This window comes from Schistocerca serialis, chromosome 6, assembly GCF_023864345.2.
Source record: "Schistocerca serialis cubense isolate TAMUIC-IGC-003099 chromosome 6, iqSchSeri2.2, whole genome shotgun sequence".
Lineage (NCBI taxonomy): Eukaryota > Metazoa > Arthropoda > Insecta > Orthoptera > Acrididae > Schistocerca > Schistocerca serialis.
Genome location: NC_064643.1, coordinates 190,149,708 through 190,271,603, shown reverse-complemented (window position 1 = coordinate 190,271,603; position 121,896 = coordinate 190,149,708). Strand labels below are relative to the sequence as shown.

At 42.3% G+C, this 121,896-nt stretch overlaps 1 protein-coding gene across 1 annotated transcript; it reads left to right on the top strand.

Moving 5' to 3' along the window:
- The first annotated feature begins 1,047 nt into the window (after nucleotides 1-1,047).
- LOC126484223 (monocarboxylate transporter 1-like) lies at nucleotides 1,048-109,958 on the top strand. Its single transcript, XM_050107638.1, has 8 exons — nucleotides 1,048-1,327; nucleotides 19,517-19,611; nucleotides 54,832-54,958; nucleotides 68,684-68,827; nucleotides 72,341-72,766; nucleotides 80,846-81,163; nucleotides 90,532-90,723; nucleotides 109,340-109,958. Exons 2-8 carry the CDS (start codon nucleotides 19,525-19,527, stop codon nucleotides 109,462-109,464), a joined length of 1,419 nt encoding a protein of 472 aa, XP_049963595.1. The 5' UTR covers nucleotides 1,048-1,327; nucleotides 19,517-19,524; the 3' UTR covers nucleotides 109,465-109,958.
- The last annotated feature ends 11,938 nt before the right edge of the window (nucleotides 109,959-121,896 follow it).

The window sequence follows — 121,896 nt, the reverse complement described above, 5'->3', positions numbered from 1 at the left end:
ATTACTCACTAGTCGAACTGCTTGTGGAAATAAACCAAACTGAAAGTCCAAAAATAATCGCCCACCAAACAACTACAGTGTTATTTAACGTTTAAAGGCCATCTTCACGGCCTCTGCCACAGTTAGCTGCAGCAAGAAACGAAACGGAAGGCTGAAAACAACGCCAACAACGCCCGCAATAAGTCACGAGGAAAGTAAATATAGTTCATGAAAGCTCACAATATTACTAATTATTAACTTTATTTATCTCTTTTAATAAGTAAATTGTTGCCTGTCACTTTCAGTCTCCTGCGCTGATTTTTACCTAATGTCTATAAAAATGGAGTCATTTTGTAAGAAAATATGAAAAACTTTCTTCAGTTACAGGAACATCTTATACACACTCCGCGTCGAAGTTCTGAGAACGAATGAAGTTACGTAACTCTCTCCTGTTTTGTGTAGAGTTGCGATATAAATGGTTTTCTACTCTTAAATGCATAGTTTCCTTTGTTAGTTGTTTATTTATCCAGTTATCATTTTACATTAATAGTAGGCATGTCAGCTGAACACAGTAATGAAATGTAATTAACAAGTTGCACGTACCGTTGCAGTTATCTATTGAAATTAATGTTAAACTATTTACCGACAACTCACCAAGAGTTGCCATCATTGCACAACACTTTATAGACTCTTGATTTGGGACTGACATAAGGTCCACAATAATATTCCTGCCTCACCATTTAAATATTTTTGTAGTCAAACTTGTCTGAAGAACTGAGGCACCGTTGCTCTATATTGAACAAGTTTTTAATAGATCGATCTTAACTGCAATCGACAATTTGCACTTTCGTGTACCTGTTGCATACAATACGTCATCTTCAGTGAGCTTCACAATTAGAAGGCACTGAAATGTAATTTTAAACGCGTGAATACTTACTTTCACACGCACGTAATTATTAAGAACGAACTTCTGTCAACAGCAAACATCTGAAGCCACAGTCCTTGTCGGTGGACGCTACTGTTATCGCGCGAAATGGCTCCCAAACACTCATGAGTGCGTTGCATATGGCGGCTAGCGCATGGCGTTGTTTATTTCACCTCGCAAGATTTCGTCGAAATTCATGGTGTTTTAAAAGAGTGCCGCATTTCCCTACGAGTGTCACGTTCGTTTAGAGCGTTGTTGCTTCTCGTGTAACACAGTGACAGTGCTCTACCGTCGTCTACAGCGCAAAACTGTCTAAAAACAGCTGTGTGGCCAGCTGGCAACGCGCCGAGATCGTAGCAGACCTTGGATGACGTCACTAGCTGTGGCAACGGTTCCCGCCACAGTGGACGCGCCGGGATCTGGGTAAGTGCGGCGTTATGAGATCCACAAATGTCTGCGTAACCCTCTGAGTACTAATGATTACTACAGTTGTTTCCGCCTGAAACCACCATTTTATTACTTTGTAGTTTGAAGTACCAGTGCCTTTCGCATGAAACCGCCGATGCTATTGCAAGACAGAGACATCTAACGGTACCCTGATGCACTTCTGCGAATGCAGCGCATTGTAGCAGCAACTTGGAGTGTTCAAAACAACAGTGTGCGCGGAGCTACGTTGTTATAGGAAATTATGAGGTGCTTTTTTTCTTTTTGTAGTGATCATATTGAGGAGATGATAAGTATATGTAAAGTTAGTGAGTCCAAAACGTATTCGTCTAGCTGCATATCTTTTAGAAAACAAAGTCTGTGTAACATGAAAAGAAATGTATACAAAATCTAAAGAGCCAGTCATGTAAGAAATACCTCAGTAAGTCACTTTTGTTGAAAAGCAAGGAAAGAAATACTTCTACATCGACAGCAAGGTTAACAAATTGGAAATGTAATACAAGAGCTAGTTCATAAAGTATTCGTCCACCATCTGGACATGTGGAAATTCTGCGCGCAGTGATTAAACTATAACGCTGAACCACGGCACACACTAGAGTCTACCATGCTCGGCCCAATTTTATCGCCTGTTGTGGTTCTGAAAGGCGCCGATACAGTGCAATTACCGCTATGCGACATAAGGGTAGTGAGACAACGCTGATCGAAAGGAAACTTATTCTGCGCTTACATAATGAGTTTGAATCTTCTTACCAGATTGGTAAAGTAGTCGATAAACCTAGGTCGACGGTTCAGTCGATAATAGGTCGATTTTAAGCAAATCATTAAGAAACCAACCACGTACCGGACGCCCTCACACTTTGACTGATGCAGACGTGAGATTTATCATGAGGGAAATGAAGAATAAATCTAAAATCAGCTTTCCTAAGTTAGCTAGGAAGTTAGAGGCTAGGGAAAGAAGGTATGTGCCAACGCAATCAGAAATATCAGGGCCGGGTAGCGGGCAGGAAACTTTGGGTTAGAGAACAGAATCCAATGAAATTTCATTTTGCGGTGGAACATAGAGTCTAAACGGAAGACTTCTGGAATAGAGTAATATTTTCTGATGAGAGTAAATATAACGTATTCGGGTCGGATGGCAGGCGAATGGTGTGGCATAAGAAAAATGTGCCAACGCTTAAACACAGTGGTGGCTCCCTGATGGCGTGGGGCTGTATGAGTGCTGCAGGTGTTGGAAAATTACATTTCGTAGAAGGTAAAATGAATCGCCATATATATATATATATATATATATATATATATATATATATATATATATATATATATATATACGTTGATTCATTTTACCTTCTACGAAATGTAATTATATATATAAAAAATCAACATTTTAGTCAAAATTCCAGCCTCTCTGACGGCAGCCTAGATCAAGTCGATGCCCAGACGACTACAAGCAGTGATAGCTGCATGGGGAAACTCCACTAAATATTAAGTTCGTAATTGAAATCATATTTTCAGATTGTAAAATTTTTATAAATATGAATGAGCGATTACTTTTTGTAGTAGCCTTTGAATAAATTCTCCATTTTGTCGAATTTGTTATCGCTACGGGTGTTCAAATGGTTCAAATGGCTCTGAGCACTATGGCACTTAACATCTGAGGTCACCAGTCCCCTAGAACTTAGAACTACTTAAACCTAACTAACCTAAGGACATCACACACATCCATGCCCGAGGCAGGATTCGAACCTGCGACCGTAGCGGTCTCGCGGTTCCAGACTGAAGCGCCTATAACCACTCGACCACTGCGGCCGGCGCTATGGATGTATTTATTTCGTTGTCCATCAATAAAAATTACTTACTAAGGTTCGTTGCATGTGACTGGATGTTCTCATTTTATGTTCCCTTCCTTTCACGTGACATATAGTTTTTTAAAAAAAATTACATTGAAATGAGTACTTTTTGGACTCACTGTAAGTCCTGGAAGGCTTTCGCAATGTTATGCTCTAGTTAAATCTTCTTGGTTTACAAGCCGCGTCGCTTCAAATAAAGCGCTCTAGCTTCCGATGGCTGTCTATGCCATTGTCTTCTCAATGACTGCCACGGCTGGCAGGTTGTTCTGCTTATAAAGATGCAATGTCAATGTCGGGACCTTCCAGAGAGGAGCCGGAGTCATACGTGCGCAGAAGGCAAGTTGGACAGTTAGTAGCGGATCAGTGCCGTCGCCGCGAGGGATTAGCCGAGCGGTCTAGGCGCTGCAGTCATGGACTGTGCGGCTGGTCCCGGCGGAGGTTCGAGTCCTCCCTCGGGCATGGGTGTGTGTGTGTTTGTCATTAGGATAATTTAGGTTAAGTAGTGTGTAAGCTTAGGGACTGATGACCTTAGCAGTTAAGTCCAATAAGATTTCACACACATTTGAACATTCAGTGCCGTCGCGGCACCGTCTGACGTCACATACCGCGAGGTGCCGGCGACACGTTTGAAACTTCCGCTCTTGCCTCCCTACAAGCGTCAAGCCTACGTCTTTGCTTTCGCTGAATGTCCAGAGCCAGTCCCCACGGCCTGCTAAGTGCGTACTCCTGGTATCTGTTAAAACAGTTGCTGTTGATTCTTATTCGGACCGCTTCTTTTATAACAGAATCCAAATATAATGGCGTTTGGACAAAAACTCTCCGTTTTCGAGTAGTATTTTAGCCCAGTTTCTAGACAATGTTCAGCCGTGGCCGACTTGTCAAGTTCCCTTTGTCTGATATGTCACGAATGTTCTGCACAACGCTCAGGTACAGTGCGAATAGTTTAACGTATGTAAATGCTACCACATTCACAGGGGCACTATACAGGGTGTAAATTTTAATTTGACAAACCAAATAACTCGAAAAATAAGCTTCTCACGAAAATATGTTTAGAATTCAAAGTTGACTACTTTCGAGTGGGACATCTGCTGGTGCTAAGATTAGCCCGCCACGCCAGCCCCCTGGGGATGGGGCTGCAGGCAACTTTAAACTTACAAATGGGAACCCCCATTTTTTTATTGCAGAATATGCCAGGAACTCGAAAACCTATGTTGTCTTTAACGGGATGTAACATACCTCTTATTTTGGAGACGGGTCCGAACACTGGTCTCTGCACATGTATCTTCAGCACGTATCCTGTCTTGCTAGCAGTTCCTCCGCAGTATGGAGGGAATGCAGCTAGCTTGGTCCCTTCCGCCGATTCAAGAGATGTCTTTCGGCAGTGGCACCCGAAAACTCGGTTGTTTTGTTCGAAGTGACGCGGCTTGTAAACCGATAAGATTTTATTATATCTGAAGTTATTGTAACTTAAATCTGAGTGTGTACAGCAGCTTTTGTGAGTGGTTTCGAAATTAAATCATTGGAACAACACGTACTTTTGATACAGATTTATTAAATTTTAGGTCAAATTTTTGCTTATTATTTACAACTGCAATTTGTTTTATGAATTATAAGTTCATGGAAGTTTCGAGATGGGGATTGTGTCTAGGACTAATCCGAAATTACTTTCAAATATATCTCATGAAATGATGGGTGGGTGAAAACTGTAAATGCCAAATGTATCAAAGTAAAATCACCTTGTTAAAAAAAATTAATTGTTAATTTTTTGCCAGTTTCTTCTTGAATCGATTAATTTCGTGAAAAATTTTTTAATTAGCTATTTTTTTGTATATTAGTGGGGCTCGAAGGGTTAACATCTGCAGGAACACTCTGCAAACCCACATAGGGTTCACGTCACATTATTTCATAGTTCACTTTATTGTCTCCAGGATCGCACTGTACTCAAAACATCTTGCCAGGAAAAACATTGCACGTGGTCCTGTATGCAGAGGCCTTCAAATACACAGAAACAAATTTCGCGTGTGCCTTAGCGGTGATCGATAGTGCAACAACCTTGCATGATCCGCAGCACATGGTAGCGCACTTAAGATTTTAGCCTCGTATATCCTTTCACCCAGTCTGAAGACTAGTTTGATCCATCTCTCCACGCTAATTTGTGCAAGACCCTCCGACTCATCATAGCTGCTACAGCCTGCATACGTTTGAACATGCTTACTGTGGTCAAAGCTTGACGTTCCTTCACAGTTTTAACCTCCTACGACCCTGCACTTCACTTCGTTATTTATTTCACTGATTATGTAGGATGCGTCCTATCAGCCGATTCCTTCTTTTAAACAAGTTGTGCCATAAACTTCTTTTCTCTCCAGTTCGATGCAGTACCTCTTCACTAGCTACAGAATTGACCCAGCTAAGCGTCAGCGGTCTTCTGTAACATCACTTTTCATACGTTTCTTTACTCGTGTTGTGTTAAATGTACAAAGCTATGTTTCAGGCAAGTACCTTGAGAAAAGACGCTCCCTATCTGTTTTCACCTGGGTGAATAGCAACAAGAATATTATGAAATAACGACAAACAAGAATCCGCAATCTTATCAACCACTCAGATTAAGACGACAGTGATGTGTCATCAAAGGTAGGTACTGTCTTATTGACAGTAGCACTTCTCATACACGATTTTCTGCAAAATATTTTTTTTCATTCATTCTCTTGTATAGACATGATCCCACGCCACGATGCCATCTATATTTTATTTCTCGAAGTGCAAGAGTTAAAAAAAATTTTTATGTTGTTCTGAAGTACATAGACTGATAGCATGTTATCTTTCGAGTCATATTATGCTTCGTTAGTTTGTTTTGTTTGATAAACTCTTACAAGGAGATCCCGCCATAAAGCGTTCTCTGATGCAAACGGAATTTAGCAGGATGAAAGAAGGATGAAAATAACGACACACATATTTCGACTTTGGGGCCAACACTCAAGACTTTCCGAGGAAATGACGGTGAAAGTTTCGATGCCACTGCGTCAGCCATTTTGCGCAGTGTAAGTGCAAGTGAGCTTCTAGCACAGTGGCTAGGAGCCTAGCTGTGAATTGTTGCGCTCCCTGTTCAAATTCAACCTTATGTTGTTTATCCTCTCATTTCTTGCCGCGGAGATATGACATCAATATTATAATGACATAGCAAATACAGAGGAATTGTTGACAAAAGAAGTAAGCCTTTCAAATATTATTAAAAATAGGTTCTATAATCCGAATTCAGGCGGGTTAACAGTCTAAAGAAAACTCTTACCAACAGTAGTTGTTTCTGTCTAAGAAGTCGTTGGCAACTTTGGTCCTCGAGAAACAGCCACAAAGTCAGGGGAGCTCACAAAATAAACTTACACAATGTTGGAATGGTTAAAATGGCTCTGATCACTATAGGACTTAACATCTGAGGTCATCAGTCCCCTAGAACTTAGAACTACTTGAACCTAACTAAGGACATCACACACATCCATGCCCGAGGCAGGATTCGAACCTGCGACCGTAGCGGTCGAGCGGTTCCAGACTGAAGTGCCTTGTAGACATGAACAGTAAAGCTGTATAATGTTAATAACGTTTGATTTGTTTAACAAGCTTTAGACAAGTTAAACTCTAGGGAAAAGAAAAAAAAAACGATAGGTATAGACTGGGACGGGAGACTACTGCCTGGGCAAGGAAGGGAAGTTCTTGGTCACCCTACTTGTTCACCACGTGTATTGAAATGCCAGAAAAGCCTTTGAATCAGAAACACCACTGCAATAGTTGCTGAGAACGAAAGTAACATGCATAAAATGGTGAGTAAATTGTCAAATATTATAGAAGAATATGAGTAGAGATTATAAAAGGAAATGTTTTGGCTAAAAGAGCATTTGCAAACAAGAAAGAGTATTGAACAAATAAATTTTTAAGCAAGTTGGAAAAGATATTTGTCAAAATATATATCTGAGCTACGTTATTGAATGGCTGCGAAAGTTGAATAATTATAGAGGATGTTATAAACGTATAGAAACAATGGATATATGGCTACGGATGAGGATTAACCAAACTAGTTTCGATGGTATTAAAAGGGTTAAGTGTACAGTAAAACCACGTCAAAACAATCGGAAAAAGTAAATAATTTCGGCTGTACCGTCGTTTAGTCAGCAAATGTCCGACACTGTGATCTGGTTAACTGGCACAAACAGCGGTACTGCTTGAGCTACGCATAAATGCTTGCGTCAGATAAGCCAGTAGTATCCGGTTTCCTAATGATATCGGTTACTCTTAGGCTCAATTAGAATGAATGTGAGTAGAAAAACAAGGAGAAGCGCGCACTATACCTTCTGTACCAATTCCTCCGTTCACAGACTGTTCAGTACCTATCACTACATACAAGATATGTTACCATTATTGTAATGCCGTGCTTACATTCGATGACGGTGGCTGACGCCAGACGTGGCCTATACTCAGATAACATTGAGAAGTAATGGCTAGTGTTTGTCAACAGGTACACTTACCTAGTGGACTTCCCTTTAATTGAAGAAATTAGTTCACTAAATGGGTAACGAAGATCAGAGGGTCCATTGAGAGAAAGTAGATAAACCGCTGGCAGAGACTGTGGTTGACTCTGACTCTGAGAACGTCAAATACACATACAATAAATAGAGATGCTTGTTTACAATGCGCTTAAATATAAACGTAGGCTTCTGCGGCCATTGTCACAGTCAATAAACACCCTGAAGAGGGTCACTTAGTGACTGAAACGCCGGTAACTTTACATGCTGACAATGCTGTCACAAACCCAGAAAAGTTTTCTTGACTACAGTGCGATTGTTTGCTTAATTACACACGAGAAACTTTATACAGATGGAAGGAGTGGTCATTTGTCCCAGACAAAATATTTCATGCAAGAGTACCGATATTCTGAAATTTGTGTTGGACGAACATTTAAAGGCATTCTAAGGTACTTTCAATTTTTCAAGGATTGAAGCTCAGTTATGGTCCTCTATAGCTGTGCCAGATTATTCTGTAATAACTCCAGGTTTCTCTTTGCGCTTAGCCCAGCCTTTAAGAAAGACATTTTAAGATACCCCTTCTGTTGAAGCCACAAAAATGTTCAAATGTGTGTGAATTTTTAAGGGACCAAACTGTTGAGGTCATCGCTCCCTAAACCTAGACACTGCTTAACCTAACTTGAACTAACTTACGCTAAGGATAACACACACACCCATGCCCGAAGGAGGACTCGAACCTCCGACGGGGGCTGTTGAAACCACATTTTATTTCCTTATCTTCCAGTTTCACAATTTCTTATCGCCTTTGCAGATATCGCGTAGCATTCAGTGAGTAAAGCGGCACTGCAGAATGCACACAGTCGGGACTAAGATTTCAGTTCACACGCTGGGTGAGGGAACTGGTGGATCAGAAGGCTTTGCCAGTGGACGGTAGTGTGAGGCGCTGAGGCTAGACATGAGAACACCTGTTACGTCAGCAGCGAGGTACGAGGGAAAAGCACAGTTATTCTGGCGAGAAGCAATTACACTAACCTTGCTTAAGAAGTATTTTCTAATAAAAGTCGTTTTTCTCCATTACGGTTACTAGGAGGAGCCCTGAGGTAATAACTACATCCTTACAACAACATTAGAACACCAGGAATCGATCTCTTAATAAAAAAATTAATAATGTTTAAGGTAAGGAAAACGTACGAACGGCTACGAAATATCACGAGTGTAAGCCGCGCGCCATAATTGCCAGTCACCAATAGGACGCCTTCAAATCAAGTGGCTCTAACCACTATGGGACTTAACATCTGAGGAATCAGTCCTCTTAGACTTAGAACTACTTAAAACTAACTAAACTAAGGACATCACACACATCCATGCCCGAGGCAAGAGTCGAACCTGCGACCGCTGCAACAACGCGGTTCCGGACTAAAGCGCCTAGAACCGCTCGGCCACAGCTGCCGGCTAGGACGCCTTCCGATCTAGTTTTGTCGTAAGACCATGCTCTCAGGAAATTGTTAGTTTTCAGTTACTAATTATTAATATGACGATATTATCACTTTAAGGTGTTTTGTTAATAAATAAATACATCATTATGGTGTCACTTTCGAACGTTATTCCCTATAATATAGCTACACGGTTCATTCCTTAGAATCACAGAAAGTAGAATTGCACTTGCACTTTACAGACGATGCTGATTCTGCAAGGCACACAACGTAGAAAACATAGGAAGAATCTCACATGGCGACTCACTAAGATAGTCCAAGAACGGATTGTCTTAACCTCCGCAAGACTCGGATGGAAAAACACGGCCAGTCATACTGTACGCCTCTTGTACCATCCTCTACGGACTCACTGGCTAAACTGAGAAATTTCTGGAGGTTTAGTGCTAATGGGGGGTTCCTGCAACATCAAGTTAACTTTGTGCGTTGACCTCATTTTAACTTTTTTACTGATTCTCGTGAAAAAGGATGATTACTGAATCAAACTGAGTCGTAAAGTGCTATACAAAATTTTATTTTCTATCTTATAGACAGGAATCAGTAGCACTTAAATGACAAGTAGCATACATCTGGGAATGAAAACTCAGCACACCTAGAATGAAGACAGATTTTTTTTACACATTTATTCGTTTCAGCTGAATTTAAGCAATATTGACAATAAAGAACAACTGAATTTCTGAGAAGATAATGGAAGAGCGATCGTTAAGTTACTAATGAATCTTTTATTAATTTTACAAACAGTGTGAGACTTGATATTAACAGGGTTTACAAGTATCACGTGGCCGGCCAATGTGACCGACCTGTTCTAGGCGCTTCAGTCTCGAACCGCGCGACCGATACGGTCGCAGGTTCGAATCCTGCCTCGAGCATGGATGTGTGGGATGTCCTTAGGTTAGTTAGGTTTAAGTAGTTCTAAGTTCTCGGGGACTGATGACCTCAGATGTAAAGTTCCATAGTGTTCAGAGCCATTTACAAGTATCACAAAAATTTTCCTATTTTCAGTAGATGAGTGAAATACCAGTGTTAAATCACAGTTCAAGAAAATGAAAACAAATGTATTTGCTTAATAATCAGGCACTGACATCAGGTTGTGGCGTTAATGCCACATCCCGCCCACGTTTATTACATTTTTGTTGTTACGTTTTTAATGCACAATATAGGAAAATCTTGTTACGGGAGGATATCGAGTACGTGGGATCACAAGGCAGACTCACAGAACGACGCGCCAGATGGTCATATGGAGTGGGAACGGCCGGGCGAAAAAAATCAGAATCGCAGTGGAGCAGAGAAAGACTGTAAGATTCACCTACAACGCTGAGCGCCAAGTAGCGAACATTAATACACATCTACAATCGTTCTGATAATGCTGCTTGCACAGACAACTTGATCATAATAATTTCAGTATCACTCAGTTCGTCAGGAAATGCTAATTACGAATTTTAGTTATCGTAAGTGCTTATTGATGGAAAGGATGGAGCAATCACAAATGCACCCTAGCAGGGCAGGCGCCAAACTGCCAAGATAGCTCACTACTGGACTACGATCGGTTTCCGAACAGGTAATACATGAATTCGTGTACAAAATCTTCTCTCATGTAAAGACGGAACAGTTTGCTGAAAAATCGCTTCTGATGACGTACTTGTGTGATGTATTAATCAAAGGCAGTCTACGACCGGTTTTCAAGGTGGCAACACGCGAATTAGTGTGTGGTGCAACTCCGCGCATAGACGAAATTAATTGTTAAAGTTGCCTAAGGAAACATATTTGTGCCGCGTGGGATTAGCCGAACGGTCTTAGGCGCTGCAGTCATGGGCTGTGCGGCTGGTCCCGGCGGAGGTTCGAGTTCTCCCTCGGGCATGGGTGTGTGTGTTTGTCCTTAGGATAATTTAAGTCGTGCGTAAGCTTAGGGACTGATGACCTTAGCAGTTAAGTCCCATAAGATTTCACACACATTTCAACATTTTTTGAAAACATATTTGTGCGATCTGATGTTGATTCTAAGATAACGTGGGAGATTTTTACGGTGTCTTTTGCGAGTGATTATCATGCGGAAAGTTTGCCATGTGTAATGATTCACCGTCTCTCATAATTTTACTTCTTTTTTTTTTTCGTTCTGTAAACTGAAATTAAATCCATACGCGTCAGAGCATGCGGCCAGCGGAGAAGAAACCAACTGGGACGATAGCTACATCTTTACAAGACGCGAGGTGAGCAAATTGCGTCTTGTTATGCTAGGGATAGTGCATGCTGACACTGTTGGCAGTAATCGCCGTATTTGTTAATCTTGGCATATCATTTTTGTGGGAACTGTTATCTATGTCTACTTCTATATCTATATTGGTACTCTGAAAATCACAATTTAGTGCTTGGCAGAGGGTTTATCGAAACACCTTTACAATAATTCTATTATTCGACTCCCGGAAAAGCGCGGAAAACACGAACACCTACATCTTTCCGTGCAAGCTCTGATTTCCCTTATTTTATAATTATGGTCCTTTCTTCCTAAGTAAGTCAGTTTCAAGGAAATATTTTCGCATTCGGAGGAGAAAGTTGGTGATTGACATTTCGTGAGATGATTCCGCCGCAACGAAAAACGCCTTTGTTTAATGGTGTCCGTTCAAAATCCTGCATGATGCCCGCGTCACGCTCTCCTCTATTTCCCGATAATATAAAACATGCTGCGAAACAAAGTTTCGTTGTGGAAACTGCTATGCGCACCTCGCATTGATGTCCGCGCTAAATTTCGAGCTTCTGTAAAAGATTACCAATCTTGGAGATTTTGCGTTCGTTTGAATTTGAACCCAGTGTGTAGTATTTGAGGATGACAATTTACATCTTTTGGGAATTATACCTGACGTACACTCGTGAATATTTTGCAAGGCCAGCAGCATGAGCTTAGTCCAGACATCGCTCGGTTCCTTCATTCAGCTCAGATTACGTATTCTAAAACACGCACAAGGTAATATTTAAAAGCACGTAGCTACAAGGCAAAAACAATAGAAACAAACTGCAGATCGGGCGCCGAAAGATCTCATAAGGTCCTCTCAGATTTTAGCCGTCAACAATATAACTTTTTATGTGTCGGCTCAGGAATCTTGGAAATAATTGTGGCAGTTTAACACATAACTATTTGAAATGAGTCAGACACTTAAAAAAGCAGTTTTAACAGGTTGATCTTTAAAAGAAAACAAGCAGTCAAAAAATATTAGTTTCTTATTGCCCAGCCATGACTGCACCAAACAGTAAAAGCTTTTGAAGTAAAACTATTGCCTTTTACAAGTAGGATTAAAATAACTCAGGCATACGCTACCAACTTGAAATGCTGATCCATATTGAGGACTCAGACCAATACGACTGTCACTAATCTAAGTTAGACAGCATTACGCGCAAGAACCAAAATTAAATCCGAATGACATAGCATCGCTCAAAGAACAAGTGTTTCGCAGATCACAACCAGTGCTTTACTCACACATATTAAAGGTTCTTACAGTATCTTTCTGCTCCGGTCCTTGGCTGCATCCACAAACCAAAGCAGTAGAAGTAAGAAATGTGGCAACTCTAAAGACGAATACGAGGGCAGAGGAAAGCAGTAATTTTTCAAAAGTAGCTCTCACACTTTCCGTAGTTGAAGATCTCCATCCATAATACGAGGAACCGTACTTTCAGATCTCGGCGAGCAACTCCCAATTACCTTGTGAAACAGCAAGCAACGAGCGAGCTCAGGATAGAGCAAGCGTACGCTTAAATACACTCACCATGCGACTACGTAGATTCTGGCGGGACACGACGAATCCGTCGCTACAACATAACGTATAGAGAAGTTTAATGACAAGCAGATATGAAGCACAGGGGAAGACATTTTCATAATTATATTGTGCTCTAATTGAGGCAGACAATCTGAGTAGTTAGCTTGTGAGTGGCCCGTCAGATCGTAAAGCACACATAATAACACTGAAAATAGTGAAGAGTGTCGTATTGAAGAAAAGGACTTACAGACATGAATGAACTTGGAATTCAGCTATTCGAAGAGAATATCAAAACACATACGAGTGCAGAGACCCATTAAAATTAGAGACTAAGATAATGTAGATGCTTACACATAAATATCGTTGTACCAGTGTTATTGAAGCTTTTTTTTGGGGGGGGGGGGGGGGGAGCGGAGAGCTGCGTTCAAGGCAGTTGTAACACATGATACGCGTTAGAGATTCGCGATTTGGCTTCAAAAAGGAGTTGAACGGAAAATACAAATTGCTCTGTGGCCCAATATAGGGCTACATGAAAATTTCAGATCAGGTTTTATTCATTTATTTATTTTGATTGTGTTGACTACACTATATACGAGTACTCTTACAAAGGTTAGAGGTTAAGGAATTGGCGGAAACGTTCCTCCCATATCTGTAAAAGAGAACGAAAGTTTATATCCACTGTCATCAGAAAAAAATCCAGTTCCACTCTTTATCTTACTGGGATTCTACAGAAAAAAAAATTGAAATTCGCATGTGGACCAGTGCAAACAAAGAAACAGTGGGAACAATTTTAAATGACTCTGGAGACGGGCACGAGAGACAGAACACTCACAAGCAGCAGAAATGAATAACTAAATACCAAATGCAGTCTCACCCATCTACTCCTCAATTCCAACCCAGATGAGTAGGTGCAGGGTAGCAGCACTTCCTCCTTCGCCTTTGCTTATTTCCTGCATATTTGGATGTGATTAAGTTGTGTATATCGACCCCCAGGAAAGTTCTCGCGCTCAAATCATTCTCGAAACCGAATGCTGGATGAAAACCGAAGTAGAAAGCTCTGAAATGTTTAACGATACCTCGAACGTATAACAGAAAGACGCCATAGAAGGGGAAGTGTTCGGGCATGGGTGTGTGTGTGTGTCCTTAGGATAATTTAAGTCGTGCGTAAGCTTAGGGACTGATGACCTTAGCAGTTAAGTCCCATATTATTTCACACACATTTGAACATTTTTTGGGGAAGTGTTCATTGCAGTCGACAAGAATATTGTCTCCACTGTGTTGAAATTAGGTCTAACTCTGAAATTATCTGGACATGAGTAACCGGCGTAGATAAACTCAAGATAACCTACAGGTGTTTGTACCGGCCACTCGATTCCGCCGTAACAGTTGTAGAATCAGTCAAAGAAATTCTGTGCTCAGTAGCGCGGATGTAATATTAGTTGAAGGCGACTTTAAATTACCGATTGTAACCTGGGACATCTATGGATTCACTGCAGGTGTTGTATACAGACAGTCTTGTGAGGTGTTTTGAAGATGTTTTCCGAAAAAGTCTTGAGCAACTAGTTCAACAACCAACACTAAATGGAATATTTTAGACCTTGTACCTAAAAACGGATCTGACCTCATCAACATTGTCTGTATAAAGACGGGGATTAGTGATCATGATATTATTGTAGCGACACTCATTACTACAGTCAATAAATCCACTGGGGTGGCTAGGAGAGTATTTATGCTGGAAACAGTAGATAAGCAGATGTTGCCATCCTACTTAGACAATGAGTAGGGCATCATTTTGTGATCATGATTAGTGCTTATGATATTATCCTAACGACGCTGATTACTACAGTTAATAAACCCACTAAGATGGCCAGGAGAGTATTTAAGATGGAAATGGCAGGAAATCAGTTGCTGGCATCCTACTTAGACAATAAATGGGCACCATTTTGTTCCAATACAACGAACCTTAAGGAGTTACCAGTAAGGTTTAAACTGATTGTAAAGCGGGGATTAGCTCGGTGGTCAGGCCAACACTGTAGGTTTAGAAGATCTGCTGGCACACATATAACGCTGTAGAGGTCATATCGTCTCAGTATACTTGTAGAGTAGATTAGTAGCAAATACTAACCTTGTCCATAGTATTAGCCATTAAGAAAGTATATAGCTGCAATTGTTAATGTAGTAATTTACGACCCACTAATTAGCTTAGGCAGTAGGTTATGCTGTTTGATTATTTTATTTGGAACTTCAATTTAACTTCAACAAAACTCATTGGGAATGCCCGGCTTGGAAGTGTGAAATTCCTCCATTGAAAGAGGGTGACGAAAACGAGGCCGGACACGCCGAGGAGCTGGTGGGATCAGTAGTTAGAGCGGTGAACGATGCTGTACCAACGAGGAGCAGAGCCGTTGTGGCCTCTCTATCCCCATTGTCTGCCGAACTTGGACGTGTGCACCAGGCTGTAAGAAGGGCGAGGAGGTCATCTGACATGAAAAACAGTACTGGCCACAAAGGTACCGAGATGCCAAGGAATTGTTCCTGAAGGAACTAAAGGCAGTGAGGATGAAGAACTGGGAAAAGTAGGTGGTGCACCAGCTAGACACTAAGCCCTGGGGAGTTCCTTACAAGCTGGTAAGGGAAAAGATAAGATCTCCTATGGATTTGTCGACTATCACGGACGGCGGCCGCGTGACAGAGCTCTGGCAGGAGACTGCTGAGATCCTCCTTCAGAGCCTGCTGCCAAGTGAGGACGAGCTCGAGGACACAGAGGTGCAGCGCCTCATCCGCAGGGGCAATCTTGTTGAGTACACAAAGAACACCGTGATGTACCGCTCCTCTGTGGAGCAGCTGGAGACTCACATAAAATCCATGAAAACGGGGAAGGCTCCGGGGCCAGATGGCATTATAGCGAAGAAGGTGCAGTTCCTCATCCCTCAGATAATCGCACCTGTTATTGGGCTCTATAACGAGTTCCTGAGACTTGGCAAGTTTCCTGAAGTTTGGAAGAAGGCAAATGTTGTCATAAGAAAGGCAAAGATAAAGACCCAATGGAAGCCAAGTCCTGTAGGCCAATATATATTTTAGACGTTTTGGGGAAAATATGCGAGAGGCAATCGGCTGACAAACTGGGGGCACACAAGGTGCTCTATGGGATGAGTGACAGGCAGTTTGACTTTAGGCCTGGGCGATCGGCGTCTGACGCAATCACCCTGGCGGCCGAGTTCTGCAGCTCAACCCCTCACACGTATGTGGTGGGCATCATGGTGAACATCACTGGCGCCTTTGGCAACCTGTGGTGGCTTTTCACTCTCCTCCTGCTTGCGGGAGAAGCAATGACCAGGGCTGCTATACGGCTGCCGGAGGAGCTATTGTGATGAAAGGGAGATCTGGTTATAATCCTCTGGCGGAAAACGAAAGAATCACCAAGTGGTGTCCACAAGGCTCTTTCCTGAGGCCATTGTTTTGAGACGTGAATATGGAGCCCTTGGAAAATCTACAACATAGCAACGACGTGCCAGAGGTGACAGCGTACGCGGACGACCTCTTCCTGCTGGTTGGTGGCCGTAGCCGCGAAGACTTGAACCAAAAGTGGAAAGGCCCGTGATTTTACTCGCTGAATGGTGCCATAAGAAAAAAGACCGCGAAGACAATAGAAGAGAAATTAGTGCTAGTACGGAGGCTTATAAGCAGTCGTTTTTCCCTCGCATCATTTGTTGAGTGGAATAGGAAAGAAAATGACTAGTAGTGGTGTATGGTACCTTCCGCTGTACAGGGTGATTCAAAAAGAATACCACAACTTTAGGAATTTAAAACTCTGCAACGACAAAAGGCAGAGCTAAGCACTATCTGTCGGCGAATTAAGGGAGCTATAAAGTTTCATTTAGTTGTACATTTGTTCGCTTGAGGCGCTGTTGACTAGGCGTCAGCGTCAGTTGATGCTAAGATGGCGACTGCTCAACAGAAAGCTTTTTGTGTTATTGAGTACGGCAGAAGTGAATCGACGACAGTTGTTCAGCGTGCATTTCGAACGAAGTATGGTGTTAAACCTCCTGATAGGTGGTGTATTAATCGTTGGTATAAACAGTTTACAGAGAATGGGTGTTTGTGCAAAGGGAAAAGTTCTGGACGGCCGAGAACGAGTGATGAAAATGTAACACGCATCCAGCAAGCATTTGTTCGCAGCCCAGGAAAATCGACTCGCAGAGCTAGCAGAGAGCTGCAAATTCCACAATCAACTGTATGGAGAGTCCTACGAAAAAGGTTAGTTTGAAACGAGAAATAACAGCAGCTATCCAAACTGTTACGCCTGATATGCTACAGAGAGTGTAGAACGAGTTGGAGTATCGGATTGATATTGCTCGTGTGTCTGGAGGGGGCCATATTGAACATCTCTGAACTTGTTTTTGAGTGAAAAAAAACCTTTTTAAATACTCTTTGTAATGATGTATAACAGAAGGTTATATTATGTTTCTTTCATTAAATACACATTTTTAAAGTTGTGGTATTCTTTTTGAATCACCCTGTACACCACAAAGTGGCTTGCGGACTATGTATGTAGATATACAATTGGGACTTGCAAGTGGACATATGCCTTCTACCTTTTGTTGACAATGGTCAATGATTTGCCGTTAAATACACAATTTTAAATTCTTTTTCTGTTTCCAGATGCCACAAATAATGTGGATTGCAATGTGAACTATACGGGAACAAGGTATAGTGTCACATGACTGCATTGATGTTTCACTAATAAGACACATTCAGATAGTCGGTGGAGGAAAACCTTTTACATTTTTGTGACTGTAGATAAATGAAAAGCTTTTTGTAAATTCCACGTTAAGAGTAGTGCGCAGAAATTAATTTCTGTTCTTTTGATCTCAAGGATAAGGTCCACTGACACTGAAACGCCCACGTTTTGTGCTTTGACACTTCTATTCTTTTGTAACCTAAGGCGTCTTTTTTTTTGTAGGTCACAGTACATCCAAAGACCGATTGGTAAAAAATAATCTCCGATAACAATTCTCGAATATCATGTTGGTCGTCTTTTAGGTATCTCTGCGAAGCACAGTGGTTACGACAGTGGACACCTTTTAGAGAGACGCAGGGATCAAGTCTCAGTAATTTGCCATCCTGATATACGTTTACCTAAATCGATTAAGATGAACGCTGAGAGGATTCTTCCAAAGGACGCAGTCGAATCCTTCCCAATTCAAGCTTCTTCTCTAATGACCTCGGACATGCCGGAAAGAACAGACTGCACATTTATAATTAAGACGATGACGGCTAATGAGCCCTTCAGTGGAGATACACAGTGCCGCAAGTAATGAGGCTACTGAGCAGAAGCACTAGGTCAGTGGTGTGTGGTATAGGTTGAGAATTTGGGTCTGACCGGAGGCGTGCTAGGGCAGTCCATGCTGTTGTGTGGACCACTGTGTCCGGATGGCGTAGTGGTCACAGCATCTGCCTAATATCAAATCCCAGTTTGGCACAACTTTTCTACTTGGTCCACTGATATGAATCAATGTCATCTGTTAATTCCTTTGTGTCTTACTTTTAATTGCCCAAGCTGAAGCACATTGAATATAAATCAGGTATGAAATTGAGGACTGTTGCTTATGGGTGTACTGATGGACTAGACAAGCACACATAATCTCTTAATATCCCTCTACTTCATGAGAGGGCATACGTCACTGGTAGGGCTCCAATAACGACAAAAAAGTGAATAATCTGAAAAACGTACACGAATCATTCCTCCAGGATACAGCGAGTTTTAGGAGACACTTTTCAAACGACCCACTTCGTAAACAGAAGAAGAGGACGGTGAGTGACAAGGAAAGGTGTCTGTAATCACTCTACATATGTTTTTCTGAAGATTGTTGACAGTTTTGCTCACTTATTAATTTTATGTCATGTGCAATATAGACAAAAAAGTTTTTCAGGCAATTTATTTCATTACAGTTTCTAAACTTCTCGTGACTGTAAAATTCATGCTTTGCGAGAAGGGCGTATGTACCAGTTTCCTTATATGTCACATGTCGAAGCAGTCTTCCTTTCACTACTGACACAGAAGATGATTGCAAAGCTCCAGAAACTTTTCCTGTTCAAACTTTGTGTTTGAAACGGTTTATGAGTTTTTTTGTGTCTACTGAACATTTTAATTTTTGTTATTTATGTGCTTTCTGCATCTTGGAGTTTATGTGGGAAATACTTTATCAGAGTGAAGGGGATGCTGACTTCGTCGAACTCAGGTAAACATAGGGAATTAACGTTAGTGAAAGAATGTGTAACTACATAACAACTTCATCAGTATACATCGCGTAGTGTTATTGAGATTTTCTGTCGCTTAAGGAACCGTAAATACAGCAATTATTCCCTCTCTCCATGCAGGCGATGGGTAATGCTGTACAAAGTATCCTATCCCGTGTGCTGAACAGTGGCTGTCGCACTATACATGTAGATGTAAATATTCTGTGAATTCAGTTCCATGATTTTATGTTCATTTTATCCGATAATATGGAGTATTTTGTAGGAGAATCATAGTACTTGTGTCCTAGAACTGGCAACTTTTTTCCTATTTCAGACACAAAGATGGTGCCAAGAGCTGCAGAATATGAACTTGTTCCACCAGATGGAGGATGGGGCTGGATGGTCGTCTTAGGAGTAGCACTCAGTAATGTAAGTATAAACAAAGCGCCCAGTAACGCTGAGCAGTATTTTGTCGTGAAAAAAGCGACGTTGAATCTTGTAATCTGCAACTATTTTGACCTGTAGATGGCATCTGTGAAAGAGAATCTTGAAGGGCAGAAAGCGGTTTCGGAACAGCTACAGCTGCATTCCTGTACTGCAATATAATATAGGTGAGGGAGGAAGAAATATGAGTCCTACCTCACAAGATGAAACCCCCAAGTGACAGGCCATCTCGCCTGCCATTCTTACCGTCGCACACACCAAAGTACGGTGGTATCGTACATTAACAGTCGCCCGAAAGCGACACTTGTGTGCAGCATACACTGAAGAGCCAAAGCATTACGACCACCTGCTTAATATGAAACTTCCTGGCAAATTAAAACTGTGTGCCGGACCGAGACTCGAACTCTGGAATTTTGCCTTTAGCGGACAAGAACTCTGCCGACTGAGCTACCCAACCACGACTAACGACCCGTCCTCAAAGCTCCAATTCCGCCAGTATCTCGTCTCCTACCTTCCAAACATCACAGAAGCTCTTCTGCGAACTTGCAGAACTAGCACTCCTGGAAGAAAGGATACGGTGGACACATGGCTTAGCCACAACCTAGGCGATGTGTCTAGAATGAAATTTTCACTCCTCAGCACGGCACTTCGTGGTCGTCGAACAAGAACTGTATGTGTAAAGACGGGCTGTGTATAGATTAGTCATAATCACAATGTGCAGGGGATCTTTTTTTTTCAAGCTCCTATAGGTCGCCAAATCGAAACCACAAGGAAAAGCAAAAATGTTATATTGCCAGCATTTAACTACTGCACCCAGTTGATTCTCTGTATAGTCCCCGCTCAGATTTAGACGTTTATCGTAACGCAGTACCAACTTTCCAGTACCCTCGTCATAACAAACAATCGCCTATGCCATCCAGCAAATCCCTATGCTGGTCTGCAGCTAGCTGTTTGTACAAAAATGCTGTCATAGCCTGCTGTTCATGCGAGCAAAGAGATGAAAATCTCAGGGAACCAAGTCCCAGATGCGTGGTAGGTGATTCAGACCCTCCCTTTAGAAATCGCTGCAGAGTCATCTTTGATGCAACAGCAGTGTGCGACTGAGCATTGCCATAGACACGCATGACAGTTACGTTATGTGGGCTGGATGTGAGCAGGGCTTCACACTTGATAAGAGGTACTGTTGTTCTAGGTGTCTCTACGCCATCAATGTGCGCGATCAAGGGGCATACTGTACAACATATCTGTGCAAAGCTTCATTGGATTTTCACTTCGTATCCTGGATCATGATCACGGTAACCTGAATGGGTAGTCCCAAGTCAAGTTACAAAAAAAAAAAAAAAAAAAAAAAAAACACCCCACATCAAAGAACCACATTCGCCTGAACTACACACTCCATACGCTACAGATACGTACCATAGTCGCAACTGTCTAGTTTCTGTGTTGTTTGGTCAATTGAAAAGGTGCATCTTTTTTGTGACTGTGAGCCATGGCCTTTTACTAGGTATCTGACGCACCGTTCCCTTAGGCCAATATGGAACTGCATTCAGTGACAATGGTAATTCCTGTCGGATATGGAACCAGTTGATACGGAGAAGCAGTAACTGCCCCTTTCCGTTAAGATCTTTTTACTACCAGTGTTTTTACCCCCTTTTACGGGGATGACAATGGTACGAGGCGTGTCCATGAAATAAGTATTCAGTACAGCGCTCTAGGAATCCTGAGGCTGCTCCACCACGTTGCCAGTTAAGATCTTCGGTGAATATGTTGGGAACCTACCTCACACACGCGTTGCAATAATGCAAGCGTTGGGTCAAAATATTATTAATCATACTCTTACTGACTTTCAGGGACCAATCTGCACAGCTCGCGAATAGTCACACGCCGATCTTCGGGCATTTCTTTCAATATTTTTGCAGTTGTTTCGGTAGAAACCGAAGGCCGACCAGAACGCAGTTCTCATGGACGTCTGTACGTTAGTTCTAGAACTGTCTGACACACTTCCGCACGTTTTTGACGTCCATCTACTGTTGCCCATAGACTTCGCATATCTGACAATGAATGTCAGTGGGGAGAGTGCCTTTCGCACTAGAAAAACGGACCAAGCGCCTGCACCTGGCGGGAAAAGCGATGCGGAGCTCGATCGCGAACGTCTGTCCAGTCAAGACTGAACGTCGCAGTGGGCTGGGGATTTGAAGAGGGCGAGCCAAGTTACACGAAAACGCTGCCGGATCTCAGGTGAAAGGTTCCTCGCGGCTCCAGCGTTTTGGAGACATTATTTTATAACGAGTCTCATACACCATTCCTGGTAGACATGTAGGAAGGTCTACATTGAGACACAAGCAAATAAGACACCTTCCATGACAGTGTGGTCAATCAACAAGTTGAGACATAACAGGTCCTTTCTAACTTTCTCTCAGACCAATACATCGCTGATTCCGTACACTCAACGGACATATACACACCACTTCACTGCCATGAGTTACGTCATCGGTGGATGGTCACATGACCGCTATTGCGCAGTTCTACACCATTTACAGCGCTCCAAGAATAACCAGTGTATTTTTTTAAGGGTGGGAACGAATGTTGACCTTACTACCCACGTAAATGGAAAAAGCTGTAGACTTAGGCGCCTCCGCATTATGCCTTACCCGCTTCAGAGTCGGTAGTCTCTCACTGTTATCATTCTGGCAAATGGTAACCTCAAAATGGGCTCACCCTGCTGCCCATCAACATATCCTTCGATGACACTGATGCAATATTCTTTGCTATCGGAATAGAATCAGTCACAAAGCCTTACATAGCTTGGTTGTTCTATGCAGGAACCAATATAGGTTCCGAAAACAACGATCGTGTGGAACCCAGCTCGCCCTCTTCGTCCACAAGACCTAGAAACCACTAGGTACAGGCACCCAGGCAGATGCCACTTCCTTCACGTCTGGAAGCCATTCGACAGAGTTTCACACTGCTGCCTAATGAAAAAATACGAGCGTTCGGAATACCAGACCAAATGTGTGATTGACTGAAGAGTTTTTAGCAAAGATAATATGTCATTCTGAACAGAGAGGTCTTCCGACGTAAGTTACTTCGAGTTTTCCCCTGGGGAATGTTATATTATCATTACTTTTATGAATATATGTAAATGACATAGTAGATAGTGCCTGAATTTTCATAATGTTTTTCGCAGATGATGCTGCCGTACACAGAGAAGTCGCAACGCTAGAAAATTGAAATGAAATGCAGGAAGGGCTGGAGAGGATCGACGCTTGCTGCAGGCATCTATGTCAGTGGAAGTTGAAAAAAAAACAAAAAAAAACCAAAGACACAGGCGTAGAGTTTTTTTGTTTGGGAAAGCAAATAAAAGGTCATTAATGAATATCTTTATAGTGAGCTCCAAGCATTCATCGCGGAACACAAAGATATTGAGCATCTTTGGTCGGAATTTAAACGTATTTTCCACCATGAACTAGTTAAATGTGCCTAGCAAAAGTATAGGGGAGGGAAAGGATCCACCTTGGCACAACAAACATTTTAGGAAGTTGCATGGGGGCTTAATTAAATATGATGCAAATATTTTTTAATCTTTTTCGTTTTTATTAGCTGTCTGTCCGATTACGCTATTCTCGTAAACGGTTGGCCCTGACTAGAATTATTACGCAATCTGACTGCAACAAACAATGAAAGAAAATTTTCGTAAACACAGTTAATTAATTAAGTCCCCAGCAACTATAAAACCCACAAAACCAATAAGCACAAGAGTAACTGTTCTGTATGTGGGAGTGTGACTCAACGTACACATCTGGCACGGTTCTTCTCCAACAAGACAAAAATTTTTAAATACCAATTATACTGACGTGATAAAAGGATATTAGAAAAACTATAATTACGCAAGAAAACCAGAATTCACTCTAATACAAGAACACAAGCCAGATGCTTTGTTGACTGAACCTGTAATAACGCATTATTTCAGACACACAAATAATAAAAGAACATTGTGGTTTTTACCTTCATATATATTGACGAAATGCACTCTGATCATTACAATGACATCTGCTATCTCTCCCATCAAATAACTGGATAAAACATGGAACAAACACTCCTTACTACAACATCTCGACAAGCCTTGCCCACTAGCACATCTCAACACGAACTGTCTTCTACGAGCTCTGCCCACGCACTGCCTTCTACGACTTCTTAACAGGCACTGTGGAGGCGGCTTAATAGTACTCTTTGGCGCAATCTCTGGCGCAGTGGCTCAGTGTAGCCACCTTTCATATGCCTCTCCTCCACAGGCCAGAACTTGATGGTATTTTTGCCAGCATTGGTGGTGAAAATACCACCAAATTCGTCCACAAAAATACAGACAAAAATAAAAGATAATATTAATACCTAAATATCACATAATTAGTTAAAATTTTGGCTTTGCACTGACCTTTCAATAAGCTAATATATGAAATACAGTAAGCAATACAAATTTTTTCATACATGTGGCTTTACATAATAGTTTACACAATACACAAAAAATCAGTTTATACAAATGTTCACATAAAATGCTTTCGATGATTAGTTTATACAAAAAAAGACACCAACATGTGACATCATTTCAGTAGAAGCAGTCCATCAGTGGCACCCAGTAAAGTTTAGCAGGTACACCCAGCAACAAGTCACATTAGTTCAGTAGAAGCAATCCATCAGAGGCACCCAGCAATGTTGAGTAGGTGCAGACAGCAACAAGTGACTTCATTTCAGTAGAAACAGTTCATCAGTTGCACCCAGCAATGTTGAGCAGGTGCAGACACCAACAAGTGACATCATTTCAGCAGAAACAGTCCATCAGTTGCACCCAGCAAAGTTGAGCAGGTGCAGACACCAACAAGTGACTTCATTTCAGTAGAAGCAGTCCATCAGTTGCACCCAGCAATGTTGAGTAGGTGCAGACACCGACAAGTGACATCATTTCAGTAGAAACATTCCATCAGTTGCACCCAGCAATGTTGAGTAGGTGCAGACACCAACAAGTGACATCATTTCAGTAGAAGCAGTCCATCAGTTGCACCCAGCAATGGTGAGCAGGTGCAGACACCAACAAGTGACATCATTTCAGCAGAAACAGTCCATCAGTTGCACCCAGCAAAGTTGAGCAGGTGCAGACACCAACAAGTGACATCATTTCAGTAGAAACAGTCCATCAGTTGCACCCAGCAATGTTGAGCAGGTGCAGACACCGACAAGTGACATCATTTCAGCAGAAACAGTCCATCAGTTGCACCCAGCAATGTTGAGCAGGTGCAGACACCAACAAGTGACATCATTTCAGTAGAAGTAGTTCCATTAGTGGCACCCAGCAATACTGAGAGCAGGTGCAGACACCAACAAGTGACATCATTTCAGTAGAAGTAGTCCATCAGTTGCACCCATCAATGTTGAGAGCAGGTGCAGACACCAACAAGTGACATCATTTCAGTAGAAGTAGTTCCATTAGTGGCACCCAGCAATACTGAGCAGGTGCAGACACTGACAAGTGACATCATTTCAGTAGAAGCAGTCCATCAGTTGCACCCAGCAATGTTGAGAGCAGGTGCAGACACCAACAAGTGACATCATTTCAGTAGAAACAGTCCATCAGTTCCACCCAGCAATGTTGAGAGCAGGTGCAGACACCGACAAGTGACATCATTTCAGTAGAAGCAGTCCATCAGTTGCACCTAGCAATGATGAGCAGGTCCAGAGAGCAGTCCATGATATTCACTATCACTAATCACACTGTTCATCAGCAGAAACTAAACATGTCCTAGTGACACCAATCATGTAGATAAAGTACAAGTAACAGTCCATAATATCCACTATCACTGATCACTCAGTTCATCAGCAGAAATTACTCATTCCTAAGTGTCACACATTACGTTGAAAAGTGCAGGTAACAGTTCATAATATTTACCATCACTAATCAGACAGTTCAGGCATGAACAATAGTTTGAATACACATACAAATGCTTTTACACTAAACATATAAATTCTAATAAACACACAAATGATTTCAGATAATTGTCATATTAACTATTACAAATACTCAAATATCAGTAAACCTATAATATTTATGGGTGTCAGTGCAAGCCACTACAAACAAATACAATAATATTCAGGAGATAGGTGGGTACGATTAGGAAAGTAAAACACACAAAACACACTCACTCATCTTTCATCCACATTAAGTACTACTGTGTAATTGAATGGTGTTAACTGTGTAAATATAATTCTGTCAAAATCTGATGTTCATCATGTGTATCAAGTAGTAGTGGCAGCAATGTATAACAGTCAATAATAGTTAGGTCAACGTCATAGTCATCATGTCAAGACCAATGTTTGCCAAGCCAGATCAAATGTACTGTTGTTGAACAACTGTCAGTGAGCCAAGATATGCAAATACTTCCTCTCTTCAAAAAAAAGTATATACTGCTTTGTGATTTAACAAAGTGTGTGTATAGACTATCTTCCTTCTACTTTAGTGTTCTAGTCTGCTATCTTCATCCTCTTTGTTCCATATAGACCAACAAAAAAAAATATGCTCCTCACTTACTTTACCTCTTATATACGAAAACTCCAATAATCATCAACTTCACATAATCTCAAGAATACCTCAATAATACCACTTCAGTGCGTCGATACATATAAACCTTATTATTAATAGCATTTACCTTACCTCTTGTCCACCAAAACTCCAATAATCATCAACTTCACACAATCTCAATAATACCTCTATAATACCTCTTCAATGCGTCGATACATATAAACCTTATTACCAATATCATTTCACTTCCATAACAACTCTTTCCTCTAGTCAGTCTCCTCGAACAAGTACAGATAAAATCCTAATGCAAACCTCATCATCCCATTCAATCCGAAGACACACTGTCAACACACAACCTCTGTGTAATCCATCTGACCCAAATCTTCTACTCATTATGAATTATAAACAAAGAAATGCATACATGACCTCTAACAGACTTAGTTCGAATAATTCTCAGTAATTAAGTACGATTACGGAGTGTGAATGATCATAATATTTCACAGTGTGTACACCACTTCAAGAATTATGGCAGAAGCAAACATGTAGAGTATTTCTTGTGTCAAGTGTCACTTCCTATTTCAATTGCTCACGAAGAATGCAGTGTAATAATTGTTAATGGTCTAAACTTAGTAATGATATGTCATGTCGTTAGCTTCCTTCCTATTAGCATAAAGTTATACAGCTTCCATAAACCTCCAGCTCATGTGGCTTCTATGAAGTTTCTTGTACTAATGTTGTTCGTCGAATTATAGCAGTTCATTTTCTTGTCTTAAAAATATAAGGCACTGAGCGTAAGCAAAACAAGCAATAGCGAGTAAATATACCAGTAGAGAACAGAATGTCAACAAGTGGATACAGCACAATTCCTACAACGAGGCTCTGCCAAGCGAACAATCTGTAACCTATACCATAGTGTAACCTAAACTCTATATTCGTACACTGTACATCAGCATTTCTATACACCAAATTAAAGAGTAGTTATGACAACAACAGATATGTATAAATATGCAATCCATACGCAAAGCAGTAAACATGTCATTAGCATCATATCAGCATAAGCAAATAAATGTTCATATGTCATCTTAATAAGTAAACATGAAGGCGCAAGCAGATAAATCACAAAGTATAACTTACATACCTAAACACATCAGCACAATAAATCAGGTTACAATTATAATTTAAATAAATAAGCACAGTAGGCACATAATAAAAAAAATATGACATCAGTGAAAAAGCGGTGCAGCCAAGCGATGCATAATATGCACAAGTTACAACCCAGTTCATTAATAATCATTGTCAAAATCAGTTAACGTACGCAAGCACGTCGCTTCACACGTAAATTCATAGAACATGAAATTAGCACAAAGTATGAATCACGTAATCGCGAGCAGCAAATTACGTCTAAAGTACGTACCTAAGTGGAAATATGTTACCTGAAAAATGAACTCAATTAATAGTTACCCTTTTTAGTTTATTAGTTTCTTCTTCGAAATTACATTCTTCCTGAAAATTTCTCGATATCAAGTCCTCTTCACGTCGGAGACACACAGAATTTACCTGAAGTTCTTAAATATTTTATAGAACCGTATCCTGAAAAATACTGAATGTTAATAACATAATTCATCAAGTCACTATAGCTTTATACTGAATTTAATCGGAGAAATTAAACTGTGTATTTGTTTACGGCTGCCAGTGCATTCGCACTGAGCGCTCGATCAGCTGTAGGCGCGTGACGTAGGAAGCAATTGTTCGTGGCCAACGACTGCCTTGTGCGGCGCGCAGACTTGACTGTTGCTTTGAGTATGTGCCGCCGCTAAAACACAGCGCGGTATCCTTGTACTCTCCGCATGTTTACATGTAGCTGTTTGTTTCTCACAAGTATGTCATTCTACAAAAATTTTTGTTAAAAGTATATAATTCCACGAAAATTTTTACGTTAGATATATGATGTATTCCTTTAGAGCGTCGAGATTTAAGAGTTTCTACTTCGACTGTGTTATCATGAATAATTTTGCGAATTCTATATGGACCGTTATAAAGCAGAAAAAATTTGCGACACAAGCCTTTTCCTTTGTGCGACAAACGATGAGACTTAATTAACACTTTCTGACCAACTGACAAGATTTTTAAACGACCAGGACGTTTAGCTGATCTCTCTCTTCTAGCAGCCGCAGATGCAATATTTCGTAGAGCCAGGTTGACAACTTCAGAATGCCGCAGTTTCCGTGAAGGCGGAAAGGGAACTATTTCAGAAATGCGATTTGTCGGTGCTTTGTTTTTTAATATCAATGTAGGCGGTAAAGAAGTTGACTCATTAGGGCGTTCATTCAGAATGTTTTGAAAAATATGAAGATACTGATCCCAAGTTCTGTGATTCTGATGACAATAAAGACGACACAATTTATTGATTTCCTTCATCCATCTCTCTGAAGCGTTAGATTGAGGGTGAAAAAGTGAAATGAAGATTGGTTTAATTTTACGACGCTGTAAAGTACGAAGCCAAATTTTAGAACGAAACTGTGACCCATTATCTGATATAACCTTATCAACATGACCAACTTCTTTAAGAAAATGTTTGATGAAAGCGTTAGATACTGAACAACCTGTTGCTTTGCGTAAAGGTGTAAAACACACATATGTTGACGTCAACTCCACTGCTACGAAAATGTACGCAAAACCATTAGTAGAACGAACCACTGGACCGAACAAATCGACTGCAGCCATCTCCTTTAATTTCGCTGGAATGATAGGAAACAACGGTGCTCTGTGAGAAACTGTTGGCGGCTTAGCCTTTTGACATAATTTGCATTTGGCCAGAACAGATCGAATACGTTTTTCCATATTACTGAAATAACAATTTTCTCGTAATTTATGAAAGCATTTTCTGGGACCAAAGTGTGCATAACTGAAATGCGTATACCAAATCAGCTTATTAACCCACTCATCAGGAATACAAACTAACCAAACAGAGTTGTCGACCGATTTTCGTTTAAAAAGAATGTCATTGCGAACTAAATAGCATCTAGTTTCTCTGGATCAGGAAGAATACCTTCTGTAGCAATAATATGACCGAGAAATTTCATCTGAGAACGACCAAATTCAGATTTTTCTAAGTTCACAGTAATGCCAACTCGTGCAAAAATACGTAACAATGAATCCAATATTTTGTTGTGCTCAGTCCAAGAATGTTTAGCAATAAGAATATCGTCGACATATGAAGTAATATTGTCACGAAGATAAACAGGTAAAATTTCGTTTAAGCTACGAATGAATGCTGCTGAAGGTACAATAAGTCCAAATGGTAATTTACGAAATCACTTTTAGGTACAATTAGTCATATCACGTTATTATTTACTTACTCACTAGATAGATTGATAATAGAAGAGTTGTTTTTGACAGATGCAAAGAATAGTGAAAGAGTAGGCAGCGGTACAGAAAACTAAAAGAGAAATAGCACCACTACAGCTCGGGGCCCTATGCTCGCTACGGCACATATTCACTTAGAGTAGTGAATCCCCTGAGGACCTTAATAACTGCACATAATTTCAAGTTTGTGACTTAGTGGCAAATTTGTCGGAAGTGCGTACATAAATTGACCTAACCATGCACATGGATGTATGTCATTCTTAGAATTGCGGAAGATCTTAAATTTCCGGACAGTCAAAAAGTGTTTATAGTCAAAGTTTTCGCCTCGTGGCGACAAAGACCTACCGCGTCTGTCCCAGTCCGAATGTCGATTATTGTAAAGTTCGCGCGCCTGGCGCTCTCTTGTTGCATCCCGTAAATGAAACAAATTATTTTCTTCAAACCCCTCTGCTATCTGTGATTCTAAACTTCTTCTACTGTCTTTTCCTACAATTTCGCCTTCAATTTGTTTGACTTGCTTTTTTAATGCCTCAAATTCCCTTTTCACGCGTTCATTAAATTTTCCCTGATTCTCAACATGCTTATTTATGTTCTGATACTCTTCGGTTTCTGCAAATGGTAATGGAGCTGTATCATCCGAATCTCTGTCCCCATGTAAACTAAGATTTGTCAATTTGTCTGAAATCTCCTCAACTCTTTCCGATAAATCACCTATTTGTTCTTACTGTTTATTTACGACTTCCGTAAGTGTCGCGACTCGGGTTTCAGTATTAACACATTTAGTAGTTAATTGTTCATACTGTTGTGTTAGGTTATTTAATCTGTCATTCGGTACAGATTCCTCGATTCTCTCAAATATTTCTTCCTTATCTTTTGCACGTTGTAAATTTAACTCTGAAAATTTCTGTACTATCACGGGATCTCTTTCTTCCTGTTCTCTATCCTGTTCCCTTTGTCTAATCTCTACTGCAATTAATCTATTATTGTGAGCATTCAAAATCGGTTGTACTTCTTCTCTGATTTCTTTCTTTAATTCATCTTTCATATTTTTGAAACATGTCCCTATTCGTGAATCTAACCGTGTTTCCAAAGTTCCCATCTCTGTTTTTAATTCAGATCCTAACTGTGATCCAAGTGAGTCCAACCGTGTTTCCATTGTTCCCATCTGTGTTTTTAATTCAGATCTAAACCATGTTTCCATTGTTCCCATATCAGTTTTTAATTCAGATCGTAACTGTGATCCCATTATTCCCATATCAGTTTTTAATTCAGATCGTAAAGTTCCCATCTGTGATCCCAAATGTAATATAGCATCCATCAACTGCTCCATGTTAGCCGGTTCGAAATTCTTTTCACCCCTAACATTTCCCGCAAAACTAACTTCCTTCTGCATAGCTATAAGGCTATCTGTGTTCGATACTATTCCAGAATCTTCTGTCGTTAATCTCAGATTCTGTGAATTTACTGATTGAGAAAAATTTTGAAATGGTTCCGGACTGTCTTCGCGACTTATTAAATTATTTTCAATTCCATTATTCATCATACTGTTGTCCTGTGTTGGCGAGTTCGCCATGTCAACAATTTCATCATTCTCACTATTCATCATTTTCGCCTTTTTCATAGATCGCGTAATCATTTACAAAACATACAAAAAATTCGTCACTGTACAAAAATTACACACAATGACTCTTTATCTCCAACAATACCATTCACATGAAATGTTTCCCTCAAACACGATTAACGAACAATTGAAACAATTGCACAAAATTGTCAAACGCGTATACAAGGCAATAAAAATTAAATTTTGAAAAATACCATTAGAAGAATGCCAATTACCAAATCTACACATGCAAAATAGACTACAATTACTAAACTACAAATTGCTACAACAATACTACCGTCTACTATTTTCACAATCAGAAGAATTCCAAGGGACGATCCGAAGCAGCGGTCGCCACGTGCATGGGGGCTTAATTAAGTATGATTGAAAATACTTTTAGTTTTTAGTTTTTAGTAGCTGTCTGTCCGATTACGCTATTCTCGTAAACGGTTGGCCCTGACTAGAATTATTACGCAATCTGACTGCAACAAACAATGAAAGAAAATTTTCGTAAACACAGTTAATTAATTAAGTCCCCAGCAACTATAAAACCCACAAAACCAATAAGCACAAGAGTAACTGTTCTGTATGTGGGAGTGTGACTCAACGTACACATCTGGCACGGTTCTTCTCCAACAAGACAAAAATTTTTAAATACCAATTATACTGACGTGATAAAAGGATATTAGAAAAACTATAATTACGCAAGAAAACCAGAATTCACTCTAATACAAGAACACAAGCCAGATGCTTTGTTGACTGAACCTGTAATGACGCATTATTTCAGACACACAAATAATAAAAGAACATTGTGGTTTTTACCTTCATATATATTGACGAAATGCACTCTGATCATTACAATGACATCTGCTATCTCTCCCATCAAATAACTGGATAAAACATGGAACAAACACTCCTTACTACAACATCTCGACAAGCCTTGCCCACTAGCACATCTCAACACGAACTGTCTTCTACGAGCTCTGCCCACGCACTGCCTTCTACGACTTCTTAACAGGCACTGTGGAGGCGGCTTAATAGTACTCTTTGGCGCAATCTCTGGCGCAGTGGCTCAGTGTAGCCACCTTTCATATGCCTCTCCTCCACAGGCCAGAATTTGATGGTATTTTTGCCAGCATTGGTGGTGAAAATACCACCAAATTCGTCCACAAAAATACAGACAAAAATAAAAGATAATATTAATACCTAAATATCACATAATTAGTTAAAATTTTGGCTTTGCACTGACCTTTCAATAAGCTAATATATGAAATACAGTAAGCAATACAAATTTTTTCATACATGTGGCTTTACATAATAGTTTACACAATACACAAAAAATCAGTTTATACAAATGTTCACATAAAATGCTTTCGATGATTAGTTTATACAAAAAAAGACACCAACATGTGACATCATTTCAGTAGAAGCAGTCCATCAGTGGCACCCAGTAAAGTTTAGCAGGTACACCCAGCAACAAGTCACATTAGTTCAGTAGAAGCAATCCATCAGAGGCACCCAGCAATGTTGAGTAGGTGCAGACAGCAACAAGTGACTTCATTTCAGTAGAAACAGTTCATCAGTTGCACCCAGCAATGTTGAGCAGGTGCAGACACCAACAAGTGACATCATTTCAGCAGAAACAGTCCATCAGTTGCACCCAGCAAAGTTGAGCAGGTGCAGACACCAACAAGTGACTTCATTTCAGTAGAAGCAGTCCATCAGTTGCACCCAGCAATGTTGAGTAGGTGCAGACACCGACAAGTGACATCATTTCAGTAGAAACAGTCCATCAGTTGCACCCAGCAATGTTGAGTAGGTGCAGACACCAACAAGTGACATCATTTCAGTAGAAGCAGTCCATCAGTTGCACCCAGCAATGGTGAGCAGGTGCAGACACCAACAAGTGACATCATTTCAGCAGAAACAGTCCATCAGTTGCACCCAGCAAAGTTGAGCAGGTGCAGACACCAACAAGTGACATCATTTCAGTAGAAACAGTCCATCAGTTGCACCCAGCAATGTTGAGCAGGTGCAGACACCGACAAGTGACATCATTTCAGCAGAAACAGTCCATCAGTTGCACCCAGCAATGTTGAGCAGGTGCAGACACCAACAAGTGACATCATTTCAGTAGAAGTAGTTCCATTAGTGGCACCCAGCAATACTGAGAGCAGGTGCAGACACCAACAAGTGACATCATTTCAGTAGAAGTAGTCCATCAGTTGCACCCATCAATGTTGAGAGCAGGTGCAGACACCAACAAGTGACATCATTTCAGTAGAAGTAGTTCCATTAGTGGCACCCAGCAATACTGAGCAGGTGCAGACACTGACAAGTGACATCATTTCAGTAGAAGCAGTCCATCAGTTGCACCCAGCAATGTTGAGAGCAGGTGCAGACACCAACAAGTGACATCATTTCAGTAGAAACAGTCCATCAGTTCCACCCAGCAATGTTGAGAGCAGGTGCAGACACCGACAAGTGACATCATTTCAGTAGAAGCAGTCCATCAGTTGCACCTAGCAATGATGAGCAGGTCCAGAGAGCAGTCCATGATATTCACTATCACTAATCACACTGTTCATCAGCAGAAACTAAACATGTCCTAGTGACACCAATCATGTAGATAAAGTACAAGTAACAGTCCATAATATCCACTATCACTGATCACTCAGTTCATCAGCAGAAATTACTCATTCCTAAGTGTCACACATTACGTTGAAAAGTGCAGGTAACAGTTCATAATATTTACCATCACTAATCAGACAGTTCAGGCATGAACAATAGTTTGAATACACATACAAATGCTTTTACACTAAACATATAAATTCTAATAAACACACAAATGATTTCAGATAATTGTCATATTAACTATTACAAATACTCAAATATCAGTAAACCTATAATATTTATGGGTGTCAGTGCAAGCCACTACAAACAAATACAATAATATTCAGGAGATAGGTGGGTACGATTAGGAAAGTAAAACACACAAAACACACTCACTCATCTTTCATCCACATTAAGTACTACTGTGTAATTGAATGGTGTTAACTGTGTAAATATAATTCTGTCAAAATCTGATGTTCATCATGTGTATCAAGTAGTAGTGGCAGCAATGTATAACAGTCAATAATAGTTAGGTCAACGTCATAGTCATCATGTCAAGACCAATGTTTGCCAAGCCAGATCAAATGTACTGTTGTTGAACAACTGTCAGTGAGCCAAGATATGCAAATACTTCCTCTCTTCAAAAAAAAGTATATACTGCTTTGTGATTTAACAAAGTGTGTGTATAGACTATCTTCCTTCTACTTTAGTGTTCTAGTCTGCTATCTTCATCCTCTTTGTTCCATATAGACCAACAAAAAAAAATATGCTCCTCACTTACTTTACCTCTTATATACGAAAACTCCAATAATCATCAACTTCACATAATCTCAAGAATACCTCAATAATACCTCTTCAGTGCGTCGATACATATAAACCTTATTATTAATAGCATTTACCTTACCTCTTGTCCACCAAAACTCCAATAATCATCAACTTCACACAATCTCAATAATACCTCTATAATACCTCTTCAATGCGTCGATACATATAAACCTTATTACCAATATCATTTCACTTCCATAACAACTCTTTCCTCTAGTCAGTCTCCTCGAACAAGTACAGATAAAATCCTAATGCAAACCTCATCATCCCATTCAATCCGAAGACACACTGTCAACACACAACCTCTGTGTAATCCATCTGACCCAAATCTTCTACTCATTATGAATTATAAACAAAGAAATGCATACATGACCTCTAACAGACTTAGTTCGAATAATTCTCAGTAATTAAGTACGATTACGGAGTGTGAATGATCATAATATTTCACAGTGTGTACACCACTTCAAGAATTATGGCAGAAGCAAACATGTAGAGTATTTCTTGTGTCAAGTGTCACTTCCTATTTCAATTGCTCACGAAGAATGCAGTGTAATAATTGTTAATGGTCTAAACTTAGTAATGATATGTCATGTCGTTAGCTTCCTTCCTATTAGCATAAAGTTATACAGCTTCCATAAACCTCCAGCTCATGTGGCTTCTATGAAGTTTCTTGTACTAATGTTGTTCGTCGAATTATAGCAGTTCATTTTCTTGTCTTAAAAATATAAGGCACTGAGCGTAAGCAAAACAAGCAATAGCGAGTAAATATACCAGTAGAGAACAGAATGTCAACAAGTGGATACAGCACAATTCCTACAACGAGGCTCTGCCAAGCGAACAATCTGTAACCTATACCATAGTGTAACCTAAACTCTATATTCGTACACTGTACATCAGCATTTCTATACACCAAATTAAAGAGTAGTTATGACAACAACAGATATGTATAAATATGCAATCCATACGCAAAGCAGTAAACATGTCATTAGCATCATATCAGCATAAGCAAATAAATGTTCATATGTCATCTTAATAAGTAAACATGAAGGCGCAAGCAGATAAATCACAAAGTATAACTTACATACCTAAACACATCAGCACAATAAATCAGGTTACAATTATAATTTAAATAAATAAGCACAGTAGGCACATAATAAAAAAAATATGACATCAGTGAAAAAGCGGTGCAGCCAAGCGATGCATAATATGCACAAGTTACAACCCAGTTCATTAATAATCATTGTCAAAATCAGTTAACGTACGCAAGCACGTCGCTTCACACGTAAATTCATAGAACATGAAATTAGCACAAAGTATGAATCACGTAATCGCGAGCAGCAAATTACGTCTAAAGTACGTACCTAAGTGGAAATATGTTACCTGAAAAATGAACTCAATTAATAGTTACCCTTTTTAGTTTATTAGTTTCTTCTTCGAAATTACATTCTTCCTGAAAATTTCTCGATATCAAGTCCTCTTCACGTCGGAGACACACAGAATTTACCTGAAGTTCTTAAATATTTTATAGAACCGTATCCTGAAAAATACTGAATGTTAATAACATAATTCATCAAGTCACTATAGCTTTATACTGAATTTAATCGGAGAAATTAAACTGTGTATTTGTTTACGGCTGCCAGTGCATTCGCACTGAGCGCTCGATCAGCTGTAGGCGCGTGACGTAGGAAGCAATTGTTCGTGGCCAACGACTGCCTTGTGCGGCGCGCAGACTTGACTGTTGCTTTGAGTATGTGCCGCCGCTAAAACACAGCGCGGTATCCTTGTACTCTCCGCATGTTTACATGTAGCTGTTTGTTTCTCACAAGTATGTCATTCTACAAAAATTTTTGTTAAAAGTATATAATTCCACGAAAATTTTTACGTTAGATATATGATGTATTCCTTTAGAGCGTCGAGATTTAAGAGTTTCTACTTCGACTGTGTTATCATGAATAATTTTGCGAATTCTATATGGACCGTTATAAAGCAGAAAAAATTTGCGACACAAGCCTTTTCCTTTGTGCGACAAACGATGAGACTTAATTAACACTTTCTGACCAACTGACAAGATTTTTAAACGACCAGGACGTTTAGCTGATCTCTCTCTTCTAGCAGCCGCAGATGCAATATTTCGTAGAGCCAGGTTGACAACTTCAGAATGCCGCAGTTTCCGTGAAGGCGGAAAGGGAACTATTTCAGAAATGTGATTTGTCGGTGCTTTGTTTTTTAATATCAATGTAGGCGGTAAAGAAGTTGACTCATTAGGGCGTTCATTCAGAATGTTTTGAAAAATATGAAGATACTGATCCCAAGTTCTGTGATTCTGATGACAATAAAGACGACACAATTTATTGATTTCCTTCATCCATCTCTCTGAAGCGTTAGATTGAGGGTGAAAAAGTGAAATGAAGATTGGTTTAATTTTACGACGCTGTAAAGTACGAAGCCAAATTTTAGAACGAAACTGTGACCCATTATCTGATATAACCTTATCAACATGACCAACTTCTTTAAGAAAATGTTTGATGAAAGCGTTAGATACTGAACAACCTGTTGCTTTGCGTAAAGGTGTAAAACACACATATGTTGACGTCAACTCCACTGCTACGAAAATGTACGCAAAACCATTAGTAGAACGAACCACTGGACCGAACAAATCGACTGCAGCCATCTCCTTTAATTTCGCTGGAATGATAGGAAACAACGGTGCTCTGTGAGAAACTGTTGGCGGCTTAGCCTTTTGACATAATTTGCATTTGGCCAGAACAGATCGAATACGTTTTTCCATATTACTGAAATAACAATTTTCTCGTAATTTATGAAAGCATTTTCTGGGACCAAAGTGTGCATAGCTGAAATGCGTATACCAAATCAGCTTATTAACCCACTCATCAGGAATACAAACTAACCAAACAGAGTTGTCGACCGATTTTCGTTTAAAAAGAATGTCATTGCGAACTAAATAGCATCTAGTTTCTCTGGATCAGGAAGAATACCTTCTGTAGCAATAATATGACCGAGAAATTTCATCTGAGAACGACCAAATTCAGATTTTTCTAAGTTCACAGTAATGCCAACTCGTGCAAAAATACGTAACAATGAATCCAATATTTTGTTGTGCTCAGTCCAAGAATGTTTAGCAATAAGAATATCGTCGACATATGAAGTAATATTGTCACGAAGATAAACAGGTAAAATTTCGTTTAAGCTACGAATGAATGCTGCTGAAGGTACAATAAGTCCAAATGGTAATTTACGAAATCACTTTTAGGTACAATTAGTCATATCACGTTATTATTTACTTACTCACTAGATAGATTGATAGTAGAAGAGTTGTTTTTGACAGATGCAAAGAATAGTGAAAGAGTAGGCAGCGGTACAGAAAACTAAAAGAGAAATAGCACCACTACAGCTCGGGGCCCTATGCTCGCTACGGCACATATTCACTTAGAGTAGTGAATCCCCTGAGGACCTTAATAACTGCACATAATTTCAAGTTTGTGACTTAGTGGCAAATTTGTCGGAAGTGCGTACATAAATTGACCTAACCATGCACATGGATGTATGTCATTCTTAGAATTGCGGAAGATCTTAAATTTCCGGACAGTCAAAAAGTGTTTATAGTCAAAGTTTTCGCCTCGTGGCGACAAAGACCTACCGCGTCTGTCCCAGTCCGAATGTCGATTATTGTAAAGTTCGCGCGCCTGGCGCTCTCTTGTTGCATCCCGTAAATGAAACAAATTATTTTCTTCAAACCCCTCTGCTATCTGTGATTCTAAACTTCTTCTACTGTCTTTTCCTACAATTTCGCCTTCAATTTGTTTGACTTGCTTTTTTAATGCCTCAAATTCCCTTTTCACGCGTTCATTAAATTTTCCCTGATTCTCAACATGCTTATTTATGTTCTGATACTCTTCGGTTTCTGCAAATGGTAATGGAGCTGTATCATCCGAATCTCTGTCCCCATGTAAACTAAGATTTGTCAATTTGTCTGAAATCTCCTCAACTCTTTCCGATAAATCACCTATTTGTTCTTACTGTTTATTTACGACTTCCGTAAGTGTCGCGACTCGGGTTTCAGTATTAACACATTTAGTAGTTAATTGTTCATACTGTTGTGTTAGGTTATTTAATCTGTCATTCGGTACAGATTCCTCGATTCTCTCAAATATTTCTTCCTTATCTTTTGCACGTTGTAAATTTAACTCTGAAAATTTCTGTACTATCACGGGATCTCTTTCTTCCTGTTCTCTATCCTGTTCCCTTTGTCTAATCTCTACTGCAATTAATCTATTATTGTGAGCATTCAAAATCGGTTGTACTTCTTCTCTGATTTCTTTCTTTAATTCATCTTTCATATTTTTGAAACATGTCCCTATTCGTGAATCTAACCGTGTTTCCAAAGTTCCCATCTCTGTTTTTAATTCAGATCCTAACTGTGATCCAAGTGAGTCCAACCGTGTTTCCATTGTTCCCATCTGTGTTTTTAATTCAGATCTAAACCATGTTTCCATTGTTCCCATATCAGTTTTTAATTCAGATCGTAACTGTGATCCCATTATTCCCATATCAGTTTTTAATTCAGATCGTAAAGTTCCCATCTGTGATCCCAAATGTAATATAGCATCCATCAACTGCTCCATGTTAGCCGGTTCGAAATTCTTTTCACCCCTAACATTTCCCGCAAAACTAACTTCCTTCTGCATAGCTATAAGGCTATCTGTGTTCGATACTATTCCAGAATCTTCTGTCGTTAATCTCAGATTCTGTGAATTTACTGATTGAGAAAAATTTTGAAATGGTTCCGGACTGTCTTCGCGACTTATTAAATTATTTTCAATTCCATTATTCATCATACTGTTGTCCTGTGTTGGCGAGTTCGCCATGTCAACAATTTCATCATTCTCACTATTCATCATTTTCGCCTTTTTCATAGATCGCGTAATCATTTACAAAACATACAAAAAATTCGTCACTGTACAAAAATTACACACAATGACTCTTTATCTCCAACAATACCATTCACATGAAATGTTTCCCTCAAACACGATTAACGAACAATTGAAACAATTGCACAAAATTGTCAAACGCGTATACAAGGCAATAAAAATTAAATTTTGAAAAATACCATTAGAAGAATGCCAATTACCAAATCTACACATGCAAAATAGACTACAATTACTAAACTACAAATTGCTACAACAATACTACCGTCTACTATTTTCACAATCAGAAGAATTCCAAGGGACGATCCGAAGCAGCGGTCGCCACGTGCATGGGGGCTTAATTAAGTATGATTGAAAATACTTTTAGTTTTTAGTTTTTAGTAGCTGTCTGTCCGATTACGCTATTCTCGTAAACGGTTGGCCCTGACTAGAATTATTACGCAATCTGACTGCAACAAACAATGAAAGAAAATTTTCGTAAACACAGTTAATTAATTAAGTCCCCAGCAACTATAAAACCCACAAAACCAATAAGCACAAGAGTAACTGTTCTGTATGTGGGAGTGTGACTCAACGTACACATCTGGCACGGTTCTTCTCCAACAAGACAAAAATTTTTAAATACCAATTATACTGACGTGATAAAAGGATATTAGAAAAACTATAATTACGCAAGAAAACCAGAATTCACTCTAATACAAGAACACAAGCCAGATGCTTTGTTGACTGAACCTGTAATGACGCATTATTTCAGACACACAAATAATAAAAGAACATTGTGGTTTTTACCTTCATATATATTGACGAAATGCACTCTGATCATTACAATGACATCTGCTATCTCTCCCATCAAATAACTGGATAAAACATGGAACAAACACTCCTTACTACAACATCTCGACAAGCCTTGCCCACTAGCACATCTCAACACGAACTGTCTTCTACGAGCTCTGCCCACGCACTGCCTTCTACGACTTCTTAACAGGCACTGTGGAGGCGGCTTAATAGTACTCTTTGGCGCAATCTCTGGCGCAGTGGCTCAGTGTAGCCACCTTTCAAAGTTGCTGAGAAAGCAGAGTATTTTGCACAGCCGTTTTAAACGTAGTCGCTGCCCTCTGTCAAACAGAGATTATGTGAAACGAAATCGGCTGTCAAAAGGGCAATGAGAGATTCTTTTAACGAATTTGAAAGCAATGTTTTATCTGCATATTCTAAAAATAACCCCAAAAAATTTTGGTCGCACGTAACATCTATGAACGCTACAAATAGTTCAAAACCTTCTCTTACTGACAGTACGGGTAATGTAACTGATGATGATAAACAGAAGGCCGAAATTCTAAACCTAGACTTCAAAAACTCGTTTACGGTAGAGGACTGCAGCACCATTCCCCCCCTTCAATTACCGAACAAACGAAAGCATGGCTGACATAGTGTTTAGTGTACCTGGGATTGTAAGACAGTTAAGATTCTTAGACACCAGGAAGGCATCTGGCCCAGACAGTTTCCCCGTAAGATTTTATGTTGACTATGCTACAAATATAGCACCATTCTTATCCATCATCTATCAGAGATCATTGTAACAGTGGAAAGTTCCAGGGGACTGGTAGAAGGCTCAGGTCTCAGCCATCTATAAAAGGGGTAGAAAATCGGATGCACATAATTACCGGGCAATTTCACTGACATCGATTTGTTGTAGAATCATGGAACATATTTTGTGTTCAGACATAGTGACCTTTCTAGACTCTGAGAAGCTCATCTGCAGAAACCAGCACGGTTTTAGGAAATAGCGGTCATGCGAGACACAACTGGCCCTCTTTGTACATGATTACAACAGGCTCTAGAGGGCGGCTCCCAGGTTGATGCCATATTTCTCGACTTTCGAAAGGCGTTCGACTAGTTCCGGACTGTTGCTTGCTACAAAAAGTGCGCGCTTACGGTCTATCCGATGACATTTGAGTTTGGATAGAAAGTTTTCTAACAGACAGGAAGCAGTATGTCGTCCTGAACGATGTGACTTCAACAGAAACAAGCGTAACTTCTGGTGTGCCCCAGGGCTGCGTAATAGGTCCTCTGCTTTTTACGTTTTACGTAAACGATCTGGTTGATGGTGTTGACAGCGACCTTAGACTGTTTGCCGATGATGCTGTATGCCACAGGAAAGTAGTATCACACGAAAGTTGTGAACAAATCAGTGAGGATTTGCAGACAATAAATACGTGGTGTAATGACTGGCAGTTATCTTTCAATATTAGTAAGTGTAACCTACTACGTATAACAAGGCGAAAATCCCCATTAATGTACGAGTACAAAATAAATGCCCAGTCTTCGGAAGCGGTAACGTCCGTCAAGTATCTGGGTGTTACTACCCGAAATGATCTCAAATGGAATGATCAGATTACACAAGTAACGGGTAAGGCGAAGTATAGATTGCGGTTTATTGGCAGAATCCAGAAGCGAAGCAGTCCTTCAACAAAGGAAATAGCTTAAAATACTTTAGTTCGTCCAGTCTTGGAGTATTGTTCGTCTGTGTGGGACCCTTACCAGTTGGGTCTGATTCAAGAGATTGAGAAGGTCCAAAGAAGAGCGGCAAGATTCGTGACTGGTACATTTAGCCATCGCGAGAGCGTTACAAATCTCATAGAAAGTTTGAAGGGGGACACTCTTGCAGATAGACGGCGCGCTAAACAGAAGGGGCTGCTCACTAAATTCCGAAATCCTATCTTCACCGAGGATGTAGAGCATATACTATTACCACCAACTTTCAAATCGCGCAGTGGTCACCATTCAAAGATAAGGGAAATAAGACCTCGTACTGAGGCGTTCAGACAGTCGTTTTTCCATCGCGCGATTCGCAAGTGGAACAGAGGGGGGGGGGGGGGGGGGGGGGGAAATATGACTTTGGCGCGAATTGTGCCCTCCGCCACACACCGCTTGGTGGCTAGCGGAGTATATACGTAGATACAGATGTAGAGGGAGTCACAATTGACTCTGAACATAAGCAAATGTAACGTATTGCGAATACATAAAAGAAAGATCCTTTATTGTAAGGTCAATGACCGGGAGCATTTAGTTTCATAAAGAACCTAGGACTACGCTTCCGAAGCCAATTGTAGTGCAACGACCGTATAAAAGTAATCGCTAAGGCAGGTGCCGGACTAAAATTCATTGAAAGAATCCTCTGAGAATGTAGTCCATCGACAAAGGAAGTACCTTGCAAAACACTCGTTCGTCCAATAGTTGAATGTTGTTTGTCAGTATGGGAACCGTACCAGATGGGACTGATAGCGGAAACAGAGAAGCTCCAAAGAGGAGCAGCGCCCTACGTTACAGGTTCATTTAGTGAGCACGTCACGTAGATGATCAAACAGATCCAGTGGCAGACGCTGCCTGAGAGCTGTACTGCATCACAGTGTCGTTTACTGTTACGCTTCCGAGATCGTGCGTCCCTAGAAGAGCCATCCTATACATTGCTTCCTTCTACGTACATCTCGCAGAAAGACAATCAAGATAAAATTAGAGAGATTCGAGCCGACGCGGAGGCTTATCGCCACTTTTTCCAGCGACCCATACACGACTGGAACAGGTAGGGGCGATGAGACACTGAAACGCAAAGTACCCTCCGTCACACATCGTAAGGTGGCTTGTGGACTATAACTGTAAATGTTCGCGGCACCCACGCACTTTCGTGACATCGTGCTAATGAAGAGGGTAGAAGATGGCTGTTAAAATCTATGGTAACGTCATTTAGGAATTTTCACGAGGGTTATACTGCCTTGTTACGAAGTTTTATATTTTAGGCAAAACATGTACGTGTTTCTAATCGACAGACGTTCCTGTCTCTTCCTCAATATTTTCTGCATTTCCTTGGTAACATGTTTTCCACTGCGGGTGTCTTGCAGTGCCTCGCAGTGTTAAAGTCTACTTTGTTCTTTCACAGAACCGAAAAGATGTAGCGTGGAGGGTGCTAAGTCGAAACTGTAGGATAAACTTCGGGGTGCTGGATGGTTCACTTCCCTGGGACGTTAATTGTGCAATACGCGATGGAGCTTTGAATGTAGGTTTAAAGGACGGCACCTACGTAGTGTCTAGGTACAAAAAAAGTGAATCGCAGTGCAACCATCTTCATCCAGCAAGACGTAGCCTCCAACGTTCCAAGCGTACTGTCCTTCGTTCCGAAGTAGCCCTTAGAGGATGGTTCTTCTCAGAACTTTGTGGCTTTTGGGCTATAAAATTTACGATACAATAGTCACAAACTTTTCGATAAACCACGCTTTGAAACACATCCTGCTCTAACGTGTGTCCTACTTCAAGTTTAATAGCGATTTTATTCACAGTGACGCGTCTGTTCTCTCCAGTAAACTCGTCAATTCTTGCGTATCGAGCAGACAGTTCGAGAATGGCTGTTGCGAGTCTCAGCTTGCACACTCGTTTTCACGCCTTTGAGATGTTTTACCATCTCGTAGAACTGCTGGCACCTATGCACACATCTCCATAGTTAATCAGAAACCTGAATTCAATGTCATCAGCATAGTTTTCCTCATTAACAGGCAATTCAGTGATTGCAAGCTGCCGAAACTAAATATCAGTTTCGTTCGGTCTGTGTATTAGTAGGCTATAATGTAGATATTTTTATCACATTGTTGGAATTGCTGTTGTAGTTAAGACTTGCTCATGATTTTCAGTATTTTTGTGCTAGTTACAAAAACCTAATGTCTACCATCAGAGTAAACTACACTCTACAGTCATAAGAGGTTGGCACTGCAGCGTTACTTAATTCATTATTTCGCTGGGCAAAGAACATCATCGTATCAAAACTGTCGTAAATTGTGTTTTACACTTTTGTGTTTCAGACATGTTCCACATTCTCGAAGAACTCATCACTAGATTGCAGAACGGAATCTTCTGTCATTTAATATATGGACTAGTGTTAAGTAACTAGTGTTAAGTGCTTTAATATACCGGTTGATTCAAAAAGAAAGAATACAGACGAATTATAAAAAATTGGATACAGGAAGATTCAAGATTTGACACAGCTATGCTGTCTGTAGCAACATGGTGACCACATCACAAGAGAAATTATTTCGTGTATTTGAATTTGTGAGAAGTAAATCCGCTGTCCAAGCGCAACGTCCATTCTGCCGTCGATTCAGCAAGAAGCTGTCGCAGCTCAAGCAGATTTGTCACAGACGTGAAAAATCTTGGAAATTGGTTGCATATGCGAAGGAAAGAGCACTGGTCGAGCACACACATCTGATGAAAATGTCGAGTACATCTGAGATTCTTTCGCACGGAGCCATCGGAAATCCACAGCACGGGCAGGCCAGGAAGATCAACTTCCTCAAACAACGAAGTTATGTGTTCTGAAACGATGCCTGCTTATGAAGCCTTACAAATTGCGATTAGTGTAGCAACTGCGATCCGCCGGCCATAATAGAAGGTACGAATTATGCATTTCAGTTCTCCAGGATATTGTAGAGGACACTTTTCTCAAACGATTCGTCTCTAATCGTCGTTCCATCTATCGGATAAAGTAAACCGCCACACACATAGACAGAAAGATCCTTTGTTGTATGATTACACAATAGCAGAACAATGACTGTGAGCATTTAGTTTCCTGCCATGTGGACCTTTTTTGTGGAGTTAACTGTGACATAAAAGTCGTACTTGGACATGCTGCAAAATGGGTTGTTTCACGGTCTTCGCCAAGATTCCAGTGATTTCAGTTTTATACGTGACGGCATCCCGCCTCAGTTTTAACACTGAGAAGCGGCGTTATCTTAACAACACCATCCCACAATGATGGATTGGAAGAGGTGAACAAGCTCTCGTTCATTGCTTTCGTCCTCGCAGGTCACTAGACCTCCCACCTTGCTTTTTTTTATGGCGTACGTAAAGGACAGAGCTTTTGTCTCATTTGTGGCAGCTACTCTTCAAGAGCTGAGTAATTGAATTGTTGAACCTGTCGATGCAATAAGCAGGGACCTGTTGATTCGTGTGACAAATGAAACGGAGTACTGTATCGATGGATCGATGTTTCTACAGCAACGCATGGGTCTCATGCGGAGTGTATGATATAATGTCTGAGCGAACATAAAAGGTTCAACCTTCTTCTACCCGGTGACATTTGCAACGTGTTTCTGTCTTTCATCGTCTGACTGCAATAAACGTTTGAATTCTGTTCTTTCTTTTTTAAATCACCCTGTATTTCTAAATTATTTGAATAGAGACTATGATGGACTGTTGCTTATGGCCGAGTCGGTCAACGGCAAATGAGGGGACCTTAGTCACCGGTGAAAGAAGCAATTATTGATGACGATATGGTGACGAGAAGAGAAATCTTTGTCACAAAGGCGCCGGCCGCTGGTGGCCGAGCGGTTCTGGCGCTACAGTCTAGAACCGCGCGACCGCTACGGTCGCAGGTTCGAATCCTGCCTCGGGCATGGATGTGTGTGTTGTCCTTAGGTTAGTTAGGTTTAAGTATTTCTAAGTTCTAGGGGACTTATGACCTCAGCAGTTGAATCCCATAGTGCTCAGAGCCATTTGAACCATTTTTTTGTCACAAAGGCACTGCAAATCATTCAAGCACAAGTCGACTGTAACCGCTAGCAGTTATTGGTCGGATTAACGCTACAAGCATCATACGGAATAGAGAAAAGAAACAGGTGTCACAGAAGGAGCACTGTTTCTTGGTTCATGAGGCGCTTCAACTATTGTGATATAAAGTTTATTTTCCACTCTATGTTTAGGCTGAGAGAACACGTGATCTTAGGGCCTACTCTTGGCCGATACTGTGTTTAGACCACCATATGTATTTGTTAGTTTTAGTTAGTACTGAAGATCGTCCTATCCACTGCAGATTGTGTTACATGTGGTTTCAAAGGTTTTAGTTTTCCTTTTCTGTGTATTTTGCCCATGTACAAAGTAGGACTAACTTACAGACAAAATGAGTTTGTAGAGTATTGAGTGAAATGTTTTAATCACTTAACATGCCTCACAACTCTCTGATTGCCAACTGTTTACGTATTGATACTTCATAAAACCTCTCAATCCATCCGCGTGGGTTAAGTTTGTCAACATTCTGCTGAGTGTATGGTACGGGGCACTAAACCTCCTGACCTCGTAACAGCTCAAAAAAGGGTTCAAATGGCTCTAAGCACCACGGGGATTAACATCTGAGGTCATCAGTCCCCTAGACTTAGGTCTACTTAAACCTAACTAACCTAAGGACATCACACACATCCATGCTCGAGGCAGAATTTGAACTTGCGACCGACCGTAGCAGCAGCGTGGTTCCGGACTGAAGGGCCTAGAACCACTCGGCCACAGCGGCCGGCCTCGTAACAGTATTACATGCAGTGTGTAAAATACTTGTAGACAAAAACGATGTTTCTTTCATACTGTAGTGTCGTTTTTATGTTATTGATGATGGAAGACAAGGGAGACAGTGGAACCAGATGCCACCGCATAGTGCCACCATTAGAATATGCTTTGTAGTTTGTATTACACATCCGCCACAGTAAAATTGTGACATATGCTTAAACGTCTCATGAAAATGTCTTCTGCAAGTTGCAGGTAGTTCCCACAATAGGCCAGATTTGATAAATCTGGTCATTATTGTCTTCCCAACAAGAAACGAACTGACAGCATAACACAATAGTAACTATGTAAAGGTTACTACACTGCTGCAAAGCCTACATATTATCATTTTTTCTAATTGGTTGAAGAGGTCAGACACAAAATATATCCGCATCCATTACCAGTACCACATGCCCTCAGTGCAAGTGACAGTGCGGAAAGGTTTGGGATGTAATCCATGCCATTGACATCAACGTCTGGTAGGGCAAAGTTGTGTACAAGTATGTGGTGTCTGAGAGTACGAATGCTTATAACCGGTTATGATATTTCATTGTGACTATTAGCAATTGTTGGCGGAACCGTCCGTACGCTGACGGCAGCTACTAGAAGGGAAAAGACGCATTTCTAACTCTCTGCTCCTAATATTGTAGTTATTAATGGAACAAATGCATATTTGATTGTCTGATTTTTTCTTTCAGTGTTATGCAGATTTAACAAAGAGTGACTGTGAATGACTGTTATATCCTTTGTACGTAGCAGGAAGAGGAATTTCTTCTGAACACCACTACATAACCTTCAAAAGCATGCATTGTGAGGAGGGCTAATGGTGTTGCGAACTGTTAAAATTTACACTCGAAGCAAAGAGTACGCCCCGAAGAGTTCGAATATGTAGTGTTGGACACGTGTATCTTGTCACACATCATAAGAATTTCTGTTCGTAAATGTTTTAAGGAATGGGAAAGGTTACGTACTTTATGGCATTCATACACTTAAATAAAATAAGGAACAATTTGTATAGACCGTTTAAATGTCAACTATTTACAAAAATTGTTTGCTTCTTTACACACAAAGAAATCATTGCAGACAAATTTACTAGATATTTACCAAATCTATTGGAAAGTTAAGGGTTATTCATAGTGTAGCTTGGATGTTTATATAGAGTGTTTTGTATATCAGTACACTCTTCAATATGGAAAGGTACAAAAGAAAATCTGATAGGAATCTGGTATTTCAAGGAGATATGGTGGCAGAAATTAAGGATAGGTTGCTGCAGGCTGAAAGTAAATCAACCGCCCGTCTGTATGGGATGAATAAGGCTACGCTCAGGAAGAGATTTGGAATGTGTTACTGTTCTTGGTTCACTAGGCAGCTGCTACTCAGTGTTTCCTTAGGAAACGAAAGAGGAAGTAGCTAAATATTATGTTGAACTACAGCAGCCACTGTGTGGATTAGTACTTAAAGATCTACGAGGGTGAGTCAAATGAAAACCTTAAATATTTTTTTAAATATTATTTGTTGTGCAGAAGTGGTAAAAAGCTGTATCACTTTTCAACATAATCTCCCCCACGCTTAATGCAAGTCCTCCAGCGCTTCCTTAAAAAAAAAAAAATTCTTTTGGTAGTCCACGCAACCGGTCATGGACCGCATGGCGTACCTCTTCATCAGAACGGAACTTCTTTCCTCCCATTGCGTCTTTGAGTGGTCCAAACATATGGAAATCACTTGGTGATGAGGAATGACGCCATTCCTTGCTCGCTCTCATCGTTGCCGGTTGGTGGAAGTGAACCCAGGTTTCGTCTCCAGTAACGATTCTTGCAAGGAAGCCACACCCTCTCGTTCAAAGCGCCGAAGAAGTTCTTCACAAGCATCAACACGTCGTTCTCTCATTTCAGGAGTCAGCTGCCGTGGCACCCATCCTGCAGACACTTTGTGAAACTGGAGCACATGATGCACAACGTGGTGTGCTTACCCATAACTAATCTGTAAACATGCTGCAATGTCATTCAGTGTCACTCGGCGGTTTTCCTCCACTATGGCTTCAACTGTTGCAATGTTCTGTGGAGTCACAACTCGTTGTGCCTGACCTGGACGAGGAGCATCTTCCACTGAAGTCACACCATATGCGAACTTCCTACTCCATTCATAGACTTGCTGCTGTGACAAACATGCACCACCGTATTGAACCTTCATTCGTCGATAAATTTCAATAGGTTTCACACCTTCACTACGCAAAAACCGAATAACAGAACGCTGTTCTTTCCTGGTGCAAGTCTCAAGTGGGGCGGCCATTTTTATACTGATACTGCGACGGTATGTGTGCATCTGCACTATACTGCCACCTACAGGCCATTCTGCACGCTGTTTGTAGCACGCTTACCAACTTACAGGATAACGGTGCGAAATTTCGATTTGTTATAAGAAATTTAAGGCTTTCATTTGACTCACCCTCGTATGTGAGCTTGCACAAACCTGTAGAGAAAGAAATAGTGTTGAACACGGGTTTAATAAGCACATACAAATAGCTGCCAAGAACTGGGCTAGGGAATTCTGCTAACACAGAAATCTTTCGTTACAGGAGTCAGAAAAAACTGATCTTGCAAGAGCCGCAGGATTCAGTAAAATCAAGTTGGAAGATGTTTCAAGAACCTGGAGAAACCGTTTCAGCTAGTTCAAAGACCATCTTCAAATCTGCAACAGTCTACAACTAGATGTAGGTCAATACATCTTACCTGAACCAAAAATGTTCTAATACAATTAAGTAAAGTACATAATGTTGTGGACTGGCAAGACAGCCAATCCACAGTGACGGGTAGCCGAAAGGCACGCGTTTAAGCTCACGCAGGCTGGCGTGAGGTCTGGAATAGGACACGGAAATGAACGAGCAAAAACAGGACGTAGCTGTGGAATACTTAACTTTAATCCATAATTGGTGAACATCGGTCTGACGGTACATGCATCACAAGATAAATAGCAATTGATAATGGCGCCTTGCTAGGTCGTAGCAAATGACGTAGCTGAAAGCTATGCTAACTATAGTCTCGGCAAATGAGAGCGTATTTTGTCAGTGAACCATCGCTAGCAAAGTCGGCTGTACAACTGGGGCGACTGCTAGGAAGTCTCTCTAGACCTGCCGTGTGGCGGCGCTCGGTCTGCAATCACTGACAGTGGCGACACGCGGGTCCGACATATACCAACGGACCGCGGCCGATTTAAAGGCTACCACCTAGCAAGTGTGGTGTCTGGCGGTGACACCACACATAACGTATACAGTAATATTAATGACGTTAAGTACCTAATACTATGATTGCGTGCAACACGTAAAAATGATAATTTACGGAACTGATCCGACGTCATCATAATAACTACATCATTGGCCTATATGTACATTACTTACTCATCCCATAATCAGAGAACTTGCAACATATTATACACCATAAATAGTGCTGAGCACTCTCACTTGCCGAAAAAAAAAAAAAAAATCCGACGCGGGATCCCATGTGTTTGATCGTCTTATACTTTCTGAGATAATAACCGTAAGCAATATAACACGCCATCCGTCATGCCATGGGAAACAGTTGAAGTAGTCCCGCCATGGAAACAGGCAAACTAACTGTCGCAGATCATTAAACCTTAACTCATAACTATTCTCACCAGGTGACAGTACAGTATGGTACATCTAACATATGAAGTTACACCAGTGCATATTCCTTTACGAATTAAATAAAATGCACCAGTTACCTAAAATCTATTAGTAACCATTAGACTATATGTCAAACATAACAGTGTATAATAGAACATAATGCATCTTGTTAGAAACGTTTAAATAGTTAACGCACAAAGCTGCAGGGATATTTAAGATTCCAACTACTTTATCAAATTTTGTTATATAAAAACGTTAAAATACTTAAGTGGCTAGCACTCTATACAATGTGTAATATGTTGCAAGTTCTGATTTCTGATCATTTCCGTAAATCATTATTTTTTACGTGTTGTACACACACAAAATGCGGTTATTTACTTAACAGCAGCGATATTACCATGTATGTTATACACTCTACTTAACTGTGTTACAATAATTTTGGTTTTGGTAAGATGTATTGACCAGTATTTCATTGTAAACCTCTGCAGATCTGAAGATAGCCATTGAACTGACTGAAACTGGTTACCTGTGTAGCAGTACTTTCGATCTGGGAAACAATATGTTCTAAAAGGATACTAGACTCACAGCCTGTAGAAAATTTATGAAGATAACAATTTCCCTGTTAAGTAACTAATCGCATGTCTGTGACAACACGTAAAAAATTATAATTTATGGAAATGATCAGAAATTAGAACTCGAAACGTATTACACATTGTATAGAGTGCAAGTATTGGATCGGACTCACGCCCTCACTTGGATTAAGTTACCCGATTTGTCGGTGTATCAACACAGACTGTCCGAAGGGTCTACAACGAATGGTATACCACTCCGACCCATTTAAGACTGCTTAATAACAGTGGTTGTAAAAATATCCTGACCGACGGGAGACGATGTCACACCTCGTCAATGACAAAAAATTTCAAAGTCGTCGGGAATTGGTGCAGAAAGGTGGTCCGAATCTCGCAAAATTCCATTGGTCACACAGCGCCTCATAGTGCCGCACATCTTGAAAGTGTCTGTAACTGACTGGAGGCATGTTGTCTTACTGGACGGGTCGCAATTTCGCCTCAAATGATGCAAGGAGCCGAGGGCGTCGAGGGCTTATTGAAGTATTTACCCCGCATTGTGCGCAGCAGTAGTTCCAAACCTTTCTCAAACCATTACCCCTGAGTGGCATCAAATATTAGCTGCAGTCAGCGACAGCGTTAATGGCCTGTGGTCGCGTAGCTGACAAGCTCGGCTGGAAGTGCACAGACAGCAACTACGTTACGTTCCTGCACCTTGGCAACATCGCAGACCGGCTCGCCTGAATCTGCCTCGCGTTTGACGAACCAGTACACTTTAGCCCATAGCTTCTCAAGTAATTTTTTTCTCACACCCCGTCCTAGATGCGGTCTGACAGATCGCTATGGTTAAAAAGACACAAAAATTGCGTTCGGTGTTTCTGTGTAACAGTTCAATCTTTTATGTGAAACGTTGCATTAATAACCCACGAAAAAGTACATTTAAATAAGTTTTAAAATTTATTTCTATGATTAAAACGCGTTAATCAAAAACTGAACAAAATGAACATAATACTACATGATAATGGTAATGCTGTGAAAACTGAAATACCCTGTACTCTATATTTTACTTTTTGCTGTTTTTTTATTGGTCTTATACATGTAATAATAAAAACATAAAAACTCCCATAAAACATTCAAAAAATGAAAACTACACTAGTAGTTTTCAGGTTTTTTCTTCTCAGAGGTTTTCTTTGCACTCACTGCAAATTTATGTAGAGAAATCTAGCTAGATTGGTTTCTTGCATCAATGACAAATGTAAAAAGTCTTTCTCTTCTTTTTTTGGGCCACAGGTGGGGCGTGTTTTGCTTTTTTCCAGTTGTTCTTCAACGCCTCCTACTCTTGGTTCTGCTACATCCAAAACACAGTGAATGGATGCACGGAGTTCTCGGGCTGTGTGATAATTGTTGACACGCTTTTTATCTGTGGCGTCACGATAAAGTGTGCAAGCTTCTTCAAAAAATTCAAAATGTGTATTCAATTGTGTGTGAAATCTTATGGGACTTAACTGCTAAGGTTATCAGTTCCTAAGCTTACACACTACTTAACCTACATTATCGTAAGAACAAACACACACACCCATGCCCGAGGGAGGACTCGAACCTCCGCCGGGACCAGCCACACAGTCCATGACTGCAGCGCCTTAGACCGCTCAGCTAATCTCGCGCTGCAAAAAATGAGAGGAGCTCATCATAGTATCGCTTTTGTAGGAATTGTGAAGGACAAACGGATTCACTCCACTTGGTCCAATATGCGGAAAGATAATGCCCTTGGCCAATGTTGGAAGAGCCTTCGACGACCTTCTTAGCACGACGTGGGCACATTCATGCAAGTTATTGTGTGAACACGTGTCAGGATGTTTACTTCAGCTTTCTCGGTGATCTGGAACACGATCGTGACGGGTATGCTGTGGAGCTTTCCGTCGTTCGATGGCAGCAGCCATGTTTACTGGCCTGCACGTATACCTTCCTGGTTTGGTGGCGCCTCAGATATCCTGTCGCATCTACACTGCCCGGTAAGTAAGACGATCGTCATCCCATAGAAAGTCTCTGCGATTATTTGGAATTGAGGGTGAAACGTAGCAAATAACCAAATAGCATAACCGAAAAACACCGATGTGATGGCTCAGCTGCATATTGCATACATGAAGAAAGCTCCAACTTTCTTCGTTGGCGGGTTCAGTCCATCATCAATGCTAGAGGCGTTGTTACATGGTATTAGCTCGGCGACTCATGTGGGTGTCTAAATTTTTGTCCTGTGAGCTTATCACATGCTTCTTGTATCTGGTTCCATAGAAGATGAGTTGAAGAGTAGCATTGTTGTACAGACTGAAATGCTTGATTCCAAATGCAATTACTTCTAATTTTGCTTTCTGGTATAAAAGTCGGTGTGAATGGAAGCAGCCTGACTGTGTGCAGCTATCACGTCTGGTGAGCTTTCTGTATTTTCAATTTTAGTCGCATCGGTAAAATGTACGAATGAAAGCAATTGCTCTAGATAAGTTTTGGAGAACAGCGTTAATAAACCAGAGAAATACATTTTGGAAACATGGTTCACTACTGCAAGAGCGATCATGATAATTGTTGCTATCATGGAACGTTATGGAAAGTGACACTTCTAACGTTATTGTGAACACTAACGCCCGGAGGTTCGAGTCCTCCCGCGGGCATGGGTGTGTGTGTTGTTCTTAGCAAAGGTTAGTTTAAGTTAGTTTAAGTAGTGTGTAGGTCTAGGGACCGATGACCTAAACAGTTTGGTCCCTTCGGAATTCACACACATTTGAACATTTTTGGCCTCTAACGTCGACCAAGTTAAAGAAAATAGTCAGCAACTTTACTTAGGGAACACTTACTCGTCAGTTGTCGGAATCAGTAACGTAGTTTTGTTAACAGTTACAGTGAAAGTTACACAATGCATTTTTTCACAGTGAAGATAATGAGTAACCAGAAAAAATTACAAACTCTGAAGGAAAATAAGTGCAATAAAAAACATTAAAAACTATAAAACACACAGCATATGGTAACAAGAAAGAAAATAAAAGCCCACTGATGATGCCGAAATTTCAGCGAAACATGTCTCGGAAATAGAAGAAAAGATACAACTGTTTTGCTCAAGGCGGACACCCTCTAAGAAACGTAGTGTATATTGTGTTTGTAACTGAAAAAGATTTTTTTATTGACAATACATATTCTTGTATTGCACAAAGCTACACATGTACACTGCATCTGTATTCCATAGAATATCGCGCTGTGTGCAACATTATTATTTCTATGCGTCCCATTGCTATGAAACGTGCGAACAGATTAACGACTGTCATTACACATAGGAATACTGTTTTAATTCTTTAATTTCATCATCATGGATATCACGTGAAACTATGAGAGGAAGTAATATGTTGTATCGCCTTCAGCTTCTGATTTCGAAAGTTATTGACCAAGTCTTGCTATGATACCTACAGCGCCACCTGCTAGATTTTGTGTAGTCCTTCAGCGACTACACTTCGGATGCAAGACCTCTGCAATCCATCTGCTTTTCTTTTTAGTTCGAAATAATGTCAAGCTGGAACGTGAATCTCTTAATCCTACTCCAGTTCGTCACATCCAGTAAAATTTTTGTGATTTAATTGTTATTGCTTTGTCGAGTTGCACGTCTGTTTCTCCCACAAAGCGTAACGGGCAATGAAGTCTCAGCAGCTACCCTCAACTGGCGTTTCTTGTTTTTACGACAGATGACCAACCAGTGTCTCAACACGATATTCAGCATGCTGTTCGGCGACAAGTTGCTGTCCTTGGGTCTGGAGACAACAAGCGCAGCCGTCATCATGAATTCGATGCAGGCAGTGATGCAGTTCTCCGGTGAGTACTTCAAAATCGACGTAACCGTGCAGTTATACCTAAGTGATTAAGCGATAGTTAGGATAGGGACAGGGACCAGGTAGTCAATCTACTCAAGGGTCACTACCTAGAGGAATGAAAATAAAATAAAGATATTCGGTCAGATAAATTTGATGATAACATCGACAGCGGCAGAAAATGGCAGAAAGTAAGCTACTGTAAAGGGCGCAGTGACAGGATTCTTCACTTCAGAAGCGACAGTAAACGAACGCCAACAAGAGTAATTCAGATATAAATGCTCACATCACAAGCAAAACATGAAGTGTGCGTATGTACAGGGTGTTTCAAAAATGACCGGTATATTTGAAACGGCAATAAAAACTAAACGAGCAGCGATAGAAATACACCGTTTGTTGCAATATGCTTGGGACAACAGTACATTTTCAGGCAGACAAACTTTCGAAATTACAGTAGTTACAATTTTCAACAAAAGATGGCACTGCGGTCTGGGAAACTCTATAGTACGATATTTTCCACATATCCACCATGCGTAGCAATAATATGGCGTAGTCTCTGAATGAAATTACCCGAAACCTTTGACAACGTGTCTGGCGGAATGGCTTCACATGCAGATGAGATGTACTGCTTCAGCTGTTCAGTTGTTTCTGGATTCTGGCGGTACACCAGGTCTTTCAAGTGTCCCCACAGAAAGAAGTCACAGGGGTTCATGTCTGGCGAATAGGGAGGCCAATCCACGCCGCCTCCTGTATGTTTCGGATAGCCCAAAGCAATCACACGATCATCGAAATATTCATTCAGGAAATTAAAGACGTCGGCCGTGCAATGTGGCCGGGCACCATCTTGCATAAACCACGAGGTGTTCGCAGTGTCGTCTAAGGCAGTTTGTACCGCCACAAATTCACGAAGAATGTCCAGATATCGTGATGCAGTAATCGTTTCGGATCTGAAAAATGGGCCAATGATTCCTTTGGAAGAAAATGCGGCCCAGACCAGTACTTTTTGAGGATGCAGGGACGATGGGACTGCAACATGGGGCTTTTCGGTTCCCCATATGCATCAGTTCTGTTTATTGACGAAGCCATCCAGGTAAAAATAAGCTTCGTCAGTAAACCAAATGCTGCCCACATGCATATCGCCGTCATCAATCCTGTGCACTATATCGTTAGCGAATGTCTCTCGTGCAGCAATGGTAGCGGCGCTGAGGGGTTGCCGCGTTTGAATTTTGTATGGATAGAGGTGTAAACTCTGGCGCATGAGACGATACGTGGACGTTGGCGTCATTTGGACCGCAGCTGCAACACGGTGAACGGAAACCCGAGGCCGCTGTTGGATCACCTGCTGCACTAGCTGCGCGTTGCCCTCTGTGGTTGCCGTACGCGGTCGCCCTACCTTTCCAGCACATTCATCCGTCACGTTCCCAGTCCGTTGAAATTTTTCAAACAGATCCTTTATTGTATCGCTTTTCGGTCCTTTGGTTACATTAAACCTCCGTTGAAAACTTCGTCTTGTTACAACAACACTGTGTTTTAGGCGGTGGAATTCCAACACCAGAAAAATCCTCTGTTCTAAGGAATAAACCATGTTGTCTACAGCACACTTGCACGTTGTGAACAGCACACGCTTACAGCAGAAAGACGACATACAGAATGGCGCACCCACAGACTGCGTTGTCTTCTATATCTTTCACATCACTTGCAGCGCCATCTGTTGTTGAAAATTGTAACTACTGTAATTTCGAAAGTTTGTCCGCCTGAAAATGTACTGTTGTCCCAAGCATATTGCAACAAACGGTGTATTTCTATCGCTGCTCGTTTAGTTTTTATTGCCGTTTCAAATATACCGGTCATTTTTGAAACACCCTGTATGTATGTGTGTGTGTGTGTGTGTGTGTGTGTGTGTGTGTGTGTGTGTGTGTGTGTGAGAGAGAGAGAGAGAGAGAGAGAGAGAGAGAGAGAGAGAGAGAAAGAGATAACATATAAGAGTATCTGAACAAATTACTCAATACGTACAGGAAGCTGGAAATGTAACATCCATGAGGGATTAGAATGATACAGTAGAGGAAAATATGGGATTGTAAGCAGTATCCAGAAATATATGTAGATTCATATCAAAATTTACTCATGACGAAGAGAATGTTGAAATTTAAGAGAATCGTGAGGAGTCCAATGTGTAAATAACAGAGACGTTGAGATACTGTGGAATCTGAGCATTCTGAGTTCTCTGTGACTGTAAATTTTGCAGTTCAGTTGAACAGATCAGTCATAGAAGCTGGAGATTCAAATATATTTATTTATTGATTGGTTATGTAGCCTGACCAGGTAAGGCCTTAAGGTTGTCTCTTACATCCGACCAGGAACACCACATGCAAGAAACATTACATAACAATCACAATACTAATAATAACTAATAATAATCTGCATTATTAAGGAAAATAATAACTGACAATAATAATAATAACTCTAATTGTGATGATAAGTTAAGGAAGGAATTAGGAATAATATTGCTTGGTTATTATGTAGCAAACGCAATAATAATAATTTGTATTATTAATAAAGTAATAACTGGTGATAATAATAATAATATTAATAATAAGAAGTGGAAAAAGAAAACACTACATGGCAAGCACCCATATCATCTAACACAGCCACACATCGATCAAGACGCATCCAACACATGGCTAAGAAAAGGCAATATATACAGTGATGATTGCAATACAGGATCAAACAATAAACACCAGATATTACAGCAAGCATATTATTGAAGATCCTAATACCACAACAGATAAATGCAGACTTTGCAAACAACAAATAGAAATAGTATATCACATCACAAGCTGATGTACAATACTAGCAAATACAGAATATCCCAGAAGAGATGACAATGTAGGAAAACTAATACATCAACAACTTGCCATATAACATAAACCAATAAAACAACACGTTCCCACATACAAGTATGCACCACAAAATGTACTGGAGAATGATGAATGCAAATTATACTGGAACAGAACCATTATAACAGATAAAACAACACCACATAACAAACTTGACGTCATACTCACCAATAAAAAGAAGAAATTAAGACAACTAATCGAAATATCAATACCCAATACAACAAATATACAGAAGAAAACAGGAGAAAAAATTGAAAAATACAGCCAACTGGTTGAGGAAGTAATGGACATGTGGCATCAGGATTTAGTTGACATTATACCAATTATATTATTAACTACCACACAATATCCACCAGTACATCAACGCAATACAGCTACATCCAAAGGTATATATACAACTACAGAAATCTGTAATTATTGATACATTTTCATTTACCCGAAAGTTCCTAAATGCAATGTAACATATACCGTACAGTTAAAAGGAAGTCAGGCTTGTTCAATGTCCGCGTCACTTTCCATTTTTAACCAGACATAACGTCTGAGACAGGAAAGAAATAATAATGATAACAGTAACATTAATGATAGTACTAAAACAGTAGAAGAATTAGGAATGATACTGATTAGTTCAGCACTTCTGAAGCCTTGTTTGGTATCAGAAAAACTAGAAGGGTTAATAAAAGATGGTAAGACTGAAATGAAAGAGACAATAGCTGCTAGGAAAGAAGAGAATTTAGGTGGAGAAGTCTGCAGAGAAGGGGAGGGAATGGCGGTAGGAGAGGGAGGGCTGACGAGAGTTAGCTGCAGAGAAGACAGCTATTGTGATAGGAAATGGGCCATTAGCTGTCTTTTGAAGTCTCGAAAGACTTTAATTTCGGTAATATTTTGAGGAAGATTGTTACAAAGTCGGGTTCCTCATACAGAAAATACTTTACAGAAGATGACAGTGTTGTGTAGTGGTACAGAGAGGATTTTACTTTGTTGAGAATGTGTATTTCTTCTGTATTGTTCAGGCAGTAGTGTGAGGGTTGAAGATAAATGGAAAGGAGTGTAATGATTGAGAAGACGATAGGGCAAATGCTTACAATCGCTACGCTAGCCATGATAGTTATTAATAGGCAGGAGCGATATGGTCGAAGTAGACTACATCACAAATGTGTCATACACAAGCATTCATTGCCAGTTCCAGCCGACGTTCTCATACAAAAGTCTCTGGAAAATGAGATTAAAGTAGTCAAGGATGGGGAGTATTAGTGACTCAACAAGCTTCTTTTTAAGTTCGAAATGCTTTTTATATTTCTTTTGTCAATGAAATGATGGTGACACCTTCTTACAGACTGCAGTTGTATGTTCAGTGCAGCCAAAATGAGAGTCCAGAATTATCCCCAAATTCTTAGCAGAAGAAGAAAAGATTATTTCTGTGCTGTTTAGAATTAAGGTTGGAAGAGAGTCTCTGAACTGAGGAGTCATAAGGCTTTTGTGAGAGACTAAAATCGCTTGCGTTTTAGAAGAGGTAAGTTTCAAACCTACGTTCTGCTCCCATTCTGATAAAGCAAGTAAGTCAGCATTTACGTTGTGGATGGCTGCGCGCAGATTTCTTGCGCTTGCGCTAAGTTATAACTGGAGGCAATCAGTCTATAAATGATATTTACAAAGGGAGATAATAGTCGACACATCATAAACAAATAATATGAAAAGCAATGGACCGAACACTGAACACTACTGAGGATATGTAATGGATGAGTGAATCCATTGTACTGCACTTGAAGAAAAGTTTTGCCTTTTGAGTTTAGTAAGCTCAATTACAAAGTCGACACAGTGGGACGCTTTGTTGAAATTCAATTGTCACATAATAACGGCCTCTTGTTTGTTCATAGCTTGTTTCAATTCGTCTGTCAATTTTATAAGAGCAATCGTCATGGTGCTATTTTTACAGAAACCAGACTGGTATTCTTCCAGAAGGCTACTTCACTGATAATCTGATCGTCAACTATGTATTCTAAAGCCTTAGATAATGCTTCTAGAATGCAAGGTTCTCTAGCAGATTCCTCTTTGGGTAAAGGTTTTATGAGCCCCTTTTTCCAGGTTGTTGGGAAGAGATTAGAGGTCAGAGAATGGTTAGAAATATCCATAATTATAGGCAGTAGTGTAACTACTGTAATATTGGCGTGACCTGCAGCTACCTGACTGTGTTAAACTTACCACCTGCAGAAAAATTTTTCGTTTGTACCAACCAGTGATACTTCAAAGGAAGTAAGCGTGGCGAAATATTCATTGCGATCCTCAACAGGAACTGGAGGTTCAGCTGCAGATTATTGAGGTTTGCCTATTCCTAGACCTCGTAGATTTTTCCACAAGACGGAAGGCTGTGAAAGTCCTCAGTTAACCAGTGGGCATACCTTTCTCGCAGACTCACTAACACGGATCCCTAGTCGCTTTTAGGTGAGATACTTCTTAGAGGTCTGGTACCGTTTATATCTTCTGTGTGCAGCGTCTCTGATGTTGTTATATGCGTCACTGATCCTCATATCCTTGTGAGGAAGGTAGCTACGAAGAAACTTCGGGTAACGAAACAAATAATTCAATTCATCGATGAACGCAGGAAATATGGAAATTTTCAGGAAAACAAAGATATACAGCGATATCAGGCAGTTAGGAATGGCATCAAGAGTAAATGCAGGGAAATTTAAGCGAATTTTTTAAGGAAAAAGGAAAAAAATATCGAAAACAAAACGGTAGAAGGAACGACAGGTTCAGCATATGGGGAAGTCAACAACTTTCACTGAAAATGAAGTCAAAGCTGTCAACTTAAGAGTGCAAAATGGATTCCACTATTGAACGCTGAAGAGAGAGCGGGTAGGTGGGAAGAGTTTATTAGGGACCTCTGTGAGGGAGAGGAACTGTCTGATGACGTGGTAAAATGTGAACTGAGTGTATATTTGGAAAGCAAAGGGAATCGGAAAGTGAATGAGATTATGAAGACTTGAGATCAAGCTAGCTAAAAGTAGCAGATAGCAGTCCGGAATTTCTAAAATCGTTGGGAAAGTGACAACCATACGGTTATTGAAGTTACAATGTGGGCTTAGTGGAGACACACCATCGTACGTTTGGGAGAATAGCGTCCCGACAACCATGAAAATTTCAACGACAGATCAATTTCCATACTATCACAAAATTGCTTTAATAGTTTATGCATCCATTTTTCTGACAAGAGGAATATCTGTAGAAGAATGGATTGTATAAGTGAAGGTCTTTTAAATGAATATGGGTTTGGATTTAGTAAAGGTAAAGACATCAGGGAAGCAGTTCTGACGTCGCCTGTTTGCGTTTATGTGTGTGTATGGAGTCAAAACTAATGAAATAACGAGACATTAGCATAAGAATTGTTGACTTGAAGAAATGACCGACAACGTAAAATAGTGCAAAATATTCAAAATTATCATAATAAAGGAAAAGGGAAAGACAGCAAGTATACAATACGTGCAAGCATCAAGAGCCAAAAACTAGAATGAAAGACCAAGAGATAAGTGCTCTGATTAAAAACATCATTAAAAAAAGATGTAGTCTTTCTAGTCTAATATTATATGGTTGTACATCGAGGAAACAATGGCGAAATAAGAGAAAGTTTTAGGAGTGGAATGAAAATTCAGTTAAAATGGTTCTCAATGATCAGAATACTCTCGTCAGTGTATGAGGAAGCTTCACTGGACCTGTTGAATGGAATGAAGAGTCTATTGCAAACTGAATTTGGTCTGAGAATAAACCAAAGGAAGAGGAAAGTAATGAGTAACAATAAGAGTTTAACAATGAACTTAAACATCGAAATCAGAGCAGCGTAGTGGAAGTGAAGGAATACTTACATTGCAAGCAAAGTGAGACAAAGAGAGCACTCTTCGCTCAATGAAGTCTATTTGTTTAAAAAAATAGCTTACTATGAGGAAAAGATTACTGAGAATGTTCGTGTGGAGCACAGAATTGCATGTAAGCGAATCATGGACGGTGAGAAAATGAAATAGAAGTGAATCATAGGTTTGACATGCGGTGTTATGGAAATATATTTAAAATTAAGTGACTGATAAAATAAGAATGGAGAGATTCTCTGCAGAGTCAGCGAGAGAGGAAGAGAGATCGAAATAAATGAGGACGTTGTGCGACTCTGTTATGAGACAGTAAGATCAAGAAAGGAAGTCGTGACTGGTTAGTCAGAATACTGATGACCTAAAAAAAGAGGACAACAAATCATAAAGTGGTACGTTCTTTATTTCTACAGTTTCTACCCTTCTCTTACGCCTTATTTTACTCGAAGTGACTTAATAGTCAAGGAACTGGTTTTGTATACAGTAGCACAGGATTTAAATGTCGAGTTGCTCATCCAAGGTTCCGTTTTCTGTGTTTTCTGCCACTGACTTATATTGCTGGTGGCTACACTTAGCTCACCTCAAAAGCATAAGAAGGAATTTATATATGAAACGTCTGGACTACTGCCTCTAAACTGTAGTCCAAACCGAGCAGTCCACAGTGAGTAGGCGCCAAGGCGTCGAGCATTTAGTTTATACACTGTGGCAAGCCAGTGCACTGCAGAAAATGTGACGGCCAACATCTCAGAAAAGCTGTGTATGAGAGGGGAAACCAAAAGTGCCAACTGTCGTCAGTAGCGCTTTGCGATCTACACTGATGCGCCAAAACATTCACCTTTGAAACGCAATATGGCAGCGACTCTTCGTGGCTTGGATTCGATGAGGCCTTCGTAGGTTTACTTAGATGTCTACGCAAAAGTCACGTAACTCGCGTAAATTAAGGCCGGTGGTTTATAGGTGCGCAACAGGCACCCGATAGCGTCCAGGCTGTGTGCTGGTTTCACGTCAAGAGGATCTGGTGGCCAAGACATCAACGTGAGTTCAATACTATGCTCTTGAAACCACTGTAGCGCTGCTCTGAAAAAAAAGCTGGAAATTTATGGTAAGATCTTATGGAACCAAACTGCTGAGGGCATCGGTCCCTAAATTACACATTACTTAATCTAACTTAAACTAACGCTAAGGACAACACACACACACACCCATGCCTGAGAGAGGACTCGAACCTCTTACGGGGAGAGCCGCGCGAACCGTGACAGGACGCCCAAGACAACGCGGCTACCCCGCGCGGCACTGCTCTGACCTTGCGACGCAGTTGTCCCGCTGGGTGACACCATCACCGTCAGGGAAGCCGTCAAGCACGAAGATGTGCAAGTAGTGCCGAATAATAACCACGTAGGCCGTGGTGTCTTCAATTACCATCTCATGTCAAATGGAAACCCAGGCGAATGTCCCTCAGAGTCTAATACTGTTACCCCGCCGTCGTCCGTAGCTCGGTGCGTATTTCGAGGAGCTTGAATGACGGCGTATCTGATTCATCCAATCAGGCGACAAGTTTCCATTGATCTGCAGTTCAACGACGATGGCTCACTGCCAGCCACAATTGTAACTGATGATGTCATTAGGTCAACATGAGAATACGCAGGGGTCGATTACTGCAGAGTCATACGTTCAACAAGTGCGTTGAACGGCCTGCTCGAAACACTTGTGCCTGCATCTGCATTGTCCTGCGTTGTCAGAGCTGCCTTCAACCACTTTCCACAGATACGACAGTAGTATACGGACAGTGACGAGCACCACCGTTTCCCAGATACTCGTTCCATGTGTCGACCCTTAGCAATCTGCCCTTTACCAGAGTCGCATATGACAGTGTATTTCCACAGTTGCAGGCCATTTCGTCGCTAGAATGATTCCTTATTCGACTCGGCTCCGCTTGTATACTACATACGTGCCCACAACGTCACCAGGCCCAGGTGGCATTCAGTCCGATATATATATATATATATATATATATATATATATATATATATATATATATATATATATACACTCCTGGAAATGGAAAAAAGAACACATTGACACCGGGGTGTCAGACCCACCATACTTGCTCCGGACACTGCGAGAGGGCTGTACAAGCAATGATCACACGCACGGCACAGCGGACACACCAGGAACCGCGGTGTTGGCCGTCGAATGGCGCTAGCTGCGCAGCATTTGTGCATCGTCGCCGTCAGTGTCAGCCAGTTTGCCGTGGCATACGGAGCTCCATCGCAGTCTTTAACACTGGTAGCATGCCGCGACAGCGTGGACGTGAACCGTATGTGCAGTTGACGGACTTTGAGCGTGGGCGTATAGTGGGCATGCGGGAGGCCGGGTGGACGTACCGCCGAATTGCTCAACACGTGGGGCGTGAGGTCTCCACAGTACATCGATGTTGTCGCCAGTGGTCGGCGGAAGGTGCAGGTGCCCGTCGACCTGGGACCGGACCGCAGCGACGCACGGATGCACGCCAAGACCGTAGGATCCTACGCAGTGCCGTAGGGGACCGCACCGCCACTTCCCAGCAAATTAGGGACACTGTTGCTCCTGGGGTATCGACGAGGACCATTCGCAACCGTCTCCATGAAGCTGGGCTACGGTCCCGCACACCGTTAGGCCGTCTTCCGCTCACGCCCCAACATCGTGCAGCCCGCCTCCAGTGGTGTCGCGACAGGCGTGAATGGAGGGACGAATGGAGACGTGTCGTCTTCAGCGATGAGAGTCGCTTCTGCCTTGGTGCCAATGATGGTCGTATGCGTGTTTGGCGCCGTGCAGGTGAGCGCCACAATCATGACTGCATACGACCGAGGCACACAGGGCCAACACCCGGCATCATGGTGTGGGGAGCGATCTCCTACACTGGCCGTACACCACTGGTGATCGTCGAGGGGACACTGAATAGTGCACGGTACATCCAAACCGTCATCGAACCCATCGTTCTACCATTCCTAGACCGGCAAGGGAACTTGCTGTTCCAACAGGACAATGCACGTCCGCATGTATCCCGTGCCACCCAACGTGCTCTAGAAGGTGTAAGCCAACTACCCTGGCCAGCAAGATCTCCGGATCTGTTCCCCATTGAGCATGTTTGGGACTGGATGAAGCGTCGTCTCACGCGGTCTGCACGTCCAGCACGAACGCTGGTCCAACTGAGGCGCCAGGTGGAAATGGCATGACAAGCCGTTCCACACGACTACATCCGGCATCTCTACGATCGTTTCCATGGGAGAATAGCAGCCTGCATTGCTGCGAAAGGTGGATATACACTGTACTAGTGCCGACATTGTGCATGCTCTGTTGCCTGTGTCTATGTGCCTGTGGTTCTGTCAGTGTGATCATGTGATGTATCTGACCCCAGGAATGTGTCAATAAAGTTTCCCCTTCCTGGAACAATGAATTCACGGTGTTCTTATTTCAATTTCCAGGAGTGTATATGCCGTGTGTCTAGGGCCTCCCGTCGGATAGACTGTTCGCCTGATGCAAGTCTTTCGAGTTGACGCAACTTCGGCGACTTACGTGTCGATGGGGATGAAATGATGATGATAAGGAAAACACAACACCCAGTCCCTGAGCGGAGAAAATCTCCGACCCAGTCGGGAATCGAACCCCGGCCTTAGCTATGACTTTCCGTCGCGCTGACCACACAGCTACAAGGGGCGGACTATATATCATCAAAAGTATCCAGGCACTTCTGGGGACACTTTCAGTGAATGCTGGATGCTGTGGTGGAGTGACAGCTCATTCTTCTTCAAGACCCGAAACTAGAGAAGGTGAAAATGGCTCTGAGCACTATGGGACTTAACTTCAGAGGTCATCAGTCCCCTAGAACTTAGAACTACTTAAACCAAACTAGCCTAAGGACATCAGACACATCCATGCCCGAGGCAGGATTCGAACCTGAGACCGTAGCGGTCGCGCTGTTCCAGACTGTAGCGCCTAGAATCGATCGGCCACCCCGGCCGGCAATATGGAGCGATGTTGACGCTCTAATTCATCCCAGAGGTCTTCCATTGCGTTCAGGTGTAGACCCTGGGCAGGCCAGTCGATTTCAGGAATATTATTGTCCATAAACCATTGCCTCACAGTTTGTGCTTAATGAGAAGATACACTGTCATTCTGACACAGTCATCGTTTGAGAAACTGATCCTCTACACATTACAGAAGGCTGTAAAATGGTTTCCTATCCTTGAACATTTAACGTTTCCTTAAGCGCAATAAGGGTACCATACTTTAACCGCGAAAAAAAACTAACACTACCCTCTTTGTACTTTGCTGTTGGCGTTATGGCAGGTAAATTTCTCTGTATTTTGCGACAAGCATTATGTAACCTCTTCTCATCTGCGCCTGCTGTGCTAGAACATTATTGATCGGACGCCAGCAGCAGCCAGACCAGGGAATTACCGTTCCATGGGTAGGCCGCTGTTAACACCACGACACCAAACGGCTGCGTTTGGAATGGTTCCGTAATTGGGAAACATGGACTGCTGATGAATGGTGTCGCATTGTTTTCAGTAATGAATCACAGTTCTGCGCTACCCTGGATGACCATCATCGTCCAGTATGGCAGCTAACTGGGGAGAGGTCCCATTCCTACAATGTTCTGGAGAGCCATGGCATTCTTACTGTCGTCATGGGTGTGGGGGGTCATCAGTGACAGCTCCTAGTGATAAAAGGAACTCTAATGGTACAACGGTATGTCACAGACACCCTAAGTAGCCATGTGTTATCCCTCACGTAACGGCATCGTGATGACATTTTCCAATAGAACAACGCTCGTCCACAAATGGTGCATGTGCTTACGAACTGCCCACAGGGAGTTGAGATGCTCCCTTGGCCAACGTCACCATCAGATTCATACTCAATAGAACATTTGTGGGACCAGCTTGGATATCATCTTCGTCCCACTGCTGGTATTCAGGATATCAATCATCATTTACAGCAGTAGTGGGCCAATCAGGGGAGGATACAGTCGTTTTATGATGCCCTTCCCAACCGAATCAATGTATGCGTCCAGCCCAGCGCGGGTGCATTGTCATACTAGTAAGTGGGTAATTATATTCCGGACGACGCAGCTGTGTAAGCTGTATAGACAACCGTTGCATGGTACTAAAACTGCTAAAAAATTCAAGAACAATGGTTGGTGTATAGAGTAGTGGGTGTCCCTGAAAAATACTGAATGAAACAAATTAGTGCAAAACAGTGAAAATACTGCTTTTTGACCCGCCAGGTTAGTCGAGAGCACTAATGCGCTGCTTCCTGGACTTGGGTAAGCGCGCTGGCCCCAGATCGACTCCGCCCGGCGGCTTAACGACGGAGGCCTGTGTGCTGGCCAGCCTGGATATGGTTTTTAGGCGATTTTCCACATCCCCCTAGGTGAATACCGGGCTGGTCCCCACGTTCCGCCTCAGTTACACGGCTCGCAGACATTTGCAACACTTTCGCACTATTCGATGGATTGCACTAGACGAAGACAGTTGGGCTACACTAATTCTGTCCTGGGGGGTACGGGGTGGTGGCAGGAAGGGCATCTGGCCACCCCTCCTTAAATTAACCTTGCCAATTCCGATTAACCATGCCGACCCTGCGTCATTGCGGGAAAAAGGCACAAGCAAAAGAAAGAAAGAAAGAGTGAGAATACTGCTTTTTGAAGTGCACCGTCGCTTATGAAACAACTGAACCTGTGTCCTACGTTAATATAGTTGTGACATGTCAATAGTTACTATAGCAAACTCAACGAATTGTAATTCAGTCATGACAGCGGTTGTGCGATAATCTTTTTTGTAACTGTCCCTTGCCAGGTTCGTATGGTGTAATAGAAGTCGGAGATATGGTTAAGAAATGAACTGTACTATTTGTCAGTGCAACAGTGGCGTATCTGCAGTCAAAGATGTTAAAAGAAAGACGTCATGCATCACGAAAAAGAATGGTCTTGAGTTCTTAGAAGGTGTGTTCCGAGTCTACATATTCTTTCTCCCACACACATATAGGTAATGGATCATGGCGATTGAGTTAAGGATTTTCTCACGTATTTGGAGGCGAACCGACAGAGATTTATAACCAGTCACTACCGGCGAATGGAATCTGGCTGGAGTTTACTTTTCGATACACTATACACACCTCCTTTAAAAGCCTAATATGGGGTTCAAAGACGGAAACTAGCTAATGGATTTCGGTCATAAATACATACGACAGTAATTTGTGCCAGGAAGAAAACTGCATTACTGTATTTATATTGAAACGTCCCCTTAGAAAAATTATACATGACTGTGCTTAAACTGACACACAATATTTTTAGCGCAACGCAATATGACTTTCAAAAATCCCTACAAACGAATGGCCCTGACTAACATTAACCTATACGTTTCACAAATCACTTACCTCACAAAAATCTTCGTTACTCGAACTACTGCAATATAGCGAGCGCCACTACTGCCAGCTAAATAAAAGATTCAAACTACTGAAGGCACTAACTACTGATAGGCACAGTTAGCAAAAGAAAGATTTTGATAGAGAACAAACAATGTATTTACCTTAATATTGTTCAAAAGTCATATTATATATATCAGTTCATGACATCCAGTCTTACAAATGTACTGTCTCTGATGGACACACGTCCACAGCATCCGCTCTCAAAAATCCGCCATCTCACTTCCCCACATCCACCACTGCTGGCGGCTCACCTCCAACTGCGCAACGCTACGCACTGTTAACAGCCAACTGCCCAACGCTACAATAGCGACTATTGCAACAATGCCGACCAGCCTCAGACTGCACACAGCACAGTCAGTGATTTTTCATATAGAGCGCTACGTGGCGTTACCAATAAAGAAACCTAAACAGCCTACTTACAATATGTTATTAATATCTTAAAGCTAAACGTCATTTCTGTGTGACAGCGTATGTTGCTTTATTAGATTACTATTTCCACTGTGTTTGCAGGTCTCCTCACCGGACCGTTGCTGAAGAAGTTCTCCATTCGTCAAGTGTCCATCGTCGGCAGCCTGTTTACTGCGGGAGGCATGTTCCTCACGAGTTTCGCCAACTCATTCACCCACATAATCATTACTTACAGCATCTTAATAGGTCGGTTAATTGTTTCTGTTTGTGAATATATTTTATGTAGTTTTTTCTTGCGCCTTTTCTTTCCCTCTCCCTCGCCAATTTCTCTCTCTCCCTGTCTCCCCTTTCCGATTCCAGACTCTCCGGGACTGTCCCTGAGCTTTTCTCCAAACTCCCTTACATTCTTTCTCCACTTTTGCCATGTCTTGTATCTCATTTCGTTTGTGTGTCTCTTCGAATGTATGCAGCGTGGATCTGCACAATCAGTTCATGATCTTGAATAAAAATCTCTCGGTGTACATGTCGCGTCAATTCAGGATAAAACTCCAAGCTTTCGACCACTACTTCCATGGTGACTGACTGTCGTGAACTAGCGAGGCTCCCACTTTTATATGCAAAGGACGGCTTCTGATTGGCTGGAATACGTAATAGCAACAGCGATATGGCGCGTAGGGAAGTGGTGCCCTCTACTTCCATAGATATAGTTTCTATCCCGCGTTGCTTGCAGCGCCATCCCTTGAATCAGGAGGTAAAGTGCGGGAAGTTTTTCTCTTCGATTTTTCTTTATCCAGTGCACTCTTCCAAGTGTTGCTAAGTGCATAGCCGTTGTCTCTGTTAAAGTTATTATCGCTAAGTCTAATTTCGACTGCTTCCCGGATCACAGAGTCCCAGTAATTCGATGCGTGGGCTATTACTCTGGTTTCTTCAAATAAAATCTTATGCTTGTTAAGCAGGCTATGTTCAGCCACCGCTGATTTTTCCAAATACCTGTATTTCAGGTGCCGCTGGTGCTCGATGCAGCGGTCGGCAACGGTTCCTACAGACTGGCCCACGTAATTCTTGCCGCATTCGCAAGGAATAGTATAAATTCCCGGCATTCTTAATCCGAGACTATCTTTGACTGGTCTCAACATTTCCTTAATTTTCCCAGGTGGTCGGAAAACTGGTTTTATTCTTTGCCTCTTTAGGACTCTGCCTATCTTGCTCGTTGTAGCACCGCAAAACGGAAGCCGCGCCATGTGTTGGTCCTCTTCTTGTATATGGCCGGCATCATGTCTTACTTTCTTGGGCAATACTGATTTAATTGCACCGGCAGAATAACCGTTCCTCTGGAAAACAGTCGTCAAATGGTTAATCTCAGGACCGAGGTGGTCCTTGTCGGAAATAGTACTGGCTCTGTGTACTAAAGTATTCAGCATAGCTCTCTTCTGAGACGGATGATGGAAGCTATGGCTATGCAGATATAAGTCTGTAAGGGTTGGCTTCCTGTACACAGAATGGCCCAGTCGTCCATCCGGCTTTCGCTCCACCAACACATCTAAAAACGTAACTTCCATTCCTTCTCTAACTCCAATGTAAAGTTTATGTTTGGATGTACACCATTTCAATGTTCGACGAACTGCTGCAGCGTGTCACTGCCGTGTGGCCAGATTAAAAAAGTATCGTCGACGTATCTGTAGAAGCATGATGGGCGGAGGTGAACACTGCTCAACGCTCGTTCTTCAAATTCCTCCATGAAAAAATTCGCTATTGCTGGTGACAGTGGCGAACCCATGGCTGTTCCATCCGTCACATCATAATAATTTCCACTGTATAAAAAGTAAGTGGTCGTCAAGGTATGCCGGAATAACTTCAAAATTTCTGAGGAAAAATGAGCCGCCAACAGTTGTAATGTGTCATCCACAGGTACTTTGGTGAACAGAGAAACCACGTCGAGGCTGACCATGATATCATTTAGGCCTATCTTCATTTGTTTTATGATATCAACAAACATTTTTGAATTCTTCACATCATAACTGTGAATTGTTTATTATGTGTTCAACAAGAAATTTGTTTCTTTCATTTCGTAACCATATTAGTTCATGATCTTGTTAGTGATATAACTACAGATTATAAACATTCACTCTGCTTCCAATTTGGCTCTGAGATAGACTCTGGACAGGCCTCTCCTTGTGTCCAGGCCCGTCTGCAGCTCATTGTCGCTGCAATTGATGCCGGTTTGATCATTGATCTCCCGTCGGGTACCAGCGCTCTACCAGTGTGGCACCAGCCAGCCTGTGGCAAACATGACGTCGAATAGGAAACTGTTACTTGGCTAACCCAGTTTATCGGTCTTGCGTTTCCCCATTGGTTTGAGTACTGGAATCCCTTCAGTAGCCAGCGCTCTGCTAATATGCCACGAGCCAGCATGTACATCGACTGAGGGGGACTCTGTTAGGACATCGTTAGGACTGACCAATGATGCCAAGCTGTACTCCAGTTGAGAGACTTTATCAATGCCCCTGAAGTGACTACTGTTTTCCTTTTCACATCATAACTGTGAATTGTTTATTATGTGTTCACCAAGAAATTTGTTTCTTTCATTGTATCCTGAAGCCGAGTTGATTACATACTGTCCTTGCCACCACTTAGGGACAAAAGACATAAATTTGACATTGAATCTAATAGATGTAGTCCAATAGTAGTCCCATGTTTTATCCATTCAAAAAAGAAATTTGTTTCAGTTACGCATAATACTCTTTTAGAGGACCGATAAATATTTTATTCGACGAAAGTTTCTTCTCACCGTGCCTTTTGTTTATGCTAAAAAGAAACAAAAGCTTCCTATCAGGCTATATGTGTGAAACAGGGTGAATGAAGCAATATTTGGATGCTGATTTCCAGCACCTTTTAGGTCAGAATACGTCATTTCTGAGAAGGCGACGTTTCTCCATGCAAGAATACTCGTTACGCACTGAACCGTGTCCAGATGCATCAGTAACGCTGCTTAATGAGAGAAAATCACTATTTTTCTCTTTTTCACTCAGGATGAGACCATGTAAATCGCAAAACACAGTCACGATTTTTCCGCAAACACGACGATATTCATGTTTTTCAGTGCCTAATTCCCTTCGCTCTCCGACTGATAGAGGATACAGTTATTTTTCTACTGTTGTGCACCGACAACACAGATCCATCGTATTATGCTCCACCTTTTAAAAACACAAAACTTTGTCTTCTCCTCCTTGGAGCCTCTTATTATGTAGCCAACGAGCATGGCACTTGTTTTGCTGTAAGTGTTTTCATCTGGAGACTTCATGCAGTGTTTCACGTACTTGTGTACATAACATTCCTACCTTCTTTTCATTTATGTCTCTTTTCGTCTTCCAAATATTCGGTACAGACTGAGGTAAGAGCGCCTAGTGAAGATTATTCAGCTGGGCTTTTGGCATGGGAACAGTTGACATGGCTCACTGTATGAAAGACAAATTTTTAGCATTAAACATTGTTCCTACAGCATGGAATTGGTGAGTCTCTGAACACGACTTCATATTCAAAACATTCTCTGTCCAGTGGCTAGAGAAGTTTGCAATGGAAGCACATCAACCTGCCCCCACCCTTCCCCTCCCCCCTGCTTGCCTTATAATAATGATCCTTACTACCAAGGCCAAATACATGCCCATTCCTTCTCGAAACATTTTCATTAAGCAAAGTTTCTTTTGTAGGCGAACAATAAGCCACATTTTAGCGCATCTGATTCGCCTGTACGATGCACAGGTCTCGGTAGCGGCCTCGTCGAACCGTCCGGTTTCCTGGCCGTCAAGAACTACTTTCTCAAGAAACGGGGCAGCGCCGTCGGCATGTCTACAGCGGGCGGCAACGTGAGCCTGATGGTGATGCCGTACCTGGTCTGGGTGCTGCTGGAGACCTACGGCTTCGGCGGCGCCATGCTGATCATGAGTGGCGTGTCAGCGCACGGGCTGGTGGGCAGCCTGCTCTTCCATCCGCTCGAGTGGCACGCCGCGCGCCGACCAGTCGCCAGCGAGCTGAAGCCGCTCAAGGGTGAAGCCGAGGGTGGCGCTCTTCGCTCCCCAGCTGAAGTTGGAAGGCCTCAGGAAAAGCGATCGAGGCAGAGCGCCTCTGACCCATCGCTAGCTACCTGTGAACTAAGTAACACAAATGGTGCTGCACCCAGCCATCTTGGTAAGTGGTGATTCTACCAACAGTACATCCACCAGAGAAAGTTATGATGCTATGTTATACAGCTGTGACCTGGTTACCAATAGAGTCTTGCTTTCTGTGCTTAAGTGTCATATATGCATATCCCTTTCCTCTAGACCGTACCCGCCCCTGCAGGGATGAAATACGCACAAGTATTAATCTTTGAAATATAATGATGAACAATTGAACCAGAGGTAGATAGGATTTTTGCCACTTTAGCAAATGAAATAGTTAGGAAGAATACACGATGTAGGCACTTCGCTGCCTGTTCAGTTGCCACATTCGACTGAGGGATTGGGGATTGCTGCCTTCTTAGACTAGTGTGTGCATCAGTAGTATTGGCATGTAGGTAACTGCAGTCAGTGGCACCTAGTCAGAGCAGCAATTGACGTTGTATCATCTGATCGCCTCTGTTTTGCAAGATTGAAATGCAAGATTTGTGTGTGTTTGTGTCATGTGAAATACATAATAAGTTCTGAATCTGTGAATTTTCATGATCTGTTAGTGTTGCTGTTTCACTTGTTACCAGTCCATGAAAAAAAGGTAACACATTTTAGTCTTCAGACGTAAACACTGCCTGTATTTGTAGCAGGTACTTACAGGATTGACATCATATGACATACTTTCACAATTGATCTGAGCGAGTTCAAAATCGTTCAAATGGCTCTGAGCACTATGGGACTTAACATCTATGGTCATCAGTCACCTAGAACTTAGAACTACTTAAACCTAACTAACCTAAGGACATCACACAACACCCAGTCATCACGAGGCAGAGAAAATCCCTGACCACGCCGGGAATCGAACCCGCGAACCCGGGCGATCTGAGCGAGTTCATAGGGATCACATGACCTTTTAAGTTGTACATACTTTGGGTCTTTCACAGCCCATTCTGACTGGGACCTACTGAGAGTATCTGACACTAATAAATTAGATATTCTCAAGTTTAGTACTCATGATCAAAAATGTGCACCTCCCAACTGTCACTATCAGTGAGCTCAAATGGTAACAATGAATCGAGTGCTCACACATGTTCATATTATTTAGCTTAAGAGTAGTGCAATAATGGTTTATTAGCCAATTACTGTGCTATCCCACGTCCTCAATTTGAAATACAGAGACCACTATCTCTGAAGTTTGCCTATGTAGACCTCAAGACCTAAGCTAAATATCAGATTTTGCTGAGCAATAAAACTGCTACCCTCTGGACTCCTGACCACGAGTAGGAGCACCTATCTTGGACCACCGACATCAACACTGAAGCATAGCGAGCATATCTAGTCCAATATAAAGGGCAGTTCTTCTGTGAAGACATTGAAAGGACGAATACATAATCTTCTAGTGTCAAGATTATGCACATGTTACTTAGAGTCCACAATTCGTGGTCTTGCCACGGGGTCCCGGCTTCGACTCCCGGTGGGTCAGGGATTTTTTCTGCCTCGAGATGAGTGGGTGTTGTTTTGTCGTCTTCATCATCGTCATTCATCTCCATTACGATTGGAGGAAGGCAATGGCAAACCAACTGCGCTGGGACCTTGCCTAGTACAGCGGTGCGGGTCTCCTGCATCGTCCCCTACTCGGAGAATGGGACCTCATCATCATCATCACCTATGAGAGGCACCTTCTTTGTCGTATTTGAACACAATAATTAAAGATCAGATTCAGAGGAATATACTTGAGAGACTTGTGGAAAATTTGACAAGGAGAACTCAAAAAGAGTACTAAGAACAGAAAGTACAAAATGTATGATATGTTAATAGATGCTAATATGGCATGAAATACGTGGAGAAATACAATCTGGAAATGTGTTGGTTATTAGGTTCAACATTATAGTTTACGTGTCGCAAAGCCCTGTCTAATTCCGATGGATGAAATGTCAGAGAATATCAGAATTCTCTATTTACTTCCCGGCATTTCAATCAGTGTATTGTCTGTCTGATAAACACAGACTCAGCTCTCCTACAAAATTCATCTCCAGGGAATTACTACTTAACTATTTGTGTATTCGATTATTCCAAGCCGGCCGAGCGATTCTAGGCAGTACAGTCTGGAACCGCGCGACCGCTATAGTCGCAGGTTCGAATCCTGCCCCGGGCATGGATGTGTGTGATGTCCTTAGGTTAGTTAGGCTTAATTAGTTCTAAGTTCTAGGCGACTGATGACCTCAGATATTAAGTCGCATAGTGCTCAGAGCCATTTGAACCATTGTTCCAGAAATATTGCAGATTGTTATTTAGTATTTGCTACTCACTTATCAGCGAAAGAGAGAAAGCAACTGCTATGAGATAGCCATTGCAGAAATGAAAGCTGGATCAAGCTCAGTGCTTATTGTCAGATTGTGAGAAGTGCGAGGCTTAGGACAGACGACGATGACACGAGCTTCAGTATTGGACAATCCCAACTTCCGATTGAAGGTGAAGATGTAACACTGTATTTCACCTGCAACCCTCTTGCAGGGTTTTGTTCTGGTCCTTACATATAGGTACCATTAGTTGCACTAAATTTAATGGAACGTATTGATGCTACCGAAGTAAGGATGTTGTTTATTTTATTTACGATTATTTTTGTTATTTTTTAAATTATTGTACCCCATTAGTCCTGAAGGCAGTGTGGCCATCGCTGAGTGAGCTAGGCACTCGCTTTTGTTGCCCAGGTTTCGGATGTGTATATTTCAGATCTGCCTCACAATTTCTCGATATCATACTTTCAGTCACAGCACATCAGCCAATCTGTGCAGTTCTCGCAAAGGACAGTCCCAAGGAAAGTGAAGAGCCAGTCGCTGTATCCTGTTCTGAAATTGTTGCAGTAATCGGATGTGGGCGTCGGCAGCATTGGCCCAAGCAACTGCTGTGTGTCCGAGGAGAGCTTGTATGAGGCACTTATAGATAGCGAGAACGGTGTGGGCTGGGAGCGTAGAGTGTCAGTTGAGTACTGGATATAGATCCCTGAGTCGTGAAAAGACTGTTTCCTTCACGATGACGGATGGCAGAACTGCTGGCACTGTCCTCTTCGTTATGCTGATGGCCTGAGTCTTGTTTAGGTAGAAAGTTAGCCACAGTTTTATCTCCCAGTGGCCAAGTAGACTATCGCTATCAGAAGTCTCTGCTGTAGTATCCGTGCAATAAGGCTTTTGGTGCACAAGGCTCTCCATCAGCTTCACACTTTATGTGTGGGGGTGTCCGTGGTATACAATGCATGTAGGAGCAATCCAAATACCAACCTCTAATGTACCCTAGTGGCGATGGGATGACGTGATGACACTGTCGGCTGCACATACATGGAAGGTACATCCATCCAAGTAGTTGCACAGAGTTGCACAGAAGTAGCACGTGCAGTGCTGGGACTCCACGTGTTAGCGTCTTATACAGTTGACCCTCAAGCCAAGGAGTCGGAAGCCATGGTGACAGAGAGCAGCAGGCCTCCAGAGAACTAGTGACGGTTAGCGGACTCCACTGCATCCTCCACCAAAAGCAGAAATTTGTGAGTTGTAGAATGACCATTCCGGAATTCGAACTGGATATCAGGTAAAAGGTTTTTTGACATCTACATGGTCCAACAGACATCGCAGGAAGAGACGCTCAAACATATTTGGTTCTCCAGAGAGTAGACCTATCATTTAATAGCTTGTTGTGCAATTGTCATTTTTTCCAGGCTTGTGGATGGCCACGGTCTGTGCATAAATCTGTACTGCAGGAAAGTCTCCAGCCCTCATTTCTGTGTTAAAAAGGGCCACCAAGTGATCAACAGTTTGCGGTGGCAGGTGTAGAAGGATCTGGTCCATCTTTCCAGCCTTCCTTGCTGTTAGGCAGTGAATCTGGCAGTGGATCTCTTTACCAGCAGTTGGTTCTAATGCTTCAATTACCTGTGGTTCACCGAGCGAGGTGGCGCAGTGGTTAGACACTGGACTCGCATTCGGGAGGACGACGGTTCAATCCCGCGTCCGGCCATCCTGATTTAGGTTTTCCGTGATTTCCCTAAATCACTCCAGGCAAATGCCGGGATGGTTCTTCTGAAAGGGCACGGCCGACTTCCTTCCCCATCCTTCCCTAATCCGATGAGACCGATGACCACGCTGTCTGGTCTCCTTCCCCAAACCAATCAACCAACCAACCTGTGGTTCAAGGATCTTGGCAGCATTTCGTGAACCAGATATCCATCTACTTGGTCCATCAGTTCGTCTATTGGCTGGAAATTGGTTGCTAAGACGTCCGTCAAGACTCGCTGACTACCGTATTTCCAATTTGAAATGGAGGAATCCCTGTTGTTTTGCGTAGGAAGCACCATGCCTCCTTCCAGGCGGAACCATCACTGAGATTTAGGGTGGCCACTCTGTTCACTGACATTTGGTTCTTGTGCTCGTCGATCTCCTTATGTATTTCTCGCCTATGTGGTTGAGCAGACGCTTCGTTGCGGGATTTCTAGTAAGCTACCATTCCCGAAAAGCCCTGTTCTTTTCGTAACAGCGACTCACAGCTGTGGTCGTAGCCGATGACTACGTAGTTGCTGTCTTGCCTCTTCCAGTGGTGAGTCCTCTCTGGCTGCGTGCACAACACTGCTTGAAAAATGTTACAGTGCAGTACCAATTCCTTCTCGTGATGGGCCAGGAAAATTTACGTCGCCCGCCGGAGACGTACTGCAAAAATGTCCCAGACGGTTTTATTCGTGGCAGTGCCCCTGCTTGGGATGAACATGGCCTCGGCGTCGAGCGTGAGGTGGACTACTCTGCTATTAGCTGCGGACATGTGCTTGCTGCCGGAACTCCCAACCCGCTGCTAAGCAGTTGAATGTAGTACGACATGTTCTCACCTATACGATTTGCGAATGGCCACTAATGCAGAAATTGGAAAGTCGTACGAACGAAATGCCATAAAGAAGGGTAACCGACAACCGAGGTAGAACCATTACATCGTCCCCTCTAATTAAACGAGGGGCGTTCATTAAGTAATGCACTTCTCGGCCACTTTCGGTAGAAAAAATGGGGAATTTGTTCTGGGACGTCGTGGAATATTCTCGCTTCCGCCACTATACTTTCGTGAAGTTCTGAAAGGCAGCGACGCTATACGTGCCTTCAAAATGGCGTATGTAACGAAGGTGGATTCCAAGCAGAGAGCTGTCATTGAATTTTTTTGCGCTAAACCAGAGCGTTTCAGATATTCCTAGGCGCTTGCAGAATATCTACAGAGACCTGGCAGTGGACAAAAGCACGGTGAGTCGTTGGGTGAAGCATCAGTCATCATCGCAACAAGGTCTCTCAGACATGTCTGATTTCCCACGTGCCAGCCGGCCGCACACAGCTAAGACTCCTAAAGTATTGGAACGCGTACATATTCTCATTGGAGGTAACGGACGGATCACAATCAGATATCTCGCTGCATAACAGGGCGTCTCTATTGGTCCACCAGCTGGGGTACTGAAAGGTGTATGCCACTGTGTTTCTCACCGCTTAATGTAAGACCATAAAGAGCAACGAAGGACCATCTGTGCCGAATTGCGTGCGCGTCGCGAGGCTGATGTTTTGTCTAACATCGTCACAGGTGATGAAACGTTGGTTCATCACTTCGAACAAGAAACAAAACGGCAGTCAGTGGAGTGCTGCCACACCACACCACATTACGCTCGGGAAACTGAAGAAACGACGTCAGTGTGTTCGTCTCCACATAAATGTAAACAAACTTCTTCATGACAATGTAAGACCTCACCCAAGTCTGCGCACACGAGAAGAGCTCACAGAACTTCATTGGGCTGTTCTTCCTCATCCGCATCTCGCACCTTCCGACACTCATCTGTTTGGTCCAATTAGTATGCATACTGTGGGAAGCAGTACGTGTATGATGGAGAGGTTATTGTTGCAACAAGGCGTTGTTCCGAAATCGATTAGTAGAGCGGTACCACGCAAGTATATAGGGCAGTGAGGTTGTGAAAGGCGGTCGCATTGAATGGAGATGTGGACAAATGACTAGGGCATAAAATGATTTAGTGGAATCCTGAGTAAAACCAAAGACATATTGAACGCCACTTGTATTATTGTAAAACTTGTTTCACTGTTATCCAAAAGTGGCACCCATTGGTTTATTTACCTATAGATCCCGGTAGTCGCAAATTTTATATTCACAAAGACTGTGAGAGCACATATTGGGTGACAAAAAAGTGTGTCACCTAGAAGATATGGTCGGATTGCAATGAAACTTCACATACATGTACAACAACAGCGGATAAAGAGACGATTATATTTCTAATTATATGTCACAAATAGAACGACCGCCAGAGTGCATTAGTGTTGTTCGTGTTCAGAGCTTCTCACCAGGTCTGGAAGGATATGTAAGGGGCGAGAACATTCTCAACACCGTCGTCTGTATATAGTATATGAAAGGCTACTGATGCTGTTTAGCGTTCTCACCCAGGAATCGTCAGCAGCAGCAGCACAGTCAGATGTAGAGTGATCATTGTGAACGACACAAAGATACCGTGTACTTGTGTGAGTCCTGTCGGAGTTTTAAAGAGAATTAATTGTAGGTCTCCATTCGGTCGTCTTGTAGAACTTTGCAATATCCTGATTTGTGGGGAATTTGGATATGAATGGAGGCCTGTTGTTGGACGGCATGGCAACGTCAGGGCAGTATACTCGTCGACAAGCTTCTGGTCAACTACAAATGACCATCACAATGGAGGATCGAGGTGTTGTGCACCAAGCATATAGTAATTTCTTCATATCTGCCATACTATAACAAGTAACGGATCTCTGCTACATTATGGGTCATCCCGCACCAATGGTCAGAGACCATTAGTAGCCAGACTAGCGAATTATCGTCCCTTCTGTCGTTACACCACAATACAGCTGCACTGGGAATGGCGCCATGGCCAGGACACAGGGACTGCTGATGAATGCTGTCATATTGCGTTCAGCTGGATTATCATCGTCAGCGAGTACGGCAACGAACTTGGGACAATCCCCATTTCTCCACGACTTTGGAGAGACCCAGCGGTGTTACTCCTGGTATCAAGGTTTGAAGAGGCACCGGTATGACTTCAAGTTGTGGCTGGTAGTGCCTCTGATGGCAGGCTATGTCCTTTTTGAACAGAATAACATCCATCCACACGTAGCATATATGTCCATGGTTTGCATGATGGTAAAGTACTCTCATGGGCAGCGATTTCCCCAGATATGTCTCTGATAGGAAATGTGTGGGACCAACTCGGATGTTAACTTCGTCTCGGTGCCTATATCCGGAATAACGAGGATTAGTTCGTCCAATAACTTTTGTATCTGGGGATCAGAACATCCTGATGAAGCTCCACAATATCAAATAGATTCTCCAAGATTAAACATCTTCTGGACTGTGTCCCAAAGTCAAGTGCATGACCCACTATATTTCACTGACACTATGGTAACATTTGTGGGCCACCATGCCACAGGAGAGGATACAACTGCTTCATATACCCTTCCCAACCGAATCAATACTTATTTTCAGACCAACACATTTTCAGGCCAACGTCATACCGATAAGAGGCCTCATGCAGCCAAGTCATGCATAAATATGACTCGATTTTGTAAGCGCTGAAATTACATCGCATACCCTGTCATCCCGTGGTGTTTCATATCGTTTCCAATTCGCCTTCTGGGCGCTTCATTTATCAGGCGGTCTATATCCCTCGAATACCTGGACAGAGGAGTACATTCCTATATATGAGCAATTGTTTAGAAATTCACATTGTTTTTAATGATTTATGTTTTGTTAGTGGACGTTTGGAAGCAAAGTGAAGAAGACTTATAGTGTGGATGATGAATAAGAATAGCATGTCTCCTAACGGCAGTGACATTTTGAACTCACTGGGACTGTTACAATGAGGACAGCTTGCTCTTAGTTTTAATTAAATGAGATTTTTATATTGATTTTGAATGTTACTGGAAGTGTGGGAAAGTGGTGGGCTGGTCCAGTTTAATTGATTCATACCGAACCATACGGTAAAAACAGATTAAAACGTAAGTTTTCAGCATTATGTGTAATGTAACCAAATTCCGCTATTTACCAGAGCAACTGAGGGGCGATTTGTTTGTGTCAGATGCAGAGAAACGGCCCCTTTGGCGTCGCGCCGTAGCCTTCATGGACCTGGACCTGCTGCGGAGTGGCGTCTACCTGAACGTTATTGTCGGGACAGCAGCCATGGTGACCGGCACCATCAACTACGGCATGCTGCTACCCTTCTACCTGCAGCGGCACGTCGGGCTGACGCTTTCAGACACGGCGCTCGTCCTCACCATGAGGGCGGTCGGCGACTGCCTGGCGCGCTTCGGCGTCAACTACTTCACGGACCGGTTCCACATCCGGCCGCGTGTCACCTTCCTCGTGGGTTCCGTCCTCAGTAGCCTCTGTCGCTCAGGTGAGTCACTCCTCCTTACTCGCCGTAGTGGGTCAACTGCTTGCATGACTCTTAAGGGTGCCTGTGCTATGCAGTGTTGTGCTTACCGTCTTCTGATAGCACTCTGCTCTCAGTTCAAGAGACACTGTTGAGCAACTGTGGATTTAGTCTAAAAATGGTTCTAATGGCTCTCAGCACTATGGGACTTAACTTCTAAGGTCATCAGTCCCCTAGAACTTAGAACTACTTAAACCTAACTAACCTAAGGACATCACACACATCCATGCCCGAGGCAGGATTCGAACCTGTGACCGCAGCGGTCTCACGGTTCCAGACTGTAGCGACTAGAACCGCTCGGCCACCCTGGCCAGCCGATTTAGTCTACTCGTTTGAAGAACTATAGACTACCAACTCGGTTTACATACAATACTATGAAAATCCTGGTATTCAATCATTGAGGATATACATTATCGAAAAAAAATAGTGCGCCCTTTAAGAGGTTTCCGATTCACTCAAGATTTATTGCGGCAGCAGTGCATATGAAAGTATATGAAATGATTACGTTTAGAGTTCAGTTGTACAAGTGGTTCTGAGGTTCCAGATATCGACCGATGCTGAGATACCAATATTAGCCCGTGGTGTTGCCTCTATGGGCGACAATGCAGGTGCTGAATTTGGCATCCAGTCGATCTTACAGATGGTGAATACTGTCCTGGGATACGTTATTGCATGCTTGTACGACCTGTTCACGTTATACTGTACGAGTTGGTTGACGAGTTGCACGAGTCACTTCTCGTCCCTTTATATCCCACACGTGCTCGACTGGAGACAAGTTCGGAGATTGTGCTGACTGGGGAAGGTTCTGCCCGTCTTTCAGAGCACATTGAGCTCCACGGGCAGTGCGTGGAAGAGCATTATCCTGTTGGAACAACACATTGCCGTCTTGTTGCAACAATTGCGAAGCAATTGGTCTAACAACGTTTTGCACCTAATGAGTGGTGATTAGTGTCCCTTTCAGGAACACCAGAGTGAGCGAGAGTTGTAGCTTATCGCATCCCAGACCATAAGATCTAGGGCGGGGACAGTGTCTCTAGGACGAATGTTCTCTACGAGACATTGCTTACTAGGTCAACGTCGAACATGTAGACGACCACCGCTTCCGTGCAGGCAAAATTTATTTTAATCGCCGAAGACCATGGCGCGCCGTTCCATCTTCCAAGTGCACCACGGACGGCACTAGTCGAGCCGGGCATTTTTGTGCTGTGGCGTGAGTAGAAAACGGACTAGAAGTGTGCGACCCCGTAGTCCTTCCTGCTGGTAGCAACCGATGCGCCACAGTTGTATTTCACGTCTGGGCCCACACGCCCTCTTATCTGTTCTGTGGAAGCTGTACGGTCTGCCACTGCTGCCCTTGCAATACGACAATCCTGGGAGGCGGCTGTTCGGCGTTGACATTTGGAACCTCTTCTGCGTGCGTAAGAATCTTCGCGTGAACACTGATACCAGCATCGTTGCACAACTGACGCAGCGCGTCTAACCTGTGTGGCAGTTCGCCGAAAGGACCATCTCGCCACTTCGAAGGTCACAATTCAACTCCTTTCATACCGCTCAAATGGCTGCAGGAAGCACGTATGGATCTCCGTGGCACAGTTGCCTGCCTGTCTCACACGTCTGCACTGCACTGAGCCTTCTGGCTGTAAACATTACCTATTGAGGGGTAGACACAGATGGCGCTCTGGTAACTACGCCACTATGCTGTCTGTTGACGGACGACATTGAAACCACTGTCATTACATCTACTATTCCCCAGGTGGCATATGTCGTCATCATATCAAAATCGTGTACTTATCTTCCAGCAGTGTATAAATATTTCTTTTATTTACAATATGGTTCACAGCCATCAAACTTCGATGGAAAGGAAACTGATTTCCATATGTGCTGAGCAGCATTTTTGATAGTGTGTCCGAGAGTCAATGGCACATTACAATGATTTCATTTAGACTTCTTACAACAAATCAAACTAAAGGTAAACTGACCTAGTTTTTCTGAGATATATTGTATGGCTCATGTACAGCCTAAACTCCAAATCTTCTCATACTTTAGCCCGTAAGTGTGGAGTAATGGAAGCAACAGCCTCTTAACTTCTGTATCTCTGGCAAATAATTAGGTAGAGGTGGAACGTAGGCAAAATCTTTTATATATCCCAAATGGGAAAAAATCGCACAGCGTTATGTCAGGTGAACGTGGTGGCCATCGGAACAGCGCTCTGCCATACTAGGAATTACGACAAGTCCAACGATCACGGACGTCGATGATAAATCACTCTCGTACACAGAGATGCCATTGGGGAGGGGTACCATTTTGTTGCGAAATAAAGTTTACAGGTTCACTTCGAATTGGGGAGGGCACTTTTCTGCAACATATGTAGTTGAGCTACCCCTGTTACCGTAACTTCAGCGAAATAAAATGGTCCGCACATATACTGTCGGGACACAGCGCGGAAAATGTTTAATTTTGGAGAATGTCTTTGATATTGTGCACGTTCATAAGGATGATGTGACCACCACATACGAACACTATGGGTGTTTACCTTCCCACTTAGATGAAAAGGTGTTTCATCACATAACACCACATGATCAAGAACGTCATCCTCCGGCCTCAACACTTCACTTGTAATGTTATAACATACATTATAGTCATCTGGCTTTAAAGCATATACCAACTGTAACCTGGTATGAACTGATGTTTGAACGTTTTCTTGGAACTTTCCACACTGTTGTCTTTGGCAGCTGAAGTTCACGACCTGATTTCCGAACCGACGTTTTAGGACTATAGAGGTAAGATGCTTTGACGCGGTCAACATACTCTTCAGACACTTTTGGTCATGCCGTGCTGTCTCTTTACAAGCGTACGATAGTTTAGAAACCACTTCACCACAGACGGATGTTTTAGTCACATGTGGGACCATAATTAAGCTTTAAACGAAACGTGCGTTGAACTGAAATTATATATTCACCCTTAGAAAACTGCAGAACGCCAAACGCTTTAAGCCCAGGTGTCGCCATTTTGCGTATATAGCGTTGCAAGGTGGATAATACAATACTCGCGCATGCTATTATTTAAAACTGTTTGAGTTCCTCCCTAATTGTGACCAGGAACCAACACTCTACAGTGCTTACAGTTGATACTATTTATAGATACCTTGTATTTCAGACAGTGTTAAGCATATGGGTAAGGTAGACACCTGATTTTATGTCTTTTATGTTGATCTAAAACTAGAAGACGTCTTCATGAACACAGAGTACTGAGACCTGATTTTATGTCTTTTATGTTGATCTAAAACTAGAAGACGTCTTCATGAACACAGAGTACTCTTATGGAGTAAATTTTTGAAGACATATATTCCTACAACCTCGTCTGAACTCGTTGTTTTCTGGCTGTCTGAAACAAGCTGCACACGAGCTGATAATTGCGGCCAGCGAATTATGTGTTTTGTACTAGGCGCCAAATGTCCACACATTAGAATTATGATAAGTACTCTTGGTCGAAGCGGTGCAGTCAGTAAATACAAATGACTGTCTGACCGTTAGGGCTACACTGCGCAAAGAAAAGTGTCACGTTTTCGAAACTGCGTAAATGTCTTCCTTTGCGACGCATAAGCTTGAACGTGATCCGAAGTAGCAGAGGGGTTTTTGGTTTTTCAGCCATCTTATTTCACAGAGGGGTGCAACATTGACACATGTTTAAATAAAACGGCAAAATGTCTAAGACACTACAGTTCGGCAAAAGTCTCGGTGCCACTCAAGCACTTTTGTTATTCACGTTAAAAAAGTGCTGGTCAGAGACTTCAAGCCCAGTTAACTGAGTACTGCTCCACTGATGCTCTAGCGCCTGAGGGCAGACAACACCAACGACATTTCTTAGGTGGGGTTGCCTGCCATCAGGCGCTAGAGCAGCAGTGAAGAAGCAGCACTCAGCTAAATGGATCTTGAAGTCTCTGACATGCACATTTTTCATGTGGTCAACAAACTTGCGCGGCATGCGCTGTGGGTGTCGCCGAGCTGTTTGTGGGCCTCCTCGCTGTTTCATTCACACATATGTCAATGTTGCCTCCATCCCCTTTCCCCCATGATCACTCCACAGAAGGGCGCGAAACAGGAGGGCTCAAATAGCATAAACACCCTTTGCCCCTTCGGACCACATTCAAATTCCTTCGAAGGGGTTTGGTCTGTAGTGGTTCCACCTTGTTTACCAGAGCAAAATTGCTGTCTCAGTACACTCCAGTGGGTTAAGATCACGTTCAGTGGAGTTGCAGCACCATGATGTCCTTAGAGTGGGGTTGCCACAGTGGCAGCAACGTCGAACGTTGGCAAAAGCTTCGTCCTGCTGCTCGTCGCTCTACGAACTGTCGTTTTCGACCGCAGAATGTGTGGGAATGACTGCCCTAAGCGAAGGAGTTGTTTGATTGACGCTCTTTATAGGTCCACCTGAAGATATTTTACGTCGATCCTGAGCGACTGTGTATCTGAAATGATTTCAACGGCCACCCACAGAAGAACTGCGTGATTTGAATGTTGGTGTCGCGGTTCTGACCTACGTCGCAGAGGCGTCGAAGGAAGGGGTGCAATGTGGATAAGAGGGGGTGCGACGACCTTCCCATCATGTGACACGTCGACGGTGGAAGTGAGCAGAATTGTGATGAAATTTGGTGCCATTGTGATGTCATGAACCAACCTTACACCCCTCATGAACTTTTTTTTTTCGTGTGTCAACACCTTTCGGTGTAAAGCATCGTCGAACCCAAAGTGATGTCGCAGGGCGCCACTCTTCTACTCTTCTGTACTAATACAGAGGAAGGTAGTGTCACAAATTTATTCGTCGAAAAAGGTGACTACTGAGTTTCGAAAATGTGACATTTTATTTTGCTTCGTGTATGTGTTTCTCCAAGAGAAAAGTGTGGTGAGATATAAGAAGTAAGCAAATACGTTCCATAATTCACTGTACGTGTCCATATTAAACACCTATCTGTTTATTCGTATTCACAATTAAAAAATTACATTACGTACTAGAGGTGCAGTTCTTTTGAAGGAATTGGAGAGCGACGTGGCAAAATTTCCAATCGGTGTAATGAATGACAGTTTCTTGAAAATGTGGATACATGTGAAGTCTGTAAAAAAGAGAATCCAGTTGGATCTGATTACTAGATTAGAGGTGAACATCTACAGCGCGGCCGCGCGAAGAGGCCGCGCGGTTAGAGGCGCCATGTCATGGATTGCGCGGTCCTTCCCGCCGAGGTTGGAGTCCTCCCTCGGACATGGGTGTGTGTGTTGTCCTTATTGTAAGGCAGTTTAAGTAGTGTCTAAGTCTAGCGAGCGATGACCTCAGCTGTTTGATCCCTTAGGAATTCGCACATATTTTCTTCTGCGCGCCACATCATCTACGTACTTAATACTAAATCCAAGCAAGGGCCTGAAATGTTGCGGTCACTTAAAAATATTGACAGAAAGGACTAACGGAGGGCTTACGTTTCTTGGAATTGGTTGGGGAAAGTGCAGTGTTTCTGTAAAGGAAATAGTATGCAAGACGCTAGTCAAATCAACTCTGGAGTGTTGTTCCAGTATATGGGGGGCCTCATGAAGCAGGCAAGAACACAGACATGATGCGAATTCAGAGACTCGCTGATAGGGTCCTAATGGTGGTTACAGCCATTCGCAACTGTAACAAAAGTACTCAGAGAAGCTAAATAGAAATCTCTGTAAGATAAATGATGTAGTTCTCTTCGTGTATGTCACGTAGCTATCAGCAGAATAATTATGGCGCGGAATTGGAGCAAATAGACTATCATTTTTGCCTCTCTCAATTATCGAATAGATTATGAAAGAAAAGTCACAGTACTGGTACGATGTACTGTCCACCATTCTCTGTACAATAACTGGCGGAATATACTGGGTACAGCCTGTAAAAGTGCAGATTTTTTTCTTGTACTGATGACTGAGATCATTGTACCGAACAACAATATATCAGTATTCACTTCATTTGCAGATTAATATTTGTAGCTATCAGGAGTGATATTCTTTTAGGTTGGTTAGTACCTCAAAGTATATGTGGCAGGAACAAGACATTAATGCATATCTTCTTTTGAGCAGCAGGTCAGGTGTTGAAGTGTGGACGCGTGGACGCAAACCGGTTAGCCTATTCTGACAGGTATAGACCACTTAGCGGTGCAGTTACGACCGTGCAGAGGACATGAGGTAGTAAATTATATTATGCGTTTGCGGAAAGACTGTTTGACGCAGACAAAATAGAACCAACGCACTGATGTGTCTACATAAAGGTACCACATCTATCAATACACTCATGTTCAGAAAAAAACAGAACACCTTCACTGACTAGAGACAGTACGTTCATATTCATAGGACATGTACATAAATATAGTCCAGAGAAATAATTAGCATTTGAACGATGACAGCTCACGTGTTCAGGATCAACATCGATACTGCGGCGCAACACCATCGACCGATAAAGTGTGCCCGCGGCTCTCGTTGTCGCTTTAAACCTAAGATAAGGACCAGTGTGACTGGAGCAGACTTGCAGGCTGCGACGCCGTATGCGCGAACCGTAACGTCAAGTCAGTGAGTCTGAGAGAGGCCGCCTTGTAATTTAATGGTTGTTCCTTGCTACTGTAGTGTTATGTTGAAGCTATGAGAAAGGAGGACAGGCGCTCCAAGGCGCGGAAGCAGAGATGATACTGAGGGCAGACGAAACTAGGTGAGATATTGTTACATGAAGTAAACGGTAAGGGGAGAGCCTTGTGAAAATGCAGACGCCCCCAGACGCGGTCCCAGGGTGCTAGTTACTCTTCAAGGGATTAACATGTAACTTCATACGTCGTCTAGACGCTGTGGTAGGTTGCCACCATAGAACTTTGTAACCAACAGGCACGTACTAGCGTATAAAGCGAGCTTGATACCAGCTCTGAGAACAGCAACGTCAGCAGGCTCACAAGGGTTAGAAAGAGAGCGAAAACGCCAAAAACTGTTGACCTAGCAGTCCCTGCTCTGGGGAGCCCCAGGGGCGGGGCTAAATGACGTATAACAATAATGTTGCAAGCCTTATTTGGCAGAGCAGTTACGTTTAGCTTCCAGATGAACAATGTTGATACCAAATACGGGTGTAGTTAGTGCAACTGCATTAACATCCCCGCCGTAGGAGCAGTAGCGAGGACCTAACTAAACCGTGATTGGCAGGCACCTGCAAGGGAACTGAGGGATTTGCTGGGCGGCTTTAAGTGGGAAATAAGTTCCCTCACGTGGCTCTTTAAAACCCCTAAATTCCGCATTTTGGCGGAGTTCTTAGTCAGACGATCTGGGCGCCGAATCCGCGTCCGCCGACTCCAGCCTCGGTCCAGCTCCGCGTAGGCACGCTCTCTCACTTGGAGTGCCTCAGTGAACAGTGTCACATTCAGTATGTTTTGTTTTGCAACTAAGTTGTTGCTTTAAGATGCTGCTAGTGTTTGCTACTCTGCTTAGCATCCACTCCGGGGACTTCTGCACTGCCTTCTGTTGTAGCAGTGTTATTCATGCTCTCTCTAACCCTAGAACTAGCCTCCAGTGTATGAGTTGATCCTGTCTGGAATAAACAACTATTTCAAATTCCTGTTTGTCCAAGAGTCTCCACAACGAGTTCCCTACCAAGTCTCACCACCTACATTTCTAGTAAATGCCTGTACCAGTGTTGGCTCAGATGGAAGAAAACAATCAAATGCCTTCACTGTGAATTGTCCTTCTGCCTTGTGCTCTGCACCGCTCGGGAGTGCAGACTGACCAGTAACCCCTTTTCTCCCTCTCCCACCTATGTCAGGACACGACAGAATTATTGGCATGAAAGAATGTAATACATCCATGTGGGAAATAGCTGCTCGTGTGGGACGAAGTGTTTCAGCATTGCAAGGGATTTGTCCAGAACGGTTCACCAAAGGCCGTAGAAGACGACGGGATGGGTCACGTCGAACCACCTAGAACATCCCTAGTAAGATCAACATCTCATCCGAATGGCACTGCAGGACAGATCTGCGTCCTCCTCGGCTCTGGCGCAACGGTGAAACACTGTAATACTTCATACACTATTAGGGGTGATAGTCCGTCACCGTTAACTACGCTATGTGTAACGTGAACTTTGTCCATTTTTCCGCCTACCTTTGACGATTATCCTGAAACGTGCTGGACGGCAATGGCGTATGGAACGACGTCACTGTGGACAGGAATGGCATCAGATAGTGTCTTGGGGCGAATCCAGGTTCTGCTTGTCTCAATATGGTGGCCGCATTTTGGTTCGCCGCAGATAGGGGGAGTTGCATCACAGTGACTGCATTAGCGGAAGACATACAGCATGAACGCAAGGCCTTATAGTGTGGGGTGCTATTGTTTAGAACCACAAATCACAGATGGTTTGTGTCTAGGGCACTGTGACTAGTGTGACCTATGTGAATGAACCGTTGCCATAACCTTTCTGCACAACATCCCAGAAGTCATTTTTCAGCAAGACAATGGGCGACCACATGTTGCTGGACGAACAAGTGCATTCTTGGTGTCATAAGGTGTCAGCCTTTTGCCCTGGCCCGCCAGAACACCTGATTCGTCGCCAATCGAGAAAGTGTGGGATATGGTGAAATGACGTTTGCATCATTGTGACCCAATGCCAACCACCACAGATGAACTTTGGAACCATGTGAATGCACCATGGATGGCTATACCACAGGTCACCATTCGCACCTTATACACATCGATGCTGTCACGCGCGGAATGAGTTATCAGGGCTATGGCAGACCCTGTGCCTACTAGGCAACAGGACACACGCTAATCCGAGATGGTTGGAATACTAATCGTTTCTGCAGAACATACTAATATACATGCCATGTGAATATCAGCGTCCTATTTTCAGTCGTTCAAGGCATTCTGCTATTTCTGAAAATGAATGTATCTGCAGTTATACCAGTTACATCTTGTATGTGTGACTGTAGAATTAATTGTGATTTAGTGTCACTAGCAGCCAGAAAAGAGGTCACGTGAGTAGGTTTATAGCCCATTAAGCGCCATCTGTTATGTTACATTGATACTCAGGGAACTAACTGTTGAGACAGCCATTGCCGGCCGCTGTGACCGAGCGGTTCTAGCGCTTCAGTCTGGAACCGCGTGACCGCTACGGTCGCAGGTTCGAATCCCGCCTCGGGCATGGATGTGTGTGATGTCCTTAGGTTAGTTAGGTTTAAGAAGTTCTAAGTACTAGGTGACTGATGACCTCAGATGTTAAGTCCCATAGTGCTCAGGGCTATTTTTAGACAGCCATTCACAAGCACTAATAATTTTCATTGGGTTTAACCGTATTTCCAGCGGTGGCCATGTCTTCTGGATTGGTGGCGCTGTGCGTGTGCAGTGGCTTGTGCGGCTTCTTTCGGGGCGCCGCCGTCGTCAACATAAACCTGTGCGTCGCCGAGGTCTGCCCCGAGCACAAGCTGCCAGGCGGTGTTGGCCTCAACATGGTCATCTGCGGCATCATGCTTCTAGCAGTTGGCCCCATCATAGGTAAGCAGCTCAGTCGCTTATTACTTCGAATCAAAATTGGTCTTGCACTCATTGTATACCTCTACTCTTGTCCCAGTTAATCTATGTATGCAAAGGAGATAGTGGACTGGTGTTTGCGCCATGATGCAAAACACTTTGTTAGTTCTACTGAAATAAGTTTCAGCGAGATTTCGCTGTTATCAGGGGGATATCAATTTTGAAAGGACACATGAAATACAGCACTCCGTCTTCAGGCCACGAGTGGCCTACCAAGACCATCCGACCGCCGTGTCATCCTCAGTAGAAGATGCGGATAGGAAGGGGGGGGGGGGGGTCAGCACACCGCTCTCCCGGCCGTTAAGATGGTATTCTTGACCGAAGCCGCTACTATTAAGTCGAGTAGCTCCTCAATTGGCATCACGAGGCTGAGTGCATCCGAAAAATTGCAACAGCGCATGGCGGCCTGGATGGTCACCCATCCAAGTACCGACCATGCCCGACAGCGCTTAACTTCACTGATCTCACGGGAACCGGTATATCCACTGCAGCAACGCCGTTGGTCGCATGAAATACATATAGAACTAAAATTTAACTGACATCGTTTTCGAAGTTGTTTGTTACTAATTTCTGCATTTGAAACAGTTTGGTGACACATAAGAAAATAAACAGGAAAGGCATTTTTAATATCCCCGCCAGTGGACTATACTGATAGCGACTCGGAGGCGTGAACAGTTTAGGAGTGAAGAGCGTCACAAGAAGCGTGAAAGGTTTGTCACGTGGGCTCAGCCGCTCACAGCAACAGGCTAGGCAAGCAGCTGTAGCTGAGTCTTAAGCAGTCTGCTATATGATCTCTTTGAGATGTCGTCTAGCTCCTATTTGGAAATTGGTCTTCCTGTGGACCTGGATATTCTGGTTATCATTATTGGCATTCCTTCCGTGTTATGCTCACAACTGTCTTTCGTTGTTCTTGGATTACACGTTTATATCAGGAGCGGACACAAAAGCGCTGAAATAATTCACCAGACAATAAATGAGCAACAACTGTAAATGTGAAATAAATTTCAGTTTACATTCCTCAGTATTTGATTTCAGTTTTGAAAAAGAATTAATAATGCTTCAACAATAGTGAAATCTCTGCAAAATGGTTCAAATGGCTCTGAGCACTATGGGACTTAACGTCTGAGGTCATCAGTCCCCTAGAACTTAGAACTACTTAAACCTAACTAACCTAAGGACATCACACACATCCATGCCCGAGGCAGGATTCGAACCTGCGACCGTAGCGGTCACGCGGTTCCAGACTGAAGCGCCTAGAACTGCACGGCCACAATGGCTGGCGAAATCTCTGCAATACTTTTGTTAAGGCAACAAGTTTTTACACATAAAAGGTGAGCAACTAATCCCAGAATTCATTAAATGCACTATCAAGAGTTGAGAAATTCAAACTAGTGTTCCATATTATGCTTCGATAGACTAAAACAGAAATTCAACGGACGTGTAAAATCGGATGGTATACATTAATCAATGGACGGGTAGACGTCAATTATTCAACAAAGAATGTGTACTGAATGCGAAGTGACTGTGACGCTATAACCTTTGGCGGTGTTTTTATATTCCACATTATTTCTTACGTAGCACTCCGTTGCTTCGCATAATGACCGAAGCTGACTGAACGTATTACATCGTGGGCTACCTGATGATACAGCAAGAACTGTCCTCCTATACCACACAGATATTACAGCCACAGTGGAAATATCAACGACGCAGCAGGAAATCGGATCTATTACAACTACGATGGCCCAGTTACTTCACATCTGAACCACGGACTTGTTATGGCATATGTGAGCAGAACTGATGCAATATCAAAACAAGTACGCACCAAGCCGATGTAAATATCATTCATTTTCAGTCAAAAGTATAGCAGTCTGCTGACCATCATTCTCTTGTAGGGATCTATGTTCGTCCCACGAGTCTACTAGTCTACAGTTCCACATGGCTCAACCAGTCACCTTCTTCCGATGCTGTGGTCTTAGTGTTCTCCAACCGGGAGGCTCCCTGGAGGGCCTACTACAGCATTTGCCGTCTTCCATACTGGAGGTCGCTGGTTACCATCTGTGGTTGTGCAGCCACTCATCCGCCATCGCCAGTATGGACAAAATTCTTGCTGCTTCCGCTTCCCTAGGCAGAATCTGCTGTTACGAGCTGCCACTTACTGGCTTTCGTAACATGCTCACACAGCAGTGGAGTGTCTACTATGACGATACGAACGGGAGAACAACATAACATCCAAACCTCGAGCGGAGGCACTAGTGTGATTATACACGCCTTGGCCGCACTCACCCTGCGCTACTAACGGCCCTTAACCAGCGTGGTTGATGCAGTGCTGGATCAGCTGACTTGCCATTCCACACTGCCGCGTGGTGAGTGCCGTACGCACCTCGAGTGGACTTGCACTTTTTATGTCCAGTGGCCGCTGGCATTCTCGGACAACGACACAGTGGATGTACTTTGAGCAACAATCGAATGGTTCTCCAGTGTTGTTTCTCTGACGTCTGCTTCGACGCCTAAGAGTTTCCCAGTCACCATACCACTGCAACCCACTTCTGGGGTTGTGGTACTCTATCATCCTGACCACAACCCACCTAGACCACCATCCGCCATAGCGGTCAATCAAGCCCACCTTTATAACGCAATGAAATTTTTAACACTAATTTGAAGACACCTTGAAACAGGAACAACTGGTAGTCGTGAGCATAGTAGGAGATAACAGGGAACATTGGTGGTAGAAGGGTCTGGCTTATGTTCTCCACATGTCCACTCAAACAGCCCAACGGATGTGAAATGCTGAAAAAGTGGCTTATTTAAATGTTCACTTGCTATCCACGACACCAGACCACCCGTATACACTGAGGCGACGAAAATCATGGGATAGCAATATGCACATATACATATTGAGGTAGTTTCGCGTACACAAGGTATAAAAGGGCAGTGCGTTGGCGGAGATGTCATTTGTGCTCTGGTGATTTATATGAAAAGGTTCCAGACGTGATTATGGCCGCGCCGGCCTTGGGACCGAGCGGTTCTAGGCGCTTCAGTTTGGAACCGCGCTGCTGCTACGGTTACAGGTTCGAATCCTGCCTCGGGCATGGATGTGTGTGATGTCCTTAGGTTAGTTAGGTTCAAGTAGTTCTAAGTCTAGGAGACTGACGACCTCAGATGTTAAAGTCCCATAGTGCTCAGAACCATTTGAACCATTTGATTATGGCCGCACGACGTGAATTAACAGACTTTCAACACGTGATGGTAGTTGGAGTTAAACGCATGGTACAGTTGTAGGTAATTACTTTTGATTACATTATGGGAGTGACAGTGATCAATATGTTACAAATATTTACTATTAAAAACAGTCTTGATCACTATTTATTTAGTACGGTGACCGGTTCGATCACTACTTAGTCATCTTCAGACCAATGAGCAAGAACCTCCTTCTGCTAGAGATCACTGCTGATCACTACTGATTCTCTAGCAGATGGAGGTTGTTACTCATTGGTCTGAAGATGACAACAGTAGTGGTCGAAACCGGTCACCGTACTAAATAAATTGTGATCAAGACTGTTTTTAATAGTAAATACACTCCTGGAAATGGAAAAAAGAACACATTGATACCGGTGTGTCAGACCCACCATACTTGCTCCGGACACTGCGAGAGGGCTGTACAAGCAATGATCACACGCACGGCACAGCGGACACACCAGGAACCGCGGTGTTGGCCGTCGAATGGCGCTAGCTGCGCAGCATTTGTGCACCGCCGCCGTCAGTGTCAGCCAGTTTGCCGTGGCATACGGAGCTCCATCGCAGTCTTTAACACTGGTAGCATGCCGCGACAGCGTGGACGTGAACCGTATGTGCAGTTGACGGACTTTGAGCGAGGGCGTATAGTGGGCATGCGGGAGGCCGGGTGGACGTACCGCTGAATTGCTCAACACGTGGGGCGTGAGGTCTCCACAGTACATCGATGTTGTCGCCAGTGGTCGGCGGAAGGTGCACGTGCCCGTCGACCTGGGACCGGACCGCAGCGACGCACGGATGCACGCCAAGACCGTAGGATCCTACGCAGTGCCGTAGGGGACCGCACCGCCACTTCCCAGCAAATTAGGGACACTGTTGCTCCTGGGGTATCGGCGAGGACCATTCGCAACCGTCTCCATGAAGCTGGGCTACGGTCCCGCACACCGTTAGGCCGTCTTCCGCTCACGCCCCAACATCGTGCAGCCCGCCTCCAGTGGTGTCGCGACAGGCGTGAATGGAGGGACGAATGGAGACGTGTAGTCTTCAGCGATGAGAGTCGCTTCTGCCTTGGTGCCAACGATGGTCGTATGCCTTTTTGGCGCCGTGCAGGTGAGCGCCACAATCAGGACTGTATACGACCGAGGCACACAGGGCCAACACCCGGCATCATGGTGTGGGGAGCGATCTCCTACACTGGCCGTACACCACTGGTGATCGTCGAGGGGACACTGAATAGTGCACGGTACATCCAAACTGTCATCGAACCCATCGTTCTACCATTCCTAGACCGGCAAGGGAACTTGCTGTTCCAACAGGACAATGCACGTCCGCATTTATCCCGTGCCACCCAACGTGCTCTAGAAGGTGTAAGTCAACTACCCTGGCCAGCAAGATCTCCGGATCTGTCCCCCATTGAGCATGTTTGGGACTGGATGAAGCGTCGTCTCACGCGGTCTGCACGTCCAGCACGAACGCTGGTCCAACTGAGGCGCCAGGTGGAAATGGCATGGCAAGCCGTTCCACAGGACTACATCCAGCATCTCTACGATCGTCTCCATGGGAGAATAGCAGCCTGCATTGCTGCGAAAGGTGGATATACACTGTACTAGTGCCGACATTGTGCATGCTCTGTTGCCTGTGTCTATGTGCCTGTGGTTCTGTCAGTGTGATCATGTGATGTATCTGACCCCAGGAATGTGTCAATAAAGTTTCCCCTTCCTGGGACAATGAATTCACGGTGTTCTTATTTCAATTTCCAGGAGTGTAGTTGTAGGTAACTCAATATGTCGAATTCCACAGTGTCAAGAGCCTGACGAGAATACAAATTTCAGGCATCACCTCTCATTACGGACAACGCAGTGGCCGACGGCCTTCACTTGACAATCGGGACCAGAGGCGTTTGCGTATAGTTGTCAGTGCTAACAGACAAGCAACGCTGTATTAATAAATCCAGAAGGCAATGTGGGACGTACGACGAATGTATTTGTATCCCCTGGGACAGTGCAGTGAAATCTGGAGTCAGTCGCCTATGGCAGCAGACGACTTCGCCTGCAGCGCCTGGCCTGGGCTGCATGGACCGATCACATGAGTACAGGTTTCAGTCGGTAAGAGCTGATGAAAGCATTCGTTGTCTAGGCGTAGCGTCTTTGGGTAGTAATCAAAAAACGATCTCGGTACTTCATTCGAAAGTGGTAGGGAAGTTAGAAACTCTCAAAAGGAAAATGCAAAGGCCCAATCTAGATATAGTGGGGATCAATGAAGTGAAATGGAAAGAAGACAAGAATTTCTGGTCAGATGAGTATAGGGTAATATCAACAGCAGCAGAATATTTTAAAACGGGTGCAGGATTCGTTACGAATAGGAAGGTAGGGCAGAAGTGTTTTACTGTGAACAGTTCAGTGATAAAGTTGTTCTCATCAGAAACGACAGCAAACCAATACCAACAACGATAGTTCAGGTATACATAGCGACATTACAAGCTGAAGATGAAGAGACAGAGATAGTACATGAGCATAGTGAAGGTGAAATTCAGTACAAAAGAGGGGACGAAAATCTAATAGTTATTGGGGAGGGGGGGCTGGAATGCGCTTGTAAGAGAAGGAGTAGAAGAAAGGATTACGCCAGAATATGGGCTTGGCAGAATGAATGAGAGAGGAGAAAGACTAATTGAGTTCTGCAGTAAATTTCAACTATTAATAGCGAATACTGTGTTCAAGAGGAGGAGGTATACTTGGAAAAGACCGGGACATACAGGAAGATTTTATTTAGATTACTTCATGATCAGATACTGGATTGTAAGGTGCACCAAGGAGCAGATGTAGACACAGACAGACTGATGAAGAGTGGGCTGAAGTTTAAGAGATTGATCAGGAAGAATCAATATGCAAAAAAATGGGATACAGAAGTACTAAGGAATGACGAGATACGCAAGAAGTTATCTACGGCTATAGATACTGCAGTAAATAATAGCTCAGTAGGCAGTACAGTTGAAGAGAAAGGACAATCTCTAAAAGGGCAATCACAGAGGCTGAAAACAAAGACATAAGTACAATAAGTTAAATGCGAAGAAATAAAGTGTAACACAAGAAATACTTCATGTGATCGATGGAAGGAGGAAGTACAGAAATGTCCGGCGAAATTCTGGAATACAGTACACAAATCGCTGAGGAATGAAATAAATAGGAATCACAGGGAAGCTAAGACGAAATGGCTGCATGAAAAATGTGAAGAAATGGAAAAAGAATTGATTGTCGGAGGGACTAACTCAGTATATAGGAAAGTCACAGCAACCTTCGATGAAATTAAAAGCAAGCGTAGTTACATAAAGCGTGCAATGGGATTCCACTGTTAAATACAGAGGAGAGAGTGCATAGGTGGAAAAAGTACATTGAAGGCCTCAGTGAGGAGAAAGATTTGACAGAAGAAGAAACAGGGGTCGAAATTGAACAGATATGGGATCCAGTAATAGAATTAGAATTTAAAAGAGCTTTATAAGACTTAAGGTCAAATAAGGCAAAAGGGATAGATAACGTTCATTCAGAATTCCAAAAATCATTGGGGGAAATGGCAACAAAACGATTATTCATTCCGGTGTTTATATTTGTGAGTCTGGCGATGTACTATCTAACTTCCGGAAAAATATCATTCACACAACTTTGAAGATTGCAAGAGCTGACAAGTGCGAGAATTATCGCACACTCAGCTTGACAGGTTGCTGACAAGAATAACGTACAGAAGAATGGAAAAGAAAATTGAGAATGCGTTAGATGATGATCGGGTAAAGGTACCAGAGAGGCAGTTCTGATGTTGCGGTTGATAGGGGAAAGCTGTAGGGAAAGACATGTAATATACAATATGTACAAGAACCAAGAGGCAACAATAAGACTAGGATACCAAGAAAGAAGTGATCGACAGGGATTTGGTCTGTTTGATCTATACATAGAAAAAAATGATTGAAATAAAATAACGGTTCAACAAAGGAATTAAAATTCAAGGTGAAAGGATATCAATGATAACTCGCTGATGGCATTGCTATTTTCAGTGAAGATAAGGAATTGCAGCATCTGCTGAATGGAATGAACATTCTTATGACTAAGGAATGTGGATTAAGAGTAAATCGAAGAAAGACGAAAGTAATGAGAAGTAGCAGAAACGAGAACAGCGAGAAACTTAATATCAGCATTGATGGTCACGATATAGATGAGGTTAGGGAATTCCACTACCTAGCGAGCAAAATAACCAATAACAGATGGAGCAAGGAGGACATATCAAAAGCAGACTAGCACTGCCAAAAAGGACATTCCTGGCCAGGAGAAGTCTATTAGTGTCAATCATAGTGCTTAATTTGAAGAAGAAAAATTTCTGATAACATACGTTTGGAGTACGGCACTGTATCTTAGTGAAACATGGACTGTGGGAAAACCGGAATACAACAGAATCGAAGCATTTGAGATGTGGTGCTACAAACGAATGTTGATAATTAGGAGGACTGCAAGGTTAGGAGTGAGGAGGTTCTGTGCAAAAGAGGAAAGGAATATACAGAAAACACTGACAAAAAGAAGGAACATTTTGACATCAGGGAATAACTTCCATGGTACTAGAGGGAGCTGTAGGGGGCAAAAACTGTAGGGTAGGACATAGATTAGAATACATCCAGCATATAATTGAGGTCATAGGTTGCAAGTGCTACTCTGAGATGAAGAGATTTGCACAGGAGAGGAATTCGTGATGGGCCGTATCAAACCAGTCATAAGACTGATCTGATGACTCTAAAAAAAAAAAAAAAATTATAGCGTGAGCACTACGGAACAAATATACGCACCAGCTATTTTCAAACTTTTGACAGTTGGAGGCTTGAGCTGTGGCAGGTGGAGGCCACACCCCTCTAACATCACAATCCAACATGGCCACAGCCACACATCTATAACATGACAATTCACACACACCATTATCTCTGTGTGTGTGTGTGTGTGTGTATGTGTATGTGTGTGTGTGTGTGTGTGTGTGTGTGTGTGTGTGTGTGTGTGTGTTTGCGTGTGTGTGAGTGAGTTGATGGGTTTTTGTGTGTGGGTGAGAAATGACAGTGTTGTACTTCATGTAAACATTATACTTTGTATGTTGCTAACGTATTCTTGAAGACATGCTCCTCCATCCAGTAACGTCATTAACGTTCCAAGAAGGCACACTTAGTTCGTTTTAGTGGTGGCAGCTATTACTACGAAATAGCAAACTGCATACCAGTACTTTTCAGGGCATTAAAATGATACAATTTATCATACTGAAGCTCTGAGCAGACGTCTTGACTTGTGCGCAAAAGTATCCAAATGAGCTCATTGTTGAATGTTTGTAAGTTTTTGTATTTAAAATTACCTAATGGATATGAAGTGCAGTACTTCTACGATTAAAGTACCTTGGTAACACACATACATATACATACACACACGCACAGACACACTCACTCTCCCCCTTCCTCTCCCTCTGTCTGTCTCTCTCTCTCTCTCTCTCTCTCTCTTTCTCTCTGCCTTTCACACACACACACACACACACACACACACACACACACACACACAAACACACTTGAAAAAAATACGTAGCCTTCCACTGAATTGTGTAGAAGGCACCACATTACAAAAAACTGGTAAGGTCAAATACTGTTCCATCTATCCAGTAAATGCCCATCTCACATCTGCAAATTTCGTTGGAGGCTACATAGCATTCACTGTGACATAAGAGAACGAGTATAAATGGTACTCACCATAAATAGTTAAAAACCAACATTCGCTTTTGCATTGTAAGTAAAGAATTACAAAAACATTGTTAGTAAAAATTTGTTTTACTTTAACTACCATTCCTCAAAAATTGAAACTGCGAAATAAACTCAACTGCTGTTTAATGTTCAGTAACTTGTCATTGCCAACAGCATTTATGTTTTGATGATTGTACCATGTATAGTGCAAGGAACAACAGTCCCTCAAATTGATTACTTTCCACATATACGTGGTTGTGGGACGATTGTCAAGTGTCAGAACGTCCTTTGTACATCCAAAGTGTCTGCAAGAATACAATACTACAAAAATACAATTTTTGCATCAAGTACAAAACAGTCATTTCCCATATATATACAAAAACTCATCACACACACACACACACACACACACACACACGCACACACACACACACATCCGTGAAATAGGTGCATAAAGTATGATTGAGAACTCTAAAGTGCCTTATTGCTATTTCTGCGCTTATAGAATTACAAATAACATACTTCTCAGACAGTTAGCATTTCAAGTTTGACATAAAAGGGTAATGTACTAAACCTAATCTGTCCAGGTTTATAACTGCAGAAAATATACGTCAGCTTACGTATAACGCAAAGCAAGCGAACACATCAACCAACACAGTCTAAAAACTGCCAGGTTCTGGAAGAATGTAATTAATTACATTATTTGGGCCCACTTTGGTGCAAGTCACATGATACACCCTCAGATCAAATATTTTCGTATCTGGAATGTTCCATGATGCTTTTCAAATGTTACAATAGTAACATATCTAAAATACATAATGATTGTTGTCACTTCCAGCTGTAGAAATGTTACTAGTGGTTTGTAGTATGTACTGACGTCGTCCGTGGTTTTTACAAGTTTTTCGTTAATCCTTCATCTCCACAAGCACCATTTTAGGTGGGACTAAGATGATGCATCTGCTTTACGTTACAAAATATGATCCATGTTATTTATAGCATAATAATGCTTTTTACATGGTATAACCAAGGTTATGTACAATAACAGCTTTCGACGAAGACAGGAATATTTAGTAACCCAACTATGGGGACAAAGTACTTTGAAACGTTTACAGACTGTATTTCTTAAAGTAAAGAACTAAGTAATACCAAAGCCGAATCAAAATACGTTCTATAAAACACACACTCACAGACAACATAGCCAAGTGAAAGAACAGGAACTGCGGGGACACCATTGTAGGAAGGAAGGAAGAAAGGGTTTTGACGAGATTTTGTTTATGTGTCACTTTAAACTGTTAATTCGGTAATACCCAAAAAGAACTTCTGCTGTATTTACGTATTTCAAAACATGGCCAAACACAGTGCTAGAAGAAGACAGAGATGACGCATAGATGATGGTGCATACAGACAGAGATGGAGGTCGATATCCCAAAAATAAACACTTTACCATCAAACAAAAATATTGTTTATCAAGTATAAAACACTTTCAGGTTGCTTATCATAACATGCAAGTTCCCTTACTGATATGAAAATTCTAACTTTGCACTAAACCATAATGGTGTCCAATTTTGAACATACTGTGAACAGCAACTGTGAGTACCTCCATGCGATAAAATAAACAGCTAGCCAGGGCCAGAAGTTTATTTACTTAAACTTGACCTAGCTTTCGATAATAACATGAGTATCTTCTTCAAGAGTACAGGATTCTACCTAAAACATTTATCACAAAACCAAACAAGAATTTCTAGAACTCAGTTATGATGTAAAATAACTAAAATCGCCAACTGGAAAATGAAACCGTTACTTAGATTGGTTAAAATAAAACATGTTACATGAAGCATGAGCTAACCAGCTCAAGTTACATACCGTGACTGAAATCAAAATAACCTTTGAAACTGTGTACTTGGGATATTAGGTATGGCAGTTGAACAGAGGCAAAAGTCGAACTGTACATGTAGCTTCAGATACAATGCGCAGATTAACTACTGTGGATTGTGCCACGTGCCACATGTCGTCAGCTGATGTTGCAATGAAAAGCTCACTTATGTACAATCTATTTTTTTGGCACTGACCTGCCATCATACAAACAAATAGTAAAATATTTCGCTATCAGAGTAAAACAGTGTAACAGTGCTGTTGCAGTGCCAGGCAGTTAAAATCTCAGAAATGTCAAGAAATCCCAAAGTGCACTAGCTGCTACATTTTCTCACAGTACACACGTGTTTAAATCTTCATTACGTGAAATAATACATTACCTGCTTCTCTAATGAAGAAATGGTAGGAGAAATTAAAACTCTGAATAAAACATAGTAAAAAAAATACATAGGCGTGCAGCTCTTTAAAAGTACATAGCAGTGCCCTATTTTAATAAACAAAGCTATCAAAGAGTTAGCCCATCTAGTGAGCTAATGAAAATATTACGTCACTTTGTGTGAGGATAGTAACGCATTCTGACAGGAAGTTCTGTTGACAACAATTTACCCTGGCAATATATTTATGCAGTCATTACTACTGGCTTGAAACGTTTAAAGAAACCTTTTTTTCCTCACTTGAACTACTCATTTAAAAACAGGCCATTGATGTTCATTGTGTGTCTAAAAATCTCTAGTACCTCTACAGCATATAATCACCACTATTTCTTTGCTTTTTGGGCGATTTCTATTTCTTTGGTTCTTTTCAGATTATGAACTGACATTAGCAAGTGGCCTGTGAATGTAGCATTATGCACAGTAGTATCTTTTCACCTAAACGATGTCCTTTATACCCAGTATTTAATGCCCTTTCAGTTTCACCGTTGTAAAATATTGAAAATCCGTTGCATGTGATCTTATTAACACCGCAACTTCATTAACGGTCATTTGTGGCTTTAATACTATGAATTAAATTTTTCTTTGGACAATTGTCGGTGGAGAATACTACTTTGCAACCATATATTTTAACAAACAATCGTTTACTCGTACGTGATATATCGCCTGTAAAAGGCATTGAAGTGTACCTTTCTTTTCCACTATTCCTGGTTTTAAAGTCTAAGGTGGTGCCTCCATTTCTTGTTTCCTTCTCAAAAATTTTGTTTACTGTAGACTGTCTTTATCCATTAATATGGGCTACAGTTTTCATTAAATACACCTCTTTCTCTATTTTTATCTTGAGTTAAAGGTGCTACTACTGTACAATGCATGGTTGATAGATAAAAGCCATATTTTGGCATTGAGGGTGCATTAAGTCAAACGGTAAAGTATAATCTGTGTAAGTTGCAGTACGAAAAAAAATCAAAACTTATTATGCCACCTGTAATCACGACTTTCTATATAAAAAGCTTAGTTCCTGCTTTTATTTTGTATCTGAATCGTTAATTTAATTTTTTCATGAAGACTGTCAAATATCTTCAACAGCTGATCAGTTTCATCTATTGTCCCATTAAAAACGATCGAAGTTTAAGAGAGGCTCTGCTAAGACGTGTATTTATGGTTACCTGAGGTTGTAGAATATAATTCAGTTCAGAATGCTTATTTGTTAGTGTCAGCCACCACTGCTTTGCGTGCTTAGTATTACCAGCATAACATGACAAATGTTTTCCACTTGTTTATAAAATTAATACCCTAGCATGAAGTAGTTATAATGTTGAGGTGACATTGAAGGCACAGGAACATTTGTTTCTTCACTACAAGAATGTGTGGCTCTGAGCACTATAGTACTTAACTTCTGAGGTCATCAGTCCCCTAGAACTTAGAACTACTTAAACCTAACTAACCTAAGCACATCACACACATCCATGCCCGAGGCAGGATTCGATCCTGCGACCGTAGCAGTCGCGTGGTTCCAGACTGTAGTGCCTAGAACGCTCGGCCACTTCGGCCGGCTCAAGAATGTGTATCACTACTAGTGCTCAGCATACTATTTCATCCAAGTGTCATGTATCTTCCACATTGTAATATCAGACAGTGATGGCATTTTAATTACAAGATGAAGTTAGTACCCTAGCACAGGGTCACTATAATTTTTGACTGACTTTGATAACAGATGAGTTTTTGGCGTGAGGATAATATTATTTTCTTTGCTGATTCTCGTCGACAAGTGCACTTCAGGCTGTAAGTTGGATCAGCCAGTAGTGGTCATGTGTGTTCTCCGATGTTATAGAACCATTTTTTAAGGATTTTGATAAACTTAATGCCTGGTACTTAGCTTGACCAAGACTCCTCGAGTAATATGTTATTTCAGTAGTGGTGTCACAGAGTGATGTACTTCGGGCAAGTGAGAGACTGTTTGTTTACCCTTAGGACAATGTATCTTTGACCTGTTGTATTGTATGCTCTGTGACTACGTAATAAAGTTTGTTAGACTGTTAATCGCTGCTCTACTGTGACTCACGACATAAAAATTTGGTGCCGAAACCCGGGATAGACTTTGCCCGAGACAATTTCCACGATTGCCGTTGTGGAACCACGAATTCTGGACGTACGTCACGCGGCAATACTACGAGGGGGTCTTACTGCAGCGATTTGTCACACCACGCAACAAGCTCTTCGACGACAACCGCCTGCATACGCAGCTAAGTTCAACTGAATTATCACGCAACATGTTTTGTAGTGCCATTTGTAAAGGCAACTGATTACATTATTGCCGCTGTGTACTGCTATTGTAGCTGTTCGATTAGCGCTTTAACGAATTATCAGATCCTACTCTACCCCTGTAGATTGTTTATGACTGGTGCTGCCATCTAGCGATCATCAATTGAATTACTTCGACTAACGATCCAAAGATAACGCCTTACTAGGACCAGCTGATCGCTAGCCGACACTGCTTTAAACCTTGGAGTAATCGGACCGAATGGACATGCCAGACCACAAATCAGACGCACAGTTACACTCTCTCAAGAGAAAACGGATGAGAGAAAGAGCAAACATTACACGACTCGTAGCGGAAGTTGCAAGGTTGTCAGACACATCGGAAATCGCGGATTATAAATATTACAATGACAGATTGGGTAGCGTTCTGAACCGCCTCGTTAAATTAGATGAGGATATTCACGAGTTGTTAGACGATGACGAATACGAAGAAGATGTTCTTAAATGCGAAGATTACAAAGACACCGCGAAACTGACAATTTCTCGATTGTCTCACGAAATAGAGAAACAGCTTGCAAAATCGGTAGCAGACATAAATATTCCCAACAAGTGACAATAAGGCAGCAGCAAGATTTTAATAAGTTTTTCAGACAATTTAGATGTGGAGGTGTTTAATTTTAAGGTCTGTTAAGCTTCCAAAGTTTGGTACAGCAGTCGATCTTTCGTTCTTAGCAAGTGCTGCTTAACGTGTAAGTTTTACAATAGTGCCAATGTGCAGTATGTGTATATCATTTTTAATCTTACAGAACAATTGATTTATAACAGTAGTGTCACATGCATTATGTTCTCAAAGCCTTATATATTTAGAGAAGTAACAGATTTTATATTAGTGAAAAGTTTGAGTTTCCGTATTTGCAGTTTTACTTGTGTATTATGATAAGCAGCCTGCATGTGTCTTGTACTCGATAAATGATAAACAGAACTTTTTTGGTGGCAGATTATTTACTTTCCAAATATTGGCCTTCCATCTCTGCCTTGTTGCACCATCACTGTTGACGATATTTCATCTCTGTCTTTTTCCAGCACTGTGCTTTTCAGTATGTAAATGTAACAGAAGTTCTCTTTGCGTATTACGAGAAAAAGCTGGATAAGTGATGTATTTCAATAACATTTCATCAAAACACCTCCTTCCTTCCTAAAGTTTTTCTCAGTTGTTTGGTTATGTTGTGTGCGAGTGTGTTTTACATTACATATTTTCATTAGATTTTGATGTTATTTAGTAGTTTATTGTAGGAAATGTTATCTGTAATCGTTTTAGAGAGCCTTGCTACCATAGTTCCATTTGGTAAATATTGCAGCCTCTGTCGATATTGTTGTTAGTAGAAGGTATGATGTGGACTATTGCTAGGTGTGTCCCAATTTTCGTTATATTCCAGAAGTACAGAATGATCCACACAGTCAAATGACTACATTGTTCTGTATCGTATAGCTGATGGTAAAACAGTTGCTTGTCTTTTACTTTTCACTTCAGAGCTTTGACATGTCTGTACAATGTTGCTTTCACGGTAGACTAGGAAATCTGGCGATGATTAACAGTTACTAAATACGTGTGGGAAGTGGATATACAAGGTGCGATTCAGAAGTTTCAAGACTGATTCATTTCTGAGTATAAGTGAGCGCGCGGACCAGTTCCGCCAGGTGGGGGAAGTAGTGGGGGTTCTCAGGGAATGAACTGATACTGCGGCGGTTGCCTCCCGAACCCAGGAGAGTGCGCATCGCTTGCAGCGTGAGTGCATGTCATTGACCTCGGTCGGAAAGTGGGAGAGGTGGAAATGGAGCAGCACTTGGAGCAGCGTTAGGCAATTAAGTTTTGCGTGTGACTGAACAAAACCGCCACGGAGACTCTCGGTATGATTGAAGAGGCCTTTAAGGAAGAATCCATGTCCCATGCAATGGTTTTCATGTAGCACAAACGTTTCAAAGATGGTCGCGGGGCTCTTGAAGACGACGACCGCTCTGGGAGGCCATCATCAAGCCGAACGGATCAAAATGTGGAGAGAGTGCGGGAACGTTTAAACAATGACCGTCGTCTTAGTGTGAGTATTCTGCTGCTTGAGGGATCGAGTTCGCCGCGTCCGAATGGCGATCAAGGGCGATTGGATTCTCCACCACGACAACGCGCCCGTTCACATGTCGCGGGCCGTCGCCGAAGTTTTGGTCATGTTCGACGTGACAACACTGCCGCAGCCACCCTACAGCCCTGACTTGACTCCAAGTGGCTTTTTCCTCTTCTCCCGAATCGAGACAGGCCTAAAAAGGAAGCGATTCGACTCCATCGACGCCATCCACCAGGCTTCGACGAGAGCCCTTGACAGCATGACCCACGAGGCCTTCCAGAAGGGCTACGAAAAGTGGAAGACGTGCTGGCAGCTCTGTGTTGATGTTCACGGTTCATATTCTGAAGAATTTTAGTCCGCTGTACTTAAATGTCCAATAAATTTCTAGGTCTAAGCCTTGAAACTTTTGAATCACACCCTGTAGTTCTCAATATTCTTTGTCTATTTCATCCTCCCCCTGTCTTTGTCCATCACCTCCTCCTCCTTCCTCACTCTGTCCATCTCCTCATCTGCTTCTCTATTTCCCCTTAACCTTCTCTCTGTCTATCTCTTCCTCTCCCTCTCTCTCCATCTCCTCGTGTCTCCTCTTCCTGTCCATTTCCTCTCCCCTCTCCGACTGCCTCCTCTTTGTCTCTAACCTTGAAACTTACTGTTATTGCAAACGAAACCTTGATTGGGAACTAAAGGCTCTTAAAATGGTAGGGGAAAATCTGTTGGGATTATTGTTATATGGGGTATGAGAGAGACGTTTCCAGCTGCTGGATTTGTGAGAACAGTAGCTTCAATGACAGTATTTCTAGAAGTATTAATCTGTGAATGGGTCGGCTTACAAAGTTTCGGTCGATTCAGATTCTGTAGTAGTATCCTAATGATAAGCTGATAAGCCATAAGTACAAGTTTCCTGTTTTCTGTTAAAACCAGCAGTGAGGGGAAAAAACTGCACATTTTTGTGCACACAGCTTTTGTTTGAAACTACGTACAAGAAGAAAGACTATCTATAGAAGAAACAGTTTTTCTAATGGTTTCAATGTCCTGCTATCGTAGTTAAGACTGACTACAGAGAAAGGAAACTACACATTTTCACAGTGCAGCACAGCTTCTTCTTTTTCACGGTTGTTTTTAACAGATAACCATAACACTGTTAGCTAAAAAACATATAAAACTTATGCACATATGAAGGCAAAGGCCCTGCCGCAGTGGTTACACCGGTTCCTGTGAGATCACCGAAGTTAAGCGCTGTCGGGCGTGGTCGGCACTTGTTGCCATTTTTTGGGGTGCACTCAGCCTCGTGATGCCACTTGAGCTACTCGACCGAATAGTAGCGGGTTCGGTCAAGAATACCATCGTAACGACCGGGAGAGCGGTGTACTGACCACACGCCCCTCCTATCCACATCCTCCACTGAGGATGACACGGCGGTCGGATGGCCCGGTAGGCCACTCGTGGCTTGAAGACGGAGTGCTTTTTTATGTACATCTGAATGTTTGTTGGGGCATCAGGTAAAAGTTGAAGTAAATGAGTCATGAACTGTTCGAGATTTTTGCTAACAAAGTGTGCGTAGCAGAGTTGTCTTCAGTGATGATTATCACCTCGAACTGAGGCGTCATGATCGGTGAAGACGTGTCTGGAGACGCTCTGGACAGCGGTGGGATACCAACCTGAATGTCGCCCGTCTTACGGCACGACTACCAGCTGTGATGGTGTGGGATGCCATTTATTTTCGTAGCAGGACTTCGTTGGTTGGCAGCCACAGCAAAGTAAAGCGGTACGTCTATGATATTCAACAGGCTGTTTCATTCTCTTTCGTGGTAAGACGTCCTGGGTTTACATTTCACCAAGATAATGCCTACCAGTACACGGCGAGAGTTTCCACTATTTGTCTCTATCTTAAATTTTCGCTGTAACATTGCAGTTTCTAACTTATCTACGATAACGTTGGAAGCTGAAGAAGTGAATTAAAATTGGTACTGTGGCTGGGACTCGAACCCTGCTCTTCTTTCTTAGTAGACAGATATGCTGACCATTACACCACCACAACATTATGGTCAACACAGCTACATGAACTACTCAAGTCAAGTACCCTCCCCAACACAAACTCCAATTCATATCTCCCCTTATATTTTCACTATTACCAGGGCTCTCCAACATTGGACAACAGCTATGTTGACCATAATGGTGTAATGGTCAGCACATAAAAAGTTGTCTTTATGCTTGTCAAACCCTACCTTAGCCAGAAAAGTCACCACGTATCCCCGTGAATGAGACCCATTGGAGCAGTCAGCTCGGGATTTTCACGATATAACGTACCAATTAGGGTTTGGTACAATAACCCTCAGGAGGACATCCAGCACTCTATCACCCAATGTCAAGGCGAATAACAGCGTAGGTAGTGGCCAGAGGTGGACGAACATGTGCTGACTTCCTCAGTTTCAGAAGCACATTCTCTTCTGTAAATCATCCATTTTTCGGAAATCATAATGATTTGTTTGCCTTTCCACATACATCACATTTACTGGTTTCCATCCCATTCGAATAATTCCTTTGTTTTTTGTCTTGGAGTATATATATATATATATATATAATTCCATTGTTTTTTTGTCTTAGAGTGTAAATCTAAACGTTATTTAGCGTATCGTGCACCAAATTTGAAGGTAATCGATCAAGAACTTTTGCACTTTTTTCCTAACAAAGTTTCCCTGTATATATATATTGTGTGTCCGTCTGTAACACGATAGCTGTTTGATGTTGTTGAATGTAAATCCTAAATCTTGACTAATCACGTTATTTGTTGTATAAACAGCACTTACTGGTCATTATTTAATTTCCTGCAGTTGAAAGTAAGATTCGTCTAATTTAATCATTCACAAAAATGACCAAAATAGGTTAGGACAAGTTACAGATCGGAATTTCTATCTGTGTTTCAGGCTACGTCCGTGACGAGACGGGAGACTACCCGTTGTGTATACACCTCCTCACCGGACTGGTGGCTTTCTGTATGCTGATGTGGCTTGCTGAGGGCATCTGGCGATGGTACCGTCAGAAGAAATGACATTTCGCCCTCCGTCAACCACCGAGTGTGAATGAAACATTCAGCGTGGAATCTCCGTTCGCATTGTGGCCACTGAAAAATCTGGCAGAGTTATTTTCCGTTGGAATCACTTTGCACAGCGAAGGCATCCGGTTGCTATTTGCTCCCATCACCATAAATGTCTCTGGATACAGTCGCTGTTTATGGTTTATGAGTACTGTTCATTCGCAAGATTTCAATTGTGTTATCACAAAGATAAGGTACGAACACTACGAACTTTGTAATGTGCATAATTGTGACGAAAGAATACCATGCACAGCTAACTGCTGGAGACAGAAAGACTGTGAAATTTCTTCAAGGTTCATTCAGTTACTATATTTTCTGTGTAGCTGAAAATGGAAAAAAAGACCTATTTCTCACATTCACACGTTATGTGAGTTTGGATAGAGAAGATAGAACTTAATTCTACGACTTACAATTTTTCTGTTAATAACTATAACGAATATATACATTTTAAGACGACATTTTGTACAAATGCATGAATATAATATGTAGAACAATTTAAAAGAAGCAACATTATTTGACAAACTGCCTATTGGCTTCTGGCTATTGGCGTCAGAAAAATCATTATATGAACGTCGGCCGAAGAACCCGAGACAGAAGCCAATAGGCAGTTTGTCAACAAGTGGCCACGAAAGCCTTAACAATTTTGTAACATTATTTGAACACACAATCTCTAATTGTCATCTAGGAGGTGACAGGATTTTCACACGAACTCCCCTCGGGTCAAACCCTTACTACCAAAAGTAATACCTTTCATAGAATAAGTATCTTACACCTACACATTTTCAGAAAATTTGTAGGAGTGTTGACGCCACAATAAGCTTGAAGTACTAGGATGAAATCAAATACAACGTATCTCATAGGTTTAGAATCAAAATTTTGATGATGGTATGGATCCTGTAAGTAGAGAACCATTTATCAAACACAAATAATTCAGACATTGGGAACTCTTGGTTTAGCAATGCGAGTAAGTCACTTGTTTATTTTTCTAAAAAAAGCCACTTCCTGCCACATAGAGGTCGGTGGCGCTAGCATGGAAAATGAAGCGCAACCGACTGTAATGTGACCACGATGAAGTTTAATGCTGTTTTCTCCTTTCCGACAACTTTTTTACGGAGATGTGGCGAAGTCAGTGGGTATAATGAAGTTGAAGTACAGCGAAACTGAGTGATATTTGACACACGAATTATGTCGTTTAAACTTTAGCACAGTAATTAGCAAAGTATAAGCGAAACCGGGTGATATTTGATACAAAAACTGCGTGAGTTAAGCCCGCGCTCGAATATCTATAAGGTACTTAACACATAAGTAAGGCTTGCTTCCACTTGTCTTACACCAGATGCATGAGCTATTCAGAACCTGTCGGAGAAGAAATGTTTGTTTACACGAAGTTACATCTTAGATGAACGGAATATAGCTGCCTGCAGGATGTCCCAGGAGAAATGCTCAGCATTCACTAACGTGACAGGAAGGATTAGGTGTGTAAGAAAAGACCACTATACATGGGTTCTAAAATACGTACTTTAAGAGCTATGAGCATTTCTTCATGTCTTGTACTGCAAACTCTTTGCTTTCCATATTCTGAGAGGTGGTAGTAAGGACCAGAAGACGAAAAAAAGTCCAGTTCACATGGGCTATATTGTGCATACCTTAGGAAGAATGAGTACTTGCACATCCTCGATAACGTGAAAGACATCTGTGCTACTGAACAAGTGCTCGTAGTACGTAAGGCATGTATCTGAGAGTCCATGTTTACCAGACCTTTTTGCTTCGAATGGTCGTTTCCGCCATGTCTCTGAGTATTTACCATTCCTCATGGGCCACGCTATAAAAGCACATCCATTAACAACTCCAACAATATTATCAATCAGCCACAGAAGCTTACTCTGGAACTGGTGTTTATTAGCGCAGCAGATCACATCTACCGAAACTTCAAAGCAGCAAAGGTACTGGCTCGAATGGGAAATAGATATATATCCCTTCACTTTTTCTTGTTCCTTGCTCGAAGATCACGTATCGCTTTTCCTCAGGAGGCAGAATTCGGCAAAAACAGGCCTTCGGTCAAATTGCACATTACTTTTAGCACCCGCGCGCCGACCTCCGAGACCCTACAATTGCGTAGCGAAACGGCACGAAGAACTGCATTGTTGTCATGGGCAACCTGTGTGGGCCGTGCAGATGTGTGAACAGAATGCACTATTCCCATACAAACCATTTTGAGGAGCCTACGACGTGCGAAAATAAAGTAATGAGACTGATTTACTTTGCAAGATGTGTCAACCCGGCAGGCTTGCGTAGGGACAATATATTTGACCTTGGTCTATAAGCTGCTTTTAGTCCAAGAGGCACATCGATGCAACTGCTCAGTCGTGAGTTGTGCTGTGATAAGTTAACATGTACCGAGCGAGGTGGCGCAGTGGTTAGACACTGGACTCGCATTCGGGAGGACGACGGTTCAATCCCGCGTCCGGCCATCCTGAATTAGGTTTTCCGTGATTTCCCTAAATCGCTCCAGGCAACTGCCGGGATGGTTCCTTTCAAAGGGCACGGCCGACTTCCTTCCCCGTCCTTCCCTAATCCGATGAGACTGATGACCTCGCTGTCTGGTCTCCTTCTCCAAAACAACCCAACCCAACCCAGTTAACATGTGTTTGTGTCTCTCGTCACGGAAATGGAACCGCATAATATTGCGCAACGGTACGCCATTTCTTTTTGAGTTAAATTGGGTGAAAACGCGACAACCTATGGTAAGCTTCAGAAGACTTTTGGAGAGGAGGTTATGTCAAGAGCTCAAGTTTTTCATTGGCATAAAATGATTTGTGATGGCAGAATGCATGTTGAAGAAGACCGCAGTGGACGACCATCAACCTCACAGACCACACCTCAACTTGGTCAGGGTGCCTCCTAGACAAACAGTTAACCAATATTACTACAAAGAAATTTTAGAAAAACTTCGTAAAAGAGTTCTTCGTGTCTGTGCCAACATTGCTGATAATTGGATTCTGCATTACGATAATGCGCCATCCCATACTGTTCTGTCTGCACAGCAATTTTTAACCTCAAAACTAATTTCAGTACTACCGCAGCCACCTTATTCGCCAGATATCGATCTGTGCGACTTTTTTATATTTCCAAGAGTCAAAACGGTGGTCAAGGGACACCTTTTCCAAACAACACAAGATGTCCAAAAACCTGTGGCGAGGGTCTTGGAGGATATTAGAGAAGATGAGTTCCAGAAATGTTACTATCAATGACAGAGGCGCTGGAAAAAGTGTGTACAATCAGAAGGGAACTACGTCAAAGGAGACAACACTAAACTTGACTAAAACGGTAAGCAAAATTTTTTTCCCATCAGTCTCATTACTTTATTGTCGCACATCGTATATCATAACATGTCGAGTTATTTAAAATCATTCCTAACAGCTAAGAGTGTCTTTAATCACAGTGACTATGTTGCAGTTACATATGGTTTCGCCGAGGTAGAAGTTTAAAGTAATCGCCGCCCACTGACAATGTTTTGAAAAAAGTCTGAGTGCTATTGCTGAGTGCCAGTGCTGGGCAGCTGTTGGCAGTCTGCAGTCAGCAGGCAGTTTGGTGTCGCGTGAGGAATGTAGCCGGGTTGAGAGTACTTACGGGCCGGCGATGTTTGGTTAGAGTCGCTAATTTGTTTGGTCTATGACTTTTCTCGCTGCGTTATTTCAGTTTGAAATAATAGAAATCGTATCGTGGCACGCAGAATATTAATTAATTGTAGTTTCAAAGTACACTGAAGTGACAAAACTCAGGGAAAGCCTCCTGACATCATGTCAGACCTTCTCTTGCCTGGCGTAGTGCAGCAATTCGACGTGGTATAGACTCAGCAGGTCGGTTGAAGTCCCATGCAGAAATATTGAACCATCCTTAATTGCGAATGTGTTGCTGGTACAGGATTTTGGCAAGAAACTTAATTCTCAATTATGTCCCATAAATGTCCGATAGGATTCTTGTCAGGCAGTCATTTGCTTGAATTGTCCGGGACGTTCTTCAAACCAGTCACGAACAATTGTGGCCCGTTGACATGGCGCACTGTCATCCATAAAAATTGCATCGTTGTTCAGGACCATGATGTCTATGAGTGGCTGAAAATGGTCTCCAAGTAACTGAACATCCAGAGGACACAGTCCATTCCATGTAAACGAAGCACAAACCATTATGGAGCCACCACTAGCTTGTACAGTGCCTTATTGAGAACTTGGGTCCATGATATCGTGGGATCTGCGCCCTACCATCAGCTCTTACCAACTGAAATCGGGGCTTATCTGACAGCCTCACGGTTGTCTATTTGTCTACGGTCCAACCGAAATGGGCGCGAGTCCTGGGTGTCATAGCCCATTAACGCCAAATTTCACTGCACTGTCCTAACAGGCAAGTGCGTCGTATGCCCCACATTTATTTCTGCTGTTATTTAACGCAGTATTTCTTGGCTGTTAGCACTGCCAACTCTACGCAAATGCCGCTCCTCTCGGTGGTTAAGTGAAGGCCGTCTGCCATTGCGTTGTCCATGGTGAGAGGCAACGCGTGAAATTTGGTATTCTCAAACACCATTGACACTATGGACCTCGGAATATTGAATTCTGTTTCTCAAAATAGAGGAACGTGAAGGGTGGAAGAACAGACGTACCTCTCTCGGTTAATTTTCAACACAACTTTCATTTACGTTTTCTTTGTTCAGCCAGTTTTTGCGCCCTCTCCACCTTTGAAGATTGGCTATCTCTCCACCCCCTTGGTTCAGCAATGCGTCCAAAATGAAAGACATGTATCGCCGAGAAAATCTGTCATTCAGGACACAGAGATTTTCGACAGAGAATTCTTCCCACAGTAGAAATTGCTGAGTGTTGGGTCTCGTGGGTGAGGGTTTATCAAATAGCATCCGTCAATATAAGTGAACTTCCAGTTCAAAACCACACTTAGAGAGTCAAAAGAGAAGAGTACAGGAGCACCATTTACATCCTCGTCTTAAACTAGTTGTGCAACCATTGAGGTCAAATGATTTCGAATCCAGAGCACAGTTCTGTTGATGAACTGTGTTTTAATAAGACTCGGCGTCGTCGCTTTTGACGAGTTGCTGCGAGCGGAAGTTGTTGCAATACCCTATAAGTACTTGAAGTAAACAAAAAACCGAAATATTAGAATCGAGTTATTAGTTTCTCATCTCGAAGTACTCAGCCTAGGATTCTCTACCATCGGTATAATTTTGACCAGAGGCCTTTTGGGGCTGCATGTATGTTTTTATAGTAAGCTGTTAACATACCTGTACGACGTGTGCCCGGACACGTCTGGTTTTCTGCTCCAGCGGCTTTGGGAATGCAGTGAATAGATGGGGATGGCGCACTTAACAGCAATTATATGTTATTCATTCGATAAGGATCGTTCAAAAAGAAACGAGACGGAGGCATGATTACAGAAACCAGCACCTGTATGTTAGAAGTATTGACCTTGGCTGTTGAGACACTTATCCCACTGTGACACAAGGCGGTGAATGGCAGTCTCATAAAATTACCGGGGCTGCGATGTTAAGCAGTTCGGCACATGCAGCTGGACGTCGTCGTCCTAGGTGAATCGTTTACCCTCAGAGCCTTTTTAAGGGGACCAAAAATGGCGTAATCACAAGTAGAGAGGTCCGGACTGTATGGAGGGTGGCCGAGAACCTCCCATTTGAATTTCTGCAAGAGTTCCGCCAACGTGTCGGACGTATGACGCTTGGCATTGTCGTGGAGCAGAATGACGCCAAGGGTGGGATTGCCTGGTCGATTTGATTTGATGGCTTGGCGAAGGGTGATCAAGGTTTGCAAGTAGCGCTGGGCGTTCACTGTTGTCCCGTGCTGCAGGGAGTGAATAAGAAGGGGGCTATCTGGGCCAAAGAAGAACGTTAGCATAACCTTTTCTACACTTGTGTGGATGGCCTTGGCTTTTTTTGGTGGTGGTGGTGGCCCTGGATACTTCCACAGGAGAATTTGTTGTTCTGATTCTGGTTCGAAGTGATGATACCATAACTCATATCCAGCCACCACTTGTGCCAGGAACGCATTCCTTTCCCGAGCATAGCGCTGCAGGTGAGCAAGACAATGGACTATTCTACATGCTTTCTGGTATGGTTGAAGGCTGAGGGGTACCCATTGGTCACCCACTTTGCGTATGTGCAGTCGTTTCTTCATGATGGTGTGAACACTTGTGACATTCAGTCGGACGGCGGCGGCTATGGCTTTCACTGTCACTCGGCGGTCCGGGGTAATGAGTGCATCTACCAGTTGGACGATGTCATCAGTAATGCAGTGTGGTGCTGCAGACCGTGCATTATCGGGTAACAACACCTGTCCTTCCCTGAAGCGCTTATGCCATGCCTTGACCCTTGCAAGGGACATGCAGTGTTTGCTGTACACTTGTGACATTCGTCGACGAATATTCGTTCCTCCTACTCCTTCTGCTGTCAGAAAACGAACAACACCTTTTTCTCTTCTGTTGACACCTCCATTATACTGTTTGCAATGCCACTGGCAGCGTTGGACAATTGATGCAGGCTGCTGCTAGCTCTGTATAGTCACGAGTGCCCACTAGCGGCGGGCTGTGAACTTCCACGCTCTGGTCGGAACCACACTTCGTTTCACACACCACGATTTTACCCTCCCGACACCGGTTTGCGCATTACAGACTCTGGCTCGTTTCTTTTTGAACGCCCCTTATATTTCCACTCGAGATCGTCATTTAATGTGTTATTCGTCATTTTGACAAAATATTATGTGACACAGTTTCATCCGAAAAATGCGTCACAAGAGCAAAATTTTTGTCACGTACGATGTGGTGAATCCTTGTGACACGTTACAATTGTGTGCGGGACTGGGACTCGAATCCAGATTCCAGTTTTCTAACAGCCTGTCACTACCAATTGCGCTATCTGCGGAACATCGTGATTGACACAAGGTTTGAAGCTGTAACTTCTTTCTCTCCGTGCTGTACAAGCTGTGGAGAGTCTCTCCTGCTAGGCTGCAGGAATGGAACCTCAGAGAGAAAAGATACAGTGAGCGTGTTACACAGATGACGTTTCCTGGAGATACTTATTCTACCTCACGTCTTCTGTTTTCTTTTTCTTTGCTGATTAAGTCGTACATGCTGTTTTCTTCTTTTAATGCTGCCGACTTCAAGGCCTGCATGTTCATGCTCATTACAGGATTACAGAAATCCTTCTACAATAGCAGCATATGTCATCAACTGACAGAGTGCTTGAGGAAAATGCTATCCATTTACCAAGAAGCTGGTGAACGTGGAAAACAGTTTGTTGAAGCTGTCTACTAGAAGGTGATATATCGTGGACGTAGATTACTGCATCTATGTAAGGCGTCGGTAACAAGTAGCGCTGAAAAAAAAAAGAAAAAAAAGAAAAAGAAATAAACGCTTGTTGTTGCCTTGCAAAAGTCCCTATCTGTTCACTCAGGTATCGAGACGTGGCTGCACGATCCGTTACAGCTATGCGGATAAGATATTTGTCATGTCGACTGCTAGTGATACGAGGCCGTTGGGATCCAGCACGGCGTTCCGTATTACCCTCCTGAACCCACCAAACTCATATTCTGCTAACACTCATTGGATCTCGAGCAACGCGAGCAGCAATCGCGATAGGCTGCAATCCGACCTTTATCAAAGTCGGAAACGTGATGGTACGCATTTCTTCTCCTTACACGAGGCATCACAACAACTTTTCACCAGGCAACGCCAGTCAACTGCTGTTTGTGTATGAGAAATCGGCTAGAAACTTTCCTCATGTCAGCACGTTGTAGGTGTCGCCACCGGCGCCAACCTTGTGTCAATGCTCTGAAAAGCTAATCATTTGCGTAACATAGCATCTTCTTCCTGTCGGTTAAATTTCGCGTCTGTAGCACGTCATCTTAGTGGTGTAGCAATTTTAATGGCCAGTAGTGTAATATTAAACAGGTGGTCATGATGTTTTGGCTCATCATTGCACTTCATCTACATTTTTGCTGTACCATGCCCTAGATAAAAAACCATAATTCACTTTAAGTCTGCAGGCGTTCGTGGCCGCTGTCACTGAAGGTAAAATCTTCGTACGTTGTGGGAGATAAATGTTATGAGTGCAAAGACATTAGATTAAGAAACAATAAGCTGGACCATCTTGCCGGAATTTATGGCTGTAGTGTTTTGGAAGCAAAGAAGAAAAAAGAATTTAGCGAGAACATTCCATCGCGAACGTGGAAAACTGCAACAGTCAAAGAAACGTGGTACGAGGGATGATCAGCAACTAAGGATACAAGGCCAATATACTGGAGTTTCGTCTGCTACAGAGAAATTAATGGGCTGTGGTAATTCAGCTGCTGCAACTGGGGTTCACCTGTCCGCCACTTACAGCAATGATTGTAGGCAAACAGAAAGGACGGCTCGTTCGGAAAAGTAGCGGGTAAAAGGCCGATGATTCGCTTCAGACGAGGAGGTGAAACGCTTAGCGACAACGTAGCAGAACAGGCCAGCTTATGATTTTTACCAGGAGGGTATATTCAAACTCATCGCACCAAGCGACAAGTATCTAAACCAACATGGAGACTATGTCGAAAAATAACCTAATGTATGTAATATCAGTTGGCTGTGTTGCTTGTATGAAATAAAATGTACACGTTTCAATGCAGGCTTTGTAATTTTAATTTCTGATTATCCCTCGAACATCACCTAAGCAAGAAGAAAAATGCGGAACAGTCCATCTGCAGACCATAGATATCATTGCATTATTCGTAATATGTGAAAACTGCATGGCTCCATGTACATAGAGGCAAGTGTTTTGAGTTCTGCAGTTTCTACTTATTACAAAGCAGCCTCCGGACTGAAGCACACAACGGCGACACCAGTATGAATACTGTAATGATATTCATGGTCTGCAGATGTGCTATGGCTAAAATCAGTTGCCTAGAATTACTAAAGAGAGATTATGGCAGCAATAAACAAATAAGAAAACAGAAATGAAGTATGCCATTCTTCATTGCTCAGTATGATGTCTCTACTCACACGGCAGAAGAACTTGAAGAGAATTCTGCTCTTGGAGAGCTGACTGATTTTTTTTTTTAAATTTGAGACAGCATCATCATCAATTTAATGAATTCAAATATGCTACAATGTAATTTGAATAATATAAAAATTAGAAACTATACATGTACTGCATTTCAGAATGAATACTTGCTCTGTTCGTGATGTTTCGATATCAGAAGTTTATTATCAGCAAGCAACGATTTCGAACGACCGTACTGTCTTAGTAATCCGTACTAAACTATGCTGAGCACATATTATAGTGCTTTGTAGTTGTGGGATAATTCGCGAAATACTTGGTTCCGGAAATCCGGAGCATGTTCAACAATGAAGGATGGCTATCATGTGTAGGTAAATAACTCAGAGTCGTTAACGGTCTCACATCAGCCGGTGTTGGCTCATGATACTTGGTGTCCGATTTGCTTGTCGTTGGCATGATTTTATGCAACAAGCACTTTATGTCTTCTAAACTCATTCATGTTTCATTGCCACTCACCAACTTCCAAAAAAAATAATTGAGAGATTCTTGGTCATCAAGAAGTAGTTATATTCTACACCACGTTGGTTTCCTTACTTTTCTTCAAGCTTACGACCAAGAACAAAACTGATGCCACTGTCTGTATTGTTTTGGTGGCGCTTCTATAGAATTGAGTGAGGGGCGTGCTTGAAACACAGGCAACTCGCAGCATACGGCACCAGACAAGAGAAGCTTCTTAGTATGGTTTCATGTCGCGCACTGAAAGTTGCAACATCTGGCTCCATGTAGCATGCTACTTGAAGCAATGTATCGCCTGGTGTTGCCTTGGTGGAATTCAGCCTTAAGGCACTAATTATACCGACATGACCACCAAGCGATATCACTGAACCACTAAACGAAATCATCCACTGCTCTTCTTCAGTGCAGGGCTTGTTTTTTGTAAGAACAGCGCAACGAATAAACATCGTGCCAATGTCGTCCTCACAACACAGTAGTGAGAGAACAGGCAGCACGCAACTGTTAATAGACAACCTTGACTCGGTGTTCGAAGTTCTTAATTTAGCGTTCAGTTTAGCGAGACAGCATGAGAAGTGCGCCATGCGTATGTAAATTGCCCGTCTTACGCTTGTTTGGCGAGCAATTGATAACTCCGTGTCTGAGAGCGACTAATTTACAGTGGCGGACTGAGCCCTGCGAAGTACCACGCAGCGCCATGACGAAGAAAGTTTCACCATAGCCTTCAGAAACATTCGCACAAAATTAAAGCAATGTGTTGTCATATGCAGTAGCAAATGTAAGAATGAAATGTGAAATTATAATTTAATGTGTGACAGATCAATGGATACGAACTTGGAGAGAGAGAAAGATTACATAGACTGTAAGTACTAAAAGTAAAGAAGCCTACACGGAAAGAAGGGCTTAACTCAAAATTTGACAAAACCGAGTTATTCGTATAACTGTAAAACTCGTAAGACAGACTTTCAGTTGCGTCAAGTGACCTGAATGTAATGGTTTAATCTCAGAGTTATAGCTAGATAAAAAAATGGTATACAGTGAGAAAACGGGTCAAGACCATCCAAAACACGGACAGAACGACTGATGTCCTGCAAGGTGTGAATTTCTCAGCTTCATTGATTATTTTATCTGGTTTTATAGAAATTTCGGTGTTGACGTTATTAAATGCAATACTATTGTTGTTTTTTCTTTTGTGCGGTCGAAGAGGGTGATTTTTCCAAGCATACAGCAGACTTGAGCTTACCTTTTTTGATTTGCGGTGTGGTGGAATTGAATTTCGTATATAGGTCAGTTGCGGTCTATTTTTCGATTCATTCCGGAATATCTTGAATTAACCAGCAGTGGTAAGTCTAGAAAAAGACAAAGCTGTGGTAGACAATCTGAGTATCTAAAAAACTAAGGACTATGTCAACTAAATAAGAGGGTACTGTAAATGCAAGAAGAATTACATTGATATGCTAATTGATGCAGAGAAATCTAGGCCCATATCTCATTTCACTCCCCCCATGAACCATGGACCTTGCCGTTGGTGGGGGGGCTTGCGTGCCTCAGCGATACAGATGGCCGTACCGTAGGTGCAACCACAACGGAGGGGTATCTGTTGAGAGGCCAGACAAACATGTGGTTCCTGAAGAGGGGCAGCAGCCTTTTCAGTAGTTGCAGGGGCAACAGTCTGGATGATTGACTGATCTGGCCTTGTAACATTAACCAAAACGGCCTTGCTGTGCTGGTACTGCGAACTGCTGAAAGCAAGGGGAAACTACAGCCGTAATTTTTCCCGAGAACATGCAGCTTTACTGTATGATTAAATGATGATGGCGTCCTCTTGGGTAAAATATTCCGGAGGTAAAATAGTCCCCCATTCGGATCTCCGGGCGGGGACTACAAAGGAGGACGTCGTTATCAGGAGAAAGAAAACTGGTGTTCTACGGATCGGAGCGTGGAATGTCAGATCCCTTAATCGGGCAGGTAGGTTAGAAAATTTAAAAAGGGAAATGGATAGGTTAAAGTTAGATATAGTGGGAATTAGTGAAGTTCGGTGGCAGGAGGAACAAGACTTTTGGTCAGGTGATTACAGGGTTATAAATACAAAATCAAATAGGGGTAATGCGGGAGTAGGTTTAATAATGAATAAAAAAAATAGGAGTGCGGGTTAGCTACTACAAACAGCATAGTGAACGCATAATTGTGGCCAAGATAGACACAAAGCCCATGCCTACTACAGTAGTACAAGTTTATATGCCAACTAGCTCTGCAGATGATGAAGAAATAGATGAAATGTATGACGAGATAAAAGAAATTATTCAGGTAGTGAAGGGAGACGAAAATTTAATAGTCATGGGTGACTGGAATTCGTCAGTAGGAAAAGGGAGAGAAGGAAACATAGTAGGTGAATATGGATTGGGGGGAAGGAATGAAAGAGGAAGCCGCCTTGTAGAATTCTGCACAGAGCATAACTTAATAATCATAGTTAACACTTGGTTCAAGAATCATAAAAGAAGGTTGTACATCTGGAAGAATCCTGGAGATACTAAAAGGTATCAGATAGATTATATAATGGTAAGGCAGAGATTTAGGAACCAGGTTTTAAATTGTAACGCATTTCCTGGGGCAGATGTGGTTTCTGACCACAATCTATTGGTTATGAACTGCAGATTGAAACTGAAGAAACTGCAAAAAGGTGGGAATTTAAGGAGATGGGACCTGGATAAACTGAAAGAACCAGAGGTTGTACAGAGTTTCAGGGAGAGCATAAGGGAACAATTGACAGGAATGGGGGAAAGAAATACAGTAGAAGAAGAATGGGTAGCTCTGAGGGATGAAGTAGTGAAGGC

Excerpts from the sequence above, each read along its gene's own strand:
- LOC126484223 (XM_050107638.1), top strand. The coding sequence starts at position 19,525 with ATGGTGCCAAGAGCTGCAGAATATGAACTTGTTCCACCAGATGGAGGA. Across the intron at positions 19,612-54,831 it reads TAGGAGTAGCACTCAGTAAT|ATGACCAACCAGTGTCTCAA; the intron begins GTAAGTATAAAC and ends TTTTTACGACAG. Across the intron at positions 81,164-90,531 it reads CAGTAGCCTCTGTCGCTCAG|CGGTGGCCATGTCTTCTGGA; the intron begins GTGAGTCACTCC and ends CCGTATTTCCAG.